A 144,179-nucleotide genomic window follows, 5' to 3' on the forward strand; every position below is an offset into this window, starting at 1 on the left:
CTAGCAGGGACTTGAGTAGGTATTGAGCTCTGTCCCATCTCTTTCTTTCTGTGACCTTCTCAAGAAGGGTCAAACACAGTGTAACCATCTTTTCTCAAGTTCTCATCCTGATTTCCCAAGAGCGAGCGATGTCCTGTGCACATGTGGAGTGGGCAAGTGGCTATCTGCAGAGTGGTGTCCCTCGCTGGTTGGAACCCCAGCCTAAGCAGGGAGTGGAACTCCCCACCCATGGGGGTAGAAGTGGAGCCTCTGGGAGTTCTTTTGGGGGCTAAACAGACTCGAGGATTAATTAGCTAATGCCTGTGGAGTGCCTAGGAATGTCAAGTACTGAGTGTGAAGTGCCATCATCGAGATGGCTTCCCCTCTTTAAGCTCCATGAGAGATTCCGTCGATTGCCACGACTGCCACGTGCATAGGAGCGGCTGCCGCATCTCCAGTCGGGGCTCTCAACCAGGCAAATGTTTATGGTCCGCATCAGGCGCTGAGGGATGCGCAGCTCCCAGGGGCTACACTCCCTCCCAGCTTGCAGTGGATGAGTAGTTTGGGGTGATGACTCTCCCAAGGTGTCCCCTCTGGAGCTGTGCCGCCCAGCATCCTCAGCTTTATGCTATCTTGTCCTCCATCTTGCATAACCACTGCTAGAGGTCATCCTTCATCATGTATGAAGGGGTCTGAAGGTGTGCTCCCTCCCAAGGCTGCTTTCCTCTGTTGAGGCTGGCACTGCAGCCCTCCCTAACATTCAGGCATCTTTAACCCATCACCATCCATCTACGTTTGGGTTTCTATTGCTGTGATAAAACACCACGACCAAAAGCAACTTGGGGGAGAAAAGAGCTGACTTCACCTTATAACTCTCAGGTCATGTTTCATCAGTAAGGGAAGGCGGGGCAGGCATTCAAGGCAGAAACTTGGAGGCAGGAGCTGAAACAAAGGCCACAGAGAATGCTGCTTACTGGCTTGTTCCTCAGGGCTTACTCATCCCTTCTTACGCTACTCAGATGACTGCCCCCCCATTACCAACCCCCCATCCAAGGGTGGCACCACCCACATCAAGCATTAATTAAAAATAAATCTGACACTGGTCTACAGCCCAACCTTAGTGAGGCATTTCTCGGTTTAGAGTCCCTCTTCTCAAATGACTCTGGATTGTGCCAAGCTGATATAAAACTGACCTGAATGCTACCCTGGCGTCCAGATACCTCCCCAACTGTAGTCATTCTGCTGCCCATGTCCTTCTCCTTCCCACCCCATTACCACTGCTTCTGACCTCTCTCTGATCTGTTGTTTTCACCTCCTGGACCATTCCTAGCCTTTAGTGTGCACTTCACATAGCCTGTGAAAGTTCATTCTAAAACGCAGTTCTAGAATCCTTCCTATAATGAACATCCCATCAGCTGCCTATAGTTTACAGGAGAGGAACCAAACTCCTTGTCTTCCCCAAACCCACCGTGACCGGGTCCTAATTGACCTCTGTCTTATATCCATGCCCCTCTATGATCCCATTGCTTCAGCAGCTGGAACGGGCTCGTTCAACACAACTGCTCCAGAGGACCACCCCGGCCTGCTGGATTAGTCCGGATTTCATTTCTCTCCCACTTCCTAACTTCACATCTCTGTTTGGAAAACAGATAACTTGTTGTTTTCTTCTCCATAGCAATGGGGTTCCTGATGTGAGAGAGGTTTGGATTTGATGATGAACAAGGACATGCTCTCCTGCCTCCTGTATTGATGCCATCTGAGGAAGATACTTCTGACAGCTGAGTGGGGCTGTAAAATAGCTTTCCCTAAGTTGCCTGATGTCTGGGTGTTAATGTAATCAAGAATGGGTGGGAGACATTGTCTTTTCTTGCATTCTTCACGGAGCCCCTGGCACCTAATATTTTCCCCCAAGTGTCAGCAAATATTGCTTGTTCAATACTTGAAGTAACATAAGCTTATGTCTTTCTGAGATCATCGTGAATGCTCTGAACATGGGCTATGGTTTTAAGCTAGGTTCATGGGATGTTATGGCCAGTGTGGGATTCTGTGGACTCAATGTCTGCCTGAAGTTCCTCAGTCTCTTCTCCATCTCTGGCAGGCTTGGTTAGGAAGGCCAGATGTGGAGACTGAGATTCTATTTGAACAAATAGGGATTCAGATTCAGACAGGCAGGCAGAGTTTTATTGGCTCCTTTGGGCTTTGTGAGATGAGAATCTAAAGCTCTGGGCTAGTGAGGAGGATGGCTACAGCTGGCTCTGCAGGAGCCAGCCCTTTACTGATGGGAATCGGGACAGTGTGCTGCTCAAAGAAATCACAATGAGGTATCCTTATCCTCTCAGGGTTAGGCCGGATGTCAGGGATATGTACAACAGAGCTCCTGGAGTTGAGGTTCTTGGGCTTGCGTCAGTTCTGAGCTTAATAAGATAAAGGCTCCTGTCAGATGCAACCTTCTGGCGAGTTTTATTTTCTCCACCATTTTAAAACTATGTCTTCACGGGCAAGTTCACACACATGTCTGTTTAGAAGTAGGGGAGAGGAAAGGAGGAGTGGGAAGAGGAAGAGGGAGAGGAGGAGGAAAAGGAGGAGCAGGAGAAGGCAGAGGAACTGGGTTTCTTATTCTTCTGAGACAATAAATAGGGAGCTGGGGTCAACAGTGACTGCTGCTGTAGAATAGGGGGTAGCACCAATGGATCATGGGAATGACCTACGTGTTATTAGCTATCTTCTGGCCTGGCCTGAGGTCACAGCCAAGGAAAATATCCTGAGATAGTGGAGAACCTTTTTGATTAAGACATGAAACCAGAATACTGCCATCCAGCTGTGTGTATTCATGTGACAGAATGCCAGAGTTGGCAAAATCCCTGTTGGACTTCCTTCCTGACTCTCTTACCAGGAGACTTAGGTCAGGAAGGGAATCTGGAGCTGACTAGAGTTGTACCCAAGGTGTCCTCATGAGTGGTGACACCAGAGACCAAACCTCAGATCTCTTCACCCACGATCAGGAGTCTTTCTGGCTAGCAGAGGGTCTTTGTCCCACCCCCCCTCTTCCTTTCTTAGCTCTCATTCATGGCCATCAGCTCTCTTGCAGACTGGGGAGAGATTGTGATGAGGGCGGCTGAGCAATAAATGGGAGGGGAGAGGCCTGGGGCTGCTCAGGATAAAGGCTGAATGCAGGAGTGTTTAAAAGCCACTGGGCACTGAGCGAATTAAGCCATGCCTGTCTCCGTTGCCCGGGTACTCTTTATACATCACATAATACCATTGTTCAGTCAGAACCCGGGGCCAGAATCCTCAGGCTTTGCAGGTAGCAGCCGGAGCCAGCTCTGCAGCAAGAGAGGGAGAGGATGGAATATTTCAGCTTGAGAACAGCAACTGTATAATAGAGCCAGGCTGGTTTGTCTCGGGCCCCACTGTCCCTTCTCCCACCTCAAAGTAGCAGCATGAATCAGTTCGCTGCGGCAATGGTCCAGGCGATGTGACTTGCATTCTTATCAGCTACCTGATTGCGGTCCCTGGATGTGTGAAGCGCAGGATGTGCCTGGCATACCAAACCATCTTCCTGGTGCTGCTGCTCCGGCTACTGAAGGCAGAACAGGGTATCCTTCGAGGCCAGCACTGCCTTTTATCTTGTCTGAGTCTCTGGGGCAGTCCAAAAATCCTAGACCTGCTTTTGATAGGGCCCTGGTCTGCTCAAAGATGTCCTGAAAAGCTCCCATGTTTCCCAGCAGACAAAGGATGGAAAGGGGATGAATTGCACAGTCTAGAGGCTGCTGTTACTAATATATTATTCTGACACACAATGAACTGCAAAATTTCCTTGAAATGAAGAGCTTGGGTCTTTGGAGGGTCTGCACAGCTCCAGCAGAGTTCAGCCCTGTGCAAACCTGGGCCTTCCTGAAGAGCTAGGGATACCAGGTTCCCCACAGTGATCCCAAGGTGCTTGGTACTTGGGGATGACACCTATTGAGAAGATGCACCGACTTAGCCAGGACCCCATTTAGGGGCAGTAGGATGACAACATGCTTGCACTGGGTGGGGGGTAGGGGGGTAGGGGGTTGGGGGGAGCTACACAAAACCTCCCAACAGAGCACTCAGAGCAACAAGCCTTCAAAAATGGTGGCGCTTATCCTCTTCCGACAAAGGAGCGAGTGGAGCTCTCCCCGGAGGTGGGATGAAGCACACACTGCCTTTTATCTCCCCTTCGCTTTGAGAGGGGAGCCGGCTGGTGCAGAGCCTGGTGGGGAGCCATAGAGAAGGCACTCTGGAATGAAAAGCGTAATCTCTCGCTCCCAAACCAGGAGGGGAGGTAGCTTTCATCCCCCGTGTGTGCATGTGCGTGAGGCTCTCCATCCTGGAGGCATCTGAATGGGAGTGAGGGCTTGGAAGGATGCTACACAATGCAGCACTGTATTGCCTCTCCCCAGGAGCCCAGAGCAGGCCAGGGGTATGTGGCATCTAACTTTGAAACCAAGCCTCCAATCAGCGATTTAAATAAGAAATATAATCTCATTGAACGCCAAGAGCTGTCGCTCGGAGACCTACCATTTACAAGGCACTTGAAGAAAGTCCCCAAGCCTCCAGTTTATCAGAACAGCCAGCTTTGGACTATTTCCCTGCAAGAGAGATGCTGGGAGAGGAGGATGGGGAGCTGGAGTGGCTGTTAGGAATCCAGGCTGCAGGCAGCTGTGTGTGTGTGTGTGTGTGTGTGTGTGTGTGTGTGTGTGTGTGTGTTTCAAGTGAACTGTTTGCCTTCTCTAGGAAGGATGTGGGTGAGATCTCAAGCAAGGCAGTGCTCTGAGAGGTCACTGTAGACTTCCTGGCCCTGGACAGGAAGGTCTCACAGTTTTGTCCATTACACTTTGCGGGTATCATTCTAAGCACCTGCTACATTCCTTACCATGACTTTTTGATCTCTCTCTCTCTCTCTCTCTCTCTCTCTCTCTCTCTCTCTCTCTCTCTCTCTCTCTCTCCTCTTGGGTGCCCTTGTCTCACCTTGGGGCAGGAAGCTTTGGCTTCATTTAGTATTTCCTCCCTCCCAGCCAAGGGCCAAAGTGCACCTTGTGTGCCCATATCTGTAGGTATCAAGAAGCGGAAAGGAAAAAAAAACAAAAAACAAAAAACAAAACAAAACAAAACAAAACAAAAAAGAAGCGGAGAGGAGAGGTCTCAGCCTGTACCCAGTGTGCCACAAAGGAGATGATCACTGCTGACTTCCATCTTACTTCAGAGAGATGCCTACCCGTCCAGGCCACCCATCCACAGCCTGGTCATAGAGCAGAACTCTATCTACAGGGTCCTTCAGCTACAGGAACTAGAGCGGGCTGCAGAGGACAGTACTTAGCTGTATCCACAGTGGTGATAACCATACTTAGCTGTGTTGACATCACCACAGTGGTGCCACACACTTCATGAACTTGGTCTCACTGGGCCTTCATAGGAGTCAGAGACAGCTTTGGTGCCATCAGTAGACATGGAACCCGACACCCGAGAAAGTTTGTCTACTCACCCATGGCTTACAGGCAATTTGAAGTTGACGCTATCGCATTGAATGCAGGCCTCTCCCAGCCTTTCTCTGCTTAGGCTGTGGGTGAATGGTGCAAGTTCTTGGGTAGTGAGCACGGACTTGCAGTGTCAGTACATCTTTGGCCTTTAATCAGAGGACGGTCCTGACCAAAGCCATCTGAGGACCTCAGCTCAATGTGAGCAGCTGGACAGCTCTTCCCAGATGGCAGGCCCCAGGCCTCCCACCTCTTGGTATGTGAGACAGCATAGAATGCTGGGGGGCCCTGCCCTCACCTCACCCAGGCTGTCAATGGCTACCTCACTTGGTCTCCTTCCCATGTTCCTGTCCTCCTCCTGAGGGGACCTAGTCTCCATATTGTGTCCTAGAGAATTCTTCTCTTGGGAGACCAGAGACCTTACCAGAGAAGTCCGAGTCTGCTGCTGACCCCTCTGTGGGCATCTTGGACCCGTTTCCATAGTTTATACTCCTTGCCTGACTACCATTTTCATATCATGGTCTTGCCTCATGCTGAGCAGAGTGCCATCCTGGTCCCTGCACCTTGTGTGGATTCAGCCTAAGTGGGTCTTCCTGGGCACTATGGCCTGAACAGCTTAGTCCTGGGAACCTGACTGGAAGGACAAGGAAATGAAGAAAGGACAGACACAGATATAGAGAGGTTGGGATCAGGAGAAGGGCCATGCTTGCTCTGATGACCAGCACCAGCTATGCAACACCCTGGATCATCAGTGTGTTTATTGTGTATAGCAGGAGGAGCAGTTAGCTAGTCGCGGTAGGAGGGCTCAATAGGGAGGCTGTCTCAGCTTGTAGTTACCTGAGAGGAGGAAGCTTGATCATAAATACTAATACTGGGAACAGAGGAAGGTTTTGCCATCCCTCTGAACCTCAGAGAAAGGCGTGGCTACCCCCACTGGTCTGAGGCACCCATGGTCCTTGTCAAGGCAGAACCCAAATCAACACTACACATTCACTCAGTATTTCACCTGTTTCTACAGCTTGGGTCACATGCATGTGTTTTTGGTGTGTGTGTGTGTGTGTGTGTGAGCGCGTGCGCGCGCGCGCGCGCGCGTGTGTGTGTGCATGTGTTCAAGTATGAGTGTTGTATGTGTGTGTACAGGCACATACCCATGAGTGTGCATGTGGAGGCCTGACCATCTGAGCTTAAATAGACCCAGTGCTTATAAACCATGTGTCCTCCCTCTTTCATTGTGTTTAACCTCCTGTCCTCAGCTCGCTCACATGAAATGCAGGATGATCATAATTCCTTTATCGTGACCTTGTGGGAGGTCATACATGCTGGAAGTGGTGTTGATACAGCGGGTACAGTGCCTGGCCCAGGAAGAGATACAGAGGGTCACATGGGGCTTGGATGGGAACTTCTCTGAGGCTAGGAGGTAGGGCTAGAGCTGGACTCTGAATCACAGGACTGTGATGCGAGGAACCACAGGGAGAGCAAAAGAAGACAGGACAGCCTGCTGTGTTTGTGGGTTCGATGGCTGCTTGTTCATCTTTGTTCATAGTCAGGGTCAGAGCTGACACTGGAATTTTACAGTGTGGGGACACTGAGGCCCAGGGCAGATTTGGACTGTGGGTGGGGAACCTAAAGTGAGAGTGAGGAAGCCCATCCTTCTCATTGACGGCACACCATGGTGGGACAGATGCACTCATCTTTCTTGAGCCCGTGAGTAACTAGCTTTGGTATGACAAGCCATCTCCAATTTCTGGTAGTGTGACTATAAAGTAGTATCTCCCTTGGTCCTCCTACAGACTGTGATGGTACACAAGGAAACCACCCAGTGCCCAGTGCAGAATACTAAACAGCCTAGATGGGCCCTGGGAGATCCTGTTACTTCATTTCTAGGTGAAGATGTAAGGCTGAGGGAGAGTCAAGAGGAGAATCCAGGGCTCCCTAGTTGCCAGGGACAAGGGACCAATGAGCTACTCCACGCTTCGTGGGGAGGGCAAGCTGCCCACTGCCAACCACGTGCGGCAGGCAGCTTCTTACAGCTCTCGTGTTGCGTTTCTTAATTTAAAATGGGAAATTCCGTATTTGGAACCTCATCAATCATTTTTGTGAGCTGGGCTCTGCGGAAAGCATGGGGAAACATTTAGATTTGTGGCTTGAACTGTTGAAAATGGGAAACAATTTAAATAATATTAACATTTTAACAGCCTCCACTCAGGGCTCTGTGAAATTAACTATTATCTCTTGGAGTGTTTGTTAAATTCAGCAGCGGGTAAGTGGCAGGGTCTGTGGGCGGTATTCACGTTTGGGAGGTTGGGTGGGAACCCTGCGCCAGGTCTCTTGGGACTAGTGTCAGTGAGGGATGGGGCAGTATACCAACAATCCTGTGCTCTCAGCAATGGAGGCAACTCCCTGCAATGGGGACTGTGGACCCAGCAGGGCTAAGTAATAGTGACCATTCACAGACTCTGCCCTCAAGGTACCCCAGTGGTCAGGGAAGAGATCATAGAAGTAGACAGTGGTGCTGGACCTGAGCTATACATTAACAGTGAGTGCTGGAGCCTGGAAAGAGGAAATCATGGGTACTTCCTGGTGGAGGCTGTATCTGAAGGGATCCTTGGCTTCCGACAGCACAGAATGAGGGACAGCTCATCTCCAAGGTCTGGCCTTACTCTGACCTTCAAGAACCAAGGGGAGGGGTCTGCAGATGATGCCAATGGGGCCCAGAGAAGGCGCTCAGGACTACACTGTTTCCACTGGGTCTATTCTAACCCAGAATCTGTGATCAGTTTGTAATCACAGGTACAAAGCTGTAGGAGTCGCCAGGGCTGACATTTGCTAGGCAACTTAGTGGCCCCAGGGGAGATGATTCACCAGACAAGCTATGACTCAGGAGGAGAATGAGGTTATGGCTGGTGTGGCTTTTCTCGGAGCCTCAGTGCTGCGCTCTGCGAATGGACATCGCATGAGAATGGAGAATTCTGCCTGTCCTTTCTTACCCATCCTCTCCGTTGTGTCCTCAGCAGTCATGAGTGAGCCAGCCATGGGATGGTGGCCTTCCCATCACAGGGGTGCTGAACAGGGTGACTGTGTGTCAGGACCTTGTATGAAGGGTCTTTTGCGTAGGCCAGACAGCTTTTCCTTGGGGATTTGGACTGAATGTGTACATATCGAAAACTCCACCCACAATGCATCTATCTGTACTTGGTTCCTGAGGTCAAGTGGGGTCATAAGGATGGAAATTAATGGTGTCCTTACAAGAAGAGGAAAGACCCAGAAATGTCAGGAAAGGTTACCAGAGAACACAGCAAGGAGACAATTGTCTACAAGCTTGGGAGATCTCCTTAGAAACTTACCTCCCCAATCATCTTAATCTGAGGCCAATAGGCATCAGGGCATGGCCCTTGGAGGAGGTGGTTGTTTGGGGCAAGGTGGAGAAGAATGAAGAGGACCTGGTTAGGGAGTGGGGGCAGAGTGTGGAAGAAATGATAAACACAAAGAGATGTTATAGTGAAGGTGGGTTTGGGGGCAGTGGGTGGAATTCTACATGTTGGAAAAGCAGAGAAGAAATGGAGCATGAGGGAGAAAGACTTGGGGCACAAGTGGGGTCCACTGGTGTGGTTAGACCCTTTTGCATCTTGCAGGGAAGGCTGTTGAGAGACTCTGAGACTAGGTACTAGTAACTTCTGTGTGACCTAAGGCAAGTCACTAAATCTGTCCATACCACAGTTCTCTCATTTGTAAAACAGAATGAGGGACCTTCGCCCTGCTTATCCCCCCTCCTCACTGCTTTGTGGGATCAACGAGGCAACCACTTGGTCTGATGAAAGGCCCACAATAGGGCTAAGGAGACAGGAGGTGTTGGCTGCAATCATCCAGACATCCATCAGAGGGGCACAAAGTCATTTGGAGTCTTGAAGGTTGTTGGGGGAATTGGCTGATTTCTGAAGTTTGTCCCAAGACCTGTCTTTTCTTGAAAGAAGGAAAGAGAGAGAGAGAGAGAGAGAGAGAGAGAGAGAGAGAGAGAGAGAGAGAGACAAACAGACAGAGACACACAGACACACAGACACACACAAAGAGAGGGACTTTGATATGTCTAAATATTCCATTCCCACCAAGATGGAGGAATTTTGAGATAGAGCTGTGATTAGATAGAGCTGTCTAACTCTTTGTGAATCAGATGCTGTTCTCCTGCATAAACAGCTCCCCGTGTGCCTAGCTGGCCAGGCACTGCAGACCTGGGTAGAGTGCATATGCTCCAAGTCTGCTTCAGCTCAGCACTGGTCCATACTCCTGCATCTGTGGCTCTGTGGAGTGGGTTCCCATATGGCTTGTCAACAGAGACAGTCAGTCAGCACATATCAGGCAACTACCATTTCTCTGTGGGCTTTTAGGCCAGGAATCCTTCGTCTATGACCTCTGAAAGTGGTGGCCAAGCTCTGAATTTGGGACAGATCTATCTGCTGGGGATCTGTCTTCCAGACATGTCTTGCCTTAATGACTTGCTATATCAGTAGCTTTCAGAGTTCCTAGACTTTGGGCTTTGTACCATTGGCCTCATCAAACTTACTTGGGACTTGTCACCATGCTGTGCTTGTAAGAGAATCCTCAAAATGTCATCTGATTCTGGTTATGATTTCAGGGGCCCAGTGTAAGCTGGGTGGTAACTTTTACCAGACCCTATGTCCTATAGAGTTTTCATTGTTTACACAGGACCTGGGCAGCTCAGGAAAGCCTCAGACAGCCTAATGAGGCATCCAGAAGAGAGTATGTGTTATAACATAGGCCAGAATCCTGGAAATAACCACAGCTCATCCTTGCCCTGATTACACTGATGCTGTATCTTCAGCCCTGAGATAGAAAGTCACCCCTTGCTGGGTGTGGCATACCACAGTCCCAGGTCCCTGACTCTCTGTGCAGAGAAGTCTGGGTACCGATCACCATGTCTATGATATGTTGATATGTCTAAACATTCCATTCCCACCAAGATGGAGGAATTCCAGGAAGAATGAGTTATGCCCACAGGAGAGAATCTGGAGCCGTCTCCTCCACATGCCCTGGATGTGGTACAAGATTAAGATTATGGCCCTGGATGAAGGGAATGTAGGTGTCAGTGTGGGGGGGTGTCTCCATTGGCATCATCTTGTCTTCTCTGAATGAATCCTGACCCCAGAATTCTGATGGCTCCCCTAGCTTTGGGCTGTTCTTTGCATGGAGGCCACTTAGGTTTCCTACCATGTCCAAAGGCAGTCTGGAGACACAATAGTCTTATGTATTACATAGGATAAAGGCAAATTGCTCCATAATAACTGTGGTGAGGGCGTGGGGGTTGAAGGTTGGAGTAGGGGTGAGAGAGTGAAGGCAGGGGTGGAGGGGATGGGTAGCAGTGAGGATGAGGGTAAGGGCGGGGTCAGGGTGGGGCGTGGCACACAGCAACCTCTAGATAGGATGGACACATTTCATCTGTGTGGAACAAGCATCTACAGTAAAATCTCACTTCTGTCTTCAGAGATGCCTGTTGGTAGGAGCCCAGAGGTGGGAGAACTGTCCACATGCCAAGGACCCAGGCCCCTTCCAGCTTGTTGCTCTTCTCTGTCCACACACTGGTGCTGTGTGCTGAGGCACAGAGCCAGCCTGGCAAAAGTCCTTTCATATCTTCTTTTCTAATTTCTTTGCAGGGCTTAGACTTTTATAAGTACACATGGGTTTTGTTAAGGCATTTTCATGCTTTTACGCATCTGTTTTGATTATGTTCATCTCTCAGTACTCTCCCACTCCTGCCATTTGCTTCCTCTTCCCAAGTAGTTCTCCTCCCTCCCTCCCTCCCTCCCTTCCTCCCTCCTTTTCTTCTTCCCTCCCTTCCTTCCTTCCTTCCTTCCTTCCTTCCTTCCTTCCTTCCTTCCTTCCTTCCTTCCTTCCTTCCTTCTTTCCTTCCTTCTTTCCTTCCTTCCTTCCTCCTGAGGACCCAATGCATTCCATTAGGGTTGCATATAGGAACTTGGGTACCTTATCAGTGACTACACCACTGAAGAAGATGTGTGCTTCCCTCATCGACCATTAACTACTTATAAATCCTCAGATGGGGATGGCCCTGTGAGCTCCTCCCTCCTCCGTGACAAGACATAGACAGACCCAGTCTTGTACAGATCTAGTGCACGTCATCATATCTGTTGTGAGTTCAAGAATAGCAAAAGCTCTGAGTGCCCTGAAGTCAGTGTTCCAGGAGAGCCCAGTTCTTCCTCCCACCTCTTCTCCCACAATGTTCTCAGAGGGGCTGACGTGGATTGTCCCACTTGTAGATGAACACTGAATCTTCTCTTTGTTCCTATGACAACCCTAAGAAATGCAGTGCAGGTCCACTTTGCAGATGAGGAAAATGAGGACCAGAGAGGTGGTATGACAGACAGAGGCTACGGTTGGTCTGATCCAGGAAGGAGTGGGAACCCCAAGATGTGATGCTGAGCTTAGCAGTGGAACAAAGTGACCCCAAATCCTTAGCTGCAAGGACAAAGTGGGGTTCCAGTTACAAGAAGAACAGGATGCTCTAGTCAGCTCTGTCACTGCTGCAGGGCCCTTTTTCCTGAAAAAGAGACCTTTAAAAAAAAAACCTTAATGTGCATTGGTGCTTTGCCTGTATGTATGTCTGTACGAAGGTCTTGGATCCTCCAGAAATGGAGTTACACACAGTTGTGAATTGCCATGTGGGTGCTGGGAATTGAACCTGGGTCCTCTGGAAGAGCAGTCAGTGCTTTTAACTGCTAAGCTAATCTCCCCAGTCCTGTCAAAGAAGACATTTGATGCCATAAACAGATCTCTCTGCATCACAGTCTTCTCCCTTGTTTTATGGGGCATGTCCTTGTCTATCTGGTTGACACCAAGTATGAAACACCAGCATGTTTTAAATGCTCCAGAAGTATCAGATTGGAGGGAGTAAATTTCCCTCCTCTCCACGTTCCAGAACTTGGTCATGTGCAAGGCAGGCTGAGAAGCAGACACGGCTGGGCAGCCTGAGCCCTGCTGCCTTCTTACCTGTGGTGTCTTTACCACCCTGCGGCTGCTTTTCTCTGGTCCACTCCAAGATGGGTCTTGCTCTTCCTGCCTCACAGGTGCCCATCAGTCCAAAATGCTGTGTTCTCCCTCGTCGTCATCACACGGCTCCTGACTCCAGCAACTATAAATTGTTAGGGATCCCCCTGCTATTCTCCCCCACCACCAGCTTGTTTCCCTCTCATTGATCCAACCTCCATTTGCATCTTTGATGGCTAAGCAGTTCTTCAGACTGTTTATACCTCTGGCTCTAAACTCAGACCACCAGCAGCAACATTAACATCAGCTTCAGCATCTGCCTTAGCATCAGTATCAGCTTCAGCCTTAGCAACACTATCAGCTTCAGCTTCAGCAGCAGCAGTGTCAAAATCAGGGTCATCAAGGACCTTGTTGAAAGTACAAATTATGTAGCTCCATTCCAGATCTATGGAAGCAGAGACTGTGCAGTGGGGCCCGCCCATGGGAAAGCCCCTCCAGATGGCTTTCATACATTGTAGAATCAAGAAATAGTTGTCTGAACTGTATAGGCCAGTGTCCCTAGCCAAGTAGGGAACCGAGGCGGGAGGGTTACAAGTTCAAGGCATTTATGGGTTAAAGAGTGAAACTCTGTCCTCAAATATAAAGTCAGAAGCAGGCTGGGGAGATGTGGCTTAGATAGAACACGTGCCTCATGTGTGCAAAGATCCAGGCTTCTCTCCCAGCACTGCTGTGCACTTTACCTTGACCCTCCTGACCCCACTGCCCCACTCGCCATGATGTGATGGCTCGCCCGCGATCACAACAGCTGGATCCTGAGCTGGAAAACAAACCAGGACGGAGCTTCATGAGCACAGACCGCCAGAGACAGGATCCAGTGAGATGGCTCATTTTCATGGGGGAACAAAGGCTATTTAAACCTTTGAGGGAGAGTAGGGGCTGCCAGGGAGCTGGGGACGCCTCATCGGCATGGAATTCCAGGTGCTGCTGGACATGGCCTTATAAAGAGAGAGGAAATTTAACCTGGCTACTGGTCTATGTGACCTCCTCTAGTAAAGCAAAGCTGGGGGTCACAGGGGCATGTTTTCAGGGACACGCAGACCTGCAACAGGGGTGGGGGAGGGAGCGGTCTTACTCCTGTCAATCTCAGGATGAGATTTCTGGGGTTTGGACACGCCTTGATCCTACCCTTGCTCTAGACTGCTCCTCATAACTCCAAGGCTCCTCGGGCTCCACACTACCCGAGGGCATAATTTGTGTCTTTTGTCTCTTGGGCCTGTGGACGCCAAAGAGAATCTTTCTTGGGGGGGGGTACAGTCAGACCCCATTGCCACATGGAGAGAATAAGTCGGGGGGAGGTGTGGATGAGAAACAGATGTGAGTTGAGGGGTGTGGTGAGAGACTCCAGGGAGTACACGGTCAGGATCCACACCAGAGAACTCACTGTGGAATGTCAGTGGAGACTCAGGATTGCGAATGTGGGGTATGCAGAATGGAGCGATGCATCAATGCCCCAGTGCTGACCTCAGCCCGTGTATCCCAGTCCTGTGCAGTGTGTTCCTAAGTCTCATTAGAAGCTGTCAAGGCAACTGGGGTTGGACTCCACCTCGGGGTACATAGTGCTTAGGTCATAGATTCTGAAAAGATTTGATACATCTAGCAATAATTTACAAGTCAGAAGACCGATCATTAAAATTCCAGTGTTTTTTTTTTTTCCTTCTTTAGAAAACTTAAAAGTCCTACAAGCAGTGACTAGAGCTCATGTATTGAGGGTGCTGGGTGGAGGCTATGCTGTTTGGACAGGACCACCTTCCAGTAGGCTGTGTCTCTTGCTTCAGGGCCTGTTAGAATCTCTCTGAGCCCAGGAGACACTTGGCTTTGCAACCTTTGGGTCCCTCTGGCTGGGTCCTGTGGAAGTGTGCCGGGATGGCTGCAGCACGCCATCTGTCCATTTGCTCCTGCCGAGGAGAGCACATCAGAACCGAAAGAGCAGCAGTTACAAGAGAAGTTGACCATTTATGAGAGGTTGGGGGGTATTACAGTTACTAGTGACACCTTGGGCCATTGGGGAAGCTTATGTGGGATGTGATAAAAGGATTCTCCACCCCAAATATGGCACTGTCAGTTTCTCAGTAACATCCTTGGAGCATGGGTACCAGTCTCAGTTCAGATCCCAATAATCAACAAGAAATGAGTGTGACCAGCTTCCCAAAGAAGATGTTCTGGCAGAATGACACAAGTGCCATATAGCCTGATACCTCTCCTATCATTCACTCACTCATTCATTCATTCATTCATTCACTTGGACCAGGGTTCTGTACAGCCAAAATTTGCCTTGAAGTTATTATGTAGTTGAAGGTGGCCTTGAGATTCTGATCCTACTGCCTTCATCTCCCAAATTCTGAGATCGCATGTGTGTACCACTGCTTTATACAAAAGTGGGTATTGTATTCAGGGTTTCCTGCACATTAAGTAAGCACTCTGCCAGTGGATCCACATGCTTGCCCTGTTGACTCCTGGTGCCATTCAGAAGCAGAGCCTTTGAAGTTGAGGCTCTGTCATCTTATTTAGTCTCGTTCTTTAAGTCAGACTGCAGATCCCAGATGTCCAGCCTCAGGGTAGCTGTGGCTACAGCGAGAGTTCCCAGGACATTTTCTGCTCTGAATGTTCATCCAGTGCTGCCCTAGTGCCAGTGATGCTTGTGGGGAGAAAGGAGGGACACAGGTATCCCCCTGGGAAGCAGAGATAGAGAGAAGGAGGATTCTGGGTACCAGATGTGGAGTGGGAGGTAGCATGCACTATCTTGGGGTCCTGTGTCTCCCATAAAAACCATGGGGGGTATAGCTGATTTTCAGCCTCCCAGTGTGGGACAAATGTAGGGTATGGGGCACCTAAAAGGGACCAAGGCTGGAAGTAGTGGTTTGTCTACAGCCCGGTGAAGGCTTCCTAAGAGGGTGACATCTACTCTGGGCTTTAGGGACAGGTCAGGAGTCTCTCAGTGCAGGAGACATGGTATAAGGTTCTGCTTGCAGCTTGTCATGTGCAGAGAAAGAGTAACTTGTATTTCTTTTGGATGTCCCTGACTTCAGTTGTGGCACTCATTCAAACAGCCTTCTTCCCTTGAGTCTAAACTGGCAAGGTCTGACTGCCCAATTAGAGGCAAACAACAAATGTGTATTGAGTACCACTTTGTGACAGGCAATATGCTATCCCCCGGGGACCGAGAGATGCATAAAACACAGTCCCTGCTCCTGGAGCTCACAACCCAGGTAAGCAGATGGTGGTTCTACGTACAAGGAGACTAGTGAGAACAAGAAAAGACACCTATAGCTTACATCTGTGGTGAGTGTGAGAGGGCTGACAGCGTCTGGGAGCAATCAGGGAAGACTTCCTGTTGGAGGGGAGGGATTTGACAGAGGGCTTGCCTAGGTGGCATTCTGAGCAGGAGAAACAGCGATGCCTGGATTGCTGCTGAAAACAAGGCTGGGGTTGGGGAATGGTAGAGCCCTGAGTGGCACCCCTGTGGGACTTCAGCCTAGCCAGGGCCAGGGCTAGCTTTTCCAGCCACGGTCAGGTGGTCAGGTGATGCGTATGCAGCAGGCCAGATGTGGGGTTCACAACATGTAAGCAAATGTGCCTGAGTTTGTGTGTATGTGCATCTGTATTATTATATGTATGTTTGTGCACAAGTGTACAGGCGTGTAAGCATTTGTGTATGAGAGTATCTGTGCAATTGTGCATGCATGGAGAGGCATGTATGTGTGTGAGCATATGTGTGTGTTTGTAAGTGTATGTGAGTATGTCTTTGTGTATGTGTATGAGTATGTGTGCATGTGTGCACTTGTGAGTGTGTATGTGACTGTGCATGTTTGTGATTGTATGGGCCAAGCAGTGCTGACTGTGGATGTAGACTTGTAGACACCCCGAGAAGGACACTTTTCCCCCATAATGCAGTGGTTCCCAACCTTCCTAATGGGACCCTTTAATACAGTTACTCATGTTGTAGTGATCCCCAAACTTTAAATTATTTTGTTGCAACTTCATAAATGTAATTTTTTTACTGTTATGAATTGTAATGTAAATATCTGGTGTGCAAGTTATCTGCTATGTGACTCCCAAAGGGGTGGTGGTGACCCACAGGTTGAGAACCACAGATATAATGCAGGGAACCACAGGAAAAAATTTGTTTTAGGCTCTCTGTCCTGGCAACTGGCCCCAGGCCCCAGACTCCAGGCCCTAGACTCACTTTCCCGTCACAGGGCTCACAGAGCTTTCATGTAAAAGCTCAGTATCTCCTCATTCGACAGACTGTGGGACACAGCAGTGACTAAGACAGTCATATCCATCCCGGGAAGTTTCCCCTCTAGTCAAAGAGGACAGAAGGAATCCAAAAAACAGAGCACAAACCATAAATAAAGCAAAAGCAAGCGGCAGAAACTCCATGGGGATAATTTCTAGAAGACATAGAAGGGGCACTGTGCCTAGGAGGCACCATCAGGACTGTGACCTGCTTGGTGCAAACCGGGACAGCATAGAAGAGGGACATTTCAAGCAGAACAATCTGGTGTTCAAAGGCCCTGAAGTAGGAGTAGAGTTTGCATTCTATGGGAAGCAGAAGGAGGTTGCGTGGCCGGAGCCCAGTGTGTGCAGGAGAGGAGGAGGCTGGTCTGGGAGAGGTGTGATCTGTGACACAGGGCTGTACCTGGTGAGGATCAGGTATTTGGGGCTTTTGTAATGGGAGCTTTGGGACAGGCCAGCCACATCATTCTACTTCCAAAGGGTTGACAGAGAAGGAAGCTCCAAGGTTATGTGTTATAAGCATGTGGATGCCCTGAAGGACAAAGGTAGAAGGTTGGGCTAGACCAGAGCTAGGCGAGTGGTGTCAAAGAGATGAAGGTGTCCAGATATGATATGGTGGGATCCACAGGTTTGGAGGGGATGAGAACTGGAAGGAGTTGTTTACTGGGAGGTTCAACAGTATCTCTGTCAGCTGTGTCCTGACCTGAATTGTTACGAAGGCCATTGCCAAGGCAATTACTATAAGAATCAAAGATGAATGTTAGTCTGTGTCCTAAACCCAGTGATACAGGAGATAGAGAAAGCTCAAGACCCAGGGAGGAAGCTATTGAGAAGACAGCGGCAGACACTGGGTGACATGTCTACAAGTCAAGCCACCTAGGAAGCCATTAGAAGTTGGAAGAGTCTAGGGTCAGGGTCTCTCCTGCCACCCTTGGAAAGTATCTCTGTGGACACCTAAACTTCAGGTCTCTGGAAGCTTCTGGAATTGTGAGAATATATTCCAGTAGCTTTTAGCCACCCATCTGTGGTAATGTCCTATGGCAGGCCCCAGGAATTGGGTAAGATACTCACTCAGGTAGCCAAGCTAGTCTTGCCCTACCGAAGCCCACATCCTTCCTGGGTACCCTTTACAAAGCTTGACTCCCGTGCCCATCTTGTTGCGTCCACCCCTCCCTCTCCCGTCTATATTAGAATAAGATTGAATTTTCTAGCTTGGGTTACTAAGCTTTCAGATTCCGGAACTGCGGTCATTCATCAGCTGTCAGGGGATGTCGTAAACAAGGGGCTTTAAAAACCATGTTTGCTTTTTAGGGTGATAATACTTGGGAGGTGAAGCTAGGAGGGTTATACATAATGCATGTGTTTTAATGGGCCACGCGCTACGGCCCTCTTTAGTTGGAATGATTCGTTTTAATGTTCAAAATAAATATCAGAGACAATTTGCCAACAAAGCTGATTTTCTTCGCCCGCCATTAACTTAATCTTTATACCTCAGCTTAATGACAGAGGGGCTGTGGGACAGGCTGGGGCTTCACTTTTGAAGTCAGTAGGAGGGGCAGGAGGCACGGTCATGAGCCACAGGGTGATGGTCCATCTTGGTTTGTATAACAGTCCCAATCATTGCCCAGTGTCCTGGCCTTGTTATTCTGAGATGGGATCAATTGGCACTGCCGATATCAAATGCTTCTGATAAATCAAACCTCAACTTCATATGGTTTAAAGAAAAGGTAAAGACATTTTCTGATTTATATGATACATTGAATCGTTTTATACATGGGGAAACTGAGTCCTGAGAGCCCAGCAGCATAGCCTGGGAACATTGAGTTTCATGAGGTGTAAACCCCAGGCTCTGCCCCCTGCTTCTGCTTCTCTCCCTCTCTCTCTCTCTCTCTCTCTCTCTCTCTCTCTCTCTCTCTCTCTCTCTCTCTCTCTCATCCTGTGCTTTCTTCTTATCTTTCCACCTGTGCCCGTTCTTGGGTCCTCAGCTCCGTGGCCTTCGCCACACCTGGAAGGCAAATCCCGAGGACTTCCCTTGTTTGCCCTGCCTTCCTAGGGCTGAGGGTATGAGACGAAGGACTTGCAGATCCCAGAACTGCTCACAGCCTCACCACCCACCCCAAACCACCCCGCCCAGCCCCACAACACTAATCCCACCTACTTATGCTGCTAATTAATTTTCGTTTTCTATATGGAATTTAAGGAAGGTATGAGGCCTGCTGCCCTGACCCTGACTGAAGGTGCACAGGAAGCCAGGGTGATTGTCCCACCCTCACTCAGAACTGTCCTCTGACCTCACTCACAGCTGTTGGCGGGTGAGATGCCAAACTCAGTGGATTTGGATCTCAGCCTGTGTTGCTATATCTGAATAGCAGCAACTGAGGGACTGAGAGAAAAATAGTGTTCTCGGTTTCATAGATTTGAGGCAAGATCATTCAAGACTAAGGCTGGACATGTGGCAAGATCTTCAAGTGAGTATCATTCCATTTCAACAGGTGAGACAGAAGAGAAAGAAATGGGACTTAATATGACAGTTATATCTTTTCTATCTATCTATCTACTATCTATCTACTATCTATCTACTATCTATCTACTATCTATCTACTATCTATCTACTATCTATCTATCTATCTATCTATCTATCTATCTATCTATCTATCTATCTATCTATCGATCTATCTCTTTAAATAGGGTCTCCTACTGAACCTAGGAGTCTCTATTTCGGCTAGACTGGTTGAGTAGAGCTCCTGTCTCCTGTCTCCTTCTTCCCAGTGGTGGGTTTATAAGTATGTATCATTATGCCTGCATTTTATATGGGTTTTAGGGATCCAAACTTACATCTTTATGTTTGTATAACAACCACTTAGACTGAGTCATCTCCCCAGCCCGTTAACTACTCAGTCTCTCACCACCTGAGGAGCCTTGGGTCCTCCCCACCCCCTGTCGCTGACATAGCTTCTCCCTGTTTCAGTCCCCCTGATGGAACATTGCACTCTACATACATACAAGGTTACAGGGCTAATTCCCTGGGGACAAAGACTGAAGCTACAGGAAGAAAAATATCCCCAGATCTGATTCCTAGCTATGCTAGTTCCCAGGTCCATGGACTGGGGACAAGTTGGTTTCAGCTCTCTGAGCCCAAGCATCTTGCTCTGTGTGGTGGCACGTGTGTGAAGTGACAGTGTGTGCCTCTGCTGCCCATCCTTTCATTGGCTCTCTTCAGGTAGGCCTTCCTCCTCCAGGCATACTCTGAATTCCTTCCCTGGCTCACAAGGCTCCTTCTTGGTCCTCATGACCCAGGACTTTCCTCCGCCTAAACACCATCTCCTCACCTCAGCACAGAGGCAGAACAGTGGAACCTCTCTTCATCATTCTGATGAACCATCAACCAGATGATCAGCAGGCCACTAGGTGAGAGAGATTTACTGGGGAGTGACAACTGGTTCCTCCTTCCTGAAGAGTCAGAATGACAAGCTGGATAAGTCCCCAGACGCTGCAGGGAGAGTGTATCTAAGCCTTGCCCTACCCAAAGGCATCTGGACAAGGTGAACCTCACTTTGCCCAGGATTTGAGAGCAGCTGGCAGAACTCTTACTCTGTCATTCACTGGGCTTCTACCATCTAGTCTTGGCCTTGGTGCTCTGAGGAAGGAAACCTGGATCCCCCTGGATCCTGCTGAACTCTAATACTTTTCAAGAGAAAATGCCCCAGTGTCTTCAGCTCACTTTACCTTTGTTATTTTGGTCAACTTTCATGTATTTGTGGCTGGCCTTGAACTTGCTAATATATAGCTGAGAATGGCACTGAACTTCGGAGCTTTCTGCCACTGCCTCTCAAGTGATGGGATTGCAGGTGTTTACCACCACTCCCAGTTTGTGTGAACACTGGGGCTTGAATCTAAGACTTTGTGCATGCTGGGTAAGCACTCTACAGAGCCACACAACCCCAGCTCCCCATACACATTTTAATGCCAACTTCTGCTCTATGTTTTCAGAATGGGAAATCCAGGATCAATGTAAGCACTGGCAAAGCACAGGGAGATTTACAGCACTCAGTCTGTTCATTGTTCTATTCTGGTCCCAGGGCTACCATTGCATGACCAGGACCCAGGAAGAGTAACCACTAGGTCAGCCTTGTCAGCCAGACCCTCTGTCCTTTTCCTGGCCGGTCTGGTTTCTCATGACTCCCATACTCCATACAGAATATCCTTGTCTCCAAACTTCTGGCTTGAGTCATTGCAGAAGGCCTTCTAACTGGATGAGGGGGGATGGCAAGATTTGGGTACGCTTTAATCATGTCTCCTAAAGGTGTTTAGAAGTTTGTTTGCCAGTGAGAAGTTGGCAAGTAGCCTTAGGAGCTAGAGGAGGAGGTGGGGGGGGGGGGCTAGTGAAAAGTGATTAGGTTACTGTTTGCAGAAGGAATTAAAACAGTTTTCATGGGTCCTTGGTTAGTTCTCTTAAGACTGGCCCTCCTCCCCTGCTGTCTGCTTCCTGTCTCTCTATTCAAACTTTCTTGGCAGTGTTTCAGTTTCTGATGCCATTTGCTATGTGATACAGTTAAAGAGAGTTTCATCAGAGCCAAGCATGGCATAGAACCATGCACCCAAACTCCTCACAGCTATGAGCTAAGCAAACCTCTTTACTTTGTAAAGCATCTAGCCTCGGGTATTTGATTACAGTGATAGAAACAAAACTAATGCAGACAGCATTAATCTCTTCACTCTACAGCCCTTAAGTACATCTAGATATCAGGGTCAGGAAATGCATAAGTTGGGAGCCCAGGAGGTTTGGGTTAGAAGCCTAGCTCTGTGACCATTGCTGTTGGAACTTGGCACCTCACAAGTCCTTCTGCTTTGAGAGTGTAAGTGTGGATGATGAATCAAACAATGGTTATCTCTCATCCACCATCCACACATTTATCTACCCATGTATCCATCTATCCATCCTCAATTTATCCATTTTATCCACTCATCCATCTATCCATTTATCCATCCATCCAACAATCCATCCATCCATCTATCCATTCATCTGTTCGTCATTAGTCATATGCTAGGAGAAACTGAAATCAGCATCTATGGCTCAACTATTAAGACATGTGGGGGAAGAGGATAGGCCTGACCCTCAGATTCCTTTATGGGTTGGTCAGAAGCAGGTTTGCTCAGTCATGCTCAGGTAGTTAGACTCCACATCGCATCATACTTGGATAGGCATGGCCAGTAGAAGCCCCACTCCCAAATCCATGGCTTGGCTTCCTTTTGTTGCAACAACACAAACAAGTGCTCCTTTTTGTTTGTCCTTTATCTTCCCCAGACTCAAAGTCAGGGATTTGCTCCCTCCTCTGCACCGGCTATCTCATTTCCTTTTATTACAACCCCCCCAGAAAACTGGCGAGTAATTGCTTGATGGAGTTAGAAAGATTGCATTTTGTTTTGCAACTATCAGCTTAAATATAATGTTTAAAGATTATGAATGGGTGATTAGCTATTTTTTCCATTACTTCTGTCTCAGAAGCAAACCCACAAAGATAGGCACAGCCAAAATGGAGGCTTCACTCCAAGAAGCTGGGGAGAACAGTGTCAGTCTGGGGTCTTGACAGTGCTGGAAGGGAGATGGAGGTTGCTAAAGGCACTGTCCGTGTCTTGTGTCCATGCTCCTGCCTTGCCCCTCCCACCCCACCCTGATGGAGGAACAGTAGTTATGAGCACCAAAAGCAGATTCTGTAGTTACTGCCTACCCTGAGTCAGTTTGTTTTGGGTGGAAACAGCCTCTGATGGGGCTCTATTGGGCCATTTCAGGGGACGTTTATCATTTAAAAGGAATGATTTTAATACCTACATTTGCTGTGCAGTATGAGTCATAAATGTGATTTAGGCTTCTTTTTTATAACAGACTCTACAGGCAATCACACAGGCTCCAGAAGTCTTCCTGCAAGTGGGGGCCATGAAGTGAGCAACTTCTTCAAAAGCCTGCCCACCAGCTCTTTCTCCTCCCTCCCTCCCTCCCTCTCTCCTTTCTTCCCTCCCTCCCTCTGTCCCTTCCCTTTCTTCCTTCCTCCCTTTCCTCTCTTCCTTCCTCCTTTTCCTCTCTCCCTCCCTCCTTTCCTCTCTTCTTTTGGTGCAATCCCTTGATCCCTCCTCTTCTCTCCCCCTCCCTCCCTTCCTCTCTCCCTCCCTCTCTTCTTCCCTTCCTTTTTCTATTTTTTCCCCCAGTGCTGGGGATTGAGCTAAGATAGTATTCACGCAGATGCTCTACTGCTGAGCTATAGAGGCCTAGTCCTTTCTTCACCCTTTTCATTTGAGACCTTCTATGAATTCCTCAGGCTAGCCTTGAGCTTCTAACCTCCTGCCTCAGTCTCTTGGGGATCTGTTATTCAGGTCTGAGGCAAGAAGCCCAGCTGGAAGTTTTTCTTTTTCCCCTTTCCTGAAGTTAATTGAGTTAACTGAGGCAATGGACTGAGTTGTGAATCTTCCCTGAAGGGAGTCTGGATTCCCCTGCCCTCTGGGAATGTGGAAAAAGGTTGGTTTCCAAGCAGTGAGGCCTTTGGACTGCCAGGCTGGCACCACGTGGAGGTTCAGGAGTGTGCAGGGATGTCTGTCTCTCCCGGCTCTCTGGCTCAGCTGCTCCATTTGCAGTAACAGCTGAGGTGGTGATGGTAACAGGTCTGTCTCAGGTCTGCTCAGTCAGGAGACCAAACGTTTGCTAAAGACAACCTGACCTTGACTCTGTCAAGGGCTGTGAAGTTGGAGTAACAGGGAAACGTCAGGCCATAAGCCATGATACACACAAGCTGGAAACAGGTCCAGGACAAGCAGAGCTGCTCAGAGTTCACAGACTCCCTAATCCCTTTAGATTCTAGAAGGTCTTGGGAGCTAGAGACTCATTCACCAAATGCTCAGGCTTTATGCTAGTCAATGACCAATTAGCAGGCTCAGTTCTGACTACTAGACTTCGATTAAATGTTGAAACAGGGATGCACGAATCCTGAGATGGGAAGGGGGAGGGGAAGGGAGACAGTGGAAGACAAGACTGGCCCAATGGGCATCCACTAGTGTTGGAGGGCCCTGTGCGCTCTAGAGCGTGTGAGTTGGGTGAAGGCACAGCCTTGTCTAAAAGGATCTCCCTGGAGAGACAGAGACCAAGAGACCCTTCCAGACACTAGACGGCTGACCATAGATACTGGAGCAGATGTCTGCATGTAGGCAGAAACTCTCTATCATGATCCCATTTGCCACAGAGGCTGTTCTTACACTGGCAAGGGGCCTCTGTGGTGTGGTCCCAACCTTCTGGGTCCCTTCTGTTTTTGCCTACAGTTGACCTTGTGGGGGACTCTTGTGGGGGCCTTGTACCCTAGTAAGGCTGGTAAAATTGTAAAGAAGACAAAGCCCTTCTGCAGGGATCTGTGACTTCCTGCTGGGAGATGCCCCCATGGGGTGGGGTGGAGTGGGGGCTGGGATTAATTTTTGGTGAGAAGTGCCGGCTGAACACGCAGTTTTTAAATTGTTGACTATGATATTAAGTAACAGGCAGACTCCTGTCCAATGAATGTTATTAAAATTAACTGTTTTAGCACTACATTTAGAATCAAAACCAATCTGTCGCTCCTAAATTGGTTTCTTTCAGCTGCTATTTGCGGGTAAAAAGAACAGTTTTAACAATTACCTCTCCAGTGCAAATCATAAACCTGATTTACAGGAAAACACTTAATCTACTGCCCTCGACTGTACCCAGAGCTGCCAATTAGATGGCGGTAAATTTCTCTGAGTGTCGATTGCTTCCCAGACAGCAGCTCAGCCCCAGGGCCTCCATCACCTGTGAGTCCAAAGCCCAGGGCCCTGGCGGGGGCTTTCCTTTGGAAAAGGTGGGCATTCCAAAGCAAACAACTGTCCATCTGGAGCTGGGTAGTGAGGAGCCCTCTGCTCTAGTCTATTAATTTAAATTGTAAAAACACAAGTGGAGTCCTAGTAGTATTAACCTTCTCAGAGCTAGTTGTTAGAGTGGGAGAGTCAGAATATTTGGACAGGAAGACTCTGAAGATCATAACTTCATTCATCAAACATTGTTTGAGCAGCCATCTCTCCATCCTCTGACATGATGGGTCCAACCCATGATTCCTCAGTGAACTCACCGAAAGGAAAGATAGGGGCCAGGCAATGTCATTCATGGTTTGATAACTGTGCCCCCATACTCTGTGTGTGTGTGTGTGTCTGTGTGTGTGTGTGTGTCTGTGTGTGTGTGTGTGTGAGGGTTGTGCATTTGGAGGTTGGAGGTTGAAGTCAGGTGTTATCAATCATTCTCAACCTTAGTATTTCAATTGAGTCTCTTGAACCTAGAGCCAATTGCCTAACCAGGCTGGCCATGAAGCTTCTGGAATCCTGTCTCCTCCCAGTACGGTGATTAGAGTTGTGTGCTACTGCACCCAGCTTTTTAAGTGGGCTCTGGGGACTTGAACCCAGGTCCTTGTGCTTGCACTTTACTCACTGACATGTCAGAAAGGCAATGATGGTGCTCAGAGCACTGGGGTGGGAAGTTAACAGAGAGACAGAGACTTTGCAGAAGTCCTTGTTTGAGTGGGGCCTTGAGGACTAAATAGGTGTTTTCCGGGTAGAGAAGGAGAGGAAAGGACCTCTCAGGAACCATACTTGCAAACTCTAGTCATCAGGGGATTTTCAGCATGGTGATCCCTGACATCAGAATGTCTCTTTTGAGAAGTTTTGATTTGGGCTAATGTACTGCTGAAAACCTTTTCTAAGCTAAGAAAACAAAAGGCCATAGCATTGAGGTGCCTGGTGCCAGTTGGCAGGGACCATAAATACCAGGAAGTTCTGAGTTGTAGATTGGAGGACGGTCCCTGGGTATTGTGAGAAGTCAGAAAGCATATGCAAACCATATGCAAATGAGATGCAAGCCAGCACCTGCTGTGTGCATTGTGCACGCAGGCACTCTGTGCCTCGGGGAGGTAAGCTGGCCAGTCTTCAGAGCTCTGACTAGAAGTACCAGACATTATGGTTCTGTGTGAGAAAGAAAAGTGCATCAAGACTTCTCTGGGAGAGAAAGAAGTCCCAGGGTGTAAACTCCAGGAAGGAGGGATGAAGCCCAAGGGGAGAAGATTTGAGGCCTCCCTAAAGGGTATCCTGCTGGGCGTCAGGAAGCTCATGCCTCTGTCCAGATCTGAGCAGTCTCAGACTGAAGTCAGTCCTTCGAGGGTCCCCCAGAACCAAGGCTGGGGGTCTAAGGGGCTGTGCTTTCTCTTGATCTTATGTCTATCCAGATCCGCCTCCCTCTGCTGTGTGTCAGAACTGTTTCTGACACACAGTGTTGGCGATGCATTGTCCTGGGCTCCTCTCAGGGGACTCTGTGCTCACCTCTTGCCCTGCCTACCTTGAAGACGCCTCCAGCTGTTGTTGTGGACTGAGGCTCCCTGGACCCCGTGAGTGGGAAAGCAAACCCAGGGCACAGGCGAAAGGAAGTTTTCCTTTCAGATCTCTCCCTGTTTAGGACTTGCATCAAGAAGCGAGAGGCGATAGTAGGGAAATGTCTCAGTGAATAAGCTACTTGCTGCAGGAGCGTGAGGGCCCAAGTTCAAATCCCCAACACATATGTATGAAGATGGGCATGTGGCATGTGCCTGTAATCTCAGGACTGGGAGCTGAGACAGCAATATCCTGGGGACTCTGACCAGTCAGTTTAGCTGAAGCAGCAAGCTTCTGGAGAGTGAGAAAGGAAATTATGCAAAGCTGACTTCTAGCCCCCAGTGTATGCATTCTCACAAGTGTGTGCAGCATGCAACGGTCCCATCCAGTGACACAGGAGGATGAGGACCCTTCCCTAGGGACAAGATGGCTACCTTCCAGAAGTCTCCAGAATTACTGCCTAGTTGGCTGTATGGCCTTGGACAGATTAATTCTCTGGCAATTGGTCTATGCCTCAGAAGTTGACCAGAAGTGCAAAGGAGATCTTCTGCTGAGGAGAGCCTTCTGATCCAGTCAGCAGGCAGTTGTGCACCTGATATGACCTGCATTTGGACTTGACCTGACTGTGGCAGGGAGTGATCTGACAGGAAATGGAGATGGGACAGATCTAGGTCACCTAATGCCGGGATCAGGTAGGTGGGCTCTGCACTCTGATGGAGACACACTAGCAGCCCCTGAAGCTCATTGCATTTATAGAATACAACACAATAAGGCAGACTAGCTAGTCTGGGTTGTGGGGGTGGGAGGTGACTCTGTTCCAGCTGCAGTCATTTAGGATGTATTGGCATCCTTGACATGACTGCACTTATGACAACAGTATACATTCACTCAGGACTTCATCACCTCCTGCCACACACCTCCCCCGCCCCATACACACACTACGGAGGTGAGGGGAAGAAGATCTGAAGGGACAGGGATTTAATAACAAGCAGTTTGGAGGGCTGAAAGGGCACAGGGAGATTCCAGGCCCAGGCTGGCATGGTGGTCCCAGGTCCCTGCACGGAGTAGCTCCTGTAGGGAGAATGGACAGGGCTTGCTCCATATATGGTATGTGGGACAGTGGGAAGGGGCTTCTGTATGTCTACTGAACTCCTGGACCACACCTTGGTCTCTGCATCTTCTCCAGGCAGCAGACTGCAGGCAGCAACAACAGGCAGCAGGCAGCAGGCAGCTGTCCTGGCTCTCCTCAGACCCTTCTCTCTGCCGGCTTCTCTGGTGTGTCTCTCTGTCTGTGTGTGGGTGTCTCTCCCAGTCTTTCTCCTCTTTTCAGTCTCTCTTCACACCAGATCTCAACCCCAACTCTTTGCTGTCTGGGTCTGGAAACTGACTTTCCCACCTTTGCTCGCCTCCTCCCTTTCTTCATTCAGATCCTAGGCCCCGACTCCTTTGGGGGAAATTAAGATTGTGGCTCAGTCTGCTTAGGATAGGAGGGCAGAAGGGGAGGGGATCAGGAAAAGCCAGCCTTCAGCAGGTGGCACTGTTGGGTGACTTTTGCTTGTAACACTGGGGAAAAAAAATGAGAAGACCAAAACCATACTAGAATCTACCTGCATTTGAGGGTTTTGTTTTAAATAAAAATCATGACTCTTGTTTCCAGTGCATCATTAAACAAGGTGCGGTGTTTGTGTGTGTGTGTGTGTGTGTGTGTGTGTGATGTGTGTGCTGAGAACATATGAGTTGTGAGTGCCTTATCTGTTTGGGACTCTGTGGGGCAGGAGTGTAGGAGTGTGTATGCATGTGTGTGCATATGTATTAAGAGAGAGGGCTCTTGCCAAGTTCATGGGTAATGATGTCTATGTTACACCCAGCATGATGTAGGTGGGTGCACAGACTGGAAGGCTTGTGTGAAGCCTCAAGCATCAGGATTTTGTATGGAGAGAGCTCCCCTAAAAGATATTCATTCCTCCTTAACATCACTGTGGGGCAGGGTGGGGAGGTAGGGAGGGTAATCTTTTTCTTACCCCGACACTGTTAGTGCCACCTCTAGCAGGCCAGGCCTCTTCCTCAGACAATAGCAAGTTTCTACATACGGGTCTCAAAACCTTGGCCTCATGATGCTCCTGGCTTTCCTGAAATCCTTGGCCACCTCTGCATCTGCTCTTGGGTTTTTCTGGAGCAAGCTCCTACAGTGATGTTCTATCAGTGTTGGCGATGGCTCTCGGTCAGGCTCTCCTTTTCCCTACTGATCGTTAGAGCTGCGACTAGAAGGTCAGTACAGGGCTCCACACAGCTACTTGACTCTTCTAGCTGATCGGTTGCAAAGGGAAGAGGAAGGGTCAATTCTAGGATTGTTGTTGGTTAAGGGAGGCCCAGAGACGGTGTGGAAAGGCCATGAGGTCACACAGGAAGAGATTTGAAGAAGCTGTGTTCAGGAGGGTTGAAGGGTCAGTTCCTTTGTCCTCAAGGCATGTTTAAGAAGTCTGGAGAAGCAGTCCAAAGTGTCAGGAGGAACTCTGGAAGGAAACAGCTTCTGACTTGGGCTAGGGCAAGGGTGACGTTGACTTAAAAATTCTTTTATGGTTTCTTCCATTGTTTTGCAAAACAATATGCACTCTTTATAGAAAACTTAAAAACAGATAACAGAAGAAAATTAGACACCCAGAATTCTGACTCACAGAGACAGACGTTAGGGAGTTTTGGCGGGTACACCACAGGGTTTTATCTTTTCCTTTAAAAAACATTTTATTTTTAGTTACACATAGACTACTGGAATACGTTCTTGTTAGAAAAATTCTTACAATTCAGATCAAGCTGGAATCTCCCTTCCCCCTCAGAAGTCATGGTTTCTCCTTGCTGAAGGGAATTTTGAGGTGTGTCATTACTCATTGTTTGAAGTTTATGCACACTGGCTAGTACTGCAAACCTGGTCAAAAGCCCATGCACCAAGAGGTTTCTAGGGGGAGAACTTAACAGAGGGACACATTGTCAAACTGCCTTCCATGTGTTTAAGCTTAGATCTCTAGCTGAGTGCTGCTTCCTCTTTGGTCAAGGAAGCTTTCTCCTGCAGTGGGCAGTGGCTAATGCAGAGGCTTGTAACTGGCCCAAGTGTTGGCTGAGAATATGTGGCCGTTGAGTGCTTAGACATGAATTGGGCATCTATATTAGGGGCCAAGGCTCAGGGAACATCACAGAGAGGAGCTGGAAAGCCCATCAGATGGGAGAATCGGGAAAAGAGCTGTGAAGAGCTGTCTTCAGGACGTGATATGGCCTCTGTGCTCATGAATTCGCTCAGTTGTGGCTAGGTGCAGGAGATTAAGCCAGCAAGAGCAGTTCGTTCCAATGAGGTTACAGAGAGGAGGGCCACACGTGAATGTGAGAGACAAAAAAGTTGGGGGTGTGGTATGGGTAGAGGGTTAGAGAAGGGATTTGGAAATGAAGATCTAGATATTTTGTACACATGTATGAAATTCTTACAGGATAAGTAAAAGGTACAAAAATTATGTTCATACATCTTTGGATATACTCACATGGGAACTCACTCCATGTAGCCCAGGTTGGCCTTGAACTCTCTATATAATTGAAGATGATGTTGAACTCTGATTGTCCTGCCTCCACCGCCCGAGTGTTAGGATTACAGGCATGCACACCCATGCTTAGTTTATGCAGTGCTGAGAATTGAACCCAGGACTTCTCATATGCTAGGCAAGCACCACTCTACCATCCTAAGCCTGCAATGCTGGCTTTCACTTCTGTGTGTCTGGATTTTTATTTTTTCAACATGAATGGTATCATGCCGCGTGCATTGCTTCTTGCTGTGGCCTTTGTCTCTTGACTACTAGTTTCCAGGTTGTCCCAGTGATGGTGTTCAGAACACTCACCCATCTGTCAAAGCCACAGGATGGCGCTCCCCAGCACGCCCAGGCCAGAGTTTATTTAACCATACCCCTTGGATGGACATTCTGATTGCTTCCACTGCGATCTATTGCTTCTCTGTTGCCACTGTTCTAGGTCACAAGCCTCCTTAATACCCTGCCTCTCTAGGGCAATGGAAAGGAGAAATTGCTACTGGCCATTCTCCTTTTACACATTAGTAAAACTGGGAGCAGCTTGGACTGCTGCTGTGAGAACCGCCTTCCCAGGTGTCTGTGCTAAGAAGGCAGCCACAGCAGTGTTAGCCAGACTGGCCACCAGGGTACTGTAGGCAGTGAGACCAGCCTGGTGTCCTAGGAAGAAGAGGCAAAACATGGGCATGTAGGAGATCACATTCAGGGGATGTTCTTGGAAAATCACTGGGTTCCCCTTACTGTATCAGGAGGTGTCCTGAAGAAAAGGAGCAAGTTTGCCTTCGTTAGGCCCAGGTTACCCACCTTAGGAGAGCTGTGGTGCAGGGACACAGAGTGTGCTGCCCCTCTCTGCTCCCAGGCACTGCTAGCAATTCAACCTGCTGCTTCCTCAGTGTCTGGTCCACCAGCTTCCTATTGCTGCAGGGGCTCAGGGAAGGTCAGAAGTGTGGAAGCTCTACCTTGTCCCCAGCCCAACAGTCTTTAACTACTACTTGGAGGTACGGCACGAGGATTCGCAGCTTCCTCCAGCGGCATGGCTTTGAGGCTGATGTTCCTCTGCAGACCCTGCGTTCCCAGAAGAATGAGATCCACCCCATTCTTGCAAATACACCAGGAATGGCCACTTTCCTCTTATCCCATTTACCCACACCCCCGCTTACCTTCCTCCATGAAGCCCAGTCTGCATTTGAATTCTGGATCTGCTGAAGCGACCCAGGACTCAGAACCAATCATGCTCACTGTTTGAAAAATATATTAATGTGTGTGTGCATGTGTGTGTGTGTGTGTGCACATGTGTGCACACATGAACACACTTTTGCATGTATGCGGAGGTCAGAGGACAGTTAGAAGGAGTTGTTTTTTTCCCCTACCATATGGGTCCCAGATATCAAATTTAGGTCAGCAGCCCTGGTGGCAAGCATCTTTACCCACTGAGCCAAAACATTGGCCCACAATGGTCCATTTTAATGACTCAATATGAATATGCTACACATTCCTGTGGAGGAAATTCTTTGTGTGTGTGTATGTGTGTGCGTGTGTAGGACATTCTTGAGTGTGTGTCTGTGTGTTTATGCTCACACACACTTGCCAGAAGACAACTTCAGTGCTGTTACTTAGGCACCATCTACCTTATTTTTATTAAGACAGAATTTCTCACTGGCCTGGAGCTTGCCAGAACTAGACCAGCTGGTCGGTGAACCTTAAGGATCAGCCTGTTTCCGCAGTGCTGAGATTCTAGGTGAGCCATGATCCCTGGTGTTTTTACTTGGGTATCAAACCCAGGTTGTAATGCTTGTCCAGCAACCACTTTACAGACAGCTAGCTCCCTAGCCCTGTGTGTATTCTTTGTCATTTCCTTGTGAGCTTGCTATACACAGACCTGCTGAACATCCCTGGTATCCAGATCTTCCCTTCTTATCTGCGCTTAATGCCACCTTGCAGCCCACAGGGCACACAGAGGGACCAGTTGTGAGTATGCTTTGGGGTTTTGGAAGTCACCCAGAAAGGCAGCCTGGAGGAGGCATTGAGCAGAACCCACGGTGACAGATGGACATCTATCTGCAGGCTCGCAGAGGGGCTTCTACAGCTTGGTGGGAGGGTGCTTCTTTCCAGGTTCTTATTCTACAAGGCCTGATGGAAGCCCATCCTGTCCTAAAAGACTTCCTGGGCTTCTATCCTTAAGGGCTCCATTGCAAGGCTAATTTTGTCTGGTCTATGCTGCCTCCTATGGATAGTGATTGTCTGTAAAAGTCGGTGTCACCTATAAGACAGGTGATACACACAGGCCTTAATAAACAGATTAATTCATTAATAATTGACTAGGGGAGGCTGGATTTGAACTCCATCTCTGCAGATGACCCCTATGCGGATCCATGGGGCTCAGGGCAAAGCCCCGAGGTAATCATGAGTAGGGATGAGTACTTCAGGGGCCACTCATCTCCCCTCTGAGCTCCAAGTTTGCAGGGAGCTGCTTTCCCAACCCAGAGGCTGGGCCGTTTGCATTCTGCATGTGGATGTGGCTATCTCTGCTCCTTACGCTCTATCCTTCCAGGAGCAGGTTTCTGGAGACAAATATACCCTCCTCACCAGCCCCTCGATCTGTCTAAACACAATTTGACATGCGTTGCTATTAGCTTAGCACCTTATCAAATAATGCGGCTTGATCGAGATAAAAGGTTTTACAACCCTGGCTGCCTTTGTTTCTGCCTGCATTCACCCGCCGAGACAGCTAATAATTACCACCAAAGACAAAGAGAAATCTATACGCACCGCTTCCAGCTCTCGTGTGCATGCTAAGCAGCGGCAGGAGAGAGCTGGGAGGAGCTGGCTGATGTTTGGTCTTGGCCAATCCTGGGGGCAGAGATGGGGCAGGTGGCCAGCCCCAGAGCCTGGACTAGCTGAGGTGGCCAGTAGTGAGCTGAAAGGAAGGACAGACGGGTATGCTGGAGATGGTGCAGCCCTTGGATGCTGGAACCCTAAGTCCATGCTACTAAGAGCTCTTTGATTTTCACTGAATCCCTCCCTCTGAGGCATAGGTTCTGCCATGGGTCTGTCACAGGAGTCACGACTCCTCAGCTCTAGGGTGAGCGTGCTGTCTAGCTCCACTTTCCCCACCCAGGAAGTTGAAGGGTTGTGGGTGACAGAAATGGTCACTTCAGGCAGAAGATGGCTTAGATGACATCATCTAGGTCTGTGTCATGGCTAAGCCTGTCTGAGCCCTTGACCACGGTTGCTGAAGAAGGAGATGCAGGCCTTAACTTGAGACTCTTTCTTGGGTAGAGATTTTTCTTCTGAGGCAGCAAACATGGAAGGTGCAAAGAGAGTTCAAGGAGACTGTTGGGAATGAAAGCAAGCTGGGGAGGCTTCCTGGAGGAAGAGGGCTTGAGCAGTACCCAGATGGATGAGCAATGATACAGACTGTGTGAGAAAGGTGTTAGAGCTTTGAAGCTGGATTACAGTGTCTGTCGGCACTGGTGCTCTCTACGGTTCAAGAATTGCTCCAGAACTCAGACTGAAGGGACTTCTTGGAGTTCTCAGCCACTGCATCCCTTGCCTGCTGTGAGAGGGATAGAACCAGTGAGGAGCTGCTAAATGTTGAAATGTTTCCTTAGAAAATGCATTTTAGCAATTCCCATGTAAACACTTTCCCCATTGCCAACTCCAAGATGCCGGTATGATGTCTCTGGATGTAGAGAGGGTAGAGAGGAGAGCACAGGTGGCTCTTGCAATTGAGTGTAAACCCCAGCACAGCATGGGTTGGAGTTCAGGGGGCACTCAGGAGGCAAGTCAGTGGCTTCCAAGGCATCAGTAATCAAGAAGACAGAGTAGCACACGGGCCTCTTTCACCCCCACTTGCACCTATGGCAAACATCACTAATCAATTATGCTTCTGTTAAGCAGAGAATCCTTCTAATCCAAGTGTTATTAGAAACTGCAATGAATCACTTAAAACCAGCATGTAATATGCCAGCCAATTCTCTTACATTGGCTAATCTAGACTTAATTTCCTCAAAAGCTTCTGAGTGGTGAAACTGAGGCCCAGAGAGGAAGAATTCTCCCAAAATGATCAGCCCCGATGGCCAGCCTCCCAAACTGGCACTCGCCTCCCGCTTTCATGCTGTCATCTTTTCTTTTGAGAGCAGCACCAAGGGAGAGTTTCTGAGAGGCAACACGGTTGCAAGGCTGGCAGGTCTCTTCTGTGAAGACAGGGAGAGTTTTGTCATGATCAAACACTGTTGTTGTAAAGACCTGTCTGCTACACACTACTCTTTCTGCGCTGGGGGAAGTGTGCATGCAGGGAGTGTATGTCCCTGTGTGTGTATGTGCATGTGTGTATGTGTGCATGCATATGTGTGTGTGAGTGTGTGTATGTGTGTGTGTGTGTGTGCATGCACACGCTTGTGCATATGCTCACAGGGGTATGTGTCTGCATGTACAGGCATACAGCCCTACATGCACACAGATGTGCTTTTACTTCCAATTATCTGGTATCAAAGTTGAAGACCTCCCCAGAGAGCATCCGTCCCTGCAGAGAGCTACTCACCAATCTCTAAGATTTACAGAGCTGGGCACAGCACTGGGATTTGCCTAGAGCTGGGCTTTTGGCCAGCCTCTCACGGCTGCCTTGAAGCATCAGCCTGTTCACTCTCTCCTGCCTGATTTCTTCTTCATTTTTAGTTGGCAATGCTCAGAACATCCTCACTGGTCTCTGAGCCTGGGCCCTGCCTCCTCTTATTCTTCTAGCTTCAACTTTGGGTTGGCTTTCCTGCAGGCAGACCTCAGACCTCCATGGCTTCCCCTCTTAAGAGCAGGTTTCTTCCATTTGTTGCTGTGCTCAAAGACAAAGATGGCAGGGTTGAAGTGGAGGAGAGTGACTGGAAGTCGAGCCTTCAGGGCTAGTCATATTAGAATCCCCTCCCCTCTCTGGGTAATGAAGCAAACGTCACAATAAGACAAGTTGTCCAAATTTTTCATTCAGTGACAATAAAAGTTATCTTTGCACTATACTATATCCTATTAGGTGTGCCATTGTGATGTTGTGTTAAAAGAAACAATGTATATACCTTAATTAAAAAGTGGTTTATCCGTAAAAATATGCGGATGATCTCCTGAGCTGCTGGAGACAGGACAAGGACTGGTTGTGTGAATTGCCACTAGCTTCATTTTGTAAGACCGCAAGGTACCATGTCTTCAAAGCCAGCATCTGCTGTCATGTCCATCTTCTCTGGACCCAGAGCTCCCTGTGTGCAGGCTCAGGCTTTCTGAGGCGGGCATACTCTCCTTCACCGTGGGGCATTAGCCTGGCCGCCCATTCTGCACTCCCAGAATTCCATTCTGCACTCTGGAGTCAGCACCTCCTTCCTGTGACAGACATGTGAGGCTCCAGTCTTCATGTGCACAGCAATTGGGGTTTGGGGTTTTGCTTCTAAACCAATGAGTCTGATGCTGGCTGGAGCAGAGAGGAAGTGATGTGGAACGGCCAGAGAGTGGATTCAAGTTTAGCAGCAGGAAGCTGGCAGACTAAGTGTAGGTAGGGCAGAGGCCCCAGTGGCAGCTAGAACCACAGCTTCAATCATTCCACCAAAGTCCTTAGGGATGAAGACCCTGACAGGCTCCTCACTGGGCAGCTCTGTGACTTTGTGACACAGTGTCTGTGGGAGATGTTCGTGCATTGGGTACAGTGTCACCAAGGTGGAACTTTTACTGCTGTGTTTGTGCATGTGTGCGTGCATGCGTGCATGTGTGTGTGTGTGCATGCACGCACTCGCTATATACATATGCATGTGTAGATTTGTTCCCACAGGTGACCTATCCTATCACTGTCTAACTTAATCCCTTGAGACAGGGCCTCTCACTGAACATTGGGGCTAGCAGGTAGCAAACCCCAGCAGTCCTTCTGACTCTCCTACTCCCCAGTTACAAGTTGATGCCACCAGGCTCAGCTTTTTGTGGGGTGCTGAGCTCTGTTCCTCATGAATGTGCAGCACGCGCTCTTACCCACTGAGCCCTGTCTCCAGCCCTCTGCCTTGCCTTTTATCATTTTTTGCATGTCCTCTTCTCTGATTAAAAAGCCCAGCAGTTGTCTCTGACTAGCTGAGCCAGGTCACCCCAGATGTGATAGCTGCTGGGACTGTGTATGCATATGCTTGTGAGAAACTGGGCTCAGGTCCACTGTGGGTGTCTGACAGGATGTAGCAGTCACATTTATCCACTGCCTGCTGTGGGGTGGGGCCAAGGTGCGCCCTAGCTGATGGGTAGAGGTGTTTGTGGGGTGTGTTAATTTCTCAATATCCTAACCAAATGTGTGTTCAGGACAAGTTATTCTACATGTGGAAAACAAAGATGTTTCAGGAAGACCCTCTGGAGATTTATACTTCTAATCTCAGTGTTTAGGAGGCAAATCATGAGTTTGAGGCCAGCCTAGTCTACATAGAGAATCCAAGATCACCCTGAGCTACACAGCAAGACCATGCCCCAGCTGCCCACCAGAGGGTAAGGACCTAGCTCAGCGGCGGGGTGCCTGCCTAGCACCTACTTGATTGATCTCTACACTTCAGAAAAAAGAATGTCTCAGGGGATCTTGAGAATGGGCAAAGGTGTTATGGTGACTCAGGACAGTGGCCTTTCTGACCAGTCTGTTACACCCAACCAATACTTCCCATCCAAGTGAGGGCTTTGGGGATGCCATCCTGAGACTGTTAGAATAGACATCTCTCTGCCACCTCTCATCCCATGTCACACTTTCTGCTGAGGGGTCTCTCTGCATGAACCCACCCCTCTGTCAAGGCTCTTGAATAATGAAGTGTATTTGGAAATGGGAAACAGGACTCAGGATGAATTGGGCCTGGTACGGACTCATAGGCTTACTGGGTTTCTTTGGGGGAAGTCTTAGAGGGCCCTAAGCTTCACCTTACTTATGCAACTGAGGAACTCAGCATCCCCTGACCCCTGAGAGGCATTGGATGCCACCATGGTCATGACACCTTTTTGCAAAGAGAAATGGTATTTTTGAGGCTCAGGTCTTGTGCAGGGCTCCTAGGACCTACGGCTGGCCAGGAGATACTGGGGGTTTAGAGATAAGGCTTTATTCTCTGGAACTCCATCCTATGCAGTTCCTTCGGGTGAGAGTATGAAACTGGAGTGCAGGTGGCCTGTTTGTCTTTGTCTCCCTCAGCATTGACTTGAGGCAGACTGCCACCTCCAAGTTCACACATGCTGGGTGCAGAAAAGTCCATTCCTCGGAGCTGAGATTGGAGATGTCCCTGCAGGCTGGGGCAGTGGTGGCTCTTCTGAAATGGGGAGCTGAGACCTTCAGGTGGAGCCAGAGGCAGCAGGAAGTGAGGTAGGAGGATAGGGACAGGCATGAACTGATTGTCAGGCAGGGCACGCTTCTCCGGCCAAGCCGATCGTGATTTCTGGGGCATCGAATCAGAAGAGTAGGCTGGGCCCTGTGTCATTGTCAGCACTGCCCTTCCTAAGTGCTGACACAGCTCCTCTCCAGACCCTCCTTTGTCCTTTATCTGGCCTGAGAACACATCCACATCCCAGCTGGCTCCCCTGGCTGCAGGAATCATGTCACTGGGCACAGGAAAGATACGACTGCTAGGCGCAGTGTGAAAGCAAGCCTTCCAGCTGCCTTTCTCCATGGAAACAGGTGGGGTTGCAGCCTTGTCTGTGGAAGGAAACTGGCCATTTATTTAGTGCCAGCTGTGTACTTTGCATACCTTGCCGAAGACTATATTAGCTTATTTCATTCCGACCTCACGGTGGTGCGTTCATAGAATAACACCCCCCCCCCTTCAGAAAAGCAAAGAGAAGGAAGGCTTGGCCATGGGAGCACGGACAGTAAGGGACAGGTCTGCTGACTTCCATCTGCCTCAGTTTGTGTCCTTGCTACCTTCCTGAGGGTCCCTAATGCTAGCTGAAGGGCTACTTTCTTGAGGGGCCCTCATGGGAGCTGAAGGGCAAGCAAGACCACCCTAAACCTTGTTTTTCTGGGTGGATCTTGAAGATAATATGTGGGCCTAAAAGATGGAGAAGGACAGGGTGAAGGTGTGTATGTGTGTGGGGGGAGATGTCACACATTTCCCACTTTCCCGCTGCAAGATCTTAGAATTCATCTTCCCTAGGGTTGGAAACCTAGGTTAGACATGCTTACAGACAGGGTTGCATCTGTGGGAAGCCTGCACACTGGCAGCTGGATCTCCATCTCTAGGTGTAGGCAGGGGTGTGGACGAAGCAGAAAGCTATGGCATCCTCTGCTCCAGATGTGTATGTGTGTGCATGTGTGCGTGCTTTCATGTGATGTGTGTGTATGTGTGTGTGTGTGTGTGTATGTGTGAATTCTAGGAGCTTCCTATTTATATCCCCATTTTACAGAAGGAAGGGCTGGGGCTGAAAAAGAGAAATGCTTGAATATTTCGTAAAGAATTACCAAATCCAAGATGGTGGCTATGCTGTGACCAGATATGGAAACCTCAAGGCCCAGACAGGATAGAAAAGGTCTCCTCAGCAGCCAGCAGGCCACTCCTCTGAACAATCCCATGAACTGGCTGGGGTTTCAGTAGTGATCCCCTTTATATTGCACGCATACCTTTACCTCAGTTTACCACTAAAATCTCATGTGTGCAACAGTGCCTTGGACTGGTGTATGCCAAAGCAACATGGGGCGGTCTAGAGTCCCCAAGCCTTGCTAATGGCAGAGTGACAAATCATTGTCTTCTGAACTTTTGACCCAGAGCTTCTCCTTGAATGAACAGGAAAGGTGCTCACTGAGTTGAACGGCTAAAGAGTTCAGAGCTGAAACCAGACTGAGGGAGAACACTACATGAGCATTAACTGTTATTTATTCCCTGCCTCTGATGTTTCTGGAAATCATTAATGTAGTGGCTGGCCCTGTGAGTTAAGAAAAGCACTGGCATTTTCCTGCTATGACCTGCACTGCTTCTGATAATATAGTGACCACATCCTCAGATTTGTGCTCTCACAATGTGTAAAGGCTGCTACTGCACCAAACATCACTCCTCCTACAGCATGATGCAAAGCCAAAAGAGAACCATTCTTCTTCTTCTTCTTCTTCTTCTTCTTCTTCTTCTTCTTCTTCTTCTTCTTCTTCTTCTTCTTCTTCTTCTTCTTCTTCTTCTTCTTCTTCTTCTTCTTCTTTTCTTTGTTATCTATTTTTTTGTTGTGGTAGGAATTGAACTAAGATCATGCTAAGTATGCATTTGACTGTGGAGAAGACATTTTTCTGAAATGATGTTCTTATAATTTGATCGACTGGAAACAGGTCAAATGCCCAAACTAACTTTTGGGAAGGGGATGGGCTTGCCACAGTCACCTGAGCCTAACCTGCCTTACTCCTTCTGAAGCCACTCATACATGGACCGATATGGGGGTCCACAGTGAGGCACCCCCAGAGGGGTAGGTGCAAGGATGAGCCTGACTGGAGATGATGGTGTGAGGTCACAGTCACGTGACAAATGATCATCTATGATGCCAGGCCAGGCTCTGTGGTGCTTAGAGAATAGCTGGCTCATCTGGGAACCTCTCTGGTTGGTGCTGCTTGTCCCCTCATCTCCAAGGGATACTTTGATGGGTGCCTAGGAGAGAGCATTCCAGGGCAGAGCTGTGTCCCTGTCCACTGTCACCCACAAAAACAATAGTTTCTGTTGATTTGTTGGGAAGTCCTGCTTACCAGCCTCCCCTCTTCCTCCTGCAACTCTCTTTGCATTTTCCTCTTTGCACAAGAAAAGTTGAGGTGACAGAGGGTGGGCAGTGGGCATTAGCAGGTGCCCTCTAAAACCCTTTGGTCCTTCTTAGAGATCTTCTTTACTGCGGGGGGGGGGGGGGGAATGAGCCTCTGGTAGATTCCTACATCAACTGGTCTGTGCATAGCATACCTGGGATCACAGTTCCCACAGTAGCAAGCACAGGAGTGGCTGACTACTTGCTCCAGTGCTTCGCTGCTAGGGGATGAGTCCTAGGTGTAAGCTGTAGTCTGCAGTCTTGCCCATAAAAGCACACCCCATGGCTGTTCCCTCCTCCCCGTCTTAATTTCCCACACCCTACTCTGCATTCCCTGAGGTCACCTTTCCCTAGCCCTTGGCTCATCAGCTGTTTTGGGTAGAACACAAAGTAAGATTTTTTTTACCCAAGTGCAGGGTGTAGTGATCTAGCCCTAAACATGAGCCCATGATCTCTGGACCACTGGGCCAGTTACTGGGAGAACTGAAGACAAACAGGAGACTCTACCATCTATTCCAAATGTCACCCATCTCCAGCTACACCAGTGCCCAGAGGGCTCTGACCTGACTTCACAGCAGCTGGGCCTTGAATTTCTTCTGGGTGAAGGCCTGCTGGGCTCCAATAGCCCTTGTCTTAGCTCTAAGCTGCCTCACTGGTCATGCCCAGTGACCTGTGAACTAAATCTAAGAAACTTGGCCTTGCCCAGCTGGCTTCAAAAGAGTGATTATGGACCAACAAGGAAATAATACATTTCATGGAAAAGACCATAATTATGGAGTATTGAGTAGATAATATGTGTTTTTTTAAAAGTCTGCAATTATGTATTTATCCTATCCATAATTAGGGAATTTTAAAGGGTGCATTATAGGTAATTTAAAAATAAAATAATGATACCACTCAAAACAAGCAGCCTAAACAAAGACAAAGCCACCCCAAACTCGGCTAGCTCAAGGATTATTTTGGGGGATGCAGCATCTTGGATTTTGGTGAAACCAGACAACTGAGGTTCAAACTGGGTGAGTGGGATTAGTTTGATCGTCCACCCTTGGCAGATTGTCTGGAAGTTCCCTAAGATTACGCTTCTCTCCTTCACAGGCATTGTCTGTGACGATCAAATCTTCTGAGATCGGAGCTATAACCAAGTGGCTTCTGTGTGCCAACAGCTTTGCCCACCTTCATTCTTCCAGAAACTTCTCCCATGGTAGCCACTTTGCATAGATGGCTAATGAAATGAACAGAAATGTACATGTGAACACTCAAGCCCTCAGTGAAAGCAGTGTATGTCAGCTGCACTGTGGCCACATGTTGCAGTGAGTTATTTACTTTGCAATAAGATAGATGCGTGTGGCTTTGCACCATGGGAGAATATTGCATTGCAAGCACTGCTGTAGAATCTGCTGATCAGGCATGCGGGCAGTCCTGTTCTTAGCAGGAAACTTCTTTCCACTAGCTTACCTGGTCACCTCTGCCTTCTTTCTTAACTTCAGTTTCTCCGGGGCTGTCTTATCTTTATGAGAGCCCATCCCAGGTCAGGATCTAGAATAAAATATGTTGGGCGAAAAGTCCTGGGATACAGTCTGAATGTTGACCATGTCTCAAAGGCACACGCATTAAAAGATTGGTGCCCAGAAGGGGTCTTTTAGGAGGGTGAAAACTTTGAAGGGGTAGGGATTGTGCTTTCAAAGGTGATTATGGGACCTGACCCTCTCTTCCTCCTCCTCTTCCTCCTTCTACTCCTCCTCTTCCTCCTCCTCTTCCTCCTCCTCTTCCTCCTCCTCATCCTATTCCTCCTCCTCTTCTTCTTCCTTCTCCTCCTCTTCCTCCTTCTCTTCCTCCTCCTCTTCCTCCTCCTCATCCTATTCCTCCTCCTCCTCCTCTTCCTCCTTCTCTTCCTCCTACCCATCCTATTCCTCCTCCTCTTCTTCCTCCTTCTCCTCCTCTTCCTCCTCTTCCTCCTCTTCCTTCTTCTACTCCTCCTCTTCCTCCTCCTCTTCCTAGTCCTCTTTTTCTTCCTCCTCCTCTTCTTCCACTTCCTTCTCCTCTTCTTCCTCTTCTCTTTTTCCTATTCTTCCTCCTCTTCCTTCTCTTCTCTTCCTCCTCTTCCTCTTCCTCCTCCTCCTTCTTATAGGCTGTTCACTATAGGCCCAAGATGCTATGTCCATCAACTGACCATGGTTCAGAGCATTCACACCTGTGAGCCAACGAAACCATTTTCTCTCTATCAGTTAAGTACCTCACTGTTCTTTATTATTATGGAAAGTTGACAAATATCTTCATTCAAAACTCTGGTGATTTTCCCTCCATTTCACAACTGCCTTTGTTGATACCATTTTGATCCTACTGTTCAGTTACAAAAAAGACAACCTTAAATGCAAGGGAGGAAGTGACTGGCTCTCTGCATGTTTCCCAGCTATGACTCTCATAAACTAGCACTGACTGGCCCCTTCTGGCCCTAAGGAGGAAGTGACTGGCTCTCCACATATTTCTCAGCAGTCATTCCCATAAACAGGCACTGCCCATTTTGGTCCTAGGGAGTGATGAACACAGGCCCCAAGGATAAGGCTCACTGGCAGGGAAGCAGGCCGTGGGGTACAGGTTCACATCCAGCACTTCCCACCTGGGTTCAGGGCCAGAAATACTGATCTGGAATCCAAGAATCACATTCTCACTCTGGACCTTGAAGGTCATCATGCCTGGAGGCAGATTCTAGGGTGATTGTGGGGTTGGTAATGCCATATGGCTGCCCTTGGAGGTGGGGGCAGTGGGTGGGAAGCTGGGTATTTCTAAGGTGCTCTCAGGTGTGGTCTGGAACCTTTCTTCTCAGTTTCTCCAGTCCCACAGTAAACTCTATCTAAAAAAGACAGAGTTAGTCTGGCATGTGCCCTGGAAGGGGAGGCAACTGCTGGTATGGGATTGGAGTCTTAATGGGCACGTGGGATATGGGTGACAGTGGGAAGTGACTTCTTCAAAGTCAAAACTCAAGGTGACCATGTGCATGCGCCTAGATCAGCCTTCTCTACCAAAGGAATCCTTGGGTGGATACTGGGATTTTTTTATAGTGTGTGAGTGTGGAGTTAAAGATAAAAATATTTGCATGTGTACAGGCCATGGAATGAAACTGAGTGTCTGCTTCAATCACTGCCTTGAGGTTTCTATTGCTGTGATGAAACACTACTCCCGAAAAGACGCTTGTGGAAGAAAGGGTTTATTTTGCTTACACTTCCGCATCACAGTGTGTCTTAGTCTTCTATTGCTGTGAAGGTACACCATGACCAAAGCAACCTATAGACGACAGAGTTTATTGGAGCTTATAGTTTCAGATGACACGTCCATGGTAAGTTCCCTTAGCAGGGAACTTGGAGGCAGGCAGGCAGGCATGGTGCAAGAGCACTAGCTGAGAGCTACCATCTGATCCCTAAGCAGGGGTCAGAAAGAGAAAGCTAGCTGGAATGCCACAGACTTTTGGAAGCTCAAAGCCTCCCCACAGTGACACAATTCCTCCAACAAGACCACACCTCCTAATCCTTCCTAAACTGTTTTACCAACTGAGGACTAAGTTTTCAAAAGTAGATACCTGTGAGTCCATGTTCATACAGACTACCACATAGTTCATTTATAGGCAGTCAAGGCAGGAACACAAACCGCAAGAAACTGAAACCAGGAGCTGATGCAGAGGCCATGGAAGAGTTCTGCTTACTGGCTTGTTCTCCATGTCTAGCTCAGTCTGCTGTCTTATAGTACTCAAGACCAGGAATGGCCCCACCCACAAGGAGCTGGGCCATCCTACACCAATCACCAATTAAGAAAATGCCCTACAGGCTTGTCTCCAGACTGGTCTGATGGCAGCATTTTCTCAATTGATGTTCCATCTTTTCAGATGACCCTAGTTGTGTCAAGCTGACATACAAACTAGTGAGCACAATAACTCTTCATTTTCATTTTTTGAGTTAGGGTCTATTACTGAACCTAGAGTTTACTGAATCTGCTAGAATGGCTGGCCAGCATGCCTCAGAAAAGACTCCTGTTTCTGCCTCCCTAGTGATTATAGATGTGGTCTCTTAAATTTTTTACATAGGTGCTGGGAGCTGTTGTCCCGGCGGAGTCCTGAGACAGGATGTCACAGCAGAGGCGCTGCTCATTAGGGTGTCTGTCTCCCACATGACCTCACAAAGGAAGGCTCAATACTTGCACATCACCATTGCTACCTCTTACAGAAGAGGGTGGAGCCCACCAAAGCCCACTAGAGCTCATTATGTGGTTGGATGGTGGTAGAGGAGAGGACTCTGGGGAGCTGGGTACCTTGTTGCTGTGTGCTGTTGCTTTTGTCTATGTGACAGTGGCTCAGACAAGGTGTCCAAATGGGCTTCCTCTAGCTCTTTACCTCCCCCGATGGTATGTATCAGGCTCTCTTTACACTGATGTTCCATATCTTAGCCTGTTGTCCATGTTGTCCCTGGTATCACAAGTCAATATTGATGATCTTTTGTGCTTAACTGACCAAATGCACAACCAGCCAAACTGCACCATGAAGTCTTTCCATCTGAGCCTGGCATTCAAGATCTGTTCCAATCTGAAGATTTCAGCTCTGCCTGGAACACACACCCTCCCTACCCCTCCAACCCCCCCCAGAGTCTGACCTACAGTCTTTGCTTTGGTTGGACTAGGGTCTGTGAAGAGCTGAACATTGACCTCTCTTTATGACCACAACTTTCCTATCTTCTGGAATGGTCTACTCTTTCCTGGGCTCTTCATCACCTCTCCCTCCTTCCAGCCCCTCCTCTTGACTGGATGGAGGACAGTAGTTGACCAGTTGTAGGTTAGTTTCATCTTCCTCATGCAAGCATAGTTAAGAATAGGGCTGGCAGTCACACTAGCTCAGTTCACATCTCTTCCTGGTTGTATGTCCTTCTGTGCGTCTGAAGGTCCATCACCCCGCTCATAGATACACCCATGGATACATCCCATGGGTGCTGAATGAATGGTGAACACAGGTACATCACCCAGCTCATGGATACACCCATTGATATAACCTATGGATGCTGAATGAATGGTGAACACAGGAATATCATCACCCAGCTCAGCACCTTGCTCAGAGCAAAGTTGGAACACATGGGTTGTGAATGTCGTGCCACTGACTTGATTTCTACCACAGGAATGAGGGAGTCCACTGTTATTCCACCAGTCCCCGGGGACACAGGCTGCCTGCTGGGGGTGGAGGAGGGATAGGGACAATTTATTTTGGCACTGCAGGAAAGAGTTTATCTATTCATTTTCTCCTTCCAGGTCTCCCTCGCTCGTGCCATCCCCCTCTCCCCGACTCCCAAAGGACTTCCCAAGACTCCCTGAACAACATAAACCTTGGGCCCTTCAGGCAGGTGTCAGCCACAGGAGTGGTGGGTTTACAAGGTAAGGACGTATAAGAAGTGACAGGCTCGGAATTAGCAATGCAATTCCTCTGTCATTTTTATCATTGGCCCCTGCAGGGAGGAGCTGATTAAATGGATATTCAACTCTTTGCATTAACGCGCATCCAGCTTCAATTTGCATTTCATTAGCTGCACAAAAAGCATAATTTTATTATTTGCCATTGGAAAGCAGATCTCTGCTAACAAGCAGCTCCACGCTGTTACCGAAACATGGTGTGACTTACTTGCTTGCAGTCTGCTCGCTCTGCCATCCTCATCCCCAACACGGATGGACGTCTGCGCAGAGTTGGACCTGACATGGCAGGCTGTGTTTTCATTCCAGACGAGTCTCTCAGAGGACTTGGCTGTGCAATGTTTCTAGGAGACAGGATGACTACTGCTGTCTTCTGGGCAAGTCACCGTCATTCATCACTGATGACAACAGTGTTACCACTGCTAAACAGCATTCCTAGCATCACATGCCACATTCCCGTTATCACCACCACCACAACACCACCACCACCACCATAGCCACCACTACCATCATTATAACTACCACCACCACCACACCATCACCACCATAACCATCACCATAACTACTACCACTACCATAAAGACTACTACCATCATTTTAATTACCACCACTACCCCCACCACCACCACCACCATCACCATAACTACTACCACCACCACCATAACCATTACTACCATTGTTATAACTACCACCACCATCTCCATAACTATCACCACCACCACCATAACCACCATCACCACCACGATAATCACCACCATAACCACCACAACCATCATAAACACCACCACCATCATAACCACCACCACCACCATAACCACCACCACCACCATAACCACATCACTACTACCACTAGCTTAATCATCACCACCACAATCACTACCATGACCATTATCACCTCCACTAGCTCTACTACCTCCACTTCTACCATACTGCCATTACCACCACCATGACTACCATCACCACCATCACAATCACCATCACCACCATTATCACTTTCACCAGACCTACCTTCTCCACTTCCATCATATTACTGCCACCATTACAACATTTCCTCTAGCCCTACTATCTTTATCATACTTCTGCACCAATTCCTTGGCTATCACCTTCTCTAACTCTACAACCTCCATCTCACCATACTTCCATCACCATCACTATGGCCAACACTGTCTCTAACCACATCACGCCATCATGCTACCACCACCATCACCACCACCACCACCACCACCATGGTCATTACCTCCTTCCTTCACTAAACCCTACCACCACTATCACCTCCATTTCCACCTCAGCATCACCATGACCTCTACGTCTACTCTCACCATCACTTCTGTGCTTTATCACCTCCATCATCATCATCACCTGTACCATATATGCCAAACTGATACTACATGGATACAACATTATTGCCATAACGGTAACAGTATCACCTTCATCAGCACCTCAGCCATCAGTACCACCATCCCTCTGATGGTCTCTACTACCATCATGACCACCATTATCATCAGCTTCATCGCCACTGTATCATCACCTCTACCACTGTTACCAGGCCAACAGTACCTGTGTCACAACTCTTTCCACCATCACCTTCTCCATTGCTACTCTTTGCAAAACTCTTTCCACCATAATGATCACCCCTCTCCATGGCTGCCGTTACCATGACCATCATCACCTCTGCTCCCTCTGCCTCCACCCAAGTCAGCACCTTCTCTACCATCATCTCCCCCCTGCTCTTGCTCTCACCATCAGCACCCTCCCAGTACATTCACCCTACAACCAGCATTCACCACCGGCAACTCTAGTCCCAAATGATCACTATGATCAGTTCGACCACTGTGGCTGCATCTCCCATCTCTACCACCACCATCACTGTCCCTATTTCGGAGTGTACATGGGCTGTCATTCCACCAGCATTGTGCATTGTGTGTTTCATCATTCTATCTGGACACCAGTGCTAGAGACATCCATGGTTGTCAGAACCCATAGCCTGAGGGCTCTGTGAGAAGTTGGTGATAACTGAGCACAGGGAATGGTAGACTAGTGATGTTAATATTGTGACTGTACTAGCAGTCCCTTTATATTGGGATGAATGCTAATTAAAGGGATACCATATGCACCGAGTGTCAGTTCCCTGCACACATCCCCTTGGCTCTCTTCTCTGACTCCCAGCTTCTGTATGCTTCTCCTCTCGTAGAGCATAAGGCTACTTTTTTTTCAGGGACATTTTCAGTCTCTACAGCTGCTCTTTCTCAGTGCTGTGAGTGCTGCAAGTGCCCCAAATGGCTTCAGCCAGTGACCAGTAGTGCATAAGGAAGAAAGGCAGGCAAACTCCATCAATGGCACGATCATGTTTTAGAGCTCTCTGCAGGGTCTGAAACTGTCTGGGATGTTACAGGCCAGGTTTCCTTTCTCTATTCCCTCCAGCTTTTCCCAGGAGTGATTTCATAATATCGATGACACATAAGTCTTTATCTCAGGATGTGCATGTGACACAACAGTTGTATTTTTGTTGCTGTATTTTGCTCACTGTATTTTTCAAGTCCACTAGCTAACAGAGAGAAGGCAGATATTCCTGGGAGGCTAAACCACTTAGACTGGGTATGATTATTGTTTTTTTTCAGGTTTAAAACTGAGACCCATGTGCAAGGTCACAGGGGGAAGGTGGAAAGGCAGTGCAACTTTCAAATCGAAGATTAGCTCCTTTTCTACCAGCCTGCAGTATCTCAGAATTTAGGGCTAGCCCAAGCTTGGGGTAGCATTCATGTCCTTTTGAGCTACAAAATGATGTTGTTTACAAAGCTTATTTGTGAGAACTCTGAAATTCATTTAACAAGAACAAGCTAAGAGCAAATATCCCATAATGTTTAAGTAAGTTGACTGCTTTGTGTTGGGTCACCTTGATCCCATGGGGTCACAGGAACCTAAAGGCTGTAGGTTGGACATTCCATATTGTCAATGGTTTCAGATGACTTGTTTGGGCCCTGAATTCAGACTCCATTCTTCTTCTGTCATCTAGAATACCCAGTTCCTCTTTGTCACCGGGGATGCAGACACAGTTGCCAACCATGATGGGACCACCATGGAAGAAGGAACAACCAACTGGCCTCAAAGGAAGACAGTGCAGGAAAAGGAAGCCTGGTATGTAGGCTCTGGGACCTCAGGCATGTCCTTGATCTCTCCATGTATCCATTACTTGATGAGCAGCAACTTAAGGGAAGAAAAATTATTTTGGTGCACATCTAAGGTGCATAGTTCATCATGTTGGGAAAGGCTTTGCAGCAAGAACAGGAAGCAGTTGGCACATTGCTTACAAAATCAGGAAGCAAAGAGTCACCAGGAAGTAGTATTGGTCTAAAAATCTCAAGGTCTGTACCTGTTGGTTCACTTTCTCCAATAAGCCTTAACATCATAAAGGTTCTACAACCTTCTCAAACAGTGCTACCAGGGGGGGACCAGGTGTTCAAATGCATGAGCCTATGGGGAGACATTCTACATTCAAACCATAAAGCCATTCAATTACTCCACAATGGGCAAATGGGCTGTTTTCATCCCGATTTGCAGATGGGTGTGGGTGGTATTGGAATGCTTGAGGAAGAGGAGCAGGAGCAGAGCATGGCCCCACTGCAGACCCCAGATCCCTCTCTAGGTTGCGTTGCTGGCATGGTACCTTTAATCAGTTTGTATGTCAAGAATCATGCACTCTTGCATAGAACTCCCTCCTAACACACATGGTACATGCTTCCCACACATCCATGCCCTTCTATGATCTCTGTACCCAGAGACTGCTCACAATAGCTATGCCTGTCTGGGATTTGACCCATGGCTTCCTGCACCCTCACATATGCTCTCTTCCCAGCCCATCACAGCATGGAGATACAGTTGACCCCTGGCACAGTTCCATCATGCCAAAGCCTATGCTCATAGTCCTCTTTGAGAAGCTCTCTTTGATGTGATAGGACACTGTCTCATGGGCCCGACTGTCTGGATGTACCCTATTAAGGGTGTATCCTCCACTGCATTCTCTTAAATCTCTTGGCTTAGCCCTAGGTCCACTCAGAGGAGGTTCTCAAAAGCAAAGGAGTAAAGTGACCCGTGTGGCCAGGGAGATTTTAGTTCAGATTCTAGATCTCTTGTCTGTGAGCTGTAGGTCCTTAGGCAGCTTCCTTCTGTCTTTGTGCTTTCGCTGTTTCATCTGTGAAATGGGTGTACTGGTAGTCCCTACCTCATGAAGCCTTATGAATGGGGAGTACAAACACTGGTGTTCAGGCTGCAGCAAGAAATTTCTGGAACCTGGGACATCAGTACTTTCCCTTGCTGATTTTTCTCCACCTCCCTCTGGCTCTGTTTTCCCTTTACTACAAACCCTATATGTGACTGTATGCCAGCCATGCTAAGAGAGAGAGGGGTCCTCAGGCAGCATAATGAGGTGGGAAGGAGTGAGCTCGAACCCGGACCCAGGAATGATATAATTGGTACAAATCTCTAGTCTTCACAGCACAGGAACCCAGAGGCTCTTGCCCCAGTTCATGCAGAAGATCTGAACTCGGCACCTTATGATCTGGGCTGTCTGATCTTACAAAGTCAATATAGCTGGTTTTCAAAGGCACTGGATAATTTCCATCATATAAGACAAAAAGTGAAATTAAGGTGAGCTGGGCTCTCCAGGCTGCCGAGTCCATTCCCCACACTCCATTCCTAAGGCTGTGTGGGAGAGAGGCTGAATCTATTCTCCGTCCAAAGCACTAATTACCATGTTTCTCTCTTTCAGCCTTAAAAGTCTCTCTGCAAATTTAGCTTCTCTTCCAGCCCCATCTCTGGTCCCAGTAGTTCCCACCCCTTAAAGGCGAAGTGCCTTCTTGAAGTGTTCAGTATGTGTAGGATGGGCATACGGGCTTTGGTTCCTCCTCTGGGCACATCAAAATGGTAGTGTTGGGGGTAGGAGGACTCTGGGTATATTTATAGAAATAAATTTGCTGTTTTTATTTCAAAGTTACACATGCGTAAGGCTGAAGGAGACCAACAGTACTGTTCTCATTCCCTCATGACTTTTTGTCCTCTTTAGAGCCAAAAACTATCTCTTCTCTTTGCTTGCTTGCCCATTAAATTTGTGTCCCCAATTCAACTCCAACGTCTCTGCTGGTTGTTGTGATGCTGCCAATTAGCTATGTTATGCGAAGAGCCTCCCCTAGAACCTTCCAACACTGTGCTTACAGAGACTGTGCTTCCCAGGGACTCTTGCTGCCTTGGGACAGTCTCGTTCTGAAGCCCCCGTCCCAACTTCTGTTGGTTGAATGAACATGGTCCCTATAGACTCCTAGACTAGAATATTTGGTCCTCAGTTGGTGGAGGCTTTAGGGAGAATTAGGAGATGCATCCTCCTTGGAGGAGGTGTGTCACTGGGGACAGGTGCTGAGGTCTCAAAAGCCTGTGTCATTTCCAGTTTTAGCTTTCTCTGATTCCATTTCCACCTCCTGCTAGGGATCAGATGTAACTTCTCAGCTAAGGCTCCAGCACTATGCCTGTCTGCCTGCTGCTACGCCCCTCACCATTGTGATCACGGGCCCTATCGGGCTTTCTTCTCTAAGTTGCTGTAGTTATGATTGTGTCTTTACAACTATAGACAACTACGATAAACCCTCTTAGGATATTCTCCTTGTCAGTTTCCTGCCTCTTCTGTGTCCTTTTACTGTTAGCTTACATCTTTGCTTTTGATAGGGCTCATCCTTCCACACCTTCTCAAAAATGATGCACGCAGTGGGGCAACTTTCTGTACAAGATGTTCTGTTCTTTTACTTGGGTGTAGAATTCAGCGTTGAGTTCTACAAGACAACATTCCGGTTTTTCTCCATTAATGATATGAATGGTTCTCACTGTTGTCTTTTGTTTTTCTCCTCAGAAGCACTAATTAGTAAAGAAGACAATGCCCCTGTGCTTCTGGATTCTTGGTTCGGTGCTTATTTTCTTGGTGCTTCTGCCATTGCTCTAAGCACTGATCCTGCTGTGCTGTGGTAAAGACCCACGTACACGTGCTGCACTGCCCACCTGATGGGACTTTAGAATCTCATGCCCTGTGCTTTAAGAACACTGACCTAAAATACTTCCTGGATGATTTCCCTGTGTGTCTTGTGTTTTATTCTTTTGAGAAATCCTGTAGTTCATATATTCCTAGACTTCCTAGACTGAGTGTCTAACCTTCTAACTTTATCTTTCAAAAGTCTAGAGTGATTCTTCCAAAACATAGGCCCCGCAGCTTGAAGCCTTCCCCAGCCTTCCATTGCCTGGCAACGCTCCTGCCTTGGGTATGCTCGGTGGGCCTCAGCGCACTTCTCTAGTCTCATCACTAAAGCCTCTCCATGTAGTCAAAGTACAGATGCTCCCGCTAGTTGACAGTGCTGGTCACAGGATATAACTTCCTGCCTCTGTTTTACTCAGACTGATGTGTTTGTCTAGAATCCTCACACTCTGGCTTGTTTCCTGGTTGACTTTGGCTTGGCCTTCTCCATTGACTTACAACGTGCCCAAGGGCAGCACCTTTTGGTAGTTCAAGGCCCTGCCAAGGTCCTGTCTTTCAGAAAAGAGGTATTTGACCGATGTTGATGCTAGTTGCTCAACGCCTCTGTTTGTTGAGTGTGATCATGTGTAAACTTCTTGCTGAGTTTCCTGGCAGACTGAGTCATCAACCTAACTCAACCCCTGTGCCCAGATGTTCACACAGGATAAAAAACAGTCGACCAGGTGTATCTGCGTTCATGCATTCCCAGATCCAGGCACCCATCTATTGCACAATTGACTGTGATCAATTACATTAAGAGAATTCATTAATTCATTAATTACATTAATAGAAGAAAGCACAGGTCAGGTTTAGGCCTATCTAATCTGGTTGAACTGTACATCACAGGGCATTGTGAGAGGAGGTAGGGGAACCACCTCTTTGACTAGCACCAAGGCATCCTATTTTCCTGTTTGAGTTTCCATCTCCCTTCACGCCAACAGCTGAAGTTTCAAAAAATCCACTCTCCTAAAGAAGTCATAAAATTCCAGGAGCTGAATTCTCCAATTTTAGGCTAACCTAGAGACCTGGGGCATCCCTGCTCCTTCCAAAAGGAGACTGATTTTATAGCAGCTATTTACTGGGCCTGGCCTATATGCCAGGCATTGGCATGATCTCTTTGAGACTTCACAACAGGTCAGAATGGTATGTTTCAAGAGGAGAACTGATTCTTTTTCTCCTTCTCCACCCCCAGTAGGTATCTATATCAGGGGACATTTTCCCTCTTTTGTGCTTGAAATGAAAGGGAAAGACTTGTTTTTCTGCAATAAATAGTGCAGACAAGAGGAAAGACACTTTCGACTGGTCTGAAGATCTACATTTGGGTCCCAGTGGAGACAAGATGGTGCAGAGACTGACTAAACAGTCAGCAAAGGATACAGAAAGATGCTGTGCTCTGGAAGACTCATGATGAGATTCAGCTCCAAACTGGCTGAGGTCATTACTAGACCCAAGGCCCATGTGGAATTGGAGCCAAGAAGCAATCTGGAAGGGAACAGGGCCCACCACATCAGAACAATGGACTGTTCCCCAAACTTCTTCCAAGATCAGCTCCTGGTCCCCACGGGGGCATCACCACGTTTGCTTTGAGGAGGGCATCTGTCACATCTCCCAGGAACAACTAGGAGAGACTTTTAGAGAGAAGCTTTACCACTGTTCCACAGGTGGGAGCTTAGAGCTCCCAGGATTTGAATATTGGTGCTAACAGAATGATGATTATATGCACAGCTGTCGTTAAATAACATTTGATTAAATGGTTTTTAATGGTTGCCATAGCATTCTCTCTTTTTTGGATGTATTGGGGTTAATTTATCTGATGCCTTATTGTTGCAAAATTAAATGGTTTCTCTCTACAAACCCCACTGTGATCAGTGTTTGTGAATATACATTCAAGAGCAATGGGTATGGGGATGTTATTTTGTTGTGTGTGTGTGTATGTGTGTGTGTGTTTGTGTGTATGTGTGTGTAGTGCATATGAATGCATGCATGTATGTGTGTTTCTGTGTGTGTATGTAGGTGCACATGAGTGTATGTGTGTGTGTGTGTTGTGAGAAGGCCAACTTTTTTGTATGTTTCTTGGACAAAGTTTTTTTTTTTTTTTACATTGTTTATTGAAGCCTTGGGCCAATTTTGTTTGTGTAGTGATATTTTTCTGACAATTAGCAGTGGTATTTATATGTTGAGTCCCCCCCTCCCTTTTATCATATATTTGGCCTTTTCTTTTCACTATTTTTAAGGTTTGATACAACTTTTAGTTTTCCCTGTTATTTTGAAATAATCTCAAGTTTATAGAAAACTTGCAAAAAACAGTACAAAGGCCTGTTCCCTGCCCCCCACCCCCAGGACATTCTCCCTCCTAATCACAATGTCAGCTTCAAGTGCAGGAAGTTAACCTGGCATATAGATCTCAGCCTTTCTCAGATGCCACTGAGACTTGGCTAAACCTTTGCTGAAACCTTTGCTGATCATCTTAGCCGTGCACCAGCTAGAGGGAGGATCTGGGCCAGTGACACGGTTGCAGCGACATGGGTTGGAGCAACACGGTTGCAGCGATACGGTTGCAGTGACATGGCTTGCAGCTGGTTGCCTTTGCTCTTCAGTCTCCTTCATCTCCGCAACTTGGGTCTTCATTTGGCTTTAATGACTTGGACATTTTTGGAAGGTCCAGGTTGCTAATTCTATCGTTTATTCACTCATTTTTTTTTCCTAGATGTTTCCAGAGAGCTGCTTCAGGTTTTCTAAATCTGGCAAGACCACCAGAAGTGGTGCCTGGTTCTTCCCACTGTATCCCACCAGGCCACAGGTCATTTTAGATTTTTCTCAGTATTGGAGGGAAAAATTTTGATTGCTTCATGAAGGAGTTTCTCCTCTGAAAAGTTACTTGTTTTCTTTTGTAACTACGCACACACTTTATGGAGAAAATTTGAGACTATGTATTTTAATTCTATTCAATTTGTTCATTTGTATAATTTTAATCTACACAACCATGAATTTCCATTTGCTGTGGTTGATTATGTTAACAATTGCTACCTGTTTGTGTGTTTAAGCTTCCCTAGATTGGGCCTGAGGAAGTCCCTCCCTGGGGGCCTCTGCAGCCCTTTGATCCTTTCCCCATAATTCCCTGAACACTGTAACAAGCTAAGACTTCTTGGCTCCTTTGAGGAAAGAATGCTATTGAGAAGCCGTTTCAGGTTGGATAGAAATGTCTCCATAAACTCAGGTGTTTGGACACTTGGTCCTCAGTGGCCTTATTCAGGGAAATTTGACGAGCACAGTCTTGCTGGAGAAAGTGTGTCACCAGGGCAGGATTCTGGTATTCATGGTCTTGGCTCATGTCTACTTCTCTTTCTCTCTGCTTCATGCTTGTGGTTTGAAGATGAAGGCTGTTCCCACCATGCCTGATTCTTGACATCCTGCCTGCCTACTAAGATAGTTCTCCCTCCGGAACTGTAAACCCCCAAACCTTTCTTCTGTAAGTCGAGTTGGTCATGGTATTTCAATCAACTCAAGAGAAAAGTGACAGACACAGGAGCTGATATCTGGGTCCCAGGTGTGCTCATTTCTACTGTAGAGTCGGGGTGTTTTGTTCTTTCAATGGGCACATCCACACAAGCACAAACTTGCACACTTCGTTCTCTATAATACATTTATTAAATTGCATTTGATTAATCAGTAATGGCTACTATAGTAGAGTGGAAATTAAAACATGTCTAATGGCTTCCCTAGAAGACGCATGCATCCATAGAATATGAGGTTGTCTTAGGGTTGCTATTGTTATGATGAAACACCGTGACCAAAAGCAAGCTGGGGATGGAAGGGTTTGTCTGACTTATGCTTCCATAGCATTGTTTATCATCAAAGGAAGTCAGGACTGGAACTCAAACAGGGCAGGAACTCGGAGGCAGAGGTGACACAGAAGCCATGGAAGGGTGCTGCTTGCTGGTACCAGAATACCAGGGCATTTGGTCCTGCCTAGGTGGCATAAGGTGGCAGTCTTAGCAAGCCACGGAGGGCAAGCTGGTAAGCAGTGTTATTCCAAGACTTCTACTTTAATTCCCATCTTGAATTCCTGCTCTGTCTTCCCTCAGTGATTGCATAGTTAGCGTTTCCATTGCTGTGATGAAACACCATGACCATGGCAACTTGAAAGGATTTGTTTGGCTTACATTTCCATATTGCTGTTCATTATCAAATAAAGTCAGGCCAGGAACTCAAACAGGATAGGACTGGAGGCAAGAGCTGATGCAGAGGCCATGGAGGGGTACTGCTTACTGTCTTGCTTCCTATGGCTTGTTCAACCTGCTTTCTTAAAGAATTGAGGACTATGTGATTGAGGCTCTTCTCCACTTTCTCTTCTATTAGATTCAGTGTATCTGGTTTTATGTGGAGGTACTTGATCCACTTGGACTTGAGCTTTGTACAGGGAGATAAGAATGAAAAGTCTCAAACACATGGGCATAGGGGAAAAGCTCCTGAACAGAACACCAATGGCTTATTCTCTAAGATCAAGAATTGACAAATGGGACCTCATAAAATTGCAAAGCTTCTATAAGGCAAAAGACACTGTCAATAGGACAAAACAGCAACCAACAGATTGGGAAAAGATCTTTACCAATCCTCCATCCGATAGAGGGCTAATACCCAATGCATACAAAAACCCCAAGAAGTTAGACTCCGGAGAATCAAATAACCCTGTTAAAAATGGGGAACAGAGCTAAACAGAGAATTCTCAACTGAGGAAACTCAAAGGGCTGAGAAGCACCTAAAGAAATGTTCAGGCTGGGCGGTGGTGGCGCAAGCCTTTAATCCCAGCACTTGGGAGGCAGAGGCAGGCAGGTTTCTGAGTTAGAGGCCAGCCTGGTCTACAGAGTGAGTTCCAGGACAGCCAGGGCTACACAGAAAAACCCTGTCCCGAAAAACAAAAACAAACAAACAAAAAAGTTCAATATCCTTAGTCATCAGGAAAATGTAAATCAAAACAACTCTGAGATTCCACTTCACACCAGTCAGAATGGCCACAATCAAAAACTCAGGGGACAGCAAATGCTGACAAGGATGTGAAGAAAGAGGAACACTCCTCCATTGTTGGTGGGATTGCAAGCTAGAACAACTCTGCAAATAAGTTATGAAGTTCCTCAGAAAACCAGACATAGTACTACCTGAGGACACAGCTATACCACTCTTAGATATATACCCAGAAGATGTTCCAACATGTAATAAGGACACATGCTCCACTATGTTCATAGCAGCCTTATTTATAATAGCCAGAAGTTGGAAAGAACCCAGATGTCCTGCAACAGAGGAATGGATACAGAAAATGTGGTACATTTACACAATGGAATACTACTCAGCTATTAAAAACAACAACATCATGTAATTCTTAGGCAAATGGATGGAACTTGGTAAATATCATCCTGAGTGAGGTAACTCAGTCATAAAAGAACAAACATGGTATGAATTCACTGATAAGTGGATATTAGCCCAAAGGTTCATAATACCCAAAATACAATTCACATATCATATGAAGCCTAAGAGGGAAGACCAAAATGTGGATGCTTCAGTGCTTTTTAGAAGGGTGAACAAAATATTCACAGGAGGAAATATGGAGACAAAGTGTGGAGCAGAGACTGAAGGAAAGGCCATCCAGGAACTGCCCCACCTGGGAACCATCCCATATACAGCCACCAAACTTGGACGTTGTTGTGGTTTCCAGGAAGTGCTTGCTGAGGAAGCCTGATACGGCTGTCTCCTGAGAGGCTCTGCTAGAGCCTCACAAATACAGAGGTGGAAGCTCGCAGCCAACCATTGGATTGAGCTCAGGGGGTCCCCAATGGAGGAGTTGGAGAAGGGACTGAAGGAGCTGAGGGGGTTTGCAGCCCCATGGAGGGAGCAATAGTGTCAACAGGCCAGACCCCCAGAGCTCCTGGGGACTGGACCACCAACCAAAGAGTACACATGGAGGGACCCATGGTGCTGGCCACATATGTGGTTATGAGCATGGCCTTGATGGACATCAGAGGGAGGAGAGGCCCTTAGGCCTGAGGGTGTTCCGTGTTCTAGTGTAGGGGAATTCCAGGGCAGGAGGACAGGGGTGAGGGTGGGGGAGCACTCTCATAGAGGCAGGGGTAGGGGAATGGTATAGGGAGTTTCCAAAGGAGAGATGTGGAAGGGGGAAAACATTTGAAATGTAAATAAAGAAAATATCCAATCCAAAAAAAAATAAATAAAATAAAGAATTCAGGACTAACAGCCCAGGGACAGCACTGCCCTCAATGGGCTGAGCTGTTCCCATCAATCACTAATTAATAAAATGCCCTACAGGATTGCCTGCAGCCTGATCCTAGAGCAGCATTTTCTTAATTGAGGTCCTTTCCTCTCAGATGACTTTAACTTGTGTCATGTTGAGATAAAACTTTTCTATATGGAGGCAGAGTAGACGTGGGGTGGATTAGGAAACAGCGAGGTTCTCATGTTCTTGGTTTTCTGTCACTGATTCAGGACATCCAAGGCTCAGTGATTTATGGGAAAGAGGTTTATTTTTGCTCATGGTTCTTATGCTTGGAAGTCCGAGAACATGGCACCCGAATCTGTTGGTTTCTGGCACAGCCTTTGCGCTACCTTCGTCTCACAACAGAAGCAGGGAAGACAAGCGGGCAAGTGAGAAAGTAGCAAGTATGAGGGTAGACTTGCTTTATAACAACCAGTTACTATGGTGATTAGCCCAGCCCCCCTGCATTAATGCCTGATGACGCAATGTCCTTCCAGCACTGCCTCCACCTCCACAAGCCACATTCAAATACACCACAGGGCAGCCCTCTCATTTGTCTGCTGTTGTATACCAGTGTGAAACCTGGCTCCCCTCCTGCCACATTTAAGACTCTGAGTTATTTGATCAATAGCTTCCTACCACTGTCTTTGCTCTGCGGACAGCCTCCTCCCCATCCAACAGGCTTCCACACACTTTTATGCATGGCTCTTCAGTCTATGCATGTTTCAGCACCACATGCTGGCCCGTTTCACAGTCCCCTTACCCTCCCCCTTACCCTCCCCCTTACCCTCCCCCTTACCCCCCCCCCCCCACACTCTGCTGAACTCAGATACTATCACAGTTTGGATTTGAAATGTTCCCAAAGTCGCATGTGTTGTAGCCTTGTTAGGCAGCCGCTCACTGTATCAGAAGGTGGTGGACACTTTAGAAAGTAGGGCATGGTGGAGGAAGTTAGGTCATTAGAAGCATGGCCCTGCGGGGAATATTGGGAATCTCACCTGCCTTCCCATTCCCCTAGCTGGCTGGCTTTGATCTATCACCGCTTCTTACCATGATACTCAGTCTTGCTATAGGCTCAGAGCAGTGAGCCCCTGAAGTCAGGAGACAAAGCACACCTTTCCTTCTTTTCTTCAGCTGATTTTCCTAGGTGTTCTGTCACAGGAATGGAAAGCTCACTGACACCACCTTGGGCTCCCTCCCTCATTCTCTGGGCATCTGCTGTGTTCAGGGTTTGGCCCTCACCCCACCCCATCAGTGTTTCCAGCTTCTACCTGGCTCTTGCACTGTCATGCATTGAGGCTGAACTGCCACAGAGGCTTCTAGAATAAATTGTCCAAAAACAGATGGGAATAGTATATAAAGACCGTTTTGGTGTACAGAAACTATATATTTTAAGGAGAAATGCATTTATCAGCCCGTTTCTTTATGTTTGTTCAATCTAGTTCCATATTTTGATCTTAACCACGCATATGAGCTTAAGTGTCCCTCCCAGACAGATCAAGACTTGGGTATAACAAATTTTGGGATGTGAAACAGGAGGACTGGAAAGAACAAAGTGGAGACAGGGGAAAACCAGCACAGGGGAATGCAAGGAGTGTCTGAAGGTGTGGTCCCAGAAGCTGGAACAGAGGACACTCTCTTCTGGGCTTTTGTCTTTAGTATCTCAAAGGTTGTTCTGGCTGTGGGATCCACTGCACTTCTGGAGTTGTGGGATAGGCTGTTATAGGCTTCCTTTAGAGCTGTGTTAGAGACAAGAAGTGATAAGAGAGAAAGGAGGAGGGAGGGAGGGAAAGGAGAGTCAGTATGGAAAGGAGAGAGAGAGAGAGAGAGAGAGAGAGAGAGAGAGAGAGAGAATATGAGTCATGCTGCTGAGATTGAGGTGCTGGCAGATAACACCTTGTATAGAGGTTGCCACAATAATAACCTTGGCCTAAGAGTAGGCTGAGAGGATGTGTGAGATGGACCATTCAAGATGCCTGGCATCACCTCAAAGGTACAGTACATCTTACTCTTATCTTTTCTTATTTAATACTGCTTATTTTTGATTTAATATTTAACCACATAATTTATTCTGAAGTATGGCATGAGGTAGGGAGTAGAATTTAAATTTGTTCCTTGGCAGATGGGTCAATTATCCTCAAGCCACAATTCACAGAATAGTCCATAATGTTCCAAACTGGTGATTTTTTAAAATTTTCATCTTAGAAAATCTAGTAATGTGTATACAATGTATCTAAATCATACCCCGCCCCCACTCTCAGACATTCAATTCTAACACATATCCCTTCCAACTTCATGTCTTTTCTGTTGTTTTGGATAACTCATCTTAAAAATATGTCGACATTTCAAATATACTGAATTTGTTTCATCTCCTTGCCTATTACTTCCATTGTAACTCAGACTATTTTGATTATTTTAGCTTTGGAATGCATCTGAATACACACAGAGCAGATATCTTTCCTAGCACCATCCTTCTTCCTGGAGATACACAAGTAGCCAAATTTTTTTGTAGAGGAACTTTGGGATATTATCATGTGTGTAGTTCTCTTTGAACTTTATCTAGAGCAGTGGTTCTCAACCTTCCTAATGCTGTGACTCTTTAATACAATTCCTCAGGTTGTGGTGACCCCAACCATAAAATTATTTTTGTTGATACGTCATAACCGTAATTTTGCTACTGTTATGAATTGTGACGTAAATAGCTGTGTTTCCCGATGGTCTTAGGTCACCCCCATGGAAAGGTCCTTTGACCTTTAAGGGGTCACAACTCAGAGGTCAAGAACCATTGATCAAGGGGAAAGGCTTGGAGAATGCTTGGAGATTGCTTGGAGATTCTTCTGCTAAGTAGCAAATCTCTTTTCACAGATGGCCAAAAGACATAGACTAGAAACTAACAATGCACAGGTTGTAAGATTCTACAAGGTGCTGCCACACGGCCACCCACTGACAGAGAAAAGGACGGTTACTTTACACACAACCAACACAGCGTGGAGAGCTTTCCTCCAAGCTTTTAGACACTCATATTGGGAAAAGGACTGAGATGAAGTTCTAGCCACAAGCTCTTTAGGACTAATTCCAGAATCTGGATTTCATATGGGAATCCTGGGTCCTAGTGTGTTTGAACTAATTTTAATAGAGGCTCTAGAAAGAATGCCCTAGGAGTGAAAAGTAGGTAATATTAGGATAAAATACAATAGCATCTGAGTTCATTTTTAATTGCTGTAGCACAATACCTGGGACTGGGAAGTTTATAAAGCAAAGGAGTTTATTGAGGTCACTATTCTAGAAGTTGGAAGTCAAAGGTCAGATAGAAAATCTTTTGAGGGCCTTAGCTCATTATAACATGGTACCAATGTTGAGGGCAAGGTGGCACATGCAGAAGAGAGAAGATACGGGGCTAGGCTCACTTTCCCACTGCCTGTTCTTATGAGAATGAACCCATTTCCATGAGAAAAGCATTGATTTTTCTGTTTCAGCTACCTTGATGCTGCTGTGAGCAAAACACTCTGTAGAAGCAACTGAAGAGAAAACGTTTACCTGGGCTCCCTCTGTTCCCAGGTACCCCAGGTTAGGACTTTCAATCCATCATGATAGGGAAGGCAAGGCCGCTTAGTTGATGGTACCCTGACTCTGTGGTGGAAGATAGCCATTCACTTGGTGGTAGACCAGGAAATGGAGACCGTATCTGGACCAAGGACAATCCACTTCGGCCCCGCCTCTTGGGGACATTTGACAGTGATAATCTAACCACCTCATAGAGGCCTTATCTTTACCACTGCCATGAAGGTGATCAAATTCTAATCTCACGGGGCAAGCAAGATGGCTCAGTGGGTAAAAGGTACTTGCTGCCAAGGCTGATGACCTGAGTTCAATTCCTGGGACCCACAGGATGGAAGGAGAGAACTACTTTCCTGCTGTCATCCTCTGACCTCCACACACATACTCTATCACATACACCTACTTCTATCCACACCCCATTCCAACACACATCACCACCTCCTACGCGAAATAGGTGCAATTAAAAATGTAAAGATATTCAATCTGAGTGTTGGAGAGAACAAACCATGCTCTAGGCCATGTCCCTGAGACACACAGCTGGCCTTCCTTATCAGACCTTGCTTTAGTCCTCCGTGGCCCTGCTGAAGTCTAGTGTTCCTGTCCATTCTCCTGCCTGCCCCTGGCCTGGCCTGCTCTGGCCCGCCCCCCCCCCCTCCCTCTGAGGCTGGTGGCTGGCTCTCAAGTTATACCTGAATCTGTCCTCTGTTCTATTCAAATTCTTCCCAGCCTTGGCCATCTGAGCTCTACAATAGCACCCTGGGAACAAAGATATGCAAACAAAGAGACTTGGGTTCTTAGGGTGAAGTTTCTCCAGCTCCCCAAGACACTTCTTCCTTCTGGCAAATCTCCCTTATTGGAAAGACATAGAACGTTGTGTATTTCTTGGCATGAGGAAGAAAACAGAATGGAATGCCTTCAAGGTGCCAGGGATTGCACAGCTCGCCATATCTGACCCTCATAGCAACCCTGGAGGAAGGATGCTTTCATCCACCTTACAGAAAAGGAAACTGAGGTTATAGAGTCCACAGAACTTATGCTAAGTCATGCAGAAGACTCTAGTCCACGGACACAACACTATCATCCGCTCTGTGCTGGGAAACCTGCTTTGGGTGTGTAGCTGTGGCCTATGGCAAGGATTTGAACAGATCTGATCTGAAGACCATTGTTTTCCTTCCGACCTCTGTCCATGGCACACATAGCACACAGATTTTTAAGGCTCGTCTATAAAGCCGGGTATGCCCGGAAACACAGTAGAGATGCAGCTACGCAGACAGTCTAAGATGGAGTCATCTGCTTTCTGCTGGACCAGAAAGGCGAGGCCTCCTTCGCTCCTTTTTTTCTTCTCCCCTTGGCTCAAGGAAGGATGGCTTGGGTTTTGCAAAGCCAAGCTGAGGACTTTTGCCAGCCTTCAGGCTTCTTAGCCACATTCAGATGCATCAAACTCACAGAACATCTCTCCCCAGCTGCAGGCTTATGGAATAGGAAAACCACTCATTTCCCTTCGAGAGGGAGAGAGAGGCGCCCAAAGCAGATATTTCAATATATTTCAATTTAGCCGAGGGAAGCCAGAACATGGATGTTGTTGCCAAGGAAACCACCTCCTTCCTCCCAGTGTGCTGTGCATACGTGTATCACCCCATCTCTTGGCTCTCCAAGGTAATATCATAGCCCCGTGCTTGGGGGAGGGTTTTTAAAAAGGCATATAAAACCTCTTAGCATCAAGAAGATTCATTAAATGACCTCACTCCAGAGAAGCTTAAATTATTCTTTTTCGAGCTTTTTATGCTGGAGACAGGGAAATGGCTGAGTCAGTCCTATCTCTTGTAGCCCAGCTCAGTGTGGGTGGAAAGGGTTTTTCAGAAACAAACAAATCAGTGTAGGGAAGTGTAGACGTGCAACTGTGTGTGTGTGTGTGTGTGTGTGTGTGTGTTAATAAGAGAGCCATCCTGTAGCTTCAATGTCACCAGCTAATTCCTCCGAGCAGATCTGCCAAGACCACCTTGATCCACAGCCTTCCTGGGTGGGTCCAGGAACTGCACAGGGAGTTCTGTTGTTCAGTCTGCTGAGCCTTGGGCTTGTTTTTTTTTTTTTGTCCCTAGCTGGTGTCTGGTCTGAAGCCCCTCTCACTTTCTCATTCATGCCTGCCCTGTGATCTGTGGTCAGCTGTTAATGCCACCCTCCCTCCCAGGCCAACCCAACCTCCCCGCTCATCACAGAGCTCCCAAGCTACTTGGCTTCCTTCCTGCCCTTTCCGAGTGTCTGGTGCTGAGACATCCCCTGCCCATTGGACATATAGATAAATATTAGGGCCCCTCTTTCGATTAATGACATAAGCTGAGGGTTTTGTTTTATATGTTAGAGGGGGTCCTGGGGCAATTTTGGTTGTGATATCATAGAAGAAGAACATTCACATCTGGTGGACCTCAGAGACCCAGATGTTGCCACCCAGGACACCCCTACAGCTAGTAGTTATTCACTCCTAAACCCAGCAATGCCAAAACTGGGAGACACCAGCTTTTCCCCCATTCACTTTGTTCACTCGTTAGAACAATGGTTTCTTTTATTTTAGGTGTATGTGTGTGTGGCCGGCTGCATGTATGCATGTTACATGCATGCAGTGCCCGTGGAGGTCAGGAGACGGTGCTGGATCTCCTGGAGGGGGAGTTACAGGAGGTTGTGAGCCGCTGATGCATGGACTGGGATCTGAGCCTGGTTCCTCTGAAAAGCAGCAAGTGCTCTCAGCTGTCTCCCTACCTACTAACACTGCTCCAGCCTGCACGCCCACATCTGGAGACAAAAACTGAACAGGATGGATGCCACTTTGCCATTTTCTCATTCGAGCCCATAGTTAGGACTGGGACAGTCATCTGGTTTGGTCCTCTTAGAGCTAATGACGACTCGTCTTAGCTTGTGAGTAGAGTGGGGAATCCTTTGCAGCTACCTTTCCAAGCCTGGCTGCAGGACTTGGTGTGGATACCCCATGGCTTCCTCCCTGTGTCAGCCACAGGCCCTCTAGGCATGATGCTCTGTGGCAACAGCAAGCAGGCTGAGAGGAGGAAAATGATCTGAGGTATTCTCCAAGGCTCCAACATCCTCCTTTCCTCCTTTAGAGGTATTCTAAGGTGGCACAGCCATGACCTGCTCACCTCATAGGTGGTCTTAGCAACCCTCACCTCCCAAATTCTGGCTTCCAGTCACTCCTCTACAGTATGAGCCCATGAAATTGCTCAAGGTTTGGAACACGGACTTTTAAACCAGATGACCCATAGCACATATTTACTGTGTGACCTTGACAGGTCACATCACTTTTCTGAGCCTCAAGTTCCTCTCTTGTAAAATGGGCCTGATAGTAACATTCCAGTCTCACACAGTTCTTGTGAGATGGAGCATGTTGTTTCCTGTGGAGTTCTTGGTTCCTCAGGAAGGTCCAGGGAAGGTTTTGTTATTGTTAGTCACTATTATTATTCCTCATCATCATTATTTTTGTTATTGTTTCCACAGCCTGTTGGCCCAATAAATGCAAACAAAGCAGACTCTTCAGGCCCCTCTGTCTTTCACAGGCCATCCATTTGCCTTGGTGGAACTCAGCCACACCTAAGTGACAGGGACCTTCTTGCTGAGAAGCCATTGATGTTGTCAGGTGTGATGAAGGTTTTCACAGGTTGAAGGAAGAGGTCAAGGCTGTGGAAACAGAACATGTGATGGAAACTTACCTATAAGAGGTCACTGACACCTGGACTTTGCATGGCAGTATCCTGTATCACCTGACCTTCATCAAGAGGTCAGGATGAGGTAGACACCTGGCTTCTGGGCATCCTTCCGTAGCAGCTTGGTCTGTCCATTGTGAAGGAAACTGGGCCTTATCCCCAGTTCCTGGATCACTGTGGACAAACATTGGATGAGATTCTAGGCACAGAACAATATTGGTGTGTATGGAGGCACACAGATGTGGGGAGGGGACATCTCCTCTTGTGAACAGGTACATTATATTTCCCTGATTGTTCTGACAAAACACCCGATAAAGGCGACTTAAAGACGGAGGGGTTTACTTTGGCTCACGGTTGTAAGGAATGCAGTCCATCCTAGCACGGGTGGGTGAGGGTGGGTGAGCGTTAGCAGTTATGAGGCAGGTGGCTGGTGTCCTTGCATCCGTGGTCTGAAATCAGAGCGCAATGAATGAATGCTGGTGTAGTTTGCTTTCTCCTTTATTCTACCCAGGATTCCAGCTACCCACTGTGGTATTGCCACAATTAAGACGAGTCTTCCCAACTCAGTTACACTAATCTAGATTATCGCTCACAGGCGTGGTCATAAGATTGTCCTCTCAATGATTCTAGATCCTATCAATGTGACCGTATTGACCATCAGAGCAAGCTGAGAGACTGGTGTGGGTCATCTAATGTCACCCTCCAATCCCACTGTGGGGTTCATCTCATGGGTGAGAAAGCTAACTCTCTATTTTGAGGGCGGCCAAGTCCCCTGCACGGTGTCCCAGCTTTCCAGTGCCGTCCCAGGATTGGGAGGTGTGGTCTGGCTGCCTTTATGGCTCGCACTGTGACCTTGTGCTTTGTCTTTCTGCTGCTATGCACAAAATGGCACAGACTTAGTGACTCATGCAGGGCACAGACTTCTCATTGTTCCAGATGCTGGAAGTCCAGTATCAAGGTGTTGACAGATTTGTGTCTGGTGAAGACCAACTTGCTTCTTCAAAGAGGGTGCCTGATTGTCCTGCTTCATACGAAGGGTTGAGGGGTCTTACTGGCATCTCTTTAATAAGGACACTAACTGTTTAAGATGGCTCTACCTTCATAGCCATTCATCCTTTACCCAAAGTCTCCACTGCCCAGCAGCATTGCTGTATGGGTTAGGATCCTAGCACACGGTTTGGGCGAGGCAGGCAATGTTGCCTCTGTGACACATGTATACTACACGTCTCACTGGATGAACTCCGCAGCATGCAAGAATTCCCACCGTGGACTCCTGTCTGGTTATCCTGGGTGACCAGGGTCAACAGAAGTGCTCTGCCAGCTACAAGGCACCTGCAGTTTCTGTCCAGATAGCCGACTGGTGGCCTCCCCATCAGAGGTAGGGGCTCTGGGCCTGTTGCTGCTTTGGACTCAGAGATCACGCTGTGTTATGGCACAGAAGCATCCTGGGAAACAGTGACACATGGCTCTCACAGACAGCTCTTCCATCTTGCCATTTCCTCCCTCTGCCCACCTGCTAAGCTCACATTTACACTCGACACCTCCATACTCCGTTCGCCTCCTCGCTCAGCCCCCTCCCGGATTTTATACCTTGTGATGTGGGTACAGGGGTGAGTAAAGTCATTAAAGTCATTATTCCCAGCACAGAAATGTCACTCACTCTATTCATACAACATTCTCCCCGCTTGATCTTTTGATGCTTTTAAATGCCTGGTATGACATTATGCATGCACACGCTCACACACACACACACACACACACACACACACACACACACACACACAAAGACAGAAAGACGGCACTCTCATTGGGGAGGGTTTTTTCTATAGAGTTGTCTTTTCTGCTGGTAGCACGAGGAGACTCCTTGTTACCTATTTACTAATTTCTAAAATGATTCTTATAATTTGGGGATTGAGTCTGTCTGTTGCTGACTGTAAGAGATTGTGGGGTTTGGGAGTTGGTTGACATTGGGATAGGAGGAGGTATGTCCAAGTTCTGGGTTCTTGTTCCGACAGCCATTTTTCATTTCTGGTCCAGAAGTACATCTGTAAAGTGGGCGGCTCCCCCACCCCATGGTCTGTTAAGTTCATGTATTATATATTACGTGGGGTTTTGAGAGGAAAGAGATGTAAGCAACTTCTTTAAATTCTAATTTACCTTGAACGGGGATGATTTGTGGAGGAGATAAAACAGATAAAGACAGAGAGGGTTGTTCTTAGGGCAGGAGGGGATCCTAGGCTCCCTAAGATCCTGTGAGGGGAAAGAGGGCAGAAGAGCTGCCAATGTTTCTCTTTTCTCTTCCGGATCCAGACGCAGGGACAGAGTGCTGCCAATCAGGACGCTTTTTGCTCCACCCAGAGCCTCGATCATCAGTTACAGCGGCTGCTTGGTTGTCCCAGCACATCCATGGAGTGTTTAAGATGACTGGTTCTGGTCTGGGGAGCTGTTTGAATGACAGGATTTTTAAAAAAAATCCTCAGAGCCCCTCAGAGCAGCCAGGTGAACAAGAAAACAAGGGCGAGTCCAGCAGCCACTGACTTGGGAGTCAAACTGTCCCTGCTCCCAAAGATATTGCTTGTTTACAGGATAATGCACACCAGGAGTGCTTATGAATATACACTTTAAAGACCCTGACATTAACACTAATTGTGATTTTAAAAAATTGTGTGTGTGTGTGTGTGTGTCCACCCCTTTTTGAGACAGTGTCTTTTATTGAACCTGCAGAGCTCCCTGATCGTATAGAACGGCTAGCATATGAGCTCCAGAAATCAGTGACCCCCATCATTCCAGCTCTGGGGTTACACATGCTCCCTCTGTGCCTGGATTTTTATATGGGTGCTTAGGATCTGAACTCTGTCTCTCACTCAGGCTTGTGTGGCTCTGTGCAGCAGACACTTTATATGGGAGCCATCTTCCCAGGCCCTAATTGTGCTTTTTAATAAAACAATTATAGCAATTGTTTGACAGTGCTTAACAGTTTCCCAGTGCCCCCGGGGAGAGGTGGGTCTTCCTTAACTGGCTCAAGAGTTGGTTCTGTTTGAGTCATGGGCCCAAGGAGAACGATGAGTGCTTTGATTGACAATTGTACTACAATTTCCTCCATGGAGGACAAGGGGCTCCCCCAAGTAAAGCTATTTCTAGGAAGAAATTCCTTAGTGGGTGACCCATTCAGGGTCTCCCATACCCTTCAGACAATGGGAGCCTGCTATATGCCCAGACAAAGAAGAAAAAGTGAGTTTTTTTGCTTCTTCACCTTTCCCTAGCAGGCACAAGTCTGGACCTCTCTCTGGGGTTGCCTACTCCCCCAGGGGGAGCCAAACTCTTTCTGGAAAATACTACAGCATAGTTGTTTTCTGCTTTGTGAGTCGCATGGATCAAATACTCTGAAAGCATCCATGGAGAGAATCTAAGTGAGTAGGCGTGGCTATGTTCCAATAAAGCTTTATTTACAACAAAAGAGCAGCAGGCTGGATTAGACCCGCAGTCATGGTGTACTAGCACTGGTCCCTCCCAATTTTATTAATCTCCGGTTCCTTGAGATAGTGGCTGTTCTGCTTAGCAAATGCACCCGGCTCTCCCCAGGATCAAATAGAGGAGGATACAGATGCCCAGGACCCACTGTGGATTTGAACAATGGATGATTTTTTTACAGGTAGACTTGGGTGTCTGTGTGCTTAACAATCAGTCCCCATGCTCTGCATTATACAGTACTATGAGCTGGTCTTTATGAATTAGCCTCAGAGACAAAAAGATCTTACATGGAATGCAGGTAGAGTTGAAGACTAGTGATCTTGGCAGCTGTGTGGGGCTAGAGACGGAGTGATTTTTGCAGGGTGGCTGTCCTGAAGGAGACCAAGATGGTTCTGGAGATGAAGACTGGCTGCCTGTCTCAGTTAACCCGCATTTTCCTTGGTGTTCATCTCTTCCTACATCCTACATTCTGTTATCAACTAGCCAGGAGTGGAGTTGATTAAAAATCCACGTGTGGAATCTGAGATACTTAGTTCTCTAACAGGAGGTGGTCAGGCCTCTGATGGTCTTTTGTACTGCTACTCTGCAGGAGTCATACCAGTGAGCTGGCTTCTTTTCTCTGCTATCCTCAAAGTCTCCCTTTCCACTCTTAATGCCCTTTCTCTTTCCTCTAGATATACTTACCCCAGCTCCTGGTGATGCCCGCCCCAGTTCTGACAAGCCCAGTGCCTTTTTGCTATGATTCATCATGGGATCAAGATCAGGGTATCTCTCTCCTATGTCTTTTCTCTTTCTGTGTTTTCTTTCCCCACAAACACTCACTCCTAACACCTGCCAGGTTTTCTCCTGGGGATACAGCCTGCTGCTATGAGTAAAGATGCTCCAGTCATAGACAGAACAAGCCTTAACGTGTGACTCTGGACCAGAGCCTCCACCATCTCTGATGCCCACCGTGGGCTTAGGCACTTGTTGCACTGGGAGGCACCTGACACTGTATTCTGTATTCAGCTTTCCCTTTGGTAGCACTGAACCTTTATCCATGGGGATCCACTCTATTCCACTCTGAGTCTATGTAGACCGGTCAGGGTAACATGTGACGCCCTTCCTGGCAAATCAGTGCACCTGGCTCTTCCAACCACACTGACTGGTTCAAGGATGGATAGGCAATGTTAGTTCAATGCTTGTCTGGGGTGTCTTGGAGAAGAGAACTCTTCAAATATGGGGTTGGGTGCTGTCAGCCTGGGGATGCTGGAACCCACCAGCGCAGGAAATAGGAAGCCAAGAAAAACTCAGAGGAGTTCTGAGAAGGAGAGAGGAAAATCAGGCCCAGTGGAATCCAATGAGACTTGAAGTCACATCAGCTTATAGACTATCCCTCAGGGTCTCTCTCTCTCTCTCTCTCTCTCTCTCTCTCTCTCTCTCTCTCTCTCTCTCTCTCTCTCTCTCTCTCTCTCCTCTCTCCCCCCTCTCGACAGATGACTTGGAAAGCTTTCATCAATCAACCCAGATTTATCCTACCCAGAGCAGCACCACAAAGTAGACAGTCTTGGCAGGGTGAATATCAGGCTTGAGGTGCCCACAAAGCTTGACCAGAACAGGGGTTAACCATACCTGGGGTCTCAGCTAACTAGGCCACATAGAAATCCACTCTAATTTCATTTCAGTCGCTGCTTTAATAAAATACCCTGACTGACAGCAACTTTAGGGGAGTTAAGAGTGTTATTTACCTTACAATACCAGGTTACAGTCCATCACGGAGAGAAATCAAGGCAGGAATTCAAGCAGCTTCATCACATCTAGTAAAGAACAGAGAGAAATAAATGCAACCGTACGATCTGCTTGCTTGCTATGTTAGCTTTCTTCACTCTTACATAGTTCATGGCCCAGCCTAAGGAATGGCACCACCCTCAGTGGGCTGTGTCAGTTAACAATCAAAATAATCCCCGATGGGCCCACAGAACATGCATCATTAAGCCTTTCTTCCCAGGTGACTTTAGGTTGTGTCAGGTTAACAGTTAAAACAAACTAGCACAAAAAAAATCATATGCAAATTTATTTTGTGTCATTTCTGTGATATTGGCTATTTAATCCTGGGCCTCAGCTGTGGGAGGCAGGCACTCTGCTGAGCTACAGCATTTCCCCCTGGCTATTACTTTTGTATTTGTTTTGTAAAATCCAAGCACATAGCATGGTCCTTGGTAATCCTGCTGGTTATGGGTTGATCAGGAGCAACCTAGCCTCCCTTTTTACCAGTCACTTGAACACTCTCCTTCCGTACGAGGGCTGCGGCTCACCCCACTTATCTAGTTTTGAAGCTGAAGCCTTCTACATCGCTCTTCTCAAGATGGCTTTACATTTCCAGCTCCTCTGTGACTTGCTCTGTTTAGATCTCAGCCTTGCCTTGGATCTGACACCTAACAAAGCCGGGCTTGGTTTCCTTACTTATAAGATGGTGATGAGGCGAGCTCATCCATGTAAAAGTATCCTCAAGGGTTTGGATGTGAGGGAGGGGGGCTCTGAATAGCCTACTGAGACATTAACTCATATAAAGGAGGAAATCAAAGACACTGTCTTCAGGAGACAGTGGCCAAGAGACTGAGATGATACTTAGGGTCCATCAGATGTGGTGCTTATCAGCCAGGAGAACAGAGTGAGGCCCAGAGCCCCTGATGGCTGCATAGAGTCTTATCTACTTGTGGGTACTTTAGAAGATTACACAAGAGCCAGGTGTCCTTGGTTCCTCTAGGAATACTCTGAAGTTTTCTCTCTGTTGCCAACCACAGGGAGAGAATGTTCTAGTGACATGACAGAAAGATCTGCAGATAAGTGAGGTAGCCTTGCTTTTGTTTATCCCTTTTATGAGCTGTGAAGACTGAATGCTGATGACTGTGTTTCTGGTTTGCAAAGCTTGCAACCAGCCTTGTCCTGAGCTTCTCAAGGTTGGCAGTGTATCCATGCAGCCTGCAGGCTGGTCTTCATTCCAGCTTGTGAAGTTGAGTAAGACTGGATTTTCTTTCTGCTAGCTGACTCTGCACAAGAATACAATGTATAAGCAAGTCCAGACACTGCTGGACTCAGGGTCACATCCTTTCGGTCCCCACTGGCTGTATGGCTTGCCTCCTGTGAGCCTCTACTCAGTGACTTTGGACATCTCTCAAATGACTTGAATTATTTACACAGAACTCTTTGAAATTCTCCAGAGGCCTCCTGCAGGCCTTGATGAAGCTTAAACACTCAGGGGCAGACACCGGAGAAATCTATGAGGCCTCTGTTGAGCTGTGATCAAAGAAGGAACAGCCCTGCGGGCTGAGCTTCTACCTCCATGGCTCCCACTGCGACCACTGCAGGTTCCTTTACAGTTCGTCTTTGTGTAGAGGGCTGATGTGATTTTGAGCAGAAGTAATTGTCATGAAGAAGTTTCCTAGAATGATATCCTGTTATGGTTTGACTATGGAAGGTTCTAGAAATTCTAGGTAGGGGATGTAACCTACCTGGAGGAACATTCAGGTAAATACCTGTAGGTCATTGGGAACTATGACTTTGAATAGTATACCTGGTTGTTAGTCCCTCCCTTTTTTTGCTATTTCCTGTTAGCCACAAGATAATAACTTCTATTGCATGCTTGTTCCTGTTAGCTTTCTGCTAAGATACCATGACCAAAAGCAGCCGAGACAAGAAAGCTTATTTTAGTTTACAGGTTCCGATCTATCCTTGGCGGAAGGCAAGGCAAGAACTACTGACAGAAGATTGAAGCAGGTAAGAGTGGAGGAACACACTTACTGGCTTGCTTCCAGGCTCACATTCAGCTAACTTTTTTATACAACCCACTTGCCTAGGACAACACGCTCACAGCGGATAGAGTCCTCCTACATCAGCTAGCAACCAAGAGCACGATCCGTAGACATGCCCTCAGACCAATCTGAGGGAGGCAGTTCTTCAGGTGAGGCTCTATCTTGCCAGATGCGTCAAGTTCACAACCAACATTAGCCAACACAATGTGATATCCTTATGATATCTACCTAAGAGTATGTAATCAACCAATAGTAGACTCAATATTGCGACACTGTCATCCAGAATAAGTCCTTCCTTTATTAAGTTACTCTCTTGGTATTTTGGTCATAGCAACATACTGAAGTTCCTTGGCTCTCTGCTCCTGGGAAACTGAGCAGTGGCTTTTTAGGCACATGGGCGTGGCAGGATTGAAGAAGCAATTCTTCCTTTTCCAGTACCTCAGAAAGCAATTCTTTTCCTGGTTCTTTTCCCCCAGGACATCTGGAGAAGTGGCGAAGCCAAGGCCTGTAGACTACAGGTTTAGAAACTGTGACTTGGAAGGGCATAAGCATGATGATTATGGAAATCAGAAAGTCTTCCTGCCTGGGCTCTGTTGACCCGGTCATAACGGTTTCTAATCCATGTTAAGCTCTGAGTCAGAGTCACCCCACTTCTGGACTAGTGGCCATCATTAGCATGACCTTGTTTCCCTGGACTTTAGCATCTTCAAATCTCCATCATCATTTCCATCTTGCCCAAGAGTTAATTTCTCTTCTTGCTTTGGGAGAAAATAATGAACATCCACTGGGGACATTAACCCCTTGCTACCACAACTTGACCTGTAAAGACACTGTCAGTGTGCTTGTCCTATAGACCTGTCCCCAGTCAAGACTAATGACACCCTTACCCTTAACCCATCACTTGCTCCTGCTTTATGGGCCTCACCATCCAGATTCTACCCTGACTGCCCTGTCATCACTTCAGTCCTGTCAGTAACCAGATACATCTATACCTGTACACTCACAATGACATTTTTCCAGGTTCTCATACTTTCTACACTAACGAGGTTCTCCTCCTCCTCTTCCCCCTCCTCTTCCTCCTCCTCCTCTTCTTCCTCTTCCTCCTCTTCCTCTTCCTCCTCATCTCCTTCCTCCTCCTCCTCTTCCTCCTCCTCCTTTTCCTCCTCCTCCTCTTCCTCCTCCTCCTCCTCCTTTCACTTCTCTACCCATTCATAGCCAACCTGGTTAGAGAAAGGGTCTAAATCCTCCTTTTCTTCACTTACCACCTGCCCATCAGCCCATTTCAATGGGGTTCCCCCCCATCCTCATCCTCATCCTCATATCCTTCACCGATTGCTCTTACCAAATCAGCATCACAACCACCATGCTGCCAAGGAAGGACCAAAGGGACACCTCTTTGTCCTTGCTTGCTTCAGTTTGCAGAAACAATGGACACAATCAGTAGCTCCCAGCCCAACACCTTTTCTGCCTGTTTTCAAGGAAGGAGCTCAGCTGGGTTTTGAGGGGGAAGGTTCATTTTTCTCCTGTTCTTCCTCTGTCTCCTTGGAGCAAGTTCCCCCTTTGCTCATTCTTTACCTCCGTGCTTCTCCAAGGCTGGAGTGCTTAAGCACCATTCAGGCTGCTCATTAGCATGCAGATGAGAAGCGCAGGCTCCACACACCACACATTCTGATTCTGTAATTTTGATGCAGGGCCAAGGATCTGCCTTTTATAAACATCCTTGGTTACCTTTGGGTTGCATTTTGAGAAATCTTGTCATAGTGGTGATGATCCTTGGCCTTGGCCTCTTCATCTTCCTGATTCTCATTTTTTTTTTTTTTTTTTTTGTGATCTTCTGTGTCCCAGGCCATCAGGTACCAACTAGAGTATGCTTTCTATCACCAGATCAGTGACTTCTCTGAAGCTTCAGAAGCAGATATCCATCCACCCACAAGACATGACTACAAGTGAGGATGTTCTCCAAAGCCCACAGGATCCAAGACTGACCTCTCCTCTTCCCAAAGCTCACCCATTCTTTTCCTGTGACTTGGACTATCATTCATCCAGTTATCCCAGTGGAAGCTTCAAACTATTCTGTCCTACTGCTGCCTCCCCCATAGATTCAATCAACTTCCAAGTCCAGAGCATCCAAACCCAGAATAGATCTAAATCACCAGCTTCTCTTCATCCCCACTGCCCTACCCCACCCAGCGACCAGTTGTTTTTCTCCAGGATGAGCCTGTAGTTTGGCTTTCTGTTCCTATACTTACTCTCTGCCACCACAGAAATGCAGGGACTAAGGTTCCTCTCCTTAGTACTTCTTCTGTGTTCAGGCTTCCATGATGTACCGACATCTGGAAAGACATCACTGCTGATGTCACATTAGCTCTTCCCTGGCCAAGGATTTGCCTCCTGGCAAGGTCAAGTTGCTATTCCTGTAGCCTAGCTCAATTCAGAGCTGGCTGGTAGAGGATTCTGAAGTAGTTTAGTGTGTGTCTTTGAGATAAAACACGAAGGGTTTGATGGTCAAATCAGATTCATAAACTGAAGCTCAGACCCAATATGAAGAGTACCAAGCCTTACTAATAGTTGCAAAATTCAAGTAGAGGGGCATATAGAGTATGCAGTGCTGGACCATAGAGCATTTCTCCATGACTATACACATAAGGTTGAAGCCTAGCCCAGATATGTCACAAGGGGTCTTTACATGATGCATGAGGGGCATCCCTCTCCAGAGGGAGCTATTTTGGTAACAGAAATCTCTACCTAATTCTCGGCTTGTTTTATAGTTTGGATAACCTTTCCCAGGGCACCACCCCATAAATGCAGAGGTTCCATATTTGTTTACTGCAGGCAGTGCTGGGCAGATAGGGCACATCTTGCTAAAAGCATTCCACAGATAAGAACCTCGATGCTTGCCAGTATCATTAGGGTGTTTGCCAGAGGTTCTGTCACTAGCAGGATTATGAGGAAATTGGACTAGGTCATTTTCCTGTCTTGCCTGGGGTATCTCTGGGTGAAGGTAGAGAATGCTTTGCAGACTGGCTGTTAACCATTTCCTTACCTGCCCCTGCTCTGCCCACTTTCTCTACTGGGGTTGTTTTCTAGGGCTCTGACCTTGGCTTCCTCTCTTCTTATTCTACACACACACACACACACACACACACACACACATACACACACACCACCACCACCACCACCACCACCACCACCACCACCACCACCACCACATGCAGACATACACAGAGACATACACAGCACAGAAACAACACAGGCACACACACAGACATATACACAGATTCACCCATAGTACAGATACACACATAGACACACACACAGGCACACATATACACATAGGCACACACACAGACTTAGACATACACACATATACACATAGGCACACATAAAGACATAGACACACACAGAGACACACATAAATACACACACACTCACACACACACTCTTTCACACACTCATTTCCTATTCTGAGGTTTCCTTTCCTTAGACTATCTCTGAGCTCTGCCTTTTACCCTTGTACCTTAGCCCCATGTCTCTCATTACTCATCAATGTCTTGATGCACCACAGCTCTTCAGACAAACTCATCACTGAACTGTTTGCCTTTCTGGGTTCCTATCTCCTTTGACTTCTCAAAGCAAGAGGAACCATATTTACATGGTCCCAGAAACCTTAAACTCTGGCGCTATACCTTGGAGAATTCTGCCCTAGGTGTGATGTTAGTGTTTTTGCCTTGACACAACCTGGAGTTACCTGAAGAAGAGGGAGCCTTAGTTGAAGGGGTGTCTGCATCAGATCATGGGATCCAGTCTTTGGATCCTTTACTTAGTTGTGCACTGATATAGGAGGCACAGCCCACTGTGAGCGTCATCATTCCTAGGCAGGTGGTCCTTGGTTGTATTAAGAAAAGCAGCTAAGCAAGCCAGAGAAGAGCAAGCTAATAAGCACCTTTCTTTCGTGATTCCTTTCTCTGCTTCTGCTTGAGTTCCTGTCCTAACTTTGCACATCGATGGATTGTGATTGGAACAATTTCATAAGTCAAATAAACCTTTTCTTTCCTAGCTTGCTCTTGGTCATGATATTTATTTACCACAGCAACAGAAGAATAAACCAGGACACTTGAGTAAGCTAGAGACTCAGTTTCCACATGTGTGACATGGTTGTAGAGGCAGTGTCTGACACACAAAGCTAAATGATTGAAAAGACAATGCAGACCATTGTCCATTCTGGATGTCGTGCATAGAAGAGCTCAGATCCCTCTTCCCTGTCATTCCCCATAGTTGCCCCGTGTTCTAGTATCTACCTTTTCACTGGCCTCTCTTCATCTGGTATCACTCCTGACAGTAACCTTGGACCTGCCCTCCTGTCCCCTTGCCTGTGCTCCCTCTGTAGTCAGAGACAACATCTTCCCATTATCCATGTGATAATGTCACTTGCTTCCAAATAGTTTATAAAGTTCTCAGGAGCAATCTCAGACTCTAAAATAGGGCTTAGGAGGCTAGAAATGATCAGGCAACTTCCTGTCCCTAGGAACTCATACTACAGCTGATGGTTATTGACCGTTTCATCCTTGTCATGCCTCTGTCTATCCAAGTTTGCCTCCCCACTGCTGGCAAGATCCCTCCCTCCTTTCCACCCTCTGAGCTTTTGCTCTGTTCGTGCCACTCTGCACTTTCCATCAAAGCTCCCCCGGGCTGTGCAGCTCTGCTAGGTCCCCCATTGAGACTTCCTGTGAAAGCCAGAAGCACAGGGACGGCTTGCAGTTAACACAATGCTTTGCAGAAGGCAGGTTCCCAGGATCCAGTGAACAGAGTGAGAGGAAGGAGGGAGGGGAGGGGGGGGGCTCCTGGAGTCTGGAGTGGCTGGCGGTGTGGGATGTGGACGGAGATGAGCAGCTCAAGGGAACTCAGTAGGCTGAGATGACCGCATTAAGGAGTTCTTTGGACTGGGAGAGCTGATGAGTTTGGCAGTGGACACTGGGATTCAGCCTTTGAAATAAACAGATCTGTCACTTGGCAAGATGAAACCCTTCCCTACCTCTCTTCAGCCACCCGAGGTCTCTGCAGGCATGGAACACAGCACACAGCCTCTGTCGTGAGGTAAAGGAGTTTTCAGATTTTTTTTCCTCCAGCCTTGCCTTGTACCCCATAGGAGACAGAGATCCCATCTCCATTTGCCAATTCTGCAAGAACCTAATGCAATGCCTGTGGCTGCTGGCCAGGTCTGGTCTGTTTCTCACAGTCTCCCCGCCAGCCTCTTTTGTGGAGATGAGAGGGTGGGCCATTCCTCTCTGCTGTCTGCACTGAGCTTCCTGCTACCCTCAGCAGTTTATAGGGAGGAGGTTTCAACAGCCAAGGAGCAGAGGGTGTGGACAGTCCCTTTCCTGGCTCAGTTAATTTCCTGTGGAATAGCAGAGACAGGGCAATTTATACTGAGGGGGGGGAAGGTGTGCTGAACCTAACAAGCTCACATGTTGGAAGCAAGAGAGGTCAAGACTGAGCAGCTACATCTGGTGAGAACTTGGGCCACTTTGACTCATTACCGAGAGCAAAAGGGCAACAGAGAAAGTACGCGTATGCACAGGGAGAAGATGCAGTAACCCCCTTGTGATAACAAATTTCTTCACGTGGTGACTGTAATAGCTCCTTTATGAGGGTAGAACGCTCATGGCCAAACATCTCTTGAGTTCTGGCCATTTGCCATCAGCTATTAAATTCCAACATGAGTTTTGGTGGGGACAGAACTTCTATCATTGTCCCTTCCTGTCTCAACTCTGATCTCTACTGTCATTTCAGATACAGCAAGACTCGGGGCCATTTTGATCTTATTCTCTCTCTCTCTCTCTCTCTCTCTCTCTCTCTCTCTCTCTCTCTCTCTCTCTCTCTCTCTCTCTCCTGTCCGTGTGTGTGTGTGTGTGTGTGTGTGTGTGTGTGTGTATGAATGACATAGCATGTGTGTGGAGGTTAGAGGACAGTGAACTCAGACATTAATCCTTTCACCTTGACCCAAGATTTCTTGTTTGCCACTGTGTATACCAGGATAGCTGGCCTGTGAGCTTCAGATCTCCTCTTGTCTTTGTCTCCTATCTTACAATAGTAGTGCTAGGGTTAGAGATGTGTGCTACAGTATCCAACCATTTTAGGTAGGTTCTGGAGAGTTGATTTAAACCCTCACATTTGCACAGCAAGTGTTTGGCCCATTGGGGCATGACCTCAGCTTACCATGATGACTATTTTGTTTAGAAGGGTGTTAGGGAAGTGTGGAGGTGTAGAACCAGTTCATATAGCTATCTCGGGCACATTGTCATCTTACCTGGACAGTGAGCAGTGTATGCACTCTGTATCTGGAGGGCCAACCCATTCTCTGTAGTGATGAGGTTTCTTTCCTCCCAGTTCTGCACTGTGCAAACTATTATGTGCCAACTGCTGATGCCTTTTTCTCTGCTGGCTCTGCAAGGGCGGGGGGGGGGGGGGGGGGGGGCTGAGCCTGCTCTGACGAGGCGAGGCAGGGAGAGAGAAGACAGGGCTTCACGCTCCCGGCTGGGCTGATTTCTTCTCAACCATCAGCAATCAAATCCGCATCACCACTGTGAGAATTAATTCCTCCTCAAGCTCCCCTTCAGAGAGGTGAGAAATTTGTATGCCTCCCATTAGCATAATTGTGACCCCATTTCTTGTGAAATGACAGCCCTGGTTTGATTATGCTCAGAGAGCATCCCACCACCCTGTCCTGGGCGGCATGATGAGAGCGTTCTCGCATTAGCTGACAAATGAACGGTCTACAGTCCAGGCTTTGCCTGTGATCCATTGCCAGCACTTATAGTTCAGTCTAGCTCCATGAGTCCAGAGGAAGTTCTACTTTACATCCCCATATCTGGTTATATGTGCAGCGAGAGACGTAAAATGCACATGATTCAAGTGTCCACAGGTATAGCCAGAAGGGCAGAAAGCTTGGGCCTGGGGCCTGTTCTTCCTGTGCTTTGGGGATCAATTCCCCTCCTACCCAAGGGGAGGCAAGGACTGGCCCTTCATACCCTATACTAACTCATACTAGGTTGTCACCCAGCACATGCTAAAACATGTGTGGCACACATCTTGGAATAATGCCCCATTAGGGAAAAGTTATGAATTTGAAATTATAATTACAGTGTTTCTCTGTGTCTCCTCCAGACCAGTTAACCCTCAAAAACCCAGGGCTGGGTTGCTCTTGCCTCCATCCAGGTAAGACCCAAGAGGCAGCCAAGTACACATACACAGGGCTGTCACATTCAGTAGCAACTGCCAGCTAATCAGCAACTATATATTTTGCATCTACATTGCCTGCACCATGAACTGTGTTAAGAGCATCGGGTGGACGTGGTGGCCTGGAGTGTGGCAGAAGAAGGATGCCTAGAGCAAGTGACCTTTCTCAGAGCACCTAGGACTGGGGACATGCCACGGGCCAGACAGGCTGGGGGGGGGGGCAACAAGGTTACTGGAGCTCAACAGAGGGGTATTGAGATCCACTATTTATGTTTTTATAAATGATGAAGAATTGGCTGCCCTCCCCTTCCCTCCCTCTTTTGAGATAGGATTTCACTATGTAGCTCTGGCTGCCCTAGAACTTGCTCTATAAGCCAGGCTGGCCTCGAACTCACAGAGATCCACCTGCCTCTGCTCCCCAGGTGCTGGGATCAAAGGTGTGCACTACCATCACTGGGTCAAAAAGTTCCCTTTTGCTACTGCTGATTTCCTGTTTGGTTTCTTCATTCCCAGGGCTACTGACAGGTGTTTGTTGGGAGAGGGGATGCAGGTAGCTCCAGGGGAAGAAATAAAAGGTGAAGAAGATAACCGTAGGCGCAGAGGTGGTCTCCCCTACGAAATGGGCGTGTCTTCATTTTGGAACTTGTGCGGTGTCACGTTTCTGTAGCAAACGGGTCTTTGCAGTTGGGATAAAGTGTCTTATGACAGTACATGACCCTGGATTATCTCTGTGGGCCTCACTTTATCTGTCAATACACAGAAGCAAAAGAACAGTCAGGGAGGGAGTGGTAGTAACAGAAGCAGAGGTCTGAATGATTTGAGTACTGGCTTAAAAATGGAGTAACAAGGCCAGAAGCCAGGGAATGTTCACGGGGTTGGAGGAGGAGTGTCTGTAGAAACTGCTTTCAGAGCACAACAGGACAGGTTCTCCCTGGAGCTTCTGGAAGAAAGGCAGCTCTGCAGTATCTTGATTTTAGCCTAGTGAGATTCGTGGCTGACTTATGCCTCCAACTGATAACAGTTTACTTTGTGCCCAGCCACTAAACGCAGGGCACTTTGTTGCAGCAGCAACAGGAGATGGATACAGGAGCAGCTCCTTCACACACTGGAAGTCACATGGAGTCTTGGGGTGCACAGCGTTTCAGAGTCTGGATGCTCTGAGTATGTGGGCTTTGGCGGCATAGCTTGGAGCACCAGTCTACCTAGTGAACAGCAAATGTAATTTCTCAGCGTCCAGGTGCTTTCTGCACCTTGTGATCCAGGAATGATTACTCCTACCCCACTGGGCCATGCCAGGCTGCAGCCAGGGGCGTCCAGATGGCCAGCACAGGCTAGGGGAGTGGTTGTCACTCCCACCCATTTTGACAGGTCCACATTTCACTTACAGATTTGATCCTCACATCTCCCAAAAGGGGGTACAAGTGATCCCCACCCACTGAACTTTGAAAGAATGAGTAGAACTGGGGTAGGATGTGGTGGATAGGATGTGGTGGCAAAGGCCTGGAGATGAAAGGTGCCTCTGGGTGTCCTCTGGCCTGGCCTGGAGCCCTGTTGGCTGGGGCTGGGGGGGAGCAGCAGATGCCCTCTCCCATGCCTGCCAGCTCCTCCTGGCTCACCGCAGACATGCAGCATTCTTATGCCCGTCCAGGGCTGCCCTTGCTCCTGCTCACTGGAGTGCAGGATCCAGGCATAAGCTGTTTTAGCTGTAAGTACCTTGAAATGCCCCACCGACCCCGCCCATCTGCACTGACCTCTCCGGGCCCGGTTGCCAGGTATTGATTTCCCCTTTAAATATTACTGCAGCCCAGGAGCATGTATGGATTAATTGATGAGGCTAGGCTTGTACCTGCACACTTCATTAACAGCTGCTCCTAATTAGTGCGGTAGTCATTAAGAGACTGACTGGGGTTTTGAGAATAATAGTTTTATTTTTTTTTCCATGACTCTAAAGCACACAATAAATTGGAGAGTGAAATGCGCTGGTCCCGGGTTGGCATGGAAGGCACAGGGTGCCTAGCGCTTGGCGTCTGCCCAGGAACAAAGCAGACACAAAGAATCAATGGCGGCCTAGAGTAGAGACATCCTTGGAGGCCTCTGGACTCCCAAAGGTGGCTGCTATGGTTGGGGCGGGGACCGATGTCAAAGAACGGGGCCGGGAGGAATACCTGGGGTGCTGTGGGCCAGTGTTCTGCTTGCTAAACGGAGACTGAGATGTTTGGATGATGGGCTAGAAACCAAGTGTGTGGACGTGTTCTCTACACACTGAGTGTGCTGCTGAGGTAGAGCTGCCCTGTTTCCCTTTCTAAGGCTCTTCCATCTTTATTTACATCATTCTCTCTCTCTCTCTCTCTCTCTCTCTCTCTCTCTCTCTCTCTCTCTCATTCAATCTACCTTACCCCCGAGACCCCAGCCTCTGTCGACAGCATGCCTGCTTTAAAAGGGGAGGAGCTTATCGATGGACTCTCAGGGTTGCTCGGACTGATGAGGCTAATCCCTAAAATGAGGACGTTCGCGGAATCTGCTGACTCTCTTGGAGCTTCAGTCATACAGATTCCTGTAGAGGTTCTGTGGGCCACTGAATGTGGAGGCTCCACAGGTACAGAGAATACATCTTGAATGGATGGGAATCGTCAATGGATGGTGGCCCTTGTGTCCCCTGGGCACCTTAGGAACCCATCTGGGAAGAGTTATCATCTTTTTCTCAGGTGGGCCTGAATCATCTGTTGGGTACATATTGTGGCTTCACGGCAAAGGCAGGATCATTATGCTAATTCATCGCTGACCTTCTCTGAAGACTTCCTGCTTGCCAGGGGCTGCTGCTCAGTGCCCTACCTGTATTAATTCATCTTCTCTTTGACAGCCCTGAGAGGCAAGCGTTTCTACTGATCCTGATTTCATAGAAACAGAAATGAATGTTCTAGCTTGCTGTGGTCACAGCACTGGGAGGTGGAGATGAACCCAGTGTCCCAGCCCAGACTCCACATTCTTCCCCACAGAGTCCTGAGCTTTTAGAGAGGATGATTTTCTGACTAAGGGACTCTGTTTCCAGTACATGTTTGGACAGCGGTTGGGTCCCCCAGGCCATAAAAGAGCAATCCAGGGTGGACATTTGAGGCAAAGGCTGCCCACTGTATAAAGTGGGTAGTATGTTTCCACAGCACAGCTGGGCCAGTCTGCTTCTGTCTAAAGAAAGGTGGGGAAAAGGCTAAGTCTGGAGTGGGGATAATTTGGGAAGCTGACAGAGGCCTGAACCCAGCAAATTACCTGTTGTGAGTGACCAGAGGGAGCAGAGAAAGGGGGATCATGAGGTTCTCTGATGATGTGAGAGAGACCTTGGTCCTACTAGCACAGCTCTGTCAGCCTGCTCAGGGGATAACCTCACTTAACACAGCTGCCCTAGCCTCTCCTGGGATTCTGTGAGGATCTGTTTTTCATTGCATCAGCCTCTTCCCTTTGCTGCTCTCTTCCCTGCAAGCAAAGAAACTTTGGCATAAGCATTCCTTCATCAGCTGTTGAGGAAAATGCTAAGTTAAGAGTTAAGCTATTCCCCCATCTGTCAAGTAGTCCCTTTACACAAGGACGGTGGCCTTCAGTAGGACCACTGGGGTTGACAGGAAGAACATTCTAGAAATGGTGTCTAGCTGTGCATGGGCAGCTCCATCACTCAGAGTAAGGACAGGATGCTAGATAACTCAGTGATTTAGAGTATCAAAGTTGGTTTCTATTCTAGTGTGGTTTCTGTTGCTGACCAAAAGCAACTTGGAGGTTCATTTATTAAGTTTGCAGAATACAGTCGATCACTGAGGGAAGCCACAGCAGGAACCCAAAGGCAAGAACTGAAGCATAGGCCATGCGGGAACATGGCTTACTGGCTTGTTTTCTTTCCATGACTTTCTTTGCTTCTCCCTCCCTCCTTCCATCCCTCCCTCCCTCCTTCCATCCCTCCATCCCTCCTTCCTTCCTTCTCTCCTTTAGTGATTCACTAATTTTTTATTTTATGCCCATTGGTGTTTTGCCTACATGTCTGTCTATTCAAGGATATCATCCCCTGGAATTGAAGTTGCAGACAGTTGTAGGTTGCCAAGTGGGTGCTAGAAATTGAACCCAGGTCCTCTGAAAGAGCAGTCAGTGCTTGTAACCAGTGAGCCATCTCTCCAGGCCCTAGGCTTGTTTTTTTATACCACCCAAGACCACCTGCCTATGGGTGGTACCACTCTCTGTAGTGCGGGCCCTCTCCCATCAACCATTAATCAAGAATATGCCCGTTGGGTATGTCCCTAGGCCAATCAATAGATGTAATTTCTCAGTGAGGTTCTTTTTTCCAGGTTAATCTAGCTCATGTCAAGTTGACAAAACAAACCAGCACACCTTTCTTCTCACAGATACAGAGTTAGCCAGGCAATGCTGTGTTTCCTTCATTCTGTGACTGAGTCCCCTGGGCCTGCATGGTCTTGGAACCCTGGGAGGTTGTTATGATGTCAGCGTTAAAGCTTCTTGGCTCTTCCAAGATTGAAGAGAGCACAGAAGAAGTAGAAATGAGGGTCTGGAAAGATAGCCCAGTGGTTAAGACTATATACTACTCTTGCAGTAGACCAAAGAAAATAGAATCAGTTGGTACAATACTTCAGAGGGAGTGGTCCACCTAGATGCAAGGCAGGCTGGGAAATGTAGTCTTTATCTGAGGTTGGCAAAAGCTGTCAGTAAAAGTTCAGATTGAACATGAAGTTTCTTATTAATACTCAGCACTGCCATGGCTGGTTGGAATAGAGCCACTGCGAATATATAAATGAATGGGTGTGGTTGTCTTCTTACCTGTCTAGAGGTATTTTTTTTTCAAGTAGTAAAATATGTAAGAGTCATTCTCAGTTCCTGGGTCAATTGAAAACTAGCCAGGGTCTGGGGCTGGATGACTGTAGTTTGTAGACTCTTGGTCTACAAGAAGGTGGCCTTAGTCTGGCCACAGGTCTTCTCAATAATCAACATAGGAGTTGCTAAGAGAGAGGTGTTTTAAGAGAAGCAAGGTGCTTCCTGCATCTTTCTTTGTATGATGAGAAAGGCAGAGGTCAGCAGGTGGGTACCACCCCATGCCATCCCTATTCAGCTCCAGAAATGTCAGAGAGGAAGAAGCCACACCTCGGTGGGAGGGTCATCTCAGATTACAGAGGGTCCAGAGAAGGTGTCTGCTCAGGACTTGAATGTCTTCTACAATGTCACAGGAGAAGCTGGCTGGTAGTCTACCCAGTGCTGGGGACCAGCCAGGTTAGGACACTGGTGGGCAATGTCAGCAGACAGGTGCTGGCAGCCTGTGGAGCCATGTCTAGTCCTTCACAGTGGGGCATCTCACCACTCTAGCTGAATGCTCCAGCTCCCATTGCTGCTTCCAGCAGGAACTACGCCGGAAGCGGCTTTGACCTGGACAGTTGGCACTTTTTAGTAATTCAAAGGTGACTTCTGCAAAGAGGAATGGGATGGGGAAATCATCAGAGTGGGTGCTGATGCCACTATCGGCAAGCGTACTCTCTCCCCCTTCCCCGTCAACTGGCAGCCTGTGGGATAAGCATTCACGGAGCGGAGCCAGTATCAGTTATTGAGAGAAATAGAATCATTCCGTGTTTGTACATCATCGAGCTTGGGCTGTCAATCAACCCCACCACATGTATTTTTAGCATCAGCTGCCAGTTATTCATCTGTGCCTCGGAATAATCAGAACCAAAGATAGCAAACTCACCTACGTGTGTAGACTCGGAGTCAGAGCCATGTTGTTTTGGAGTTCTGCTTCTGTCTGGGCCTGTGGGATGTCTGCAAGGCCTTTGACCCTTCTGGGACCCTCTGCCCTCTCATCTGTTACATGGTGAATAAGGAAGCCAACTGCTCGTGCCTATGGAGATGGCCTCTTCCTCCCTCTTGATCTCAGGCTCCTCGTGTGGGAGATGGGTACTGAGTGACATTCATTTTAAACTGCCAAGAAGAAACTGGATGTCTCGGGTGCTTTCTCAGAGGAAGGCTAAAAGGGAGGCAGCGATAGCCTCACTGGGAAGTTTCTGCTCTTTGAACACCCCTATCCTCCCAGACACTTTTACTCCTTCTCTGATGCCTTGCTAGGTTTTCCCAGGCAAACAGCATCTCTCCCTTTCCTGGGCAGTCATGTTTGCACTTGACCTCAATTTCAACCTTTTTACTCTTCTTGAAGGTTGCTGAATATAGACTTCCTATAAGCATTCTGGAAACCTTGACCTTCACCCTTACCTGGTTTCTACCCTGATCCCTGTGAATGGACCTCACACATATGCACACAGACACCAACACACCACACACCACACTCATTGCCCAGTGGTCAATACTACACATCTGGGAATATATCATTTAATATTCCCAGAATCCCAGGTCTCATCACTGACCTGAGGCCATACTTACTTGTTTGACTTTGCCCTGGCTACAAGAGTCTATCTACTCTTCCAGCTCTCCCCATCCAAAGATATGGCCTGCCATTTTCTGTTGCAAGAGCAGCTGGTAAAACCAATGTGTCAGGCAAAGGGACCCAAAGCAATCAAATATTCCAGCCAGGAACTCTGGTCAATAGTTGTGTCTTCTTGGACCCTGGGATGACATGGAGAGGACATCATCAGACTATTCCAAGTCTGGGCAGACATTCTTTGGAGACACCAGCCCCCAGCCCCATGAACTCTGTGATACAGACACGTTCCCATTATTGTACTAAAGATGTACTGATATCTGTCTTAAGGGAGTGGCTTTATCAGTGGACTTGCAGTAAAATGCATTCTGTGATCTAAGATATCCTTCTGACCTCATTAACTCCTGTTATGTGTGAGACATGTTGTGGTATAGGACATCAGTGCACCTTTCCATCCACTTGTCTATGCTTTATACATTCAGCCTAGTTACCAGACCCTGGAGACAGACACAAGGTGATCAAAGCAAGATTGCCAAATCACCAGAGCTTGTAAATCAGGACAAACACATGTATCAAATAATCTCAGAAGAGTTAGGTTTGATGAACTGGGGAAGGGAGTATGGGCTAGAAAGTGTCCAGACAACAGTGGGAGGTAGGGTTTAGAATGTTCCCAGCAGTGCTGAAGAGATGGTTCAGAAATTAAGAGCACATCTGGTTCTTGCTGAAGATCTGAGTTCAGTTCCCAGCACTTCCATTGGGCAGCTTGCATTCCAGCTCCATGGAGATCAAGCACCTTCAGCCTTCCCCAGTACCTGTACTCACTGCATGTATCTACACATAGTCACATACACAATCACATAGTTAAAAAAAATCTTTTAAAAATGGCTTCTCCAAGCCTAGTCTTGGCAGCAGTGCAAAGTGTGTGTGTGTGTGTGTGTGTGTGTGTGTGTGTAGAAGGATCCTTCCAGCCACTGTGCCCAGGGTGTGTGGACAGGTAGAAGATGGTGGGAGAGGACCGTTGTCCCTCCAGGAAGATATGAAGATGTGGTGGGTACAGTGGGAAGGGAGCTGCAACCTGGGAAACTAAGCAGACAGACAGCATCAGGTCAGCCCCATGTCTCTTTGGAGCAGTTGGAGAGATGGTGACCCCTTTTGTGGGGGGATGGGGGGAGGAACCTTGAGTTCACCTGGGGGAGAGAGAGAGAGAGAAAGAGAGAGAGAGAGAGAGAGAGAGAGAGAGAGAGAGAGAGAGATCTTAGGTAGTGATAAAGGGAAGTTGCTGTCAGCATCAGTTGGAGACAAGGTCCCTGCTGTGGCTGTGTCTTCCAGACAGACTGGAAAGAGCCTGGAAATTTGCAGCAGGGGCAGGGAAATTCTCTCCACATTCCAGGCCTTCTGCTGCCTAAGTGACTCCCTCCTAGCCAAAGAGGAAAAACTCAGACAAAACAGAGTAGGGGACAGCAGGCAGTTCTGTGCTCCTGTGGCTCCTCCCAACCTTTAGCCCTCATAGTGGCTTAGTAACTTCCCAGGGACCCACACGCTGAGTGCTGGTCTGGCTAGCTCTGAGTACTTTGGGCTTTTCAATGTTACCCTCTAGGAGAGACCATTCCAGCAGCTCCACCCAAACCATATTGCCTGCAAAAGCACTCCCAGTCCTAGCTTAATGCCTCGCACCCCCTGGCTCTCGCGCTCTCTGGAGGCCCTGTAACTAATTCCTTTATGAGCTGGTTTCTGAGGGCAATACAAGGCCTATGGGCCAGATCTGCTTTTTAAATCTCTCCAGTGTCCCCTGCTTTACTGCAGCCACTTCTAAATCCAGTGCCTATACTAACTTCACCTGGGCAACTGCACTTCCTTCCCTCCCTCCATCCATCCCTCCTTCCCTCCTTCCCTCCATCCCGCCTCCAGTGGATAGATAACCTATTCCACAGCTATCTAAGCCACAGACCTTATCCTATGATCCTCTTGTCAGCCACTCTTCACTAGGGCGGAGTGGAAATTCCAAACATTTAATAACATTTTGAAGACACCTCTGAAATCTACCTCTTGTCTTCTATTTATTTGTCACTTCACCCGTCATTCTTCTTGGACCGAATAAGCAGCTCCTAGGATTCTCATTTGGCCACATCTCTCTTGTAGCCTGGAACACAGTGTCACTCTGTAAAGATGTGGTAAACTAATGCACAATGAATTCAACACAACAAGGAGAAGAAACATGCTCCCCCAGGCAGATCTGTTTCCGGTTCCCTTAACCGGAAGCTGGGTAACGCAACCTGCATCCACACCATGACTCTCTCTCAAGCCCAAATGCTTTCCTGGTTGGAGCATTTGGTGCCTGAAACTCAGCCTGGTCCCTTGAACTGCCTCTAGGGTCCCAGCTCTCCCAGTCAGCCTTAATTAATTGTAAAATTGATTAAGCAGCCCCCTTTGTCAGGCTGGGCTGGTGTTTGTTTGTATTTTCATACTATTACCCTTTTATATTTCTCTGGGCGCCTTCAGCTCTCCACTGACACCTTTTATTGGGGAAATGTTAATTTAAAAATCATCTATAATGCAGGTGTCACAAATCAAAGCTGTTCAGTAATGAGTCGCTCTTATGTCGTATAAAAACAATTAATTAAAACCCTTTCTGAGAGAGCCTCGCCAGCAGATTTATGTTTCCCAGTGTCTCCCCCTCAACTTTCCTTTCTCGGAACCTCCCTGCCCTCAACTGCCTTCTGGAGGAGTGGATTTCTCCCATCTCTGTCCACGAAACAGAATCTCAGCCTGGCAGTGTGGGGAACCTTCCAGGTGTCAGTCCAGGTGAACCTCCCCTCCTACCACAGCGTACTGAGAGGAACTTTGTCACGGTCTCACAGCAATGGAGTGGCGGTACCAACATGTGAGCATCTCAGGTCGTGCTCTTCTTGTCCCTGTCGTTACCACTGCTGTCTTTCCTGATAAGGCTCACTGGAGGTGGACATTGGAACTTTTCTCAATGGTCTGATGGACAGTCGTGCTTCCTCCCCCTTGTTAATCAGTCCAGCACTTGGGCTCTGGCTTCCTATGCCTTTGTAACTCAGGCTGATCCTTTCTTCTTGATTTGGGCTGCTTCTGTCTCCATAAAATAGGTATGCTGATTTAGAGCATGGAGTGCAAATCCGGTATCGTCTGTGCCTTGGTAGATCTGGTGGGAACCAAAGAGCAGGAGTGGAGCATTGCAGGTCTGCAAGGGGTAGCCTCTCCTGCACAGAGGGAAAGCAGGCCTGATGGAGTCTTTTGAAGAACCTTGCAATTCAGTTGATGAAGTTCTAAGGCTAGCAAGAGTGCTTGGTCCGTTCTCCCCCAGACCTCAGAGCCTCTCCTCACCTCATGCCTGCACCTGTGTTTCAGGGAATGGTTCAGTGGCTCTGTTTTCAGGGTGTAGTTCAATTTAGCTTGTGACCCCTTAAAGCAAAATGGAATTTTGCGTGGGAGGTAGGGAGGCTTAGCATCACCCCATCACTGACTCTTTCTACCAAGAGCAGTGTTCATAGCTCTTGAGAAACACTGAGTTGCAGCTTGGCTTCTCTTGATTCTGGGCCCTGATAAGGGCCCTTCCCTGCCTCCCCACCTGCCACCGTGTACAGAGAGAGACTGTGTTATTGTCACTCAGCAATGGAGTGGCTGTGCTTGCCTCTGAGCAGATCGGACCTCGGGACTTGGCTGGTGCTGAGCCAGGAACTGTTTTGTGTTCTTCTGCCCTCTGCTCCATCAATCCTTGTGTTCAATACCCTGCTTAAAATATCCAGAGTGAATTAGGAGTCTTAGCTGGAGCCTGACTGGCATCTTGTGGTACCATCAGTGGTATGGTTCGATCCAGCGAAGGGCAACGGCTTGTGTCAGTAAGTGGGCTTCATGAAGGATGGAGACCATGTGTTGGCTCATGGCTGCTCAGGACAAGCAGACTTTCAAGGTCATGTGCACTCTTATCCAGGGTGGATCTGGGAAATCAGACAACACCATCTCTGCACTGTAGAAGCTCCTACTCGTAGGCGTGAATGCCGTCTTCACAGTGTCTGAATGCTATCCTCCCTGCTTCTCCTGAATGGCTGCCTTCATTCTTGGCACGGTTGGACCTTCTTCAGTCCACGCCCTCCCTGGCAGGCAGCTCCCACTGCCTACAAGGTGGTACTGATAGCAGACAGCTCGGGCAGATGCTTAGCAGGCAAGGATTTGCCGGGTCCACTGGTCCTCTCCTCCCTTTTACAAGCCCAGACCACAGGGAGGGAGTGTCTATCATATGCACTGCAGTGGGGGAGGCTGCCTGGAAGAGGAAACGCAGGCTTGGAACCTGGATTGTCCCCCTTCAGTAGGAACCTGCCTCCCTCCCCTCTAACACTGCATTGTAGAGATGTCTGACTCTAAATGAGAGAAGTCAAGCTGTGTGGCCAGGGTCCGTGACCCTCTGGGTGGATCCTCCTTCTGTCCCAGCCCACGTGGCCCAGAATGTCCCCTCTCCTGCTCATCTCCCCCTCTCCCGAGCAGGGCTGTGAAGTGTCTAATCCAGGCTTTTATGTGGCATCCACAATTAGAATGTCAAGATTGAATAATCTGCCTTTATCTCCCAGATGACAGCCATGTAGAAACTTCAAAAGAAACAGTTTTGCTGGCATCTAACGGCTTTTGTTAATTACTATATCCCAAAGAAAATGAAATAAAGGAGGAAGAAAAATGATATTTCTCTGTGACAACTTTGTAAAAATATCGGTGACGAAGCGGCGCCGGTTTAAGGGCTTTAACTATTCATGCGGCTGAGGGCTGGCTCAGGCTCAGGAGACTGAGGACGGGAATGCACACGTGTGCACGTGCACACACGCACTTGCACGTTGGCTTATTCAACCCCTTCACAGACTGCAGTTGCGGGCACCCTCGCAGCTCACCGGCACAGTCCCTCACCCACTCTCCTTTTCTTCTTTGCATCTTTAGGAATCTCTCCCAGGTCCTTTTGGTGCCAGCTGTATGCCGGGGACATAGACACTCAGGGCACCAGGGCACCAGGGAAGAAACACAGTGACAGTAGTAGTCTGTTTCCACCATCAGTTGTGGCACAGCAGTGATGTTTATGGTGTAGGCTTGTGGGTAGCTCAGGTGTGGGAGAGTGTGAGGCAGAACACAGGCTATGGGGCCAGACTTGTCGACTTAGGATGTGGTACTATCACAGGGCAATGCAATGTTGGGTAAATCACTCCCTCTGCACTGCATGCCCTTGGGCATTCCTCAGATGCTGCTGTTTCTGAGAACCATTCAGAGGGGCTCACTCCTCTGGTGCTACTGACCTGGCACTCCCTGGAAGGTTCATGGAGAAGATGGTCCTTGATTTGGGTTCCTTGATGGATAAAGGAGAAGGATCATAGATTGCAGGACGAGAAAAGTGACACTTGCAAAAACGTGGGGATGTGACATCGGGGATGGCATGTATGCATATCCCTTGAGTGGCAAGCTCTGGTGAGACATGTGGGATGATTGGGTATGACCTACTTTGAAGAGGAAAAGGACTAGGTTTTCTTCTTGGGGTTCCCTGTAGAAGTTGAGCTCTTGCAGGCCTGGTGTGCCTCACCTGGAGAAGGGTAGCAAGGAGTAGGTGTTAGGGCTCCAGATGACTCACAGGCCAGAGGGGGCTGTGCCCAATGACATAGGGTGTGGTTCTGGGGTCACATAGGGTGTGGTTCCAGGGTCACGAAATGAAGCTGGTGGCCTTGTCTATTCCAAAGATAGAACCTAATATGGGAAATCTCAGGTGGGGACTAAGATGTCTGGTTGACCCAAGGAAGAGGCAGGGCAGACTAATGGATACCACCCGCATGTAGGTGCCTGCATCAGGAATCAGACATTGCCTTCACCGAGAATACAGATACCAGTCCCAGGAGCAGGGACTAGAATTCTGCTGTGTCACCTTCCCCTGAGAAGGCATCTTCAGCCATGTAGGACAGGGCTTCTCAGGACCCTACCAAACTGAAACAGTAAAAACCTGAACTGCTCTCAACCATGGTGGAGCCCAGGAGTGGCGCCCCCTGTGGTTGTGGAGGGAATGCTCAGCACAGTCACAGGCTGGTACTATCTCACAGCTTGCCCCTCCCTTGTGCCCACTGAGAGGAAGCACCACTGGGACACTGGTGACAAGAAGGGCTTCTGTCACAGACAGAGCAGAACAGAGGTAGGTGCCTGCAGAAATCAAGCTGCAGACTGCATCAGTCAGGGCCTCTTAAACATAAAAGGGGATACTGTGCTGAAGGGGTTTGGACCCAAACACCCCAACCCTGTCTGTGCCTCTGGGCAACTTGGTGTCAACAGGCCACTCTCCAGGGTACTGATCGCAGGATTTCAGAGCCTTGTGTCCCCCCCAGGGCTGCCATGAACATCTTCCCCTTGCCCTGGCTGAGCCCCCTTCCCCTAGGGATCCAGTGCAAGGTGTCTGGGAGGGGACAGGGGCTGCTCCTCTCCCTCCTCAATTAACCCTGTTGAGCCTGAGGGGAGCAGGGGAGCTGTGGCTCTGGTCTGATCTCAGCCAGGTCTGGAGCCTCCCTGGCGGCCCCTCCGTCCGTCCCTGTAGTCATTAGTCTCCGGGCTGCAGGTGGAGTGACAGGCCCGCTCGCAGCTCTTGAAAGGCCTTTGTTTTATCACCCTCGGTTCAGATGCTTCAGAGCACTAGCAGGCCATATTTTAATCTCAGGTCTTTGCAAACAAAATCGTTAAAAGCAGATGGCTGTGAAGACCGCCATGAATATTAATAGATATTGAAAAAAAAGGACCCTTAATCTTTCCATAAATCTTCCGGCGGAGGTGGGGGACAACTCAGAGATGAGGGCAGCCGGGTAGACACAGGTACCCAGCCCTTCCCATCCAGGCTCTTATCCTAAGGGGAGGTGATATCATGCCCACAGCTGGGCATGATGACAGGACAGGAGCAGCAGGACCGGGGGTGGGGAGGTGGGGGTAGGATCACCATCTCTGATTTTACCTTCCCTTCCTCTGTAGGGCCAAGCCCAGGACCAGGCCTCTCCTTGCCACCCTGTCCTGCCAGGGCCGGCGGTGGCTGGACCCTTACCGTACAGTGACGTCATGCTATGCCTGCAAGTCCCCTCCCAGCCTTGGTGAGATTGGCCAGGCACATTTCTGTATTAGGAAACAGGCCCAGGACTTGGGAAGGGCTGGCTCAAGGCTACCTGGTTCATCAGTGGAACAGGAGGCGTTTGAACCCAGATCCGCTTGGCCCTCTGTGTTGAATCTTAGAGCTAGCTCATTCACCTGGCCGGCCGTGGCCAAGCCTCACCTGTTCACACATGGCCCTGGAGTCGAATGTTTTACCATGCATGATTCATTCACCTGGATTACACGTGCGTTTAACAATGGGAATATCTCTGGGAGGAGTGACCTACTGAGTGGCTAAGTCACCCAGCTGTATCCGATGCTCCCTGTGCCGAGGACTTAGCTCAGCTGTTTTCTGGCTCTGGAAATTCCGGTCAGCATTCGGTTCTAAGGAGTCTGTTTCCTTTCAGGAAAAATGCATCTAATGAAGCAATCCTTTGACATAGACAAGATGGGGGAGCAGGGTGGTGTCCAAGGATCTCAAAGACTGAGAAACGTAGTAAGGTCATGAGTCATAGCACACCAGCTGAGAGAAATTGTTCACATTGTTACCCAAGCACCTTGCTTACCCCAGGCCTGCCCACATCATGACAGGAGGGAATGACTAATCAGAGGAAGCAGAGAAGAGGCGTGGGTCGGGGGGAGACATGATAATTTGGACAGGGCGGAGGATGGCAGCAGGGGACATGGCTGCTCATAGGACCAATGGACCTTGATCCCAACCTGTGGTCTGCTTGGCTCTGTGTTTCAAATCTCACTGAATCAGTCTTTCTCCCCCTCCCCTCCCTCCCTCCTTTCCTCCCTCCCTCCCACTCTCTCTCCTGTTTCTCTGCCAACTGCAGAGAATACAAGCAGCATAGTTCTTACATTCGACAGATAGCAGGCCAACTCTAGGGACAGACATACACAGAAGCATCCCAGGGATACAGATGCAGCCGAGGGCTAGTCAAAGGAACCCATTTTAATAGAAACTTAATTTTTTTGCAGGTGGAGGTGCACATGTAGAGGGACAATTTTAGGGAGTCAGTTCTCTCTTTTGTGACTTCCGGGGAGACTGAATGTGCCAGGCTTGCATGACAAATGGCTTTACCCTCCTAAATCATCTCACAGGCTCAAAGCCAGCCAAAGGGAATCCATTTTAGACAGGAGGGGGCTTCCTTGTTCTCTCAAACCAGTTTAAACAAAGCTTAAGTCGCCGTGACATCCTGAAGACAATAGGGTCTGGGCCATATATGAAGCAGGTTAGGACCACAGAGCGGAGTAGGCAGAAGCAGTTCACAGGAGAGCGCTTCACAGGTGGCTGGTTGCTACTAGCAGGGTCTTTCCCTTGCCTGACTCTGTCCCCAACAAAGCCATGCCACCTGCCCGTCCCTTGGCCTGGTCCTGCGCATACATGCCTACATCATAGGGCACACTCTGGTGGAGCTCTGCTCCCAAGGGAAGCTTGAAACATTTCTTCAAGATGAAAAAGCGTGAATGAGGCCAGTCAAGAGCGGACATCTTCTTGCAATTCCCTGTCAACAAGTTCTGTGTACAGGCTTCTCACCGAGGCCATTTTTGAGGAAGAACCAAGGAACTGAAGAGCCTGGCAGCTCAAGCCTCTTTCCATCACTGCTGCTTGGAATGCAACAAATTCCCTGAGCCTGTCTACAAAGAGGCTGGGGCTTTGTCCATTTCAACAAATATACCTTTTTTTTTTTACTGTATAATTTAAGGTATCATTTTATTCAGGTGCCATTCAAACGTGTGCAAAAACGCTTGCATATGCCATAGCTATTAATGAAATCATTACGTACAAACAGCTACGCTTTATCAAGTCATTCATTAAAGGTAAATTAACGAGGGGGACAGCATTAAAATATTTCGCAATCATTACCAGGTCCAGCCTAACCCACTTTTATAAATATTCATCAACAAAAAACGTGCCTCAAGAACTCACCCAGTAAATTAAATTCCCGTCTTGAAGTGTTTTGCTTCTATTAATGGCATCGGCCGTGGTAGTTTCTTTGATTTGTTTTCCGGAACTTTGGGATATATTGTACAGAAATAATGACAAACTGAGTAATCGCTGATAATTAGGCCAAACCTATTATTCCCGTGGTATTTACATTTTGATTACTATCCCCCACCCCCTACCCCAGAGGCAACTTCTCAAATCCATTCTAACACAAGACAAAATAGTGAGGGAGTCTTCCAGGGCTGGAGAGATAACCAAGAAATTCACCTGCCCTGTGAATCTCTGGCAGCCACTCTGCTAAACATACTTGTGAGCACAGAGAGCTCACGTCCTCTCCAGAGGGTCCGTTTTATTCACAGGCCCCTGTGATCTTCCATCTCCTCTCTGCACGCTATGCTGTCCACATGCTCTGAGCCCCCAGCACGGGAGTAGATGATAAATAGACTTCACTCCTGTCTTCCTGAAGCCTTCTATCTTCAAGCTGAAGTTTTTCCAGGATACCACAAACTCCCTGATGCAAACTCTGGTCTCTCTATTTTCTTTTCCATGTCTTTCTACTGTGCCTTTGGGTGACCTGGGCTCTGCCTGACCTCTCACCTCTCTTTTCATTGGCCTCTGTTTCCCTCTGCATCTTAACATAATCCTGAGCTGCAGGTCAGGTTGGTACATTGACTATCACATGACCTCTGAACCTCTACACAAGCAGTGTTCTTTCTTCCTTTATCTATCTGATGAACTCCTATAGATCCTGTAGAACCCTTGTGTAGTATGTCTTCATCTCTGTGAAGCCATCCTTGGTTGATTTCCAACCTCTGTTCTGGAAAGAATTGAACATATTTCCTCTTGAAGTACTACACTCTTCAGAAGGGTGTGTCATCTCCCAGGACAGTGAACTAGGGTACAGGAGGTAGCCCAGTTTGCCTTCCATCTCTGTGATAAGCAAAACGGGGGAAGGGGGAGGTATTTAGCTTAAAGCTCATCACCGAGGGAAGCTAAAACAGGATTTTAGAACAAAAACCACGGAGGAACACTCCTTATTGGCCTGCTCTAGGGCTCTGCTATCTCTCATAAACAACCTAGAAACAAACTCTGCAGGAATGGCTCTGCCTACAGAGAGCTGGGTCCTCCTACACCAGTTGCTAACTAAGAATATACTCCTCAGACACACACCAGGCCAATCTGAAGGAGGCAATTCCTTGGTTGGGATTCCCTCTTCCCAGATGTGCCTAGGTTTGTGTTAAGTTCATGAAACTAACCACGACAAGAAGGGTTCATCAGCCCTCTATCTGATGTAGGATTGGTGAAGATCTTTTCCCAATTTGTTGGTTGCCGATCTGTCCTCTTGATGGTGTCCTTTGCCTTACAGAAACTCTGTAACCTTATGAGGTCCCATTTGTCAATTCTTGCTCTTAGAGCATACGCTATTGGTGTTCTGTTCAGAAACTTTCTCCCTGTACCGATGTCCTCAAGGGTCTTCCCCAGTTTCTTTTCTATTAGCTTCAGAGTGTCTGGCTTTATGTGGAGGTCCTTGATCCATTTGGAGTTGAGCTTAGTACAAGGAGACAAGGATGGATCAATTCTCATTCTTCTGCATGCTGACCTCCAGTTGAACCAGCACCATTTGTTAAAAAGGCTATCTTTTTTCCATTGGATGTTATCAGCCTCTTTGTCGAGGATCAAGTGGCCATAGGTGTGTGGGCTCATTTCTGGATCTTCAATCCTGTTCCATTGATCCTCCTGCCTGTCACTGTACCAATACCATGCAGTTTTTAACACTATTGCTCTGTAGTATTGCTTGAGGTCAGGGATACTGATTCCCCCAGATTTTCTTTTGTTGCTGAGAATAGTTTTAGCTATCCTGGGTTTTTTGTTGTTCCAGATGAATTTGATAATTGCTCTTTCTAACTCTGTGAAGAATTGAGTTGGGATTTTGATGGGTATTGCATTGAATCTGTATATTGCGTTTGGCAAAATGGCCATTTTAACTATATTGATTCTACCGATCCATGAGCATGGGAGGTTTTCCCATTTTTTGAGGTCTTCTTCCATTTCCTTCTTCAGAGTCTTGAAGTTCTTGTCATACAGATCTTTCACATGTTTGGTAAGAGTCACCCCAAGATACTTTATATTGTTTGTGGCTATTGTGAAGGGGGTCATTTCCCTAATTTCTTTCTCAGCCTGCTTATCCTTTGAGTATAGGAAGAAGTTAGACTCCAGAAAACCAAACAACCCTATTAAAAAATGGGGTACAGAGTTAAACAAAGAATTCTCACCTGAAGAACTTAGGATGGCGGAGAAGCATCTTAAAAAATGCTCAACTTCATTAGTCATTAGGGAAATGCAAATCAAAACAACACTAAGATTTCATCTTACACCAGTCAGAATGGCTAAGATTAAAAATTCAGGAGACAGCAGGTGTTGGAGAGGGTGTGGAGAAAGAGGAACACTCTTCCACTGCTGGTGGGGTTGCAAATTGGTACAACCACTCTGGAAATCAGTCTGGCGGTTCCTCAGAAAACTGGGCACCTCACTTCCAGAAGATCCTGCTATACCACTCCTGGGCATATACCCAGAGGATTCCCCACCATGTAATAAGGATACATGCTCTACTATGTTCATAGCAGCCCTATTTATAATTGCCAGATGCTGGAAAGAACCCAGGTATCCCTCAACAGAAGAGTGGATGCAAAAAATGTGGTATATCTACACAATGGAGTACTATTCAGCCATTAGAAACAACGAATTCATGAAATTCTTAGGCAAATGGATGGAGCTAGAGAACATCATACTAAGTGAGGTAACCCAGACTCAAAAGGTGAATCATGGTATGCACTCACTAATAAGTGGTTATTAACCTAGAAAACTGGAATACCCAAAACATAATCCACACATCAAATGAGATACAAGAAGAAAGGAGGAGTGGTCCCTGGTTCTGGAAAGACTCAGTGAAACAGTATTCGGCAAAACCAGAACGGGGAACTGGGAAGGGGTGGGAGGGAGGACAGGGGAAGAGAAGGGGGCTTACGGGACTTTCGGGGAGTGGGGGGGTTAGAAAAGGGGAAATCATTTGAAATGTAAATAAATTATGTCGAATAAAAAAAAAAAAAAAAGAAGGGTTCATCAACCTTGGAGGCCCCCTAGTGTTGCCAGGTTAGACCATTTTCTGCCTACCATCATACAAATCTAGTCCAGCTTATAGCCCTCTCCATTGGTCATCAAAAGCCACAACATTGTACTGAGTTCTCCTAGAGGAGATGCTTGATAAATCCAGGCTTCATTGCCTAAAGAGAGTAGACTTACAGCTTTAGAACAGGAGCAAAGAGGAATGGGGGACAGCAGACACTTCCATGCACCACGGGATGCATTATTCTAAGCCTTATGAATTCACAACCTTTTTGTAAAGGGATTTTTATTGAAGTTTATTTCTGGAGCCAAAGGTGATATGTGAGCAATTGAGAATCACACACTGTGACCTTGATTTGTCATTAGAACATTTATCAATGGGATTAGTGATAAGGACTTGACTCACATCATCACTGATAAAGAGTGTGTGTGTGTGTGTGTGTCTGTGTGTGTGTGTTGGTAGAGGTGCAGTGCTGTAAGAGGTCAACCTCAGGTATGGTTCCACCTTGTTTTTGAGACAGGTCTAGAACTTGCTAATTCAGCGAGGCTGGCTGACCAGCAAGCAGGGGCTCTCCTCCCCCTGCCTTCTCAGCCCTGGAATTATGGGATATATCACCATGTCTGGCTTTTTTTTAATGTGGGGTTTAGAGCTCAAACCTGGGTTTTTGTATATCCCATCTCACCCTCCAATAAATCTCTCGAGTAATGTCTGTCGCATGGTGTGACTTTGTGTCATTCCTTGTCTCTCCGATTGCCACAAACAAACAAACATAAAACAAAAAAACTAAACAAACAGACAAAAAAAATCCTTACAGCTTGGGCAAGTTCAAAATCAACTTAAATAAAACGAAATCCTCTAAGGTTCTAAAACCCCTACTGGACCAGGAGTTATCAGGCCATCGCTTCCCCAGGCCCTCACAGGGATGGGACACTGACATCATCCAGGACTGGATGAGTTCTAATAGGTCTATTTATGTTAGTAACTCTGAAGCATTGAGCGCTTGCTGTGGGCTACACTCTCTGGTGAGCACGTGGACCATTGTTTCTAACCTTGACTATGACTCCAGGAGAACGTAGGTGGAAGGGACTCCGAGGACCCATTTTGCAGTTCAGATATTGAGCAGAAATTTCTCAAGAATCCAGCTGGGCAGCTACACAGCTGGCATCTGTACCCAGGCTGTCTGGGTGAAGATTTGGAGAGGGAGCTGGGTTTTGTTGTTGTTGCTGCTGCTGTTTTGTGGCTGGCCGACCTGGGTAGATTTGAAACCTATTTTGTGGCCCAAACTGGCCATGAGCTCGCAGTAATTCTCCAGCCTCAGCCAGTTCTAGGATTATGAACCTCCATGCCTGGCTAACACATGTTTTTTTTTTTTTTTTAATTGGCATATTTTCCACTCCTCTTCCAAGCTCAATATCCCTTATCTAAAATGCTTGGGGCTAGAAATACTTTTGGATTCAGATCCTTCCACCCAGATTCTGGAATATTTGCATACATGTAATGAGACATCTTGGGGACTGGAATAAACATAAAATTAATCCCCCATCCAAATGAGCTCCGTCTCCAGTCTTGCGCTTGTGGCCTCCTCGCCTCTACTCCTGTTCTCCAGATGACACCCATGAAGCAGTCAGGTAACACTTCAACCAGAAGTGTCACTAGATCACTCCAGAAAACAGAACAGAGGCTCCCCGTGGCTCCTGGGGATAGATCGGGCTTCCCAAATGGTGTCTGCAAAGCCAGAAGAACATACCTCCCCACCTTCACCTGCCACCACCCACCCCCACCCCAGGGTCTAGAAATCAATGCTGAGGCTCATGACCTGCATATTCTTAAATCAACGAAAGAGAACAGGCTGCTCTCTCTCTCTCTCTCTCTCTCTCTCTCTCTCTCTCTCTCTGTATGCTTGTGCATGTCACCCTTAATGTGGGAAGGGTGACTGCCTCATCAATCTTTTTAAATTACTTACTTACATGCAGATAAAAAGAAGTGTGTGTTTCATGGGAGACACCAAACTCTGTTCTCATGAGGGTATCTTCGACAACGTAGGAGTCCAGTGGTCTAGAAGTTCCTGGTCTGACCTGTATCCTGAACTCTCAGCCTGTATCTATATTGGCCAGCTTGGAGCCAGCCTTCAGAGGGGCTTTTTGTCTGGGAAAGGTTGTCTCTTTCTCTTTTCCATCTCTAGCTAAGCATAACTCCAGCTGGAAGCCCTTCCTCTCCTCTTCCCTATCCCCCAACCCCAGCACCAACGCTATCCTCTTCAACTTACAGCACACTATATTTCCTAAGTGTTTCAGATGCTTACCATGTCAACATCAGTGGCCTTCTCTAGACTGTATGCTCCACCGAGGGTGTCACCTTTGGGGAGGACATGTTAGTCCAACAGGTGTCAGGACGGGTTTATTTCTGCCTACTATTACTCCTTAGGTCTACCTACCACCGTGTCCACAACACACACATTGAGCAAACATGTGGAGAACATAAGTTGTAAAAGGTAGATTACTGTGCTTTTGAGAAATGAGAAAACTGAGGCTCAAGTGGGCCCTCAAGTGTGTGTCTGAGGCACCAGGCAGGCAGCCCATGGGAGGCTAGTTCTCTATGAAGGTCCCGGAGTACCTGGTTTGGTTTGCCCTTCTGAATTTCCTGTTGACATCCCTTGAAGGTGTCTCTGGGCCGCAGGCTCAGGGAGTGCATCCTCCTACACCCCCCCTCCAGCTGGCTGAGCTGAGCCTGATGCACAGGGGTGGCTGGGGAAGACACAACTCAGACAGTGACAGTGACAATATTAGGAGCGAAAGAGATCAATTAAGCCCATCGAGCTGATTTGTGAAGCTGATTAAATTAGGAGCCTCCCTGGGGGCAGTTTCCCTCTCAGGTTGACAGGCCAGCTGCTTGCTGCCAGGCTGGGGGTGCTCACCAGCCCCCAGAGAGCACGGGGCCACTTTACTGAGCTCTATGTATGGAGAGGGGACACAGAGAAGCCACACTGAGACTTCTCAGGGAGCTCAGGACTTAGCCCTCCCCATGAGCTTCACATGGAGCCCTTGGAGGACCTGGGGGAATGAGGAAGGGGGCTGGCCTGGCTTACAATGAGATACTGACCTTCTGTATGGTAAGGTAGTCTGTGTGGGGACCCCAGGCTCAGAGGTTCAGATAAGTGTGGAGTGGGAAGGGGGCTCAGGACTTTTGGCTCCTTCTGTACTCCGTCCCCTCTTTGGGCTCCAGCTTCCTGGTTGGTTTATTTCTCCATTTCTTCCCCAGCTCAAGGCTCTGGTTCTCCCTCCTTCCCTCCACAACCCCACTCCCCATTGACTGGATGTAATCAGATTATCTCTCTAGTAACCTGACCCCTCTGCCTGGCCTCAGGACTCCCTTTCAAGGACTGTCCCCAGGGCACTTTGTCAAGAATATCCTTGTATTTCAGAAAGTACCTCCTCTCCTGGCCCCTGGGTGGGGGGCTGGGAAGTGGATTTGGACAAAGGTCCTGTGTGTGCATGGAGACAATGGAGGTGGGGGGAGGTTACAGAAATGAAGTCACAGGCTTCTCCAGAGAATGAGGGCTAGGGAAGGGGGATGCTTTGAATGCAAGGCGAAGAAATTGACCGTAGTCAGCCTCCTATCCTTAGTGACAGCAGAAGTTGTGACACCTTGAGACACCAGGTAGCCATTGTGTGCTGTATTTCTGGATGGATGGTAGGTAGGACCTGAGAGCTCTGGATACCTGGAGAGGAGCATTCAGGCATAGAATGATGGAGGGCTTCCTAGTAAAGGCCTGAGGTGGGGAGAGAAAGACCAAAGCCCAGGAGGAGAATTCCAAAGGGCTTGAGGGTCCCTTTAGTGAGTGACCAGAGAGGAGTCTAGTGGGAGAGCATCTGGACCACCCCAGAGCCTGTCTTCTCCTCAGTCATCCTTTCTCTGCACAGGTCATGCTAGAACACAATCAATTGAAAACTATCAATGCAAGCCAAAAGATGCTCAGGGCTGTGTGTCCCCAAGTAGTAGCAGCAGGATTTGCACCCAGGTCTGTGGGGGGTTGGGAGCCTTAGTTCTTTTCTGGGCTCACCACCCAAACCTCAGCTAGGAGTGTGTGAAAGAAGGGACAAAGCTTTGGAGACTCACGGGTCTCAAGAGGCAGGACAGGCTGAGGGTAAGAGTGTTGGAAAATCAGATATGTCCAGTCTCTGGGCAGTGGGATTCACTCGGCCAACTGAATCTGCCTCCTTGTAGCTTCCGTTCTTCCTCTATAAAATGGGCACATGGAAGGCCTGTATCCTGGAGCTACTGCGAAGATTAAATAAAGACGCACTTACAAAGAGCTTACAGCAGGGCCTGCTGCTCAGAATCGTAACCATTGTGGCTCAGGACAGAGTCTGGATGTAGAGAGCTCAGGTCTTGAGAGAGCACGCCACAGAAATAGCAAGACTTTGAATACCATTCACTGCCCTTCGCGTGTTGGCGAATCTGCTCTCGAGTTGGCAGGACATCCCATGTTCTGCGGAAAGTGCCTGAGGCTGAGCGTCACTCACACCCATCTCTGAGTGGAGGAGTTCCTGAGCTTCCTTCCGTGAATACACTCAGAAGTTGAGCTACTTAGAGACTGAGTGAGTGATCGAATGTCAGGGTCCTACCCTGGAGCCAGGCTCCTGAGTGCCAGCTCAGGGTCTCTTGACTCTGAAAGCAGGTCCTTTCTCACAGGCAGACCTAGAGGGCCTCCACAGAGCCTGTGTTTGGGTACTCTTATTTACAATTGCTAATGAGAATCAGGGCTCTTCTCCCTCCTAAGCCTCGATCTCATTTTTGATCTTCCTGCCACGCTGGTGAAATATTAGCCCAGAGCTCCGGAAGCAGGAAGAAGCCTCGAGAATTAGCTTTGGATCTGCGTGCACCGCGCTAGCATCTCTGCCCTAAGCCACAAATGGCTTCATCTTCTCTTTCCACACCTGGCTTGCTGCCCAGCTGAGCTTTCTCCACTCAGGGAAGTGAGCCTAAGAGCCTCCACTGTGGTCTTAGAGCCTCACCCCTGCAGCACAGGTCACAGGCCTGAGAGTACGGTTTCCATGCTGCAGTGGCCGCTTCTCTCCCTGTAGCCTACTTCTTAGCCTGAGCTAATGTTGTCATCTCCCCCCTAGATTGTTCCATCTTACTGGCCTCGCCACTTCTACCCTCTGCTGTGGGCCTAGAAGATGTCTTTGGGATTCCTCTTTAACAAACGTGTCCATGGGTTCAAATCCAAGGTCAACTGATTCTGGATCAAACATATTTGGAAAACATCAGATCTACTCCGGACATGGGTGGTCTTTTTATCCTTACTGTTTCTGGAACAATGTGGTGTAATAGCTCTTCCCACACCACTGAACACTGACTCCTCAGACTTTGTGTACCAAGGTAGGTGTGTCAGGCTATATGCAAACACTGCTGCACTTCATACAGTTGCTCAAACTCTGCAGAGCTTTGTACCCAGAGGGGACCCAGAGCATCATGGATAACAAAAGAAAACAGTACCACTTTGCAGTTTCTGTGGAACTAGGAATTAAATCTATGCTAGGCAAGTGCTCTGCCCCTGGGCTATATTCGCAGCTACTTTTAAGGTTGTTTGGTTTTTTTCTCGGGGTCTTGGGTAGACTACGGTCGCTTCAAATTTACTATGAAAGAGAGGATGAGCTTGTAACTTCTGATCCTCCTGCCTCTACTTCCTGAGAACTGGGATTGCCGGAATACCACTACATCCAGTTTCATGCAGTACTGGAGATAGCACCTATGGCTTCCTGCACGCTGGATAGTAGTTAAGGTTTCTCTTGCTGCAACAAAGCAACATGACCAAAAAAGCAAGTTGGGGAGAAAAGGGTTGCTATGGCTTGCACTTCCACATTGCTGCGCATCACTGAAGGAAGTCAGGACCGGAACTTCAATGGCATGATCCTGGAGGCAGGAACTGATGCAGAGGCTGTGAAGAAGTGCTGCCTTCTGGCTCGCTTCTCATGGTTGGCCCAACCTGCTTCCTGATGGAACTCAGGCCTACCAGCCCAGGGATGTACCACCGACAAAGAACTGGGCCCTCCAGCTCAACTGATCACTAATTTAGAAACTGCCTTACAGCTGCATCTTATGGAGACAATGGAGACTCCTTCCTCTCTGATGACTCGAGCTTATGTCAAGTTGACACATGAAACCAGCCAGTACACCGGGCAAGCACTCATTCAAGTCACATCCACAGCCAAAGATGTTCTTTTTGAAATTTAAAATACAGAGCCACTGAGGTGGCTCAGGAGGTATGGATACCTGTCATTGAGGCGGATAACCTGAGTTTGATCCTCAGAACCCATGTGATGCAGTGACATAGACAATGTGACAAGTCCTCTGACCTCTACATACATGTCATGGAGTGTGACTCCCCCAAACTTTCATTCTCACAGTCCTTACTTCTCACAATAGTAACTGTTTCTCAGAATTCTTTCCTGATCACCCCTGTCTCTCTATAGACCCCAGAAGATGAGGTAATTTGGACTCTCAGACCACTTGAGACTTCTCCACAGCAGCAGCACACTTGGAATCACTGGCTCGTTTGTTGCCAGGGCTTTGCTCTCTGACCTTCAGGGTAGTGAGAATGGGTTTTGCTCTTCCCAGCCTCCTGGGTGCTTAGCTTACCTGGGCTACTCAGTCTATGCCTGGGTGATGGCTAGGGACCAAACGGGAGGGGAGGCACCCCAGGAAGGGGCCTTTAAGAAGCCACTCCTATGTCGATCCTTACAACAATCTCGTGAATAGAGATGGCACATCTCCACATCATTCCTGAGATATGGGGCCTCTCAGAGGAGAACTAACCTATCCGAGGTCACACAGCTGGATCTCAGAGCTTGAAGCATCCTGGTGGTAGCTCTTACCAAGTAGAGACCCTCCATCAACTGTACCTCTTCCTGCCTCCCTGTCACCCGTTCTCCTTGTTCCAATAGCTAGAAAGTTGCTGGGAACTGCAGTTTTTCTTTCTCTGGAATTTCCTTGGGGTTCATATCTGAACCTTTGTGCTGGCTAGTTTTTACGTCAACTTGATACGAGCTAGAGTCATCTGGGAAGATGGAATCCTAACCAGAAAATACCTCTATATTATAGCTCCTATACAGTCTATAGGATCAGCCTATAGGCAAGACTGTAAGCCATTTCTATGACTGATAATTGATGTGGAGGGCCTCCCTCAATGTGGGAGAAACCATCCTCAGGTTGGTGGTCCTGGTTAGTATAAGAAAGCAGGCTGAGCAAGCCATGTTGATCAAGCCAGTAAGTAGCATTCACCCATGGCCTCTGCTTCAGTTCCTGCCTCCAGGTTCCTGCCTTGAATTCCCCGCCCCAACTTACCTCAGGGATAGGGTGTGATCTGGGAGTCCTTTCCTCCTCAGCTTGCTTTGGTTTGTTTTACCACAGCAATAGAAATCCTAACTAAGACAGTTCCTCTCATGGAGTGAAATGGATCATGTGATCAGCATGCTTTATATGAGGTTTTATTCTGTTCTGTGCTGGTATAATGAACACCTAGATTGTGCACTTTATAAAGAACAGAAAGTTATTTGACTCATGGGCATTCCGAGGATATGGGGCAGGCTTCTGAACTACATCTGTCCAGAGCTTCCTAATGTATCCAGACATGATAGAGGGCATGGCCTGGCCAGACAGAACCTGTTGCTAGGTAGAATATCTCTACTCCCTTCCTAGGATAGCATTAATGCCAGCATGGGGACCCTACCCTGGTGACCTGGTCTAGTTATTGTTATCTCCAAAGATCTCACCTCCCATCACTATCAACACCCAGGACTTGGTTCTAACATATGCGCTATGGGGAGACATATTTAAACCAATGTAGCAATATCAGGAAACTCTGGCCTAGCAGGGGAAGGACTCAGGGCTCTTCTCCCCACACCATGATTTCCTTATTTATTGCCAACAAGCCTTTCCCAGAGACTAGCCAAGCTGTGTGAGAGTGCACAGGACAAAATAATAAAAATGCTTCACCCTCTGTCTGCATATTTTCCAGCTCTGGGTCTTATGTCTGCCTCAGAAGCACCCAAGAGGCAGACAAGCCTTAACAGCAACTTCAAATATCTGTTGCTTCTGACGGTATGTGGGTGGTTCATTCAACGGGCATCTTTCTGTAGGAGAGAATATGATACAAGTATCAGAAACAGTGATAGGTTAGAAAGGGTTGTTCAGTCTGTGTCGTGTGAAAAGACAAAAAATTTTTAAAATGTAGCCTATTTGGGAAAAATATAGATCTGCACACATAATGTATAATGCAAATATGAAAAAGCCTAGAAAATGAACACATGATAATATCACTATTTTCAGTGATGGGAGACAAAGCAATTTAAAAATTCCGATTCTATCTATTGCTTTGTATAAATTATATTTGACAAAAGTTCTTTTAATGAACACCATCTTTAAAAAAAAAAAAAGCCAAAGAGAAGGATTTGATTCTCCTGCAGATTCAGAAAGCACAACCATTCCCTGAGAGTGACCGTTCTCCTAAGTGGTCCCTGGGCCTCGGTGGCAGAGGGCACTCGGCAGGCCATCAGCACCAGGAAGGGAGCACGGAGGCTGCTCCGAGGAGGAACTCCATCAGAGCACCTTTGCTCAGGATCCTTGACCCTAGAGCCCTGGGGAGGGCTGAGGCCAGCAGACAGCAGGCCCTGGTTGTGTCTTCCTGCAGTGTTTACCAAACATTTCAAAGTTCAGTTTCCCTTGTTGCCTTCCGTTCTTTTCCTCGGTTCCATGGACCTGCTCGAGATACGCACAAACTGGAGGCCTTGACCTTTCCAGACAGTGCCACTTACACCTCCTCTGGGAAAAAAACATGACGGGGACAGAAGAAACATGCCATGACACTGGGACACGTGATCACAGTCGGATTCTGTGTGGACCCGGCTGGCATAGATGTTTTATAGATGAACAACAGTTTACAATCGACAAGGACTGGCCCAAGCCACCTTGGTTTCCTGGCTGTTGACGTGTGACATGGGTTTGGGAGGCATAGGCTACAATTACATACCAGACCTAACTCTGCTTGTACCTGGTCACACAGTATGTCAGGGGACGTGGGCCCAGGAGATGGCATCTGGACCTATTTTTTAGACATACAAACTTGAATTACACATTTTTGGATTATCTTTGGCCTCACTTCAGCACCCAGACTCAGGTTCCAGGAACAGTTCCAGGCTCATGGCACATGTCATTTCTCCTTGCCCAGAAAGTTTACTTTAAAACTGAAAGCAAACAGAGCTTCATGCAAGGCATGGCGGCACATACCTGTAATTCCAGATACACGAGAGGTTGTGGAAGGAAGAAGACAAGAGACTAGCATGGACAACTTGGGGACACCCTGTCTCAACCGAAAGGAAACATTACAGCAACAACAAGAGCTTGGGACATTCGTGGCAGAACATGTGATTAGCATGTCCAGGCCCTAGGAGCAATGCTCAGCACTGCTGAAAGATTTTGTACTATATATAAATATTCTATGTGTATATATTCATATATAAAATTTATTAACAACTTGGGTTTAAAAATTATTTTTGATTTAAGACCCCATGCCACAAGATTTCATTACACAACCCAGGCTGGCTTCGAACTCAGCAATTCTCTTGGTTCTGTCTTATGGATGCTGCCATCATAGGGGTGTTTACCTCATCTGGTACTCTCTCTCCCTCTCTCCCGTTCTCTCTCCCTCTTTGTCTATCATCTATCTATCTATCTATCTATCTATCTATCTATCTATCTATCTATCTATCTATCTATCTTATCTATACATCTATCTATCCCATCGATCACCTATCAATCATTTATCTATCTCATCTATTTATCCATCTATCTTGTCTATCACCTATCAATCATCTATCAGTCATCTATCTTATCTATCTTTAATCTATCAATCATCTACCTACCTATCTATCTATCATCTATCAGTCATCTATCTCATATGTCTATAATCAATCAATCATCTATTATATCTGTCATCTATCTATCATCTATCTATCTATCTATCTATCTATCTATCCATCCATCCATCTATGAAAATGCTCAGCTCCTAGGAAGTCCATGAGGGGATAAACACAGGCTTATGTAACAGAGGTACCTGGAGACAGGGAGGGGAGGGAAAGCCTTTGACCACCTCACACACACGCATGGGGCTCAGTTTTCAAGTGGAGGTGTCTGAGCCCTGAGCTGTGAAGGCTCCCAGGTTCTCAGTTGTTACCTGAAAAACAAAACATGAAGGAAGATACGGAACTTCCTAGACCCTTACTTTTGCTGGTTGTGTTTGGAAGCATGGAGTATAGGGCATTGTGTCACTTGTTTGGTTTTAACTCATCCGAATTTTCTACCACACAAGAATGACATTTGTGATAAAGGGTATTATACTCCCTGTAAGGGTGTTCAAATCAACAAGCATTCACCTGGCCTAATCTTGTCTGGTATAGAAACAGGGGAAATCCTCTGTCTCTGTCACTGTGGGCTCCTGTTCCCAAGGGAAGACATAGATCCAAAGCTATCCCTCTTTCCCACTTCAACCGTTTCTCTGACGCCAAGAGACCAGTGGCTCCGTGAAAGGGTAAGGTCGTACTAGTTCCTCCTCCAGGCAGTACTCCATGACTACATGGCCATCAGTTCTCAGCAGCCCCGTGTATAGAGCTGAGAGTCAGAGGACCTAAGGTCATCTGCTTTTCTATAACAGAACTCACATCACAACAGCTGCCATGACACCATCCCTTTTGGTTTATCATGTTTTAGGTGTTGGGTTATATGTCTTTCTGGGCAAGACCAACCAGCCACCCTGAGTATTCCAGGATGGGAACAGCAGAGACTCAGAAAGATGTGTTATTTTACTGAAGGGTCACACAGTCAGGTAGGACGAAGCTGGGATTCCACCTCCTATCTATCCGGCACAGGTGACTTGCTTTTCTGTGACTATAACTCAGTCTTCTCTTCTTCCCTTGCTTGAGGTTCAGTGTGTGTTCACTTGAACTTGCATATAGCCCTGGAGGAGTGCAGTAAGGGACAAGTGGTAGAAACCCATGTGCTTCTAGCAGACCTTCAAGAACATTCCAAAGCTGTTTCCATTCGCCCCCCCCCCAACCTTGGCCCCGCCCCCACTTATTCCCACCCACTCCCAGCCTTGGTCAAGGTCATGAGCTGCCCAGAGACAGACTGGGACTCCATCCTGGGTGAGTCTGTCTGTCTGTCCCTGACCCTAGCCTGCAGTGGTGCCAAGCTTCTTCCCTGAATGCTGCAAGTACGGCCACAGAGCTGCGTGTACCTGGGAATGTTGAGCCTGTCTGTAGCTTGCTTTTGTATGGTCCCTGACCTAAGACTGTTTGCATGCTGAAAGGTTTATAAAAACAAAACTCCAAAACCCGAGCTCAGATGCATGCTTGGCTGGCAGAGCTTAGCATGTTTACTTCCTGGTCCTCTCCATTCACACAGAGGCTTGGAGGGAGGAGCCAGGGTCTACTTCCTCATCCCACAAGCTTGTAGGCTCAGCATGGCACTCCAGGGCTGGCCTAGGCATATTTAAAATGATCACAAAAGGTCTCTCGCCATATCAGCCACCAGCCAAGGGTGTAAGATTCCCTTTTATTTAATTTTTAATTTTCTTTGGGGGGTGGGTGTGGGTGGGATCTGTGCCCAGCAGAGAGAAAATGCAGCAAGTCCATGGTTGGATTTCTGGAGTGAAGGGAGGATTTTTTTTTCCTTTCTGAATGGGGTCAAGTGTACCACTGTGGAGATAAACTTTATCTTACCGCGCTGGAGATCAGAGCTCTAGGTACCAGGCACTTTCCAGAGGGCGTTAAAAAAAATAAAAAATAAGGGAGTCCCTGCCCCACCACATACAGCCCATTCTGTAGTCAAGACAGTCTTGCACATTGAGAGACAGGTTCTGAAATTGGAAGGGGGGGCCGGTGCAAGGAGGCAAGCAGGAAACGCAGGAGGTGCCTCCAGCACCGGGTACTGAAAAGTGAGGGGGCTCTGCAGATAACGGGAGGGGAGGGCATGTGGAGCAGGTGGTGCAGGGACCAGCCCCAGTAAAGAGCTCCGAGGTTGGGCAGCCTGAGTGTGGGCCTAGGGCAGTAGGTGTCAGCAGAGGCGAGGCTTTGGGGCTGGCCGGGCCCGCCCCTCCACCGCGCGGCCATTGTCTGAGCCAGCCGCCGCCTTGGCAGCAGAAGGTGACATCTGGTGACTAATGGCCGCGGCTGCGCGCCCCCCTCCTCCCTCCTGCAGCGCCCAGGGTGCAGCTGCCACACTGCCAGCTTTTCTCTGTTCCCTCCCACTTCCTCCCCACTGCTCCTCTTGCGGGGCTGGGGACAGGGCGGACAACCGGGACCTGGAAACACGACAGATAGCAGGATTTTTTCAGGCTTGCTGGGCCCTCCCTGCGGGTGCCTTGTGTCTCCTGCCTCCTTAGCGCGCAGGCGCCTTCTCTTCCTTGCTGCTGCAGCTACTACCGTGCGCCATTGTGGACAGTGCCACCCCTCAGGGCTGTCTCAGGACGCAGCCTTGCACTATGCTGCACCTCTTACGGAGGGCACAGCCCAGTGGGCATAGGAGTTCACATGTCTAGGCACCAACACATGAATGTAGGGCTCCTGGGTCACAGAAATGTCATACATTAGATAGATACCTGTGGGTCTTTTCAGTTTTTGTGCTCATGCGCAGGAAAGAAATGGTGCTGGCTGACAGACTTAGGGACAATCTATCTCTGCGTGTGTTTACATAGGGACAGACGTCATTTGGAGAATCTCATCGCCTTGCTCAAAATAGGAGCTCTTGAGCACGTACCCACACACTCAGCACAGCAGGGGATTGTCCTTGTCAAAGTTCAAGGACAGTGACAACAACACAATTCAGATCCTAACCACTAAGACAGACTACCCCTCCCCCTGTTCATACTGCTGCTAAATTAGATGCACTTAAAAAACTGCATTTAAGAAGCTGAGAGAGTGGCTCAGTGGATGAAATTCTAGTTATTGAAGCACAAAGGCTTGAGTTTGGGTCTCCCCATGGGTTTACAATTCCTAGAAAGGGAGAAGAATCCGCTGGGTTCATGGACAGGCTAGTCTAGAGGAATAAGGGATTTTCAGGTTCAGTGAGAAGAGATTGAGGAATACACTTCACACACACACACACACACACACACACAGCAGGAAAGAAGAGGAGAAGAGGCAGGGAGGAGCAGTGGGGAGGAGGAGGAAGAAGAGGAGGAGGAGGAGGAGGAGGAGGAGAAGGAGGAGGAGGAGGAGAAGGAGGAGGAGCAGCAGCAGGAGGAGGTACATTTTAAAACTTGGCTAGATATCTAGCTGCTCTTGTAAGATCAGAAGCCCTGCCAACGTGGGCACCTTCCCCGCTGGCCATATGGATTGTAGCTGGATTTGAAGTCCTTCTGGCCTCTTCAGCGCCTCACCTCCCTCTTCTGTTCTGGTAATCCACATCTCCCCACTGTGGATACTTGGGCTGTCAGTCCTATGAGTGGCTGGGCTTCCGGGAGTCCTTGGCCTCTTTGCCAGCAGTCAGAGCCCCAGGCCTTTGGAAATGGTAGTGGAGTTAGGGAGCTTGGTTTTCCTCACTAACCCCAGATCTGAAGGCCACAGTAAGGTGACTTTCCCCATTGCATGGTGTTATTAAGGAAACTGCAAGCCAGGGAAGCCCTGTGTCACCCACAGAGTACCTTCTTCATGTGATGTCATAGGGTCCTGCTGATGGCTCTGAGGTGCAGTACCATAGCTTCTACCCTAGGGTGGTAGAGGTTGGGGATGCATGAGGTGACACCTAGTTGTGAAGTGCAGCTGGGCACTGCTGCAAACATCTGTAATCTTGGTAGTTGGGAGGCTAGGACAGAAAAAGAGTTCAAAGCCACCCTGTACTGTGTTGAGATCTGTCTCAAACAAATGACCTCAGCCCAAACCAAAAATGCAATGAGTTGGAGAGGCAGAAGGACTTAAAGTCCATACTTTCTACATGTAGATGAGGGCGGTACCTCTACTGTTCAGCTCCTGTGAGGGAGACAGGGAAGGGCCCGTGAAGCATCCTTTATGTCTAGGAAAATGAAGTGCTGTTTGGCTTGCATACACCAGAGAGTTCCCCTCTGACATGACTTTCCCTGGCCTCCATCTTGCTGAGGAGCCCTGGTTCACAAAGAAAGGTTGATGTTGAAAGCCTCCACAGAATGTGCACATGGGAAGTCAGGTGGGTCTCGTTTCTCCACAGCACTCGTCGGCCCTGTCACAGCCCCATGGCCTCAAGAGTTCTTGCTGCCCGAGAGCTGACACTGCCCAAAGGATCGCTTGATCCTAGTCAACCCATCCTTCTTTCACAGGAAGTCTGAGAGCTCACTGACTTTCACAACGTCCAAAGTCAAGTGGACAAGATATGCGTGTCCAAAAGGTTAGGCCTGGGCTCAGATCCCAGTTTTCTTGCTTTCTGACAATGGCCCCTGACCAAGCAATTGTACTTTATGCCTCTGTGTCCTCTTCAGGTTCCCCTTGTCTTCCTCTGCTGAGGACTAACTTTACTCAAAGAACTGGCAAGGGGCCTTGCCCAGGGCAGGTGCTCAGTCCATCTCTGAGCTGCTTGCCCCACCCTCCAGTTACTGCTTGTTCTATGGCTCCCAGCCTTGGGTTTCATTTTTACCAACTTGCTCTGTATCTGGAGCTACCCTGGTATCTCTCTGTATGTGTGTAGAAGGGATGGTCGTCTCTGCATAAATGCCATCCTTCTGCATGAGGGTCAAATTGAAGCCTGCCTGAGAGCCGCCTAGAGACTGGTGATGCAGATGGTAACAGCCAATCAGCAACTGTCAACTGGAGGCCATGCTTGCTTGGGACCAATGGGACATGGGTGGAGGGTATAAGGGTGCTCCCTGGGAGTTAATAAATGAGCCCCATTCTCCCTGCTCCTGGGGTCTGGGAGTCTGAGCCATTGATTTTGTGCCACCTTGTCCTCAAGCCCAGAGGGTGAGTATGGCCGGTGGCAGGCAGTCCAGGCTATATAGCAGCATATATGCACCATATCTTCTCCTTCCAGCTGGACCTCTCTAATATTTTTTTACTTTCTCCTTGCATGAAGCTTGTGTTCAGTTGGTAGCACCCCTGGCCTACACGGTGGGCTGTCTTAGCTCAGTCCATGACTTGTGACCTCTTTGGGGGTTTGTGCCCTTTCACAAGGGGTCATCTAAGACCTCCAGAAAACACAAATATTTACATTACGATTCATAACAGTGGCAAAAATACAGTTATGAAGGAGCAATGAAAATAATTTTATGGTTGGGGGTTCATCACAATATATAAATCTATATAGTAAGGGGTTACAGTATTAGGAAGTTTGAGAACCACTACGTTATGGCTCTTTGCATTAAAATCTAGGCTTGTGTGAATTTGAGATACAAAGTTGACATGGAACACTCAATATGCAAGTCTGTTCCTGTGAGTTTTATGCTTGGTGATCAGGGAGACACCATGCCTAGCACACTTTCTCCTCTCTGTGCCTTTGCTCAAGCTGCACCCTAAGTCTGGATGCCCCTCCTGCATGCAACTTGCCTGACTTTGCTGTCCTGAGATCACCTACCCAGATCCTCCATGTTCCCTTTATATTAAAAGCGTTACCTCTCACCCTAGTCTCAGAATACCTTGGGCTTTGCTCTAGGTTGTACCGAACCTCATTAGCCACTTGTCTCTGGTCACGTGCTACCTCACCCTTGGCTTCTTGAAGCTCACTACCGAAAGAGATCCTTTCCTAGTGATGACTTGATCCAGCAGGACTAGGTTGGGGCCTGAGTGTCTGTATATCCAATAAGCAGCAGGTGCCATTGGCCCTGGCTTGGAGATTAGTCAACAGGATCTTGAACAGGGTCTGTGGAAGTGTAGTGACTTGTGTTCAGTTCATGTTGTACCACTGGTACCTAGCTGAGAGCTTGGTCAGTGGAGAGCCAGATTCTTGGAACAAGAAGAATGAATACATGGATAGATGGATGAAGAGAAGGCATGTTGTCTACATGGAGAGTCTTCTGAAGGACCTAATGTTCCAGTCCAACCTTTAGGGTAGCCAGGGAGAGGAGACACTGATGGTTGGAGACATCCAGGAAAAAACCTCAAAGATGTAGGAATGCTTAGGGGTTAAAGGGCTTGAAATGGAAGCTCTTGGAGTTTGAATATGAAACGTCCCTCACAGGCTCTTGTACTGGGTAAATGGCAGTTTGCGGATACTTAGAAAGTGTTTGGAATCTTGAATGTTCTAAGCTAACCAATGGATTAACTCCTTGATGGATTCACAGTCTTATGACCTCATTGGGAAAGGACAGAAAGTGGGAGGTGGGTCCTTGTTGGAGAAAGTCGGTCACTGGAGGTGAGTTTTAAGCATTACACTTGACAGTTCATTTTCCTGTTACCCCTTTCTCTACTTCCTGTCCCCCATGATGCCAACTGTTCAGTTTTACCATACCCTCCCCAGCATGATGAAAAGACATGCACGAACCTGTAAGCCAAAAATAAATAAGTCTTTCTGTTAAGTGTTAGGCTCTGTCAGATTTGTTGTTACTTTTACACAAAGCTAGCTTATTCAAAAGGCTTGAGGTTCGAGAGGTGAGTGAGACCAGGTCACCCATGGCCAGAAAAGGAGATTTCTCTGCTCTGTTTTACCCTGATGCCTCCGAGGACTGTTTAACCCACACTTGTGGGTCACTCATGGGGAGAAGAGCAAAGAGGAGACATGAGACTTAGCACTTACTTGGGAGACAGTGCTGTCATCCACAGGGAGTACAGGCAGAGCGGCTAGGACAGAAGTGGGGACACAGTTTAAAGAGGAGTCGAGGACAAAGGATGAACAGAAGTCTTTTGAATGGAAGAGAGCTCTTTCCTTGCTGCAGCACCTGAGGAGAGAGCCCAGCGCACGGTACAAGTAACTGGTTTGGGAACAAGAATGAGAGTTTAATTTCAAAGCTTGGCATACCCATGGGGCAGGCACAGCATCTGCTCGAGGAGCTCCAGAGACAGCTTGGGGTAGGGATGATGGTCGGGAGGCATCAACTGGCAGATGCTCAGGAAGGCTTGGGAAAGAACCAGATCATCCTGGGAAATCTTGAAGAAGAAAGGAAGAAAATGGAGGAGGGACCCTGGAGGGAACACACTCATTTAAAGAGCAAGACTTAATGGCAACCTGTTAGAAGATAAAATAGGAACAGAAAACATTTATAGCCACAACGAAAAAGATGAAAAACCTAGGAATAAACATACAAAGTGTGCAAGATCTAAGTAGAGAAAGTATTAAAATGCTTCCAAGCAACAAGAGGCAGTTGAATAATGTTCTTGGACATGAAAACGAACATCGTGAAATTGTCTGTTCTCCCTCGGATGATTCAGAATTTAATAAGAGTCTCGATAGAAACCAAGCCTTTGTTGTCAGTGTTTAGACAAACTGATTTGAACGTTCCTATGGAAAAATAAATAAGTATCGAGACAATTCTCCACGGACTCCTTATCTGCTGCATTGGCTGAGCAGAGCCTACTCTTACTCTAAACTCTATCTGCAGTGAGCATGCCTGGCAGTAGAGACTGTTGGCCTCAGGCACAGAGAGAAGCCTGCATACTGCCCACAGGATAAAGATGATGCTTCTCTCTTGGGGAGAGATCAGCCTTCAATTCCCTGCTAACACAACCGCCGTATGAGCTGTGGTCTTCATCTCTGCTCTGGCAACCAGGGCTCATGTGACCCTCACAAATGTTGCTCCTCTGGCCATGGCTGATGATATGAATAGTAAAGCCCCCACGTATGTGTGTACATACATGCAGAGAGCAGAGGACAACCTTGGATGTCAGCCCTACCTTTTGTCTGAGATAGGACCCTCTTGCTGCTTTGCTGCCTGGTCGAGCAGGCTTGCTGGGCTGGTTTCTGGAGAGTCTCCTATCTCTACTTCCCATCTCCCTGCAGTCCTGGATTACAGATGCATGCTACTGTTTCCATCATTTATGTGGGTCCCAAGGATTCGAACTCATGTCTTCATACTTGTACTGGAGGCACTTTTACCTGCTGAGCCATTTTCTCAGCTATGATTAAAGTGCCATCTCTTGCATCTTCTGCCAGCACCCAGGAAATTGGACTGACTTTTCTTCCAAAAGAGCAAAACCCGTGAGCTTGTCACAGTCTTTGACAGGGAGAGAAGTTAGAACATAGCCGAAAGGGGAGCAGTCACGAGGGGCCTCACTTACCTGTCAATACCAAGCCACGTGACCAACAATGAGATGCTGGGCAGCCTAGCAGTACAAAGAAACTCAGAACTTACACATGGGAACTTAGCCTAAGGTAATACACCATTTCAAACCTAGTGTGAAAACTCATTATTCAAGGAATGAAGTCAGGGAAACTGGAAAAGAAAAAAGTTGGACCCACATCTCAAACTTCTCACTAGAACAAACTCCATGTGAAACAAATATGAGAATGTAACAAAATGGAACCATAAGTGTAACAGAAACTCATAGGGAGGAGGGAGAGTTGCACTCAGAATGAGACCAACCTAGAAACCAGAAGAGTAGAGACCCGTGACTGACTACTAATCTTAGGAACGCTAGAATTGAGCCCCACTTGGTTGCACAAATCTGTAACCTCACCATTAGACAAGTAAAGGCAGGAAGATCAGGAATTCTAAGGCTTAAGTGCCTTGGCTGCAAAATGAGTTTGAGGCCAGCCTGAACTTACCTAAGACTGTCTCAGACAAACAGTAACAACGAAAACAAATCAGCAAACTAAAACCTTGTGCATGGCAAACCCAACAATACAGCAGTAAGTGGCAGGCATGTGTGGTTCTTTGTAACACATATCAATGACCAAGGATACAGTTCTCTACTAAATAATTTCTATACACCAGAATAAAGCACGTCAACAACTCAAGAGAGAAACAGAAAAGCGAAGACTAATCGAAGTTCCAGAGATGTCCCCTCCCCCACAATGAGAGAAATACAGTCTAAGTCCCAAGACAGTGCTTCTCAGTCTTCCTAATGCTGAGATCTCTCATGTTGTGCTCCTCACACTACGGTGACTCCCCAATCAAAAGAATATTTCCTTGTTACTTCACAACTATAATTTTGCTACTGTTATGAATTGTAATGTAAATATCTGATATACAGGATACCTGTGACCCCTGTGAAAGAGTTGTTCAGCCCACAAAGGGGTCACAACCTATAGGTTAAGAACTGATGCACCAAGACATTATTTGTATCTCTTTCGAGTGGTCAGGACCAAAACTCTTGGTAGTACCCAGTGTGGGGAGACAGCAGGTTGTGCATTGCTGATGAACTTGGAAACCATTTAATTCTAAAGGGGAAACCTAGCAATGGCTACTGACTTTACACTTGCTTCTGACTTGATGATGCAACTTCTAAGCACTCTTCCCCAACAGAAGAAAGGATACGCATGAGATCCATTATTATACTGGTTTTAAAAGAAAAAGGCAGAAAGCAATAGAAATGGGTATCCGAAGAGAGATGCTAAACTAAATCAGGTCTGTGCATACAGAATTACATCACACAAGCAGAAGGAAGCAGGGAGACACTCGTGATATACTGATATGGAAAGATTTCTGGAGTGTAGTGTAAAGAAATCCAGATAGTCTTCACTGTGCAGTTGAATGCTCTTATCTGGGGGAAATAGAGGAGTGTCTATAAGGGGGAGATCTATAGACATGCACGTATACACATTATACATGAATATACATAAGGTATCAGAAAAGAACACATGAGATACTGATTGTGTTGCTTGCCTCTGGCTAGGAGAATCTCATTACTGGAAGACAGACACAAAAAAGGAATGACACAGAGACAGGGCTGATTGGGTAAAAGTCCTTGTCTCCAAGCCGGACAACATGAGATCTGTCCTGGGAACCCACATGATGGAAAGGTAGAAATGACTTCTTTAGTATCTTCTCTAACCTCAGCATGTGTACTTATGCTCAGGTAAATACATACATACATACATACATACATACACCCACACATACAACTGCAACAGGAAACTTCCCCATAAGCACACCTTTTGGAAGTTGGATGGGAACATCTCTGTTATCCCCACCCCTCACTCCCTACCCAAATCAGCACAGTGAGAGAAAATGGTTGGCACTACGATGGGAAAGAGAATATGCAGTTAGCCTAGAAAGCAGAGGCTTGTTTGTGGAGCCTGCGAGGGAGGTCTTTCAGGAAGGAGTCAAGGCTACAGTGTGGGACACAACAAAAACACTAAGGACTCAAATAATGATGTGAAGGTAGCTGTATGAATGTGCCCATCAGACCAATAGAACCCCTGGAAGGGTAGGTGCGGTTCTTCTCAGTGTGAGAGTGTCGAAGAACTCAATTCACAGGCAAGAGTGGTTGTATACCAAGGCTGGAGGCCATCAACACTTTCAATGAAGAAGAAGAGGAAGAAAGAGGAGGCTCCCACAGATGGCAAGGTGGCGCATCCCCTCTCTCTCCTCTTCCCCCCCCTCCCTTTCCCTCTCATACTTTCCTCTCTTCTCCCCCATCTCCTGTCTTTTTTCTTTTCTCCCCTCTGAACTCTTCTATTATTCTCTTCTCTTTCTCCCTTTCCACTCTTAGCCATCCTTAACCTCCCTCTCCTGCTCACACTCCTTATTTTCTGAAACAGAAGCCATTTGCGCATGCTCAGCAAAGAAGAATCCATTCACGCTCCAGAAGCAGCACAAGCTCTCTCAGGGGGAAGCCACCTTAAAACTTAAAATGAATAACATGGCCAATATCGACTATGACCTGGATTTGGTGTGTCTGAAATTCTGACACAGCACAGGGACTTGGTTGTCTTGCCTCTGTTCTATGATATCTAGGCCTCTGTTGGAGTGGTCTCCACAGCAGGAGATGGCTGGGGACATAAGAGGCCTTACTAGTTCTTTGTGAGTAAGATGGTTCCTTCATTGTCATGTCTGACACCTTGGCTGTGTGGCTGGGACAGTTGAAGTCTGGTAAGCACCACTCCTCTTCATGGGACCTCTCCACATGTCTGTCTTGGGATTGCCCACAGCTGGGTGGTCCCAGGGTCCCAGAAACCCAAATCCCAGATGCTTATGGCCTGGTCTGGGAGTGCAGCAGAGGTCCTACCGCTGCATTCTCTTAGCTTCATATGACCAGAACAGAGGAACCTTGGGTGGGTGATGTTACCATCTGATACCAAGAGGTACTGCTTGTTGACAATGGAGGTTTCCTTAGAGTCTGGCTACCTCAAGGCAAATGAGTGAGCTGAGGCTGGAGAGATGGCTATCTGTAGAATGCCCAAGTGTGGGGCTAAATTCATAAATTCATAAATCCCCAGCACCCAGACAAAAGCCCAGCAGAATGTTGAATGGATCTAATTGCAGCACAGGTGTGGGTGGGGGCTCCCTGCGCTCCCTGTCTATGCAGCCAATAGACAAGCTTCCAGCTCAGTGAACGTGTCTATCTCCAGAACTAAAGTGGAATGCTATTAAGGAAGACACCGACACTCTGGTTACTACATACATGTACATGCATCTGTGAACACAAGTACACACACAACACACACACACACACACACACATGAAAGAAAGGAAGAAAGAAAGGAAGGAAGGAAGAAATAAAGAAAGTGTAGAATGGAAGGGAAGGAAGGAAGGGAAGGAAAGAGGGAGGGAGGCAGGGAAGGAGGAAGGAAGGAAGGAAGGAAGGAAGGAAGGAAGGAAGGAAGGAAGGAAGGAAGGAAGAGTTTTACTGAAAGCCAGTCAGTGCTTCATCAGTTGGGGGATTAACTGGGCAGGAAAGGGCACCTTCTCTTTGAGAGATACAGTAAGAGGAGAGGGCGGGGCTAGGTGAGAACAAACAGGTCTTAATAAACAGGGTCTTATGTTCTAGCTTTCAGGTGGTACGGAAAGTGAGAACTTATGCGGACCCCATGAAAAGTGAGATTTGAACTATCTGGGGAGAGGTAGAAAAAAAGAATGAGAAAAAAAGAAAAACCTCTGGGTTAAGTGATCCACACATTCTCAATGAGAGCCACAACCGAATCCCTGCTGTGGAGTTGCAAGAAGTCAGAAAATAGGGACTGGAGATATAGGTAAGTTGGTAGAGTGCTTGCCCAGTGTCTTCCCACTTTATTGCTGTGATGAAACACTATGACCAAAGTAACTGGGGAAGGAAAGAGTTGATATGGCTTATACGTGTACACCACCGTTCATCATCAGAGGAAGTCAGGACAGGAACTCAAACAGGGCAGGAGCCTGGAGGCAGGAGCTGGTGCAGAGGCCATGGCAGAGTGCAGCTTACTGACTTGCTCTTTCTAATAGAACCCTGGACCACAATGGCTGGGTCCTTCCCCATCGATCAGTAATTAAGAAAATGCCCTACAGGCTTGCCTACAGCTGGATCTTATGAAGACAGTGTCTTAATTGAGGCTCCTTCCTCTCAGATGATTTTTAGCCTTGGTCAAGGTGACATGACACTATCCAGCACACCTGGAATCCACTTGGGATCAGATACCATGTTCTGATGGAGCTCGTCTTACTAAGGAAGAGGAAGACTCCAGAGCTTGTGTGTCTAATGGGTGTGTGAACACTCTAGTTTTGAGTACTGGTTTCACCATGTGCTTCTTGAAGGATCTGAGCACTCTGTTTACCCCCCACCCTTCTCATTTTCCTGTTTCTAACCAGGGGCTAATGGCAATATCTTTGGATGTAAGGTAAGGATCAGATGAGCTAATGACTTACTGGTTCACAGTAGGCGCTAAAGTTATTTGCAGGTATCTCTGTGTAATTGATTGCATGTACTCTGTTTCCAGATTCACAGCCCCTAGGTGACTCATAGCTCGGGGCAAAGAACACTAAGGGCTGGGGACATAGAGAGGAGGCTGGTGTATGTCCCAGCCTCCACAGAGTTCCTAGGCTCAGGAGTCAGATACACATTACTAGGATGGCATTGGAAATCACCAATCCTGATCTTGGAGTGAGGGTGGGCTAGTGGAGAGTCTTGAGAGTTAGAAGCATGAAGGACATTGTAGTGGCTATTCCTGGTTGTCAACTTGACTATATCTGGAATGAACTACAGTCTAGAATTGGAAGGCTCACCTATGATCCTAATCTGGAGGCTCAGCGATAAAAGTTTCTGACCTGGATCTTGGCATGGAGATCTTGAAGCATAGTGGCTATGAATTTCAGAAGATTAAGACAAGGAGATCGGCCGAGTTCAAGATCATCTGGGATTAAAGGCATGGAGGCACATGCCTTTAATCTGGGCCACACCCTCTGCAGGAGACCCACATGCCTGTAATCTGGGCCACACCCTCTGTTGGAGACCTACAGCCTTTAATCTGGGCTACACCCTCTGCCAGAGATATATAAGGACATTGGAAGAAGGAAGATTTACTCACTCTTCCTTGCCTGCTTGCCTCGTGGGACTGAGAAACTGCTAGATCTTGGACTTCCATCCACAGCTGCTGCTGACCATTGTTGGGGAGTTGGACTATAGACTAAGTCATCGACAAATTCCCTAACTATATAAAGACTATCCATACATTCTGTGACTCTAGAGAACCCAAACTAATACAGACATGTTGGGCATTCAATGTAGCTAGAAAATGGGGTGAGAGGTGTTGAGGTTGCTGATAGGGAGCAGTCTCAGGAGCACCTCAGTTGGCAGGTAGATGATCTGAGAGGTTACTTGTGGGTGGCGAAGAGTCAATAACATGCCTGTCAGAAGAGGACCATGGTTAGAAAGCCCCCCTGCTCCCGGGAGCTCTGGGACATTGTATGGAAAAACACAGGATTGAAAAACTCAAGAGCTCAAGCTGACAGATGGAGATGTCCTGGGGATGAAATCAGTTCAAGTGGTTTAGATGAAGGACCTAAACTTGAACCATGTCAGACGGAGCATCACGGGCAAGCCCATAAAGTGTACATGGGTGTTGGAGTCCAGAGCTGTGTCTAGGACGCTCTGGTACCTCAGTGGTAACTGAGTTCAAGGAGTCATGAGTAATACAGATAGAAGTGGGAGCAAGATAGCCCTGAGGAGAGAATCCGAAGGCTTGAATAAGTCTCCTCTAAAAACCTGTTTGTTGGAAACTTAATTCCCAGAGTCTTATGTTAATGTTTTTGGAGGAGGGTCCTGTGAAGGACTGTTGTGATCAGATGAGGGTCAGGAAGGTGGGGCCCCATGGCGTTATTAGTGTCTTTGAACAAAGAGGAAGGAGACCTGTTGGGGCACACTAGCTCCAGCTCGCTGTATGATGTTTTCTTTCATGTTTGGATGCAGTAGGAAGTTCATTATTAGAGCCTAGTAATGATCTCTTGGCCTTCCTTGCCTCCAGAACCATGAACTCAATAGACTCTGTTATTTCTTAATTACCCAGTGTGGGGAGGTTGGTTTTATAGCAACTTGACACAAGATAGAGTCATTTAAGAAGAGGGAATCTCAATCAAGGAAGTGCATCCAGAAGATTTGCCTGTAGGCAAGCCTGAACTGCATGCTCTTAGTTGATAATTAACTGTGGGTGGTGCTACCCTTGGCAGGTGGGCTGAGGTGGTGTAAGAAAGTAGACTGAGCAAGCCAGTAAACAGAGCTCCTCTATGGTCTCTACTTCAGTTCTGGCTTCAAGGTTCCTGCCTTGAGTTCCTGCCCTGACTTCTCTCAGTGATGAATGGCCACCCTAGAGTTGTAAGCTGAAACAACAACAACAACAACAACAACAACAACAACAACCCTTCTTCCCCAAGTTTCTTTTTGGTCATGGTATTTTATCTCAGCAACTAACCTCAACTAAGCTACCTAGCTTTAGATATTCTGTCAACAGTCTTCTTCCAAGACAGAGGTCTGCAGACCATCCATTGCCCACGTTTCTCATACATTCACATACTCAGACAACTGATGTCCTTCCTAGGGAAGCCTCTGCTTTTCCCAGTTCCTGTCTGCCTGTCTTGAGTATGAGCTGATAAGTCTGGGCCTCAGTGTAATGTCATGCACCCAGGGTTCCATGTCTCTCATTGCAACCATGTCATCCCTAGGCATTGGTAGTTCCTGGGGACAGTTTTCTTATTTCTGCAATGTTGTGCCAAGTTGACATCAAAATCCCTCATCTGCTTCCACTCCAACTGTGGTTGCTCGTTCTATGTCATGAATGTGACAAATATCCTGTCAGCACGTGGCATAGAGGAGGAAAGGGTTTATTTGGCTTACAGTTCTAGGCTACAGTCCATGATTTGCAGGAACTCAAGCTAGTCATATCACACTCACAGTCAAGAGCCGAGGAGGGGTAATACATCCTTGCATGCTTGCTGCATGTGCCCAGGTACCTCACCACACTCTCACAGACTTCAGTGCCCACCTTCAGGGTGGATCTTCCTGTTCCCTGTAACAATCAACCCCCTCCCCAATCCCCAGACATATTTATGGGCCTGCCTGACCTATATTATTCTCCATTAAGATCCTCTTCCCAGGTGACTCTAGGTTGTAGCAAGTTGACAACTAAAGCTAACTACCATAGTGCTTCAGACACAAGGGCAGAATCAGTTGGATGGCAGCTGAGGAAGCTATGCCAGCCAGTCTCATCTCTTGGGTCTCATCTAAACCCTCTGTATCTTTGAACATCTGGACATTCAGCCATTCTTTTAGGTCTAAGGTCAATTTGGTGATAGAGAAAGTGAACAGGTCTTGATACAGCAAACCCAACCAGGTACTCCATCTGTGGTTCACTCCAAAGAGGTTAGTGAAGACATGCACTCATCTGGCCTCCATTAGAATCAGTGAGAGCTAGAGATGGTTGAGGATGAGATGGGCTAATAATGCCTGTATCACCTCAAAGAGGGATCTAGAGCCAATGGTGCATAGTGAAGCAAGTGACAGGGGGCAGAAAGTCCTCTCATCTCCCCATTAAGTATCTTCAGAACAGTGTCTAGGACATAGTGGGGACTTGGGCCTGGTTATTAGTTGTTGGGTTGAGTTTACAGGTTGGAAATTTAGGTCTTCGGCTTGTGTGACCTTCTCTTTGTACCATGGTCTAGAGTTCTGAGAACTACATTTTCAAGGATCTTTGAATGGATTTTATAATATTTCAACAGGAGGCAATGGTGTAAGATTCAGAGTTGGAAAGGAAGCAGAAGCTGTATGACTGTCCTCTTGCTGGGATGGCCAGATTGGTGAGACTAGGTAGACAGGATACTTTAGAGTCACTATAATACTAGGAGAGATGCCTGTGGTCACCATGGCAATTCCTGCTGGTCCTGCAACATCTTCCTGTTTGTACAGAACTTTTACACTTGATGTATCAGCACTGTTCATTTGTCTGACCATCCCTAATGTTCTGTATCAGTTAGAATGTTCTGCACAGGAAACCACCCTCCTAGTTAGGTATTTAAAGTGACAATTATATACTTAACTCACCACACTGCGGATGGGACTGGACCCTGGGCTAGGCTCAACAGATGGCTTCTCTGGTCTTGGTAGAGCACACTCATGCATCCGAATCTGTTATAAGGTGGGCCACCTGCTCATGGGTTGGATGGTCTCTTGTTGGGTAGCAGTCACTGAGATTAGGCGTGTGTACCTGCCACTGTGCAGGGTTCCAGGAGGCTGATGGGAAAATGCCAGGTCTCTTGAGGCTTCAGCTTAGTAGTAGTATGACATCTATCATATTTTCTTAAGCAAACTAAGTCACATGACCTGCCCTCATCTAAATTTACATTATGTTAGGAAATCATGGCCAATGTTACAATTTATCCACTTCTTACATTAAACTCTTTCCTGCTTGAAAGAGCTTGGTGGTTCCTGTTTTCCTGACAGGTACAGTACCAGTCTGCATCCAGATGTCAATCAGAGAGAGGAGGCAGCCCGGACCTCTTCACTCACTGTGGTTTTTGTTTCTAGTTTCAGTTACTTGTTGGTTAACCACAATCTGGAATTATTAGATGGAAAATTCCAGGTAAGTGTTTCAAATTGTGTGCCACTCTGAGTAGCATGAAGTAATCTTGCCACTGTGCTCAGTTCTGCCTAGGATATGATGGGTTCCTTTGTCTAGTGTATCCACACTGTGTACACTACCCTCCCAGTAATCACAACCATCTCAGTGATCACATTGGCTGTTGCAGTACTGCAGATCTTGTATGCAAGAACTGTACAATGCGATGCCTTTGAAGCGGGAGAAGAATATAGTCTTGCAACTTTTGTTACATAATGCTAAACTGCTGCATTTTATAGTTAGTTAATATTGTTAATCAATCCCTTATTTGGCCTCACCTCACAGAGTCCCTTGCTTTCCTCTTCAAAGTAGATGAAGTTAAACTCACTATGAACAGAGTAATGGTTGCAAAAGACGTTCGAATGAGTTCACAGCCACAGCCTGTGTTTTTGTAAAACCTCCCACCCAGGGGGCTGATGGATTAGGGCCAAGGGGCAGCAATCTCCTGATGGGAAAGAAACTGGGAAGATGTTTGTCAGTGTTTCTCCATCCGCCCGTGTTCCCTGGAACATTTGGGGACGTACAAGTCAAGAAGGGATTGCCAGCCAAACCTTCCATTTGAGGCCTCTGTGTTGGACTCACCCCAGAGTTTGGGAAAGGCCTAGAATTGCGAGAGCCAAGACAAACTGGAGGGCTGGCATTTCCTTTGCACTCCTCCCATCTGCCCTCTTGGCTCTGGGTGTGGTGAGGCCCTGCTGAGCCTGGCTCACATCCTCCCAGGCCTCATGGGCATGGTCTCCTGCAGGACCACTCCCCAGCTCCCCGTTACACCCCAACTCAAGCTGGACGTGAGTCACAGGGATAATGAGCTTGTAAATAAATTCCAGCTGCATCAGCTCATAGGGCTGGAGGTTAGGCTGGGGATGTGGCCAGGGGAGCAGAGGGAACCAGGCCCGGAGATGCAAATGCCCCCTCTCTTCTTTCCAGGGCACACATGCAGAGGGTGATGAAAGCATCAGAGATCCCGAGACTCCTCCACTGGCATGTCACACGGGGGCAGAGAGCCTGGATCCACACTTCCGTGGCCTGGTCTGTTTTCACAGTCCAGCTCTGGGGGAGGCTGACGTCTGGCATCCAGGCTCTGCGTATGCAGCAGGGTGTAACCAGGCAGGGTGGGGCAGGAGCTTCTGAGAATCAGGGGCTGGCTTCAGGATGGTTGGCCTCTGGGACTAAGCTTCAAGGGAAGAGGCTGGGACCCTCCTAATGCACATCAAAGGGCAGAAGCATGAGGTGGGGCCAGGGGTTGATTGGTAATCTTTTGAGACCCTGTCCCTGGGCCCTTTGTCTCTGAACTGTGTGGAAGACAACCATTGTGCCTTGGTGTCTGGCTGTGTTTGTTTACCCGTAGGTCCTTCCAGCAGCCTTTTTAAAACACGCTTGGAATAAAACCACAGAAGGGTTTCCTCACACCAGTAACAACACCAGTACCATTCCACACCATTTCCCCCAGTGTCTGCTGTGCTCCACGGCCCCTGCCTTTTGTTTCAATCTGAAACCCCTTTGTAACAGGATTGACTGAGCTGTATCACAGTGACACCTGAGCGCTTGGCCTCCATGGCTTGTGCCTTTCGGTATGTGCTGTCCCTTCAAGCAGCAATGATGTGGGTTGGCAGGCTGCCCTACATCTGGTGGCCCAGAGGTTCAGGCTCACTCACTCACATACCTGCTTTATTTGCTTGTTTCTTCTTTGCAGTCTGATATCACTTGACTGCTCTGTTTTCAAGACCTTGACTCGGGGATCCAGGTTTCCTCCATTTATGAGAGTGGTTTCTCAAAAATGAGGCTTCTGGGCCTGAACGGATAGCTCAGTTGGTTAAGAGCATTTGCAGAGGACCTGGGTTCAGCTCTCAGATTCCACATGGAGGCTCACATTGACTTGTAAGTTCAATTCCAGGGGATCTGACTCCCTCTGGCCTCTTCAGGCCCCAGGCGTGTGTGTGGTGAACATATATATACATACACGGAAGCCCCAGAGTGTCCGAGGTGGTAAATATATTAGGTTCAGAACTGGCACTGGTCACTTCTGTTCACAGCTGATTGGGTAAAACTAGAACCAAAACATAAAAGCAAAAGAGCCAAGCAGCAGAGTAGGGAGCAAGGGGCTTGGGGGAAACAGTCACCTGTGTTGTGTCTTCTTATATCTGTCAGGGCTTTGAGTGGTAAGGAGTGGAAAGGAAATTTGGGTTTTCCAAGTGGAGAAAAAATATACCAAAATAACATTATAGAGGTTAGTAAGTGTTCTGGAGGGCAGAATAAAAACACACTTCAGGGCTATTTAGCTAGAGACAGCATATGGTCAAGTATAGTGGCTATTCCTGGTTGTCAACTTGACTATATCTGGAATGAACTACAATCAAGTATTAGAAGGCTCACCTATTATCCTAATCTGGAGGCTCAGAAATACAAGTTTCTGTCCTGGATCTTGGCATGGAGATCTTAAAGCATAGTGGCTATGAATTCTAGAAGATTAAGACAAGGAGATCTCCAAATTCAAGGTCATTGGGGATTAAAGGCACAGTGGCACATGCCTTTAATCTGGGCCATGCCCTCTGCTGGAGACCTACATAAGGACATTGGAAGGAGGAAGATTCACTCTCACTCTTCCTTGCCTGCTTGCCCTGTGGGACTAAGCAACTGCTAGATCCTTGGACTTCTATCCACAGCTGCTGACCATTGTTGGGGAGTTGGACTATAAGCTGTAAGTCATCGGAAAATTCCCTAGCTGTATAGAGACCAGCCATATGTTCTGTGACTCTAGAGAACGCTGACTAATACAGTCAAGTCACACTGGAGAGTACCTCTGACATTGCTAGTGAGCATGGTCCTCTAGTCAATCATTGCAGGCAGGATTGGTTCTAGACAAGGACCTCTGCTGGGAACCATAGGAACAGCTGTCCTCTCCAAACTTGGTTTGGCCCCTGAGCTAGGTAAGGCCCCTCTGTCCTCCCACAGCCTGCAGAGCTCCTGTTTCTTTGTGTCATTAATCCTGTCCAGTCTGGAGAGGATGTCTGATGGAGGAGCCTGGCTGCTAGGGAGGCCGACAAAGCTAGTATCTTGTACTTTTGTCTTATGGAAGGTCCTAACTCATCAGAGGAATCAATATTCAGGGCACAATGATGGCTTTGGCGATTGCTGCTCCCACAGGCTACAGATGCATTTCCGGTGTCCCCAGAGCTGATTGCTTCTCAGGTCCAATGCCAGTTCTGATGTAAAACATCTCCTTAGCTTGCTTTGACTCCTTCACAGTGTTTATGCTTGTCTCTTCCATGTTTGGTCACTGTCTTAGTTCCTGTCCCTTTGCTGTGAAAAGACACCATAGCCAAGGCAACTCTTATGGAAGAAAGTATTTAATTGGGAGTTTGTTTACAGTTTTGGAAGCTTAGTCCATTGTCATGGCAAAGAGTATGACAATATGTGTGTCATTGGAGTAATAGTTGAGAACAATATTCTGGTTCCCAGGCTGAGTGGGAGAGGGGACTCTGGTCTATATATGGACTTTTGAAACCTCAAGGCCCAGCTCCATGATGCATTTCCTCTCACAAGACCACACCTCCTGATCCTTTTAATCCTTTCAAATAGTGCCTTTCCTGGTGACTAACAGTCAAATATATGAGCCAATGGGGACCATTCTTATTCAAATCACTATAGTTACCCATATCATGTATGTCTACCCTACAAGTAGATCAAAGCAGAGGCCACCATGTCTGGTTCAACTCCTAGCCCTGCCATACACTGCCTATATGACCTTGGACTGCTTCTTTGACTTTATGATACCTCTAGTTCCTACTGCCACCAGTGTTATATACATCCATGTCTCGGGACCTAGGGGGGGAGTTGATATGTCTGTCTGAGGTATACAGTTCTCTGTCTTTATGAATTATCGTATAAACCCCTACAGCCCAGTATGGGTAAATGTCTCATTCTTGCATCTCAGCTTCCCCTAAGCTGTGAGAGCTAACACTGTAGGCTTTGGAGCATCATGAGAAGCAATGTAGAGTGTACATGCTTTAAGTCTCACCCACAGGGCCCTTTAACACTAGGCTGTGTATTTTGGAGTACACGGGCCATTTCTCTAATGGCTGAGATTATAGCATACCCTTTGTTTTAAGATGGGTATCCTGACACGATGACTGGAAAGTTTTTTTTTTTTTTTTTTTACAAACTTAGCCTTTGTTTCTTGCTGTGGTTATATGCCAGAAAGAAGGGACTCAGGCAGAGAGTGACCTCCGGTACAGGGAGAAGTCAGTTAAGCTCCCAAAGGCTCATCATACCACTAAGAGAGGTCAGGATAAGGGCAGATAGCAGGAATAAAGGTGTCACACAGAAAGGCAGGCATCCCTGGGCTCCAGAAATGTGCATGGGGAATATCACACCCCTCCTCCTGCCTTCTACACCTGGCTGTGATGCCACAGGGAGAGGAGCTGTCAGGAGGACCCATGGGGACACTGGAAAGTCACATAGAGAAGGCCATCTGGGAATTTGGAAGAAGCATCTTTTCTTTGGCCTTGTAAGCCTGGCTTCCTTTCCTTAGTGATGGGAAGCTAGGGGTTTGAAAGTTTTTACAGGGAAAACAGCACAGAGGTGTGTTAGTTGGCTTTCCTGTTGTTGTGACGAAATACCTGGCAAAACAATATAAGAGCAGGAAAGATTTATGGTATCTCATCCACAGGTGAGAGGACGGTAGAGAGGAGCTGTATCATTCACAGTCTCTGGGAAGAAGAGGGAAACAGCTGTGAACAGGGGCCAAAGATCCAGGGCACACTTCCACTGACCTACTCCCTACAAGAAGACCCCATCTCCCATAGTTCTAACATCTCTCAACAATCCATTCAAATTTACAATTCATCAACAGATCAAACCATCAAGCTATGGAGCCTTTAGGATCTGAATGTCTTCAGAAACGTTCTCCAGGCATTCCCCAATGAGTATGTGCTTTGCTAACCTCCAGGCACTTTTCATTCTGAACAAGATGACCTGCAAAGTGAGCCACTGGGAGAGGAGATTTTTCTCTTGGATTGAGGTTGTGGGAGTCAGATGGGAGACAGGGTTGAGAATAAACCGGGAGCTACAACAGTCCAGCATAAACCTGAGGTTCAGTTTGGGGCTAGAACTATAATTCTAGGGGCCCAGGGAAGCCTAGAAAGAAAGCAGCCCTGAGCCTGGACAAAAGGGTCTGGGGGAATCACAAAGTCTTGGGCCAGTTTGAGAAGGATATACCTGAGCTTTATGGAAGTCTGCACACACCCTATGTGCAGAGGTTGCTGCCTTCCTGTGGCAGGCACCTTTGGACCTTGGCAGTGCTTTGGAAGAAGTGCTTGGAAGTGTTTTGGAAGAAGATGGAGGTGAATAGGTAAGAAGCAGGAGTCACCTTTGTACGTGTATGTGCTGGCTACTTTTATGTGAACTTGACACAGCCAGCTGAGAGGAGAGAACATCAATTAAGAAAATGACTCCATAAGATCAGGCTGTAGGTAAGCCTGAAAGGCATTTTCTTAATTAGCAATTAATGGGGCAGATCTTAGCCCATTGTGGGTGGTAACCATCCCTGGGCTAGTGGTCTTGGGTTCTGTAAGAAAGAAGGCTGAATAAGACATAGGAAGCAACCCAGTGAGCAGCAGTCCTCTATGGTCTGTGTTAGCTCCTGCCTCTGAGTTCTTGCCCTGACTCTTCAAAGATGGACAGTGATGTGGAAGCGTAAGCCAGATAAACCCTTTCCTCTCTAACTTGCTTTAGTTGTGGTGTTTCCTCACAGCAATAGAAACCCTAACCAAGACAGTGTGCTTTTGGCTCGTGGCTCTTGAATTTTCTCTTGTACTCTTCAGTGGCTATTGAAGATGGAAGGTGAGTGGCCTGATTGGGTTCTAGTCAAACCCAGTACAGAGCTTGAACTATGAGGTCCAGATGTCAGGAGATGCTCTTCCTGCCTCCATTGTAACTCAAAGGCTATACAAAACAAGTATGGGGCAGACCTGGGCAGCCGCTGGTGATTTGCACATCTTTGAATTAGAGCATCTTTGAGGTTGGCTCATCTTGAATGGCCTACATCCACAGTGACTGATGATGTCAGAGGCGGGTGTTTGGGAGAGCCAAAAAAAAAAAAAAAAAAAAAAAAAAGAAACCCAGTCATCAACATTAGAACCTCCCTGAAGCCATAGCCCACCTGGGTGTTCACTGACTGTCTGAGCTTGAGATGGTAAATCCTGGGAGTAAGATCTGAGGCAGCAACTGATGGGCCTTTGAGCATAGGCTCTGCCCCTTCCCAGTCTGATGATGTAACAGGCAGCTGGAATCCACGCTTCTCTCACCGGGCAGCCTCTTTTCTCTCGAGCTACTTGGACCACTGGACTGTGCTCACACTTCCCGAGTAGAAGATAGGTGCTCAGCCACTGTGACTCCTGCACCACAGTGTTTCCTCTCTATACTCAGCTCCACGGATCCTGGGATTCTGAGATCTGGTTGAAACCCAGAATCAGCCAGTTTTAAAGATAAGTTTTCCAGGGAGACAATAGCTTTAATTGTTTTACTTATGCTTTGAGGGACGTGTGGGTAAAAGCCTTTCTGAAGGAGATGCTGAATCAGCCCCAGCTCTTCGCTAACTGTGCGGTTTTGGGTAAGTCACTTGCTGTGTGTTTCTCAACCAGTAATATCATAGCAGATTAGAGCTGGAAGCCTGGCTTCCAACAAAGTTGCCAACAAAGACGAGTGGAATCCTGCCTTATCCATCACCTAGCTGCAAGGACTTGAACAGAGGTTACTCGCTTGTGTTCTGAGTATGCTTTAAATTCTGGACTCCTCCAGGTTTCCTTAGTAGCTGTGATAATAGTGGCTATGCACAGAACTCTCAGGACCCTATGTGTCCATTGCAGTAACAATAATGATCCTTTAGAAATACCATGCTCCTGCCTGCTCTGTGGTCCTGCTGCTTTCTGGTTTTATAAGTGGCTGGCACCATCATTTCCCTTTTTGACAGATGAACAAGAGAAAAGATGTGGGGAAGGAGAAGAGGCTTCCTAAAGCCACAAGGTAGCTCCTGAGTGGTGGATTGGTGGTAAGAGCTGAAGGCCCACCCAAGAGCCTGTCCCAGAGAGATACGCCATTGGCTTCCTTCTGTTCCTCTGTTCTTCCACCTTGAACACCCAGCGTGACACTCTCTGACTGCCCAGGCCTGTGATTAGCACAAGCCTAAGGGTTCACTGGCCTAGTTCCAAAGTCTAAAAAACCAATCTTCGAAATATCCATTTATCATTTTTGTTTTAGCATTTGCTTTTGAAAATATAGGCAAGAAGAAAAAAAAGGAAAAAATTAAAAATAGTCATAATAGCTTGGTTTTTAAACATGTCAATCAACATTTTCTGGTAGACTTTTCCAGGGCTATTTTTTCTTAGTGTACAAATATGTCATAAATACATATGGACACAGGATGTGTCTTATTTTGTGTCCTATTTTCTTTCTCTCAGATTAATATATTACCTACATGCTTTACCAGCAGTCCACTATTTACTTTTTAAAGATTTATTTATTTATTATATGTAAGGACACTGTAGCTGTCTTCAGACACACCAGAAGAGGGCATCATATCTCATTACAGATGGTTGTGAGACACCATGTGGTTGCTGGGATTTGAACTCATGACCTTTGGAATAACAGTCAGTGCTCTTAACCACTGAGCCATCTCTCCAGTCCCACCACCATTTACTTTTTATGGTGACATAGTGCTCCTGGAATTTGGGGATCTCTTCATGGATACTAGATGATCTAAGGGAAATCCCAAAGTCCCTTTTTGGGATTCTTAGTTTTATTAATAAAAGAATTTTTTAAAAATGAAACGGAAGCTCAAGGACAATTTTATTAGAGTTTAAAACAAAAACAAAAACAAAATAAACAAGCAAAAACCAAATGAGTGTGCCACCTTTGCCGTTGCCCAGAGGAGAATAGAGAGGAGAAGGGAAAACGTCACGCCGTTTGAGCAATGAGTGTGCCACCTTTGCCCTTGCCCAGAGGAGTATAGAGAGGAGAAGGGAAAACATCACGCTGTTTGAGCATGGAAGTTAGCCATGCAGCAGAACTGCGCAGCAGGGGAGAGGCTTTAAAGAAAGAGTAAGAATGCTACGGAAAACTGGAAGTGTTAAGGAAAGGATGCTTAGAGTTGAGAGCAAGAAGGAAAGGAGAAGAGATACCTTTCTGAGTAGTTTGGCAAATTGCTAGATGCAGGTCTGTGAAGCACTGCCCTAGAGGCTGGGATTCCATGCAGGAGAGCACAGTATCTCATTAAAGGACTCACTACTGGATCTCGGTATTCTGCCCATCTCTTTAGCAGAGCTTAAGGTGAGTCTACTTTCCTAAGAAGTGGTCCTTTGACTGAATGATCACTATGATCCAACCGGAATGTTAGGTCTCAACTCAAGCCAGAGATCCTATTCTCTTGACCAGAAAGATTCGCTCCCCTCTCCTCTTACTCTAACAATAGTCATGTGTTAAGAATACTACCATTCCCTATGGTTGGGTACTTAGGTTAATTCTAAGAACAAGCCGACATATCTATGAAAAGTAGCTATAGGAGCTCCAGATGTAGGTCAGTTGGTAGGCACTTGCCTAGCATGCAGGAGGCTCTGGGCTGGCCCTCCAGCATGGCATAAACTAGGTGTGGTGATCCACACATGTAATACCAGCACCCAGAACAGGAAGGCAGGAGGATGAGATCACTCTTGCATGCTCACTCTTGGCTATCTGGAGAGTCAGAGGCCAGCCTGGCTTGCATGAGACTGGGTCCCAAAAGGAAAATAGAAAGTAGTTACAGGAAACTGAAGCTAGAATATGCTCCATTGCCCATTGAACGATGAAAATGCATTTTGAAGGTGAGGGTGGTAGGTGGAGCTTAAAGGAATAACTGGGGTTGGAGCCAGGTCCTCAGAGAGAGCTTGGATCAGGTGACTGAATGTATCTGCAGTAGGAAGCACGCAGCCCTGAAGATGCCCAGGTTGGGGGCAGTGGGTGTCTATGTTATAGGAAGAGTTCATACAGAGGATCAGCTCCAGAGAGGGTTGGAGGGAAGATGAATATTGCTCCTAGGGAGGACAGCAATGTGATGGGCAGAGGGGAACCAGAGAGGATGCCTGAGCTGGCAGGACATGACGAGGTCAGGCATTAGAACATTACTACGTGAGCAGCTATGGAGGTGATGGTCCCAGAGGCAGGGAGACCTGTGGGGAGGAGGAGCTCAAAACAAAAGGAATCAACAAGACCTGAACACAAGGGTCAGGACCCTGAATGCACTGGGCATTGACTCCATAGGAGAAGACCTCACTGCCCTATTTGCAGGGTTCTGGAGGAGTTCATGGACTACACGTGGCTGAGCTAACTGGCTCTCCAGCAAGGCTGACTCATCCGTCCGGGGATCAGAGCCAGTTATTATTAATGCTGGGAGATACAACCAGAGCCGCAGGAATGCTCACTGGGTGAAAAGTTCCTGGGCTGGTTTTCCATCTCAGGCAGAAGTATAGTCCAGAGAAGGGACCTGCTGCTGTGGAGAGCTGGGAGGGATGGGCAAGGCTTTGGTAGTGACATTTCCATGACCCTCCTGGAAAACTCTGTCACATCTGCCCACTGCAAGTGGGAGGGATGGTATTTTCCGCCAAACAGCCCAGGTTTTCCAGTGATAACCCAGGAGGCCTTCGGGTGGGAAGGCTGGTCTGCAAATGTCAGCATGGCGTGAGGGACACAACACAGGCTGGGCTGTGGGATTTGCTGTTTGCTTGGAATCTGCCTCAAATCCTCATCCCCAAAGAGTTCCCTTGGTTTGATAATTCATGATTTTATCTTTGTACATGTGGTATGTGTGTGTGTGTATGTGTGTGGTATGTGTGTGTATTTGTGTGTGCACATGTTTGTGTTTGTGTGTGCACATGCATGCATGTGTGCCTGTGGAAGCCAGAAGTCCGTACCGGATGTCTTCCCTAATTGCCTTCTGTCTTATTTTATTTTATTTTATTATTTTTTTTTTTTGAGACAGGCTCTCTCTCAGTGACCTCAGTGACCGAGTTAGACTGGATGGAGCCCAGCAAGCCACAGAGAATCTCCTGTCCCCACCACACCTTTCTACAGGATTACACGGCTACACCTGGCTACAGCCACACACGGTCACACCTGGCTTTTTACTTGGCTCTGGTGATCCAAACTCAGGTTCTCTCACTTGTGTGGTAAACACTTGGCCTCCATGGGGGGTGGTGAGGGAGTACTTTCCTGGCACAGCATTGAAGCTGTGTAGCTGGAGGATGGTGCTGTATACTTCCGGGCATGGGATGGGGGACTGGTGGAGAAACAGCAGGGTGCAGCTGACTCCTCCCATGTTCCCCACTTTCTCCCTGGTGAGGGTTTTCCCTCCTCTCTCCCCCAGCAACAGCAGTGGAAAATCACTGTGCTGGGCTTACCAGGCCTGCACTCACATGACTTCCTGAGAAACAGGCCCAGATATTTCCCAAATCCGGGGTGGGGGTGGGGGGATTATCAGTGCCTCAGTTGGAGGCTCTGCCTGTTCATGAAGAACCAACCCTCACAGATCTGTCCCCTCTCGTGTGCAATAAGACGAGACTTCAGGGCTTGCACATTGTTGATTCACTCCTCCTGTGCCTGCTATGTGTATCTGTTATGTGTCAGGCACTGGGTTAAGTGTTAGGGATACCGAGGCAAGTAAACTATATATTATGAAGCTCACAGTGGGATAGCAAGCCAGAAGCTGCAGACATAGACAACAGAAAAAGCACTGCAGTAATTGCTGGAGAGACCAGGACATTCAAGAAAGAATATTGTAGGGGATGCTTCTGTGGAGTTAGGAAGACTGCACATGCACACGTGCACGCACACACACACACACACACACACACACACACACACACACTCATAGGATGATAGGAATTACTCAAGGCAAGGATCACGGAGCAGAACGCACATGGGAGGTGTGGAGCACATGGCTCTGTGCACTGGAGGACATGACCAGTGCTGATGTCTGGGTAGCAGGATGATTGGACCAAGGTGGGGAGGTTCTGCCCTTCATCTGTGAAGATGAAACACGAAGTGGAGAGGCACTTTTGGAATGGAACCTTTTTCCAAAGTGCCAGAGGTAACCAGAGAGATGGCACAATGGCACAATGGTTTAGGGACCTTGCTGCTCTTTCAGAGGACCAGAATTTGGTTCCTAGCACTTAAACAGTTTACAAAGACCTATAACCTCTTCTGGTCTCCACAGGGACACGTGTGCATGCACGTGTGTATACACACACACACACACACACACACACACAAACAAACACACACACAATCTGAAAAGTCATTAAAAAAAATAACCCAAAGAGCTAGAGCCCAGGCCTGCTTCCTGACCTCCAGGACCTAGGAGACCATGGCACCAGAGACTCACCTTCCTTCTCAGCCTTGGAGAGACCCTTGAGCCCATCCTGGAAAATAGCCAACTATGAAAAAGTCCCCTCAAAGCCCCATGTATTGATAGCATGGTCCCCAGCTGGTGGCGGTATTCAGTTCCCGTAAAAATGTTAGGAAGCATGACCTAGTTGATAAGATTGTTAGGGAAGGTTCTTTGAAGGGCACAGTCTATCCCCTAACACATCCTCCTCTCTTTAGTTGGCTATGAGTGGGTAAAGAGAGCTTTACTCCATAATGTGCTACCCTCTGTGGCATCTGCTTCAGGCCTGAAGCAATGGGGTAAAGGAACTGTGAACCAAACTCTCTTAAACCATGAACTTACCTTTCCTTCTTAAAGCACCATTTTTATTTTGTCCTCAACACTGGCTAGCATGGACAGCCACAGCGGGTACACGCGTGGTCACCTGGACCTGTACATGTGACCTTGCTTTGCACAGGCCATCAACTTAAGATGATATTGTACTAGGTCACTGTGGACTAGAATCCAGTGACTGGTGTCCTCGTTAGAAAAGGACAATGAAGGACCCAGAGGGGAAGCCATGGGCTTAGACATTCACAGGGGAAAACCATGTAGCAATGGATGCAGAGTTTGGCTTGAGGATGCCACAGTCAAGCAATGCCAAGGGTGGTGAGTGACTGTCACCATCTGGGAGAGAGGCGGGAGGAAGTCTTCCTAGAGCTCAGTGGGCACCAGGAATTCTCTTGTCTCTGCCTCTCTCCCCAGTGCTGGATTTGCAATCTCATGCTGGGCTCCTGGCTCTTTTGCAGGAGGATCTGAACCTGGGTCCCCATGCCTGTTCAGCTAAGACTTTACTGACGGAGCCATCTCCTTAGCCCCTGACCTCTGCTTCTCAATGCCTCTCTGCAAAGAGAAACAAAGCTTATGACCTTGAGGGTGTATGATAAAGGTGATGAACTGCAGCAAGGAACAGGGGCTTTGCAGACTCATTGTGACATCAACTTTTTCTGTTGAAATCTCAGAGCTAGTGTTTATTTAAATCTTGACATTCTGAGACTAGGGGTTGGCAAAATACAAATAACAGGTACTAAAAATCGGGCCTGTTTACATGTTTTTAAAATCTCCATAGTCAACACAAAGCAAAGTCACAGACATTCAAGATTTACCAAATAATAATAATAATAATGGAAGATTGGGGCTCAAGCCTCTCTTCTTATGTGTTGGTGACTTTGGAGAAGTCTCTTGACAACTATGAGCCTTGGCTTCCTCTGCTCAGTGCAAGCTCTGTCAGTCCCCATGAACTGGTGAACTTAGTGCGTACCTATGGGAGAGGCAGGTAGGTGGTACACGTAGGCAAACTGGGAACGTTCCCATCACATGGTCACTTTCCAGGTGCCTTTCAGAAGCCCAAGGAAAGATGTGCTTCCTTTCTGTCCAAACAGGGCTGAGGAGAAGTTCAGGAGCAGGCACAACGTGTCCAAGCTTCTAAAGCTAATAAGCTAAACGGAGACGTACTTCCTGCGGTGCTTAGGGCCTTTGTCCTGGGAGGCAGAGGGGAGGAAGATGAAGGCGTTTGTGGGCTGACCCTGGTTAGCACTGGTCACTCGTGTTTGCTCAGCTGCAGACTGCAGGTGGCAGGAGCTGACACCGAGTGCCGGCTGACTGGCTTTCAAAGGTGACAGGTCCGAGGTGATGGATGGTCGCTGGGGGGCTGCTGCTCCACATGTATTGTTGGTTTAAGGACCACAAAGATCTGACACACAGAGCTGTGGAAGAAACCAGAACAAAACAAAGGGAAGCCAAGTGGGAACAAGCCTGCCCTCCTCCGCTCCCAACCGCTCTGGTCTGGTTGGTTCCCAGAAAGCTGCAGCTCTGACTCCTGGCCAGGGTCCTGGTGCCCTGGAGCTCTGGGGTTAGCCAGAAGCAAGGAAGTGCTCCCAAGGTGTGAGCCAGGCTTGGCACGAGCCAGGGAAGGACAGGGAAGGAGGGTGAAGGGACAGATTTGTAGAACTAGAGAACGGGCCTGCATCCCTGCTGTCTCCAGCCTGCCTTCCCTTCCGGGGGAACTGGATGGGGTGAGCACCAGGGCTTTAGGCTGTGCCCCACAATGAAGTACCTGAGGAGAGGTACCAGGTCACCCAGATGAAAGATGGGAGACCAAGGCAGAGCCTGGAATTAGAGGACAGAAATGTATCTGGACCTGTGACAGAAAACACAGCTTACCCAGATGGTTCCAATGGAGGGAACATCACAGAAAGACTAGGGTCCTGGCCACACTGTGAAGATGGTGGCATCCTCAGATTGATGGCCATAGCGGTTCATGACCGTCCTGAACACTGACAGGACCAGAGGGGAAGACATATATAGGGCAACAGATCAAGTAGAGCCCCACAAGGACTGAACACTCAGAGGAGGCCACCCGCGGCCACTGCCTGAGAGGTGGAGGAGCAAAAAAGCACAAGGGAAAGAAATGGCGCCTCTCTCTCCCCCTCCCCCAACCCTTCAACTGTTGACATGACAAAAAAACGGTGATGGGAAGGTGACACAGAAACCAGGGAGGTCAGACAGTACCCAGAACACTTCTGCCTGTCCACCACGTTGACAGGCATGCTCAAAGAGATGATTGATAAGTCTTTGGAGGTTTCAATACCAGCCTGCATGGGGTGCTGACCTTGGCAATCACTTTAGTGTTCCCCCATCATCTCTCTCTCTCTCTGTCTCTCTGTCTCTCTCTCTCTCTGTCTCTCTCTCTCTCTCTCTCTCACACACACACACACACACACACACACACACACACACACACACACGTGTATACATACTCCATGTCTCCTTGTGTTTCTAAATGACTGTCATAAGGAGGATTTGAAAGTGTTTGGGAAAGGCCAAAAGGAGTTCCCGGGGGACACACCATGTAGCTGTCCTAATGGATAGCGGTCATAATGTGACAGGCACTGGGGCAGGTATTTTCTGATCTGGCAGCCATGTGTCCTGTGCCTCAGTCCTGTGCTCCCTTGCGTATTCCTGTGTGGGAGGTCCCACCTGTGTTCATATACTGTCCCTCTCCTTCTTACCAAATTCTTTGCATAGAGACTGCTACATCCCAGACTTTGTCAAGATGCTGGCCTCAGAGCATGAAGCCACCACCCACGGCTGCCCTGAGGCCCAGCCATGTCTAGCCCATCAGACTGGGATTTACCACTGGAGCAACTTGTAGACAGTGCAGTGGGTCAACTCAAGGAAGGCTCAGTTCCCAGCCATGTTGTCTGTGTGCTGGAGATCAGCTCTCACTCCACCCCTGTTTCTCCTCACGCCAGGATCCCGGCTTTCAGAGCTGGCACTCTAAGGCATCACTGGCCAACAGGCATGACAGTAGGTACTTGCCTGTAATCAGAACATTCTAGAGATGGAGGCAGAAGACCCAAAGTTCAGAATCATCCCCAGCTGCATAATGAGCTTGAGGTTCGTGTGGGTCGCATGAGACTGGGTCCCAGAAACGAAACAATTCATAACAGAGACAAAGGAAAAATGATGGGAATTCTCCAGCTGTTGACCCAGCAGCCATCTAGTCTAGAAATAATCCTCACTCACAGTCTGGCTTACCGGTTTTCTTTCTCCCCTGGCAGGTAAATAAATGCATGTCTATCTCTTATAGAAATACCACAATTATAGTATAAATATGCTTTATTCACCCTTATAAAAATAACATTTGTGACAATGATAGTCTCCTTGTTGATCTGGGAGAAATGCATACATATGTATACATACAACAATATGTAGTTATATAGAAAATATAACTACTTAATATAGAAGCTTATATTTCTATAACTTATTATAGAAAATAAACGTGATTTATGTTACTGTTTAATGGATTTATTCTTGTAACGCTAAGTGAAATCTCAGATAAATATTAAAACACCAGGCAACACAGAAGGAAAGCCTGCGTTGGCCAGTGGGGGAAGATGCTCGCTGGCCAAGTCTGACAACCTGAGCTTGATTCCCAGAACCAACAGTAAGGTGGGGGTATAGACGCCACCAAGCTGTTCTCTGATCTCCACAAGAACACTGTGGCACGTGCCCCACTTCTCATTCTAATAAAAAATATCTGAAAAATTTGAGAAAACAGAACAAAAACGTATGTATAAATCTAGTCATATTTTTCAAAGATGGCGTGGCTGTCCTGTTCTTAGACCCTCCGCTGTGGGACTGGGTGAGTCGCTGCTGCCTGTGGAGCTGCACTCATATTTTTTCACATTGCAAACACTGCCGTGAAGAACATCATTACAGCGATGTTATTTTTCCAACCCTTAATTCTTTCTTTCTGATGGGTCCTTACAAGTGCTGGGGTTGAAGGATTTGTGCTCCTTGTCTCATCTTGCCGAATTACGTCCCCCAAATGCTGACCAAGCAGATTTTATGTTCTTCCTTTTATCATCTGGGGAGGTAAGGTCAACTCTTGCCAGCCACCCGAAGGGAATGACCTTCTCTGATCAGCAGCTTTTCCCAAGCCACGCACCTCAGTCTAGAGGTGACAAACTGGAGAGCCACCAATACCTACAAGTGGTTAAACATTTTTGATTGGGGAACCAATTTTATATGTGGGTTCAATTTTCATAGGCAAACCTGAATTTCTCAGGGTGGCATGGTGTTCATACGCCCTCTAGCTGGGCAGGTATTCTCACAGTTTAGCCACAGTCACTGTCTCTCCCTGTCGTCCCCTGGCCTTGCTGCAGTCATTTATTTCCTGGCCTGGCTCGTTGACTCTAGACTCTGCTAACCTGTACCTCTCCACTCTTTTTCTCCATTTATTATTGGCCCACCAGCAAAGAAATTTCATTCTGATTAACTACAGAATTAATTTTTTAAAAAACAAATCCTATTTGTAATAATAACATTCAAGTTAATCATTTTGGAAACTGCCTCAGAGAACACCCTCCCCCTACCCCCCTACACACACCCTGAATGTCTTTAACCAATATAAAATACCATGAATCACTTTGGACTCCACAGTGCATTATGTGTTTAAAAACAGAAAATTAGGCACAGGAGAATTCATCTTAACTTCATTATATATGAAATATTAATTCTCTTCTGGCTTTCATATTATTTACATATTTAATAACGTGTTAGCTACAGTCTTTGACTGAGAGCAATTAGAGGCCAGGGCCTGTCTCCTACCTCAGCTTTGAAGAGGCCACGACAGTGAGATGCTATAGGGAAGAGGGAGATGGAGCTGCTTGTCCCCATTCCTATCTGCGCATGTCACAGTGTGTAACCATACATATCCTAGCACAGTGGGTAGCAGTGGCTTTGACCTCCCGGCACTGCCATCTCTTTCTCTGCTTTGGCACAGAAGAGGACAGTATAGCCATTTTGTTCTGAAAACAAAGGCAGACAGTAATTCTGTATTTTGGGGCTCTTCCTTCTTTTCCCCTTTTCTTGATACAGGGTCTCTCTTGTGTAGGTCTTAAAAGCCCTATGTAGCTGGCAATGGCTTTTAAACATCTGGTTCTATTGCTTCTGCCTTCTGAGTGCTGAGATTGCAGATTTACCCCACCACACACCGTTTGTGCAGTGCTGGGACTAAACCCACAAAGCAAGCACGCGATCATCTAAATTGCATCCCCAGTCCTTTCTTTTGCTCTTCTTAGTTTCTATTAGAACTCTGGGCTTCTCGTCAGTCGGTAGTGGGGTTCTTGTGATGGTGAGAGGGATCACCATGGACGAACACACAGACCTCATCTAACACAGGCAGAGACTTGATTGGTATGACGTCCTTCCTCGCTGCTGTGAACCTTGGACCTCCATGCTACCCCTGGTGTGTACCCAGAGCTCAGTGTGTGGCCCCAACACCATGTTGATGAGACCACATGAGGAACGGGAAAAGGAACGAGGAGGAGCTCAAAGCTGGTGACAAACTTGCAGCAGAGGTGGCAGTAAGCAAGAGCAGCTCAGAAGTGAGGGCTATGGAGATGAATGAGCTTGTCTGGCAGGCTTCTTTCATTCAGGAGTATTGAGGTTAGAAGGACCTTGGGGACTGATAGAGATGGGGTTCATCTGCTGAAGGCTCTAGCCTGGAAATCCACAAGTCAGACACCTTATCAGACCTATAATGGCATTAAATATTATTGTCACTTCTGCTAACTTTAAAGATCTTTTAGGTCCAGTCTGTGTATTTGGGGCCCCTCAGTTTGTCTACTCCATTCTCTTTCGTCTCCCATATAGTCTTACCCTCAGCAAAGCTTTTCCTTACATTTTAAGAAAGAGGGAGAGCGTTGGCTCTGGCTGCATGCCGGTGCCCTGTGATTCCCTTTTCAGGTCACCAAGTGAAGCCTTTGGAAAAGCCAGATTCAGGATTTGGGGATTAACTGGAAACTCTTGTAGACTGCAGATCAGGCTAGGTAAGTCTGGGGAACCTGAGCATCATGGGAAAGGAAGCCATGCTTGTGTGGCTCAGAGTGTGGCTGGAGCAGACACTGGCTTGTCACAGCATTCCATGGCTTCCATGAGGCCACACAGTAGATGGAAGTAAGCTGTGTCATCAGTGGGATGCTGAGATCCTAAGACCCCACTCATACCTCATAAAATGCTCATAAAAGACCATTATCAGCAGAATTCCTGGGGCTTTTCCAAAAGTCAGTTATTTTGTATGAGAACACGCAGAATGAGTAGTATGTTTGGGAGATGGAGCATGTGCCTTCTACCCAAGATGAGTCCATCAGGATTGATGCCCCACTAATGAACACAGAAGGAATTAAAGATGATTTATCACCTGTTGTAAAGTGCTTTAAGGCTTTACCAATCCATCACAGCCATGATGAAAGGGAGACCTCAGAGATTCTGTGAGAGTCCATGGGAGAGAGACATCAGACTGCCTAACCAAGGTGCCCTGGGCAGGGATTGCAAGAAGCAGGAACCTAAGGTAGAAGAACCGCTGATAGGGCTCTCAGATACACTGGGAAGAAGAGGATACCCCAAACACGGGCACAGCAATCCCCCTTCCCTGGGCCTTCCATACCTTAGTTATGGATCTAGAGTTCAATGGACAAGGGCTGAGGAAGAGTCTTCATGTTATGATGGGTAAACTGAGTTAAAGACTCTGAAAGCTTCTCTGTGGTACTCAGAGACCAATTCTAAGTTGCAGTCCTTATGTGCAATTGGGTTTTGCCTGACACCCCTCCCTGGGACAGAGTTTTAATACTTGTAAAATGACAGAGTTAAAATGGAAAATATCTTTTCTGAGGTCCCCAACTATCAATGATCAAGAGCAGCAGTTTTCAATGTGTAGGTCATGACCATCAGAGATTATGGACTGCTTCCTGACTGTGAATACCATATGATGGTCTTAGGAACTGAGATTCTGCTTAGTAGCAAACTTACAATGATGAAGTAGCAACAAAAATAGCTGTACAGTTGGGGGGGAACAGGTTAGCACAACATGAGGGGCTCTATTAAAGAGTCACAGCATTAGAAAGGTTGAAAGCCACTGCTCTAGAGGGTATGCAGGATTTTTTCCATTTAATCAGGAACATTTTAAAAATATATTTGGCATATAACTCATATGAAATCTAATTTACACATTTCAAGTGTACAATGCAATGATTTTTTAAATATTTATAGATATGGATAACCATCATTATAATCGATTTTTAGAGCATTTTTAGCACACGAAACAATAGAAGCATCCCCAGGATATACCACTCCCCTAAGTATATACTCCAGCCAAAGAAGAGAGATTCTGTTCTCACCTCTAGGTCTGTGGCTCCTTTGGGGTTCTTTCACATTATTGTTTGTGGTATTAAGCAAGGCTCTGAATTCATCACCTTGGTTTGGGTATTCAGTCACCTAGGGTTTTCTGTTGTTGTTTTTGAGGACATTTTCCCATTGAATGGTCTCAGTACCTTCAATGGTTAATCTGTCAGTTTGATGAGATCTAGAGTCACCTGAGAGATGGGCCTCTGGGCATGCCTGTGGGCATGTCTATCTTGAGAAGGTTAATTGAGGTGGGAAGGCCTGCCTACTCTGGGTGTCACCATTCTCTGGCTGGGATTATGGACTGCTTCCCGACTGTGAATACCATTCAACCAGCACTTCCATGTTCCTGCTCTGCTGCCTTGACTTGCCACAGTGATGGACTGTCAATAACTGTGAATGAGAATAAGCCCTTTTCCCCTAAATTGCTTTGTCAGAGTATTTTATGAC

The 144,179-nt window shown here is 47.6% G+C and overlaps 1 long non-coding RNA gene across 3 annotated transcripts; it reads left to right on the top strand.

Annotated features, from left to right (window-relative positions):
• The first annotated feature begins 26,537 nt into the window (after nucleotides 1-26,537).
• LOC127690520 (uncharacterized) lies at nucleotides 26,538-94,335 on the top strand. Of its 3 annotated transcripts, XR_007979158.1 has the most exons (6): nucleotides 26,538-26,884; nucleotides 40,595-40,700; nucleotides 44,783-44,905; nucleotides 47,952-48,073; nucleotides 71,679-71,744; nucleotides 73,664-74,910. It is a non-coding gene; the product is annotated as an uncharacterized LOC127690520 (long non-coding RNA). The 3 variants fall into 3 exon arrangements; XR_007979159.1 differs by lacking the exons at nucleotides 71,679-71,744; nucleotides 73,664-74,910 and adding an exon at nucleotides 92,424-94,335; XR_007979157.1 differs by lacking the exons at nucleotides 71,679-71,744; nucleotides 73,664-74,910 and adding an exon at nucleotides 52,180-52,841.
• Nucleotides 94,336-144,179: the final 49,844 nt, after the last annotated feature.

Source organism: Apodemus sylvaticus, chromosome 8, assembly GCF_947179515.1.
Source record: "Apodemus sylvaticus chromosome 8, mApoSyl1.1, whole genome shotgun sequence".
Lineage (NCBI taxonomy): Eukaryota > Metazoa > Chordata > Mammalia > Rodentia > Muridae > Apodemus > Apodemus sylvaticus.